The following is a 144,179-nucleotide window of genomic DNA, read 5'->3' as shown; positions in this document are numbered from 1 at the left end:
AACCAGATTCATTAAATTGGCAGTCACTGCAGCCAATAAATGCACAGCTACTATATGGAAGAGTGACTCTCCGCCAAGCAAGCAGATGTGGCTAAAATAACTAACTTCCTATATTCCATCTGAAAAAAGAACGTACAATTTATGTAATAAACCCTTTGAATTCACTGATGTCTGGGGGGACTTTCAGCAGTTTCTAGAGCCGTCGCCTTAGCTGCCTCATTATTATTTTCTTAATTAATATATTATTATTATTATTTGTTTTTGCGTTGAATAATTTATTTCCTAGCATTGAATGTGAAGGTCATTCTGTTTCTTTTTGTTGTTGTTAATCATTGACGATAACACCGGTAGAGGGGAGGGAGGGGGGTGTGCACGTGCTGCGGAGGGAAGGGTTTTGTACGATGTGCTCCTGTGTAGCACACTTTGTGTAGGTGGAAGGAATAACGACATTATCGGTGTCATATTTTGCTGATTGTTAAATTGTAAAAAATGCCAATAAATACATTTCTTTAAAAAAAAAATAAAAAAAATAGTGGAATCCTTCCACTGACATTGTACACATATATATATATCATCATATGACCCAATGTTGACAACTGCAGTCTGCTCTGAGAGGGGCATTAGTGGAATGGAATTCCCCCCAGGATATACCTCTGCTGTCTATAGATGGCTGCTCACTGTCTTTTGGGTGTAGAGCAGAGCTCAGCTCCAACAACGGCTTGTCGTCTGTTTGCCTCTGCCTTTTCTCAATCGCCTGGGAAATACCTGTGGTGTGGTCTCATCCAGTTATTGGAGGGTTGAGGATCTAGCTCACATCCTAGTATTGTTATTCCTCTGTCTTTGATACAGTAATTCAATGACTCATGGTAAGTAATACTGTATCGACACTGTTAATGTATTGACATATTTGAGAAACAATAGGCAGAAATGCCAAGTACAGGGTGATGTTATACTTGTCCATAACCCAAGGGGGCGACACTCCCTTTCCATTCTCTCTGCCACGCAAACAGTACCCCCTCTCTCAGCAGAATTCCTTTATTTGAGCCTCACTAATATTTTCATCCAGCTTCTTTATCTTTATTTGTCTTATACTTTTTTTCTTTTCTTTATTTGTCTTATACCTTTCAGTGCACTTAAAAAAAAAACATTCAAGGGTGTGGATTAGGCTCCAAGTGGCCAGCCTTTCTCTCTATTCCAAAATAACAACCAGGAGCCCAGATCTCTGAACATGTCTGTATTACCCATCGAATGGGAGGGATTTGTCCTGTGATGACTAGTCACTCATTCAGACTTTTATGAATGAATCCCTTAGGGAAAAGTGGGCCCTGTCTCCATACAAGCTGATGGAGTGTAACCCACTTAAGGCTGTTTATTAATGCCTTTACTTAAGCAGGTCTTTGAAGGGTTGCCCTACAGTACTACCCGGGGCAGAGGAGTGGAGAAGTTACCATAGACTTTTGTCATAGTCTTCTGAAACTTGGAGTACAATGCTTATAAATAATGTGACTGAATCTGCCTGCCAGACAAACAACATGTAGAGCCCTATAAAAATACACTATTGGGTTAGAAAACCCATGACGTATCTACCATGAGCAAGTTTATGCCCTCAAATGATGATAACAACATGCAAGGCATTTTACATTCATGGCATCTCTATTCTGGCAGTTTACTATTATTTATGGCTAAATAACTTCATTTAATACTTTTTTGAAAGACGTTGCGTCCACGACCCATGACCCATGACCCATATACCATATCAAACATGTAAAGGTTATACTCTAGTTCTCATCTTACCTTGAACTTTATTGGCTCATCATGTGAGTATGACCACATTATCTTTGCATGCAGCCTCCCCCATAGACTGTATGTATTACAGTAGGCCTAGCGTTTTCTTGATGTCTAAACTTGTCTCCCTTTCTTGCCTTTGAAGGCCTTCCACCTGCAGCAAGCTACCACCTGTTAAAGGCATCAGTAGGGTAGATGTTTCCAGCCTTCACCTGGAAGAACTGCGTGTCATGCTTGATCTTGTAGTGGATTGTAGCTCTCTTGCCAATACTCATCATCATTTTCATAAATATCATAATCAAAGCAACCCAGATATATGGAAGCTCTAGTAAGGCACTCGCATCTATTGAGACATTCTGTCGGAGTCTGTCAATTTTATGAACCAATCATATGAAAATCAGCAACCCCTGGGCCAAATTGTGTTTTTTTCATAGATGGATGATTAAAATACAATATAAGCCACATGCTGCAGTGCATAATCTTGTATCAACCTGCATACTGCTTACTGGGCTGTGGTGTACCTCATTATAGTGAGTAAGGAAGGAAAAATAGTTTTTTTTAAATAGTGGTGTTTATTCAGTCTTAAACAGACACACATTTCGGGGAAGATTTTCAGTCAGGAAATATTGTGTCATCATCAGGTAGGCTTGCTGTGAGAGGAAACCGTTAAAGTAGAAAATATATGAATTAGAGCAGTGGTTCCCAACTCCAGTCCTCGAGTATCCCCAACAGCACACATTTGTGTTGTAGCCCCGGACAAACATACCTGATTCAACTCAGTGAGTTGTCCCTCTAAGCGCCAGCCATCGCCTGTGGTGTTAAACCGTCCCGCTCCTCCCATTGAGATGCTTTTGTAGCTGGACTACCAGACTACCAGCTGGACTACTCTTCCTGTAATCAGAGATCAGTGCTTTTGAAGAAGTATAATTTATGATGGAAGTGATAGCACTGGTATCTGTGCTGGCTGACAATACCCAACCTCTCTTTTTCATCTGAAGAAGACAGTGGTGTCAATAATTCATCGTGATAAGAGTATACCTTCCCCCCCCTGTGGGACCGGCCTTTCAATAGACACGTCCTTCCACACCATCTCATTTATTAAGCCTCGCTCTAACCACCCTGACATGTGCCACTAATGTCTTCCTCTCCTCAGTGCATGTCAGAGGGGCTGGTCTCTTGATTGCAGAACAGCCTCCAGTCTTAACACTTCCTGTCAGAAACCCCTCATGGGAGTTTGGAACTGTCTAGCTCTTAATGCAGTGTCACCGTTTACCAGCCTGTGGTTGTCATACTCAAATAATGTATGCCTAAATACCAAGTACTGTAATTATGACTCAACATCTCTCTTTTTCATGATTGATCATGTCCATCCTAATGATACAGACCCAGCTAGCACATTTGGTTCCTTTGAAGTTGTGGGAACATGCGTTTTTGGTTTCCCATTGGTTCTAGGAGCTAAGTCATATGTTTCCTGACCAGTGAAACTGAACATATTTTAGAAGTCAAAGTTTTGCCTGTTCTTGGAACATTTATTTTTAGGTTGCAGGGAGGTTCTGAGAGCATTTTATTCCGGTTCCTTGAAAGTTATCTTTTGAAGGTTTTATTAACGCACTGACAACGGAAATTATTTGGAGGTTTTTGAATAACTTCCTTAAGATTTTCAATCAGACATTTATAATAACACTGCTACCTTATTTTGGGTTACTTTTGTAGACTACAACCACAGGGAGGACACATGGAAATTCATTTCATAAGCCATTAATCATGCAAACACATTTATTTTATATTGCGACATAGCATCAGTGAGATTCAAACCTATAATCTTCTGTTCCTATCCAGTGAATTAGTCCACTGTGCTACCAAGATGGGGCTGGTGTGCTGTGTTTTTTTGACGCATACAAAGCTGTTCATTTTATTCTATTCAAACAGACTCTATTTCAAAGGAAACAGGCAACTCATTAAGGGTTCAGGTGTGGCCCACACACATGAACACACTTAACAAGACAGAGGACAGAGAGAGTTCTGTTGATGCTGAGAACGGAATGTGTTTAAATACAATTCTCAGATCGTTCTCTGAACATTACTGAAGTTTTCTTGTGTTTTTTTTATGGAACGTTTTCTTAATGTTCCCAGAACAATTTGAGAACATGACTTTAAATAGAACCACGAGGAAACCTGTAGGAAACGTTATGCCGAAGTACTGAAATTCCCACAGAAGGAAGTTGTTTCTCAACGTTCTCTGAACTATTTGAGAACGTTCTCAATGTCAAACCAGTTGGAGAACGTTCCTAGAACATTACCAACATTTTAATTAAATGTAACCATGTTTGAATTTTAGGAAACGTTCTGTTAAAGTAATGAAATACCAAGAAAATAACGTTTTTCGTCAAGTTCCTTAAATGTGCTAAGAATGCACCATTCACAGAAAGTTGTGGAAAAGTTGTATGCAAAATAACCATAAGACAACTATGCCTTCACCTAGCTCTAAGAAACATATGGTTCTCAGAATACATCAATGGAATCATTCTGGAGAGACAAGCTAACCTCTGATTAGTGTCTGGATGATACAATTATCCTCTGCTCCCCCATCTCTCTTTATCCTCCATCTTTTGTCCCATTTATTATCTTATTACCATTACTTAGGCTGACCTCGGAGCAGTGCATCCAGCTGTGGTACTCTGCCCCACACAACAACCTTTGGCCTCCATCTGAACTGTAGAACCATCTAGAACTGTCACAAGGGGCCGTTCCCACACTGGGCCTTATTCAGTACACTGTTACATGGTGGATGTGGATCTTTTTTTGAATAGCCTAACAACCAGTCCAGTGTCTCTAGAGAGAATGACCGGAGGTACCACTCATCAGAGCTCTTCTCTACTTTCAGCTGTTTACAGCAAACACTGCCGATTATTTACAGGGAGGGAATCGGGAATGTAGAGAACTACTCTGGAGGGAAGATTCTCCCCTTAACAGATCTACTGTTATGTCTCTACTCTTTTATCATTTGAATTCTAGGGTGATTTTCAATCTCTTTTTAATTGGGCAGAACACGTTTTCTCTGCTAACAGATTGTGCTGTTACAGCTAAAGAAGGCTTTGCTCTGAAAACACCTAGCAAGTTGAAATCCCCCTGTTATTATGCAGTCTGAGGTTCTCAGTTGGTAGCACATGGTGCTTGCAACTCCAGGGTTGTGGGTTCAATTCCCACAGGTGACTCATATGAAAATATATGCACTCACTACTGTAAATCCCTCTAGATAAGAGTGTCTGCTAAAATATGAAGTTGAAAACTTGCCTGAAGTGTTCTAAGGTTTCAAGAGTTGTTAGCACACATTCAATACCTACGTGAAGGTGTTGCATATCAAACAAAAAATAGTTTAGAGTATCATTCAGGGTGAACGTGAGGGTGTTATCCATCGCTTGGCACAGGATGAGTAGAGGATCAGAAGATTAATGACATAATAGGTCTGACCACACGGTTTAGTTATTTAAACTGGTAGCTTCAGCTCAAATTGTTTCATGGTTCCCTGCAATGATACATTTAGGAGCAAGTCCGGGCAGGTAGCAAGATGCTGGAGGAGAGAATACCTTGCAACTCCCTCTGAACCCCTCAGCCAAGTGACAGGGTTTGGAAGCAATGACACCATCGGTAAAGTACACACGGAATATTTACTTCACAATGACTTATTTGTGCACCTTTCCTCGCCATTCCTTAAGCCGGTCATCACCACTTTGAATATCAAAGAAATAGGACACTTGATATGTTTATGAATATGTACGTAGTCCTAAGAGTATGAGTCTCTGTAATTAAAACGTGGAGAAGATTTGGCTTAGTCTCAATGTGAAGCTTGATACTGTTCCTTTCTTCTTCCCAGATCACAGGGTTATGTGTTGAACCGGTGAGGTGAACCCTATTTGGAGAGGGCTTTTGTAATCCGTCGGCAACTACTGACGAAAAGTGAGCCTGCGCGACTCTGAGGTTAGTTATGAACCTGTTGCACTGTCAACCAAAGAGGAAAAATCCAACGATAGGAGATGACAGTTTTTATTGTTTCCAGGGCAGCTTGGCTTGCTGGCTGGCTGGCACGTTGCTGGAGGAAGATCAGTGATATTTCCCAAGCGTCTCTGAGTTTAGTGTTTTTGTTCAAAACATCCCGTGTCAGGATGCCCAGGACATCGGCGGATTACTGTAAGCTTGACTCAGGTGACGTTGTCAGAGAGGGGCCGGCATGAGGGTCCTCCATAACCTACCCTGTTTCAAACCACTCGCAGAGAAAAAAGGAAAAGTATCATATGGGGCCGCTCTGATCTTTCGAAGATACTGCATTATATTCCACAGCTCATTCACAATCATCAAAGGCAGTCTTTAAACAGTGCACTCAAAGGTCTCATTTCTCAATTTCTCAGATGCATTACTGTGTCCGGATTACATATTTCAGGAGCTTTCTCAACCACAGGGGCTGTTAGAACGGGCCAGTATCCTCCACTTGAATGTCTCCTTGAAAGTCCCCTAGAGAGCTGATACGACCTCTGTCAAGGGCTCTTGCTGATTTTGTTAATGCCACTGACAATACCAGGAGGCTATCATGCCAAAAGTGTTTACATCTGAAATCAGATAGAGCATGGGAAGCCAGATACACCCTGTGAGGGTTGCTTTGAGGCAAACAGTGGAGGATCTCTCTTGTTGGGAGTGGATATTGTCGGCTATCTCCCGCTTCGATCGCAGGGCCTCCAACACCACGCACACACTGTTAAGAGACTGCACAATGAGCTATGTGCCCATATCTCAGAGAGATCGCATAAAGAGAGCCTTGTGCTCTGCAATTTACTGCTGCGGAGCTCAGGTGCTTGTGCATGTCCCAACCAGAGGAACAACAAAAGTATGACTGACAGAATCTTGTGTCAGAAGATTTATGGACAAAGTGAGAGAGCGAGAGAGAGAGCGAGAGAAGCAAATGTTCTGTCTCCTCCCCTCTCCCAAATTACTGTCTTTACTGGTGTCCTATGAGTGAAGTGCTTGAAACCAGCTAATTATTGTTCTTACTAAGTCTGGTTTGTTTTGAATTAAGCATATATCCAATTCCTTTAAACTTTTATGCTGTGAAGTGGTGTCACCTCCCTTTACCATAGATGTATTTTTATACATAAAGTATGTAGTGATATACCGTACAAGTGACCCTTCCAGAAAAAACACATGATTTCACATTAAATTTCACATGTGCAATCATTTGAAAACATGTGTTTTTGAAACACTTCACATGTGATCACATTACAACGTGTGTATTTTCATCAAAAGGTTGCTTTACAGTGTCACATGTTATCACATTAACTTCACATAAAATCACGTGAACACATGTGAACATGTGAAATTCATGTATTTTGTCATAAGGGTATGAAGACTACAGCTGCCAATTTTATAGAATTCAATTATTTTTCAAATCTGGTGAGTGGTACCAAAAGTGGTCAATTAAAGTAAAATAAGTTGAACATGTCAATATTATTGGTAAACTACATTCCTATCCTCTTCTTCATCAAATGGAAGCCAAAGATTCACTCATGTTAGATTCCATCGGGTGAGACCTGTTGGCGGGCAATCTCATCACTATTCTAAACTGGTGATATTGAGGATGAATCGTGTATAAGTGATTTAAATGAATAATGAGTGATTTTAGACACTGGATGCTGGCTACAGCAGACTGAATGGCTGCCTTAATGTGGCAGGTCACAGGAGAACATAGGCAAGCCTCCAGTAACAACACAGGGAGTGAGCGAGGCTACCAACTATAAATCAGTCACTACCGCCAATCTCCAGGTAACACAGGTACTACCCCTGGCATAAGTGTGTGTGTGTGTGTGTGTGTGTGTGCGTGTGTGTGCGTGTGTGCGTGTGTGTGTGTGTGTGTGTGTGTGTGTGTGTGTGTGTGTGTGTGTGTGTGTGTGTGTGTGTGTGTGTGTGTGTGTGTGTGTGTGGTTGTGTGTGCACATGCGAGTGTGTCTGTATGCTTGTGTTTGTGTATTTGTAAACAATCATCTAAAGGGTAAAAACCCTCCACTTCAGAGTGACATGGGTATTACACCTGAATGTTTTGGCAGTGACATATTTGTGTTTATGGAGAAACACAGCTTAGCGTATAATTAGTAATGCTGTGATCTTCTAACTTGATGTAGGGTTTCTGGCTTACTGTGTGCCGTGATATCAAAGAACACAGGGTTTTGGGTTGATGAAACGGTGTGTGTGTGGGGGGGGGTGGGGGGGTGGGGGGGTGGGAGTGACTGTGTCTTCTGTTGTGGTGTAGATCTGACTGGGGTCACGCTGCAGGTGGATCACACATACACACAGACACATACATGTGTAGGGTTTCTTTGGGCCACTGGATCTGACTAGTGGATAGGTGACAGTATGACTGTAACAGCACCTCATTTAGTCGTTACTCACCATTAATGGATGCTGAACCACTAGAGGAGCTCTAACATAAGGACACATCATTCACAGTCTACCCAAGCCTGAGATTCTCCACAGTCACTTAAAGGTTAGCTGAAGACATGACTAAGTGAGTGTGAATAGGTCTAAATAGATGACCCATATTAGATCCTCAGATATGTAAAGAGAGGGAGGTCTTCAACACAAACCCTGGTTTAACTTTAACCAGGGCTGTTTAGCCAGCTGCCTTTTCTTATGCGGGACTCTGTTGGAGCAATATTATGAACGCTGGGAGGTTTTCTGTCAATCAAAAAGAAGTCACAGTTACTACCCTCCTTCACTCCCATGTTCCTCTTCAGGGGTCATCAAAAGCAATATTCCAGGGTCTTTTTAGCACAAGTACTTTTAGTTAGCCGGACCCTTATATCCTTGGGCCTGTAGTGCTGATCTAGGATCAGGTCCCACTATCCATTCATTATTGTCTAAAACACGAAACTGATCCTAGATCAGCAGTCCTACTCTGATATGCTTTACGAATGCGGCCATGATACAGAACATTACACCAGAAGATTTTATTTGGGAGAGAAAGAAGGGCCCTCACCATAGGAATGTAAGTGGTATGCTCAACATTGGTGAAATATTGAGCTAGGGGCCAAATTCATTGGGACCAACTTTTCCGTTAACACCTTTCTCTCCGTGTTCTAGTTATATATGGGGAGTGGAAGCGGGCGATTGTGGGCTTGAGCATCGTTAACATTTCCTTGACGTGTCGGCCGGCCATCTCCTGGAGACTGCCTCACATTTTCTGGGGCACAGAGGGAGTTGCTGTGGCAACTAGCGGCTTTGAGAGTGAATGAAGCAGATGTGCTAGTCATCTATCAACAGACAGCTCCAACTCCTCCCTGCCCGAGCAAGTCATCACCGCCATGACAGCCAGCCCGACCAGCCTCATCAATTACACCAACACCCTACCATTAGTGCACAAACGCTTTTCTCCTCCGCTACATTCATCCACTTCCTTCCCAGTCTGCAGGGCCCAAGATGGGCCCTCAATTAAGCCTGAATAACTTTGCCCCCTTTCCAAGAATGTCTTTCTTTCTTTTCCGCTACTTACCCCGCGGATTGCAATCGTAGAGTGAACCATTTCAGCCATTGATTTAACTCGAGGCATGTAGGCCTACCCATGATCACCATATGAAATCTATGTTCTTTTAACTTCATTGTCTTTAGTAGATAATAGCTTGCTCTATGTGGCGTGTTGTAGCCTAATGGCAGCATTAAACTGTCATACAATACAATCAACTTAAAGTCCCAAGTAATAAACCCCATAGTTAATGAATGTGTAGTTAACATGTAATTAATATGTAATAACAGTGTGTTTTAGGGAGGGGGCTAGATTCAGGCTGCAAATCACAACCAATTTCAGCTGCCTGTTTTATCATGCAAGTTAGGGTTGGTAGTGAAATGAAACCCTCAGAGTCATGGTTTGTTAGTCATATCCTGTTCCTGTATTCCAACCATACCAGTCATGAAATACCGTAAACAGAGCAGTTTGAACACAGCCATATACTCACAGGGATAAACTCGGCGTTCCAATCACATACAGTATACAACAATGCCAGTGAAGTGACGCCAGTGGCGAAAACAAGATCACACATTGTCCCACGAGGATTTTACAGCGGGATAAAGAGGGAAGAGCTTGAAATTGAATTATGCCAGAAGAAATAGTATAAATAAGACATTCATATAAAAATAGGCTTTAACAAAATATACTCTCTTTACCAGTATTTACCAAAAAGAGTGTCTGTCTGGTTGAATATGCCTTGTTAAATTTAGTCAGCTTGAGGTGAGCATTGTCATTTAACACAGACAGTAGTGTTGATGCCCTTAGACCACAGCGAGGGACTCCCCAGACTAGCAGCAAACAGAAGGAAGACTAAAGCCACATCCAAAATGGCACCATAGTCCCCATATAGTGCACTACTTTTGGTCAGAGACACTATAACGGGAATAGGATTTCAGATTAGCCCAAACTCACGAGAAAGTAAATGTCAGTAGTCTATTACCAGCCTAACCTGGAACAATATGAGGGACATAATATTCCACAGGGGAAAATTCCAGGCTGACTCATTCCAGTGTATGACTGTATGTTCTATGTTTGATTGCAACAAACAAACCAATAACAAACTCTAATTGGGGGAACCACCCATCATCTACACAATTAAGACTCGCTCCATAACGGACAAAATCAGTAGTTTCATTATAAAATAAATTAATATTATTATTTTGTCTCTAAATACAGTAAGTTAAATATTCCAGATGGCTCTTTAATTTCATTTGTGCATAGCGTGTCCTATTGAGCTACAGGTACAGAGAACTACAGTAGTAGCACAGTCCAGCATTATATCCAGCATTGATTGGTGGTGAGCGTTGGAGAATCCATTAGCTCTACAGTCAACAGTAAGTAGCTAGTACACATCCATCCAGGTAGGCAGGCAGGTAGGCAGCTCAGTGTCTTATAGTTCATGTCCTGAGGCTGTCCCATCCTGGCTTCCAAGACACAGTGTTTCCCTTTATGGTCATATGTTGTACCATCGCACACAGCTCCTTATGTCACCGGCGAATGCAAGCATCCCAGTACATGTATATTGAGAGGGGAGGAGGAGCATTGTGTGCAAACAAAATCGCTGTTGTTCCATCTTCCGCTTATAGTTCCTCAATGTCTATTTCTGCAAAGACAGCATCTATCCATTAGTAAAAAGAAATCCACTATGCACACACACAAACACACACACACACACATCTGACGGTCCGATAAATATTGTCATTTGCAGGTGTACACCTCTGTCCTCTCGCTGCAGGTGTTGCACTTGACGTAGCAGCACCACAAGAACTTGCAGTTGCACTGCCACACGCGAGAGTACTGGTGTTTGTTGTAACCCCGTCCGCAGCACATCAGGTCACAGCCGCTGACCTGCTGCAGAACAGTCTTATTACACAGCCGGCCTTGCGTCCCGACACTGCCCGTCATCGGGTCCGCTTCGCAGTAATTAGGGGACTTCTCCATGTACACCAGGTCTGTGTCCATGGGTTTCCGGTAGGAGTAGAGCTTCTTGATCTTGAGGAATTTGGGCCGCTTGTTGCGGCTGGCTTTGACCGGTTCCACGTGCACAGCATGGGCGTACTTCTCTTTGAGAATGTAGCCGAGCTCGCGGAACTTGGGAAGTGTCGTCCAGCAGGTTTTGGTGGTGCAGGAGCCCGAAACACCATGACACTTGCATTCCAAATGCATGTTCTTCTCCAGGATCTAGACACACAAACAACCGAGAGAGAGGTTACCTTTACAGACCTTGCAAACAATCTGCTGAAGGTTATATTACTATATATGAGTAAGTCACTGAAAAAGAAAAAGCCTCTGCAAACATACCATACTATTATGTATATAATGAACTTATATGTTTATTGTCATAATAACCTGAAAATGATCCCTCTAAAATCTAAACATTCTGTATGGGTCCCAAGGGTCAGTGGAGGTTGAAGTAAATGATAGGCCTACATAATTTGATTGTTGCAATCCCATTGAAAACAGCAACATAGCACAGTGACACACACTGACACTCAGGTATGTTAAAGTCTAGGAGGTGGGTAACATTGTACGCACAGTGCAGCATTAGATCAGCAACAAGCTACTTGTGAGGTTGAACACAACAGCCCTTTACAAAACAGTAGCTTTGTACAGACTGTACACAGAAGCCATAATGCTGGATCGGGTTACAGTCTCCTCGTGTGTAGTCACAACACAACACGGTAAGGTCAGGATTGACTGCACAAGCTGCTGAATGATGTGGATATAACTGTTAAAGCCTGCTCCGATGACTATTACAAGTGTCTGCTGTCTCATACCTGAAAAGGCACAGCCAGCACTATAGCTACACTATTTGTCCCAATTCCTTGAACTAAAATGTACGAGGGGCTTGTTTGGCATTCTACTATCTTCATCATAGGATAGATAGAGATTTTGTGAGTTCCCGCAATCAATGAGTGAAAAGTGGAAAAAAATATATATAGGGAAAAACCTTCAATAATGTCATATAACAAACATATATATGGATTTTCCTTTTCCACAAATGCAATTTGATTCTAGAATCAATAAAACAAATGAATTTTTGTGCCTTGTACTGAAAATGCATACAAATGCAGTTAGCTTTTCGTGGTATACCAGACAACACTTGGCTTCCCAGCTACTAATCCCTCAGCAGCCCTGTGACCAACACTTGTGACAGGCTTTGTCTGGTCGTATTGGACCTGGGGGCTGTGAACTGCGCTCCTTCTCAGTGTCACTGCGTTGATTAGCATAAATAAAGGGGGGGGGACAACTATCAAAACAGAGAGGCCATTTATTACCAAGGAAAAAAGAAGCCCAACTGATCTGAATCCACGAGTGTAGCCTGTTTCACTGTGAGAGGCAATTTAGCTGTCTAGATAAGCAGGGCTGAATTCAGGCCCCACACAGAAAGGCAACAGTGAGCTGTTGAGCACAATGTGTGAGTGGAGGCTTTTCAGTCTGTCTGGGTACGTGTTGGTGGTTTGAATCAGGCCTCTGTGGCACAGAGAGAGGCGAGAGAGAGAGGGGTAAAGGCTTGACTCTGGAGGGAGAGGTGCTTCTTTCCTCTTCACTAACTCCAGTGTACTGCTAAGGAGCCTCGCCCAAGTTGTTTGGCACAATTATTCCGCTCATTCTTTGACCTCCAGACTTGCTGGAGTCTCAGAGCTGATCTAGTATTTGCTGCAGCCATGGATGCACAGGAGCCTTGATCTGAGAATGTGAACATTACCTCGTCCCTGATCCATCTTGGTTGTATCAAGGGATTTGCCACAATGTGAGTCATTGACAAAACACAAACCCTACAAAACACTAGGTGTATCACACAAGTGAACGTAACATCTCTGTTAGGCAGGTAACCTCTTCCAAGAGACATAGTGATACAGTAGATATTATTCGACAATATTAAGCACCACACAGCAACCCGTGGCACAAGACTACTACACACGATAAGCACTTGGCTCTAGGATATCAGACAAACCAAGGAATTTAGGAATTGCGATAAACAGTAACTGTATCCTCTGCCAACAGTGCAGATCATAGGGGAGCAGGCTAATGCCTTTTTGTACAGTGTCAATCTGTTTTCAGCCCAGAGATCTGGGTCGTAATAAAACCCTGCCACTTAAACTGCTCTTTACCTCTAAAAAAGCTTCCCTTTATTTCACTGCCTGTTTAATCTTGGTCCCAATACCCAGATCCTTGGCAAGGTCCAGCCACTTCCAAGCATGGCGGAGACTACTAAATCACAACAACCATGGTTACTGAGGCCGAGCCTATATTCGGTAGGCCGTGTAGTTAACCAACACTTCGGACTCAGATTTAGATTCGGTCTCTTCTCTGTAAGGCTGGGGTTACACGAAACAACTTTCACACAATTTTAGTTGCAGTTGCAAGTGACACAATCTCAAGCAACTTTGCTGTTGCATGAAGCAACTCAAACGCGATTAAAATTGCATGCAACAGCCAATCAAACCGAAGCTGCTTGTTTGAGAATTCTAATCTCACCCCAATGTCATCTGCTGCATTACACCTTGGTTTCACAAATAATTTGTTTATCCAACATTTGGTTATTGTAACAGCAAGGATGTAGAAGAAATGCAGCCTGTACAATTTAGGTCACTTTTTAAATGGAACCTTTATTTAACTAGGCAAGTCAGTTAAGAACAAATTCTTATTTACTATGACAGCCTTCCGGGGGAACTGCCTTGTTCAGGGGCAGAACAACAGATGTTTTACCTTGTCAGCTTGGGGATTCGATCCAACAACCTTTCAGTTACCTTTCAACCACTAGGCTACCTGCCGCCCACAAACACAGCTAGCTAGCTAGGAACAAGCTAACCAAGCTAGCAACGAACTAAGCTAGCTACAGTAGCACAGTTCATGGGGGACAATTTCAGTTGAGAGGTTTGGGTTCACTAAAAGCCCTGATTGCGGGTTCTGCTGCGCAGCACTGACAGCTATGTTGACATGACAACAGGGTTGTAATTCCCGAACCATCGAATGGATCATGTGACAAAAGTTTTTGTTTTGATTGGCTGTTGCTTGAAACTATTTGCACAAGGTTTAAAAGTTTGAGCTGGATGCAACCAAGTTGCAGACCAGTTGCTTATTAGTTGCAACGGGGTGTTTCATGAAGCAATCAAGAAGCAACTCAGTTGCAAGCAACTACAATTGCATGCAAGCTGTGTTGTGTAACAGCAGCCCAACTGTTTAAGTAAACTACAGCACATGTCAATCTTCAAGGAACTATCTCCTGATTACAGTAAAGACATATAAGAGAATAAAGCAATTCATCCAAAATAATCTATTTTAGTTTTTTTTACCACAGAAAGTTGTATTTTTTTGTTGTTGAGTGAACTACCCCCAGATTTTGCTGTATTTAACCTTTTTTTGGAAGGGTCCTGCTTCTTTGCCACAACCTAATGAAATAGTCCGGGATCCAGTTTAGGTTAGCTGGGATTACATTTTTACCATCAAAAATACATGCAGCCTTCCATCTAAAATCCTTCCCTATGGAGAGAGAACAAGGAAGAGGAGTGGCGTGGTCACGTACCTTGCGTCCCACTTCGTTGTTGTGCAGGTTCATGAGAGACCTGGCATTCTGTTTGACCTCTCTGGCGTCCACGAACACCTTGGAGAAGCCCAGGCCGTAGCTGATGTCTGCTGAACAGCCGCCCCACTTCCAGCCCTGGCCTTTACTGTAGAAACCCTGCTTCTCCGTGTCACAGCTGCAGTCACTCAGGTTCCCCTGAGTACAGGCTGCAGTGATGGCGTGGGCAACGCCGGCCGCTATGATGGCGTAGGTGAACGCAGCCTCTTTACTGCCTAGGAGGGAACACAGTTGGGACTTAGTATTTAGTATGCTTAATCATTTTAATGTGTAAACTGGTGTGATATCTGGGAGAATTCATATTTTTTGTATGGTGCTACAGCTGTATGTTTCACAGCTTGATAAATAGCACAGGGATGGGGGAGGAAATCTGGATTTCCATGACATACTTCCGTCTATATGGTGTATATCAAATATACTGTATGTTAAAAAATAGCAACTTGAGAGCAGTTTAACCATTAAGTGTCAGTGCTCATGTCAACTTATTTGTCAGACAAACCACTCAAGGACTACAGTCATCTGAAAACTGACCTGGAAACTGGCCTGCCTTAGAAACAAAATGTCTGTGAACTCCCAAGTCAATAAAGTAGTATGAATGAGATGGCTGTGGAGAAGGATGAGCTATTGATCAGATTAGTGCCCTGGTACACTCTGTGTATTCTTGCAGGGAGGATCTTGATTCAGAGGTTATCTCTCCCATGTCCACTGAACAAATCATTTACGCACACTGGGATGTTTGAATTACCAGCATATAATTAAAGGTGAACCTGTCATGATTGAAAGAGTGAGCTTCTTGTTCAAAGTTCTTAGTCACAGCATCTATTTTAAGGTCCAACATGCTATGTAAATAGAGAACTGGCTTATACCAATACCAATGTTTACTGTACAAGTGCGTCCATGTGCCATTTTCCAATATGTTTGTTTGCTTTAATGTTATCTCCTGACACAAACAAATGGGTTGCAGTTATCAATATTAATCGTATTATTAACCAAATTGTACTTCTGTGTGCGCATGCATATAGAGTGAAATACCTGCATCTGCAGTTCGGTATATACAAACAACCAGCGACTGATGGCAATATCCATCATATCTATGTAAACGAACTACTCCACAGTTCTTAAAAAACAAACATGACACCTTCCTCTTTACTTCCTGGTGAACCCAGATTCACGAGGTGCTGCTGCCCTGTTTTTGATAAACATCTATGATCTGCGCCCTTGCCATTGAAAGATAACCTCATATTGAGGCATCAATTATGTGGACGTTTTTATAGATTCGATGGGCCCCGAGCCAGAAAAGAAGGTGTGCCGGGCAGTCAGTTCTAACTGCTCCGTTGTTAATTTTCCCCCAGGAGTCCCTAGTGCATTGGTTCAAAACAAAGGATGGCAGGAATTCTTCAGTACTTTGTCATGAGACCTGACTGGAAAGACCTAAAAGCAACAGAAGCAATGCTTTATCCGGTTTTAAGTGAGTAAGTAGTAAGAGCCATATGCAAATTGAATACTCTCATTGCACCAAGTGTAGAATAGTCTCTTTTAAATAAGTCACATCAAATGTTATTTCAGTTTTAACTTTACATATGCGTGTTGGTTGATCTGCAATGGACAAAATACTACAGAAACACTCAAAACATTAGATGCACCTTGCACCCCTGCGAACAGAAACCCTAGACAGGCTGCCTTTCTTTGGCTGCCACAAGCGAGAGTGTGCAAGCTCCACCCAACTCACGCTAGACATCAACAATGGCATTCATTTCTAACCTCTAATCTGATCAGTGAAACCAATCTATTTTGCATGGTTCTCTATGCCAGACTCTTCAGTGACTTAAAACACTCATTCAAGAAGAAAACATATTGTGAAAGACCACAGCTTCCACTTGAACAGCAGAAGAGGACTATGCCCTTCACACCAACAGCTGTAAAGAGCTTTTCACAGTAATATTATGAATCACCATTGAATGCACTAGTTGTGGATTTATAGGAATACATTGTATGAAGGTCTCTCTAGTCTAGCTGCTTGATGGTTAAAACACGTGTTCTATTACAATGCTATTAGCTATTTGTTGTGTGTGACTCTACTGAACAGCCCAAATCCAGGTTGGGATAGGATACGATCCTAGATTACGTTCTAGTTGCTCCCTGAATATACAACAATCTGGTGAGTACCACAGAATCTGCACAGATTAGCCATCTACTGTTGTGTTATTCAGAGTAACTGTAACTGTACAGTCATTACAGTCAGTATAGTGAGAATATTATGTAATATTATGCACAGGAGAATACCCCAAGAAGTCCTTCAGACAACTTCAGGGCATGTGTGATAGGCACAACATGGAAACGTTTTGAAGCAGAACAAGAAAACTGAACGTGTTTCTTTGGAAAGTTCAGCCTCCAGTAGACCAGCCATGAACCTGCACCTACTGTAGGCCATCCCTGTGTTCCCAAAGACATCCTAGACATCCATCAATGCTGTGAAACCTATTGCCTAACCAGGTAGCTACAGTACTTCATTTGAACTTTTCCTTTCTTTCGTTACTCCCCTGTGTATGTGCAGCTCGGTATTTCAAACTTTTATTCCTCTGTACTTTCTATCTACTGTAACTTATACCCGTGGTAAGATCGCCGTCTTTACAGTGAGAGCCACAGCACCCAGTGATAGAGAAGGATAAAGACCAGTGAATATATGCCTCGGGGGACTACGCTGACCTGAAAACACAGGCTGTCAATGTTCACAAGAGCTTTGTTACCGTGCTGGCTTCTGATACCTTTTGGACTTGTTAAGTTCCCCTCCTTTCTCTCGCACTCTGTCTCTATCTTGAAAGACCGGTGTAAAACACAGCTTCAATCTGTTCACCAATTATGAGCATTTAAGTTTTGGGGGGGAAAGTTCCCTGTCGATACTTCTAGTGTATAGCCTATGGGAAACGTTTTTAAAGCTCAAATTGAACTATAGGAATTTCCACCACATGTTGTTCTCAAATGACACACAATAACCTTTCCCCAACGTCTGCCCATGTTATCAAGGCACACATAATGTGTCATCCGCAAATGACATTCAGAAAAGCCAGGAACGATTTGTGTCAACTCTCATTGGAACAGATATGCAGGCACTCAAAAATATACGGGCCATTTGGCTACAAGCGTCACAGTGCGCTATTGACGCACAATGAACCTTCAGGCCTATATAAACATGGGGACATTTTCAGTGATGAGATGACATTTCAAAATGCTCTAACCAAACTTTAATTGATTTGCAACATACCCACTTTCAACTCTTTTCCGAACACCGTCCTTTCTCCAAGCGCAGAGCAGTTCCAGCGCCCATTTTTGAACTGAAATTGACACTCGTTTATCCCCATTTGGGCTCCCTCTCCGATGACGATAATGGCATCCGGGCGACTCTGACAGATTATCCGCTGTCGGGGAGCCAAACCGGGAATCTTGTTACAGATTATACTCGCACCTAGCGCGACCACCGATGAAAAGCCACTGTAAGGGTATAATAGTTAGACATTGAATTACATTTTTTTTTTTTTACCCATATAACAATGGTATATTGGAGTTTTGTGGCTATTTAAAGAGAAAGTACTGACTGCCAGATAGCCTATAGGACATTGAACATGGTTTTCAACGTCCTATAGGCTATAAAACGGTGTTTATTAAAGCTTTATAACCTACATGTTTATAACGTGAAAAAGGGATTAACATTCATACAATTTAAACGCGCACTTATTGTTCTCCTTGTCTAGAGGAGGTTATAAAAAAATATGGGCTGTAGAAATACGAGAGATAAGCGGTGAGAACACGGTTTATTTTAAACTCAATTATTCTGTCTTTGAGTGAAATACAAGTGTGTCACAAAATATGAAGGACACATCTGAAGCCATCTCTAATTGATAAATTAACCCGGAAACCATTTATTTGATGTGTTGTAGCCTATAGATGGGCAAATAAATCAGAATAAACATTCGTCAGGTGGTTTCTAACTGTAAAAACTCAAACTCTATATGCTTTTTAGAACAGATTAATAAAACTCTCAGACATGATGACGGGTCAATGTCAAATAAGCAATGAACGTAGCTTAGTTAGATGAATAATTATAATAATTTATATACAGTTTAATTTATATAAAATATAGGCTATGTCTATTCAAACACACTTCACACCGAAACTTTCTGTTATAGGCTACTCTTATATTTTCTTTTTTTCTTTTTAGGAACACGGGCTACCTAATGAACATGCCAATGACAAACTCACCCGATTTTCAAATAGACAATCCCAAGGCAAAGCAAAACCCGAAAAATCCAGCGTCTAGTTTTTCGACTCATGATGCTTCCACTCTCAGCTTCATGCAGTGTGCAAGAGAAAGCGATGAATATATAATCTCCGATAGTCACTGTCCAAGTTATCCAAAATTACTTCAAGTCGGTACAAACGAATATCCCCAACAGATAGGCCTATTATTTTATATACTAGGCTAGTCTTAGCTGTAGGCTAATGATATCCGTAAACTCCCCTACGTGGCCCCTTTACTGTGCCGTTTTATCATTGCGAGGGTGTCACAGGTAAAAACGGAGGATGAGCAAGTGCTGTAGTGCGATTATCTCCTTCTCACTGTTTTTGCTACCAGCAAGATCTATATAGGCTATCTGGCTCATCTATCTGGGGCGTGTTCAGAGAAGTCATGGCATGGAGCCCTACTCTGGAATCCCGTTTGGGCTGAATCTCTCCACAACTATTCCACTTGTGTCAATTCACCTGCTCATTAATTGCTCATTAATTAACTTTTTAATAAAAACAACACAAGCAGTGGATAGTGATGGTTGTCAAAATCAAATCAAATTGTATTTGTCACATGCGCCGAATACAACAGTTGTAGACCTTACAGTGAAATGCTTACTTACAAGCCCCTAACCAATAATGCAATTTAAAACATACGAATAAGAATAAGAAATAAAAGGAACACGTAATTAAAGAGCAAAAGTAAAATAACAATAGCGAGCATAAGAGACTTTAGCAGCAACATTATGTACAGAATAAGTAATAAAATAAGTTTACAAACAACGCAAAAAAACGAACGAAAAAACACATTCGGTTAGGAGCACGTAAAACGTCAGCCATCTTTTCCGGCGCCAAAAGAAATATTGTGTGATTATAATGAGAATGAATGACTTTCACTGAAGTCGTATGATTATCATTGAATAATACTTTGAAATATGTAACTACAAAAACTATTTGACATTTTCTGTCTATTTTGTATATGTTTTTTTCCCTTTATATGCCTACTTCAAACATACATTTTATGGGTTTAAACCTAATCTAGGCCTAGGAAATATATTGTACTTGATGCACACATGTAACTCGAACTGCCGCGCAAAAACTCAAATTGAATTGCATGCATCACATTTCATTGCACTCACTTGATAAATTGTTCACATTAAACAATGCCAGCAAATGGTCACCTTTATATATAGTATGTTGGCACAACATTTCTACACGACTTGCTTAGCTGTGAAAGCTCCTTCATCAAGTGTCCAGTGTGTCTCCTCTGCATTTCTGCTTTGGAGATGTTTGTACCCTTTATAATAGCGCCATCTGCAGACAAATAAGTATTGGTAGTATTGAAAAAATAAAAAGAACGGAAATGAGTTTTGTCCTTTCAGCCTCCCCGTAGCCTATGTAGAAATTGCGGACAAAATATTGATATTTCGCTGATAGTCTTACTTCACAGCCAGCAATACAGCATAGCTGTAAAACGTCGAAATGGATTATCATCCTTACCTAACTAATGATTGCCTAATTCACATTTTCTCTTTTTTTCAAGAAGATGATTTAATTCGAGCATCAAGTGTCTGTAAGGTAAGAGAGTCACAAAAACTTGCGGAAGTAGAGGTATACAATCTGGGAATATAGTAAAACAGTTCTGAATATATTCTCTATTTTCTGTTATAATGTTCCACATATAGTTATTTTGTCAAGCGGTTGCTTTACTTTGAAACATCACGTTATTATTAGTTTGTAATATATGTTGATAGATTTATTTTAATAACTGGACTGGTGTGACAGCCGATCTTAACAACCCCATAACTTGTGGCTTTTTATCTAGGAATGGCAAGAAGCAGCAGAAACACCTTGGTTGTGGCGGTGAGTTTGAGGGTTTTACCCACTGATCAGTTTTACATACCCATGTCAGAATGAATAATATACTGGGTGGGTATGAGGTTGGTTTAGATATGGGTGAGGGTGGGTGACATGGCATTTTTCTTTCTTTCTTTATTTCACCTTTATTTAACCAGGTAGGCAAGTTGAGAACAAGTTCTCATTTACAACTGCGACCTGGCCAAGATAAAGCAAAGCAGTTCAACGCATACAACAACACAGAGTTACACATGGAGTAAAACAAACATACAGTCAATAATACAGTAGAAAAATAAGTCTATATACAATGTGAGCAAATGAGGTGAGATAAGGGAGGTAAAGGCAATAAATAGGCCATGGTGGCGAAGTAAATACAATATAGCAAGTAAAACACTGGAATGGTAGATTTGCAGTGGATGAATGTGCAAAGTAGAAATACTGGGGTGCAAAGGAGCAAAATAAATAAATAAATACAGTATGGGAAGAGGTAGTTGTTTGGGCTAATTATAGATGGGCTATGTACAGGTGCAGTAATCTGTGAGCTGCTCTGACAGATGGTGCTTAAAGCTAGAGAGGGAGATAAGTGTTTCCAGTTTCAGAGATTTTTGTAGTTCGTTCCAGTCATTGGCTGAGAACTGGAAGGAGAGGCGGCCAAAGGAGGAATTGGCTTTGGGGGTGACCAGTGAGATATACCTGCTGGAGCGCGTGCTACGGGTAGGTGCTGCTATGGTGACCAGCGAGCTGAGATAAGGTGGGACTTTACCTAGCAGGGTCTTGTAGATGACCTGGAGCCAGTGGGTTTTGCGACGAGTATGAAGTGAGGGCCAGCCAACGAGAGCATACAGGTCGCAGTGGTGGGTAGTATATGGGGCTTTGGTGACAAAACGGATGGCACTGTGATAGACTGCATCCAATTTATTGAGTAGGGTATTGGAGACTATTTTGTAAATGACATCGCCGAAGTCCAGGATAGGTAGGATGGTCAGTTTTACGAGGGTATCTTTGGCAGCATGAGTGAAGGATGCTTTGTTGCGAAATAGGAAGCCAATTCTAGATTTAACTTTGGATTGGAGATGTTTGATGTGAGTCTGGAAGGAGAGTTTACAGTCTAACCAGACACCTAGGTGTTTGTAGTTGTCCACATATTCTAAGTCAGAACCGTCCAGAGTAGTGATGCTGGACGGGCGGGCAGGTGCAGGCAGCAATCGGTTGAAGAGCATGCATTTAGTTTTACTTGTATTTAAGAGCAGTTGGAGGCCACGGAAGGAGTGTTGTATGGCATTGAAGCTTGTCTGGAGGGTTGTTAACACAGTGTCCAAAGAAGGGCCAGGAGTATACAGAATGGTGTCGTCTGCGTAGAAGTGGATCAGAGACTCACCAGCAGCAAGAGCGACATCATTGATGTATACAGAGAAGAGAGTCGGCCCAAGAATTGAACCCTGTGGCACCCCCATAGAGACTGCCAGAGGCCCGGACAACAGGCCCTCCGATTTGACACATTGAACTCTATCAGAGAAGTAGTGGCTGAACCAGGCGAGGCAATCATTTGAGAAACCAAGGCTGTTGAGTCTGCCGATGAGGATGTGGTGATTGACAGAGTCGAAAGCCTTGGCCAGGTCAATGAATACGGCTGCACAGTATTGTTTCTTATCGATGGCGGTTAAGATATCATTTAGGACTTTGAGCGTGGCTGAGGTGCACCCATGACCAGCTCTGAAACCAGATTGCATACCGGAGAAGGTACGGTGGGATTCGAAATGGTCGATAATCTGTTTGTTAACTTGGCTTTCGAAGACCTTAGAAAGGCAGAGTAGGATAGATATAGGTCTGTAGCAGTTTGGGTCAAGAGTGTCCCCCCCTTTGAAGAGGGGGATGACCGCAGCTGCTTTCAAATCTTTGGGAATCTCAGACGACATGAAAGAGAGGTTGAACAGGCTAGTAATAGGGGTTGCAACAATTTCGGCAGATCATTTTAGAAAGAAAGGGTCCAGATTTTCTAGCCCGGCTGATTTGTAGGGGTCCAGATTTTGCAGCTCTTTCAGGACATCAGCTGACTGGATTTGGGAGAAGGAGAAATGGGGAAGGTTTAGGCGAGTTGTTGTGAGGGGTGCAGTGCTGTTGACCGGGGTAGGGGTAGCCAGGTGGAAAGCATGGCCAGCCGTAGAAAAATGCTTATTGAAATTCTCAATTATAGTGGATTTATCGGTGGTGATAGAGTTTCCTATCCTCAGTGCAGTGGGCAGTTGGGAGGAGGTGCTCTTATTCTCCATGGACTTTACAGTGTCCCAGAACTTTTTTGAGTTTGTGTTGCAGGAAGCAAATTTCTGCTTGAAAAAGCTAGCCTTGGCTTTTCTAACTGCCTGTGTATATTGGTTTCTAACTTCCCTGAAAAGTTGCATATCACGGGGGCTGTTCGATGATAATGTAGAACGCCACAGGATGTTTTTGTGTTGGTTAAGGGCACTCCGGTCTGGAGAGAACCAAGGGCTATATCTGTTTCTTGTTCTAAATTGTTTGAATGGGGCATGCTTATTTAAGATGGTGAGGAAGGCATTTAAAAAAATAACCAGGCATCCTCTACTGACGGGATGAGGTCAATATCCTTCCAGGATACCCGGGCCAGGTCGATTAGAAAGGCCTGCTCGCTGAAGTGTTTCAGGGAGCGTTTGACAGTGATGAGTGGAGGTCGTTTGACCGCTGACCCATTACGGATGCAGGCAATGAGGCAGTGATCGCTGAGATCTTGGTTGAAAACAGCAGAGGTGTATTTAGAGGGCAAGTTGGTTAGGATGATATCTATGAGGGTGCCCGTGTTTACGGCTTTGGGGTTGTACCTGGTAGGTTCATTGATAATTTGTGAGATTGAGGGCATCAAGCTTAGATTGTAGGATGGCTGGGGTGTTAAGCATGTCCCAGTTTAGGTCACCTAGCAGCACGAGCTCTGAAGATAGATGGGGGGCAATCAGTTCACATATGGTGTCCAGAGCACAGCTGGGGGCAGAGGGTGGTCTATAGCAAGCGGCAATGGTGAGAGACTTGTTTTTAGAAAGGTGTTTTTTTTAAAGTAGAAGTTCAAATTGTTTGGGTACAGACCTGGATAGTAGGACAGAACTCTGCAGTAGATTGCAACACTGCACCCTTTGGCCGTTCTATCTTGTCTGAAAATGCTGTAGTTAGGGATGGAGATTTCAGAGTTTTTGGTGGTCTTCCTAAGCCAGGATTCAGACACGGCTAGGACATCCGGGTTGGCAGAGTGTGCTAAAGCCGTGAATAAAACAAACTTAGGGAGGAGGCTTCTAATGTTAACATGCACGAAACCAAGGCTATTGCGGTTACAGAAGTCATCATAAGAGAGCGCCTGGGGAATAGGAGTGGAGCAAGGCACTGCAGGGCCTGGATTCACCTCTACATCGCCAGAGGAACAGAGGAGGAGTAGGATAAGGGTACGGCTAAAAGCTATGAGAATTGGTCGTCTAGGACGTCCGGAACAGAGAGTAAAAGGAGCAGGTTTCTGGGGGCGATAAAATAGCTTCAAGGTATAATGTACAGACAAAGGTATGGTAGGATGAGAATACAGTGGAGGTAAACCTAGCCATTGAGTGATGATGAGAGAGATATTGATGTGGTCAGCTGCATCATATTTGAAGTACAGTGCCTTCGGGAAAGTATTCAAAGTAAAAATACCCCTTTACCTTTTCCACATTATGTTAGGTTACAGCCTTATTCTAAAATTAATTCAATTGTTTTTTTCCCTCATCAATATACACACAATATCCCATAATGACAAAGCAAAAACAGGTTATTAGAAATGTTTTCAAATGTTTTTTAAAATTATTATAACGGGAATATCACATTTACAATAGTCTCTCAGAGATGTTCGATTGTGTTCAATTCCAGGCTCTGGCTGCGCCACTCAAGGACGTTCAGAGATGTGTATTGAAGCCACTCCTGCATTGTCTTGGCTGTGTGCTTAGGGTCGTTGTCCTGTTGGAAGGTGAACCTTTGCCCCAGTCTGAGGTCCGGAACGCTCTGGAACAGGTTTTCTATCAAGGATCTCTCTGTACTTTTCTCCGTTCATCTTTGCCTCAATCCTGACTAGTCTCCCAGTCCCTGCTGCTAAAAACATCCCCACAGCATGATACTACTGCCACCACCATGCTTCACTGTAGGGATGGCGCCAGGTTTCCTCTAGACGTGACGCTTGGCATTCAGGCCAAAAAGTTTAATCTTGGTTTCATCAGACCAGAGCATCTTGTTTCTCATGGTCTGAGAGTCTTTAGGTGACTTCTAGCAAACTCCAAGCGTGCTGTCATGTGCCTTTTAGTGAGGAATGGCTTTTGTCTGGGACTCTACCATAAAGGCCTGATTGGTGGAGTGCTGCAGAGATGGTTGTCTTTCTGGAAGGTTCTCCCATCTCCACAGAGGAACTCTAGAGCTCTGTCAGATTGACCATCGGGTTCTTGGTCACCTCCCTCTTGGTCACCTCCCCCGATTGCTCAGTTTGGCCGGGGGGCCAGCTCTAGGAAGAGTTTTGGTGGTTCAAAACGTCTTCCATTTAAGAACGATGGAGGCCATTGTGTTCTTGGGAACCTTCAATGCTGCAGAAATGTTTTGGTACACTTCCCCAGATCTGTGCCTGAACACAATCCTATCTCAGAGCTCTACGGACAATTCCTTCGACTTCATGGCTTGGTTTTTGCTCTGACATGCCCCGTCAACTGTGGGACCTTATATAGACAGGTGTATGCCTTTCCAAATCATGTCCAATCAATTGAATTTACCACAGGTTGTAGAAACATCTAAATGATGATCAATAGAAACAGGATGCACCTGAGCTCAATTTCGAGTCTCATAGCTAAGGGTCTGAATACTTATGTAAATAATGTATTTCAGTTTTTTTATTTTAATACATTTCTAATATTTTTTTTACTTTGTCATTATGGGGTATTGTTAGTAGATTGTAGATTTTATTTGATCCATTTTAGACTAAGGCTGTAATGAAACAAAGAGTCAAGGGGTCTGAATACTTTCCAAAGGCACTGTATATTCTATATAACACGTGTATATAATAATAACTGTATATTAATGCCTAGTAATCTATCCCCGCAGAGAAATGTGTCTGCAGCATTGGGGTTTCTGTAACATTGCGGTGCTGGGCTCTGAACATGGGAAGCAGGCTTGGAAGAGCTACTTCCTGCGTCGCTCTCACCTGGAGCTGAAGATGACCAAGGGCAGATCCGGTGGGGACTACACCTGTAAAAGCTTGAGGGGACACACAGGTGAGCATACTCTTTCTTTAGAAAGGATGGAACTGTCTATGGAAACAGTATTTAGTATGGCCTACAACATCTATATCTTCCAGGCAGGGTGGTTGGGTGTGTGTACCTGTCAGGGAACTCTCCCCAGCTCCCTGACTTCTGGAGCTCCACCCCTACTGTCTGCAGTTCATCCTCAGATGGTACAGTCCGTGCCTGGGATGTCCAGCAGGTGAAAACAATACTGCCCTTTTATACTTATTACGAGGCTTTATTTACCAGTCTTCAGAGCACTTTACATTGTATGTAGGCTACTCATCCTACCCTCCACCAAGGTGTAGCACCCACTTCAGTAGCCATATTATATGGTCTACTGGTCTACACAAAGAAGGATTTGCAGTTAGCACTTAGGAAATGGTGTTTCCTTTTCCCCTTTTAACCAGGGGGTACAGCTGTGGTGCAGTCCTGTTCAGAGTCCTCTGACTGGGATGGTAGCTGACGGTGGGCATGGTGGGGTCATCACGTCAGATTCCACAGGGCTGCTCAAAGCCTGGGATGGTCAGAGTGGACAGGAGATGTCCTTCTACTCCTCAGCATCCCCACAGTGCACCTTACTGCCCTACAGTGTAGAAGACAGCTCTTTTCTCTCAGTGAGTACCCAAACAGCCAACCATGTCTGGTTGGTTGTCAGATCAATATCTGACTGACACATAATACATCATATTTTTCCTTTTCACCAGGTGGGGACCAGTCAAGGCTCTGTCCATACTCTGACTAGCCCCTCACTGTCAAAGCTGTCCACTCTGGTGGTGTGTGACACATTCAAAGTAAACCTACTCCTGGCATCGCCAGACAAGAAATGGATCCTAGCTGGAACTACAGAGAATATGGATATGAGTCCAAAGGTAATTGTAACAATTGACATGTTTGTCTATAATAATTATTATGAATCCCAGAAGTCCTGAAAAGTAGTAATGTTTCATCTTTGTTCAAATATGTATTGTGTTGTTTGACTGGCAGGTGTTGTCCAGTCAGAGTGTGACGTGTCCCTCTGAGGAGGAGGATCCTCTGTGCCAGTGTCTGCCTGTCTCAGGCTGCAGTGCTGCTGCCTTCCTGCCCTCCCAGCCGGCCAGACTGGCCACGGTCCACTGCAAGGACAACTCACACTCAAACATGCATCACAACAAGGTCCTCTCTGTGTTCGACATCATCATAAAAAAGACCCGATTCAAGACAGAGATCCAGGGTAAAGTGTCAAGTTGAGACGTTTTAATATCTTCATCTATTTAGATGATCAATACCTGTTACGTTAGCAAGCTTGTCCCCATGTGTCATTTTGTCAGTTGTACTCATTTTTGTGGTTATGCTAGAAATGGAGATTTGGCCTAACTTTCACAGATGTTCTACTATTTCAGTTGAGCAGGTGGAGAAATTCGAGTTGGTATTTGAGGGCAGGACTTCGGACATCCTTCTGGAGGGCAAGGGAAGCAGCACTCTGGTTGTAGCTGCTCACAGAGAGCTGAAGGTCTACACTGTGAAAGGAGAACTCATCTGTAGCTTCAAGGACCATACTGAACCTATCTGCTCTATTTGTGTGGTATGCTTTTCACTCTTATCGTGCGTATGGACTACTGATAATAGTAATTACGCATTGGAATTTATATATTGGAGTTCAAAGCGCTATACATAGAATGGGGAAAACTGCAGTGTTCTAGATAATTATATTTTGCCCTTGATTTATTTTTTAAATAGTTTGGCTCTTATTTAGCAGAATATCCCTTGGGATATAGACCTTGTGGTAAGAGTGTGTGGGAATTGACATTTAAGGTTATATGGTGCTCGGGGAAAGGCTGTCCATGAAATTGATCCTAAAAGTGAGGCTTTTCTCTCAGGATAGTTTCCGTGTAGTCACTGCTTCTCGGGACCTGTCCTTAAGAGTTCTGACGTGGAAAACTGACAGAGACAAAGGGCTCACACTGGAAAGTCGATACCACTTACTGGGAGGCTCTCACTCCATGTCCAGGTACAGAAAGACATTTCCGTCCGTCAAGGAAACAAATGGTACATTCCGGCTCTGTATTTTAAAGTTGGATTGTTATAATGTAGTAGTGAACTGATGTACATTTCATGTCTTGTGTTGACAGAGGGTTCAGTTATGTGGCTTGTGACTACTCAACCATTGTGGCTTCAGTGGAAGCAGTGGATGGGAAGGATGTCCTGAAGGCCTACTCTTTCAACTCCTGAGCAACACTGTCCTCTAGGAGGACTTCGCAGGTACTACAGTCGTTAGCATCAGTCACTAACAATTAATTGTGCACGTTTCTGAGTAGTTTAATCACTGATGTTGTGCCTTGCCTTTACAATCCCCTCTGTTTATGGGATATACATTGTAATCAAGATTTATCGCAGATGTGTTTATGTTATGCAAAGCATGAACATGCAAGTATGAAGGGGAAAAACATTGCAGTTTGCTGTGCCATGATACTTTATTTTTTGTGTAATAACACATTTCTGTACAGGAATGAATGGTTATAATCACTTAGCTGGCTTTATGTGGAGCTTAGGTATTTAAATCCCTGTGTTGGATGTTGCATGTTCAATATAACCTAAATCTTTAGGGCACATACTGTAACAAATACTGCTCCTTGATCTTCTTAACGAAACCAAACTGACAATTTATTTTTAACTCTCAAATAAACTGCATTTTCTTGGGTCTGCATTTGAACTGTACAATACAGAAGTAAACAATGGAAAGTGATCTTTCGTATACAATACACTTACTGTACAATACTTAATGACAAAAATATTGTGTGTGAAAAACTATCCAAACTGCACAGGAAGGCACAACATATGTTTTAATATAGCAAGGGATGGTCTGGGACAGAATACACAAGGTTTATGGGATCAGTACAGTAGGGATGGGCGCCATATCTGGTACCTCATCCTCCTCTATGGCAATAAACCTCATGTCGTGTAGGACCAGCCTAAGGATCTCTGTCATGGCCGGATACACCGCTGAGCCTTTTCCCATCTGTGGAGAGTCAGAACGGTTGAGATACCCATTGAATATATATATTTTTTTAACTGTGCCGCGGTTTAAAAAGGAGAACCCTACATCATCTAGTGTTCTACCTTTGTGAAAGCCTTGATGGTGCGCTCCAGGAAAGCAGCCTCCACCTCCTCTGGAATTGTGAGAACATGAGCCATACAGTCCAGAATGCACACTAACATCTCCCTGGGAGCCTGGAGGGGATGTGGTTGAATAGAATAGAATACAACTTTATTGTCCATTGCTTAGAACTAAAATGTGTCTTCTGCCTTTCACAACACCCCCAGATACACACACATCCTTTGGATGAAGAGCAACTGTGGGCATTAAGTGCCTTGCAGGAGATCGTACATGGGATCAAAGACCAGCACCCTCTTAGCTGCCAGTTCCATTCCCATTTTGTGTTGCCTGGCCCACGGCTTGTACCAGCAACCTCTAGGCTACTGCCACCCTGAATGAGTTGGTTAACTGAACAGAAGTAGTCAGTAGAAATGAATTTCATACAGTATGGAGCTATTTATGATTGGGTCCAGAGTGAGAAGCTCAGTTGGTAGAGCATGGCACTTGCAACGCCAGGGTTGTGGGTTCGATTCCCACGGGGGACCAGTACGAACAAATATGAAAATGTATGAACTCTACTGTAAGTCACTCTAGATAAGTGTCTGCTAAATGACAAATGTACAGTACCAGTCAAAGTTTGGACACCCCTACTCATTCTAGGGTTTTTCTTTATTTTTACTATTTTCTACGAGGTACTGTAGAACAGTAGTGAAGACATCAAACTATGAAATAACCCTTATGGAATCATGTAGTAACCAACAAAGTGTTAAACAAATGAAAATAGTTCATATTTTAGATTCTTCAAAGTAGCTTCCCTTTGCCCTTTGCCCTTGACAGCTTTGCACACTCTTGGTATTCTCTCAACCAGCTTCATGAGGAATGCTTTTCGAACAGTCTTGAAGGAGTTCCCACATATGCTGAGCACTTGTTGGCTGCTTTTCCTTCACTCTGCGGTCCAACTCTTCCCATACCATCTCAATTGGGTTGAGGTCGGGTGATTGTGGAGTCCAGGTCTTCTGATGCAGCACTCCATCACTCTCCTCCTTGGTCAAATAGCCCTTACACAGCCTGGAGGTGTTTTGGGTTATTGTCCTGTTGAAAAATAAATGATTCTCCCACTAAGCGCAAACCAGATGGGATGGCGTATCGCTGCAGAATGCTGTGGTAGCCATGCTGGTTAAGTGTGCCTTGAATTCTAAATAAATCATTGACAGTGTCACCAGCAAAGCATCCCCACACCATCACACCTCCTCCATGCTTCACGGTGGGAACCACACATGCAGAGATCATCCGTTCACCTACTCTGCATCTCACAAAGACACGGCGGTTGGAACCAAAAATCTCAAATTTGGACTCATCAGAACAAAGGACAGATTCCCACCGGTCTAATGTCCATTGCTCGTGTTTCTTGGCCTAAGCAAGTCTCTTCTTCTTATTGGTGTCCTTTAGTAGTGGTTTCTTTGCAGCAATTCGACCATGAAGGCCTGATTCACGCAGTCTCCTCTGAACAGTTCATGTTGAGATGTATCTCTTACTTGAACTCTGTAGCATTTATTTGGGCTGCAATCTGAGGTGCAGTTAATTCTAATGAACGTATCCTCTGCAGCAAAGATAACTCTGGGTCATCCTTTCCTGTGGCGGTCCTCATGAGAGCCAGTTTCATCATAGAGCTTGATGGTTTTTGCGACTGCACTTGAAGGAACTTTCAAAGTTCTTGAAATGTTCCGTATTGACTGACCTTCATGTCTTAAAGTAATGATGGACTGCCATTTCTCTTTCCTTATTTGAGCTGTTCTTGCCTAAATATGGACTTGGTCTTTTATCAAATAGGGCTATCTTCTGTATACCACTCCTACCTTGTCACAACACAACTGATTGGCTCAAATGCATTAAGAAGGAAAGAAATTCCACAAATTAACTTTTAAAAAGGCACAACTGTTAATTGAAATGCATTCCAGGTGACTAACTCATGAAGCTGGTTGAGAGAATGCCAAGTGTGTGCAAAGCTGTCATCAAGGCAAAGGGTGGCTTTTTTGAAGAATCTCAAATATAAAATATATTTTGATTTGTTTAACACATTTTTTGGTTACTACATGATTCCATATGTGTTATTTCATAGTTTTGATGTATTTACTGTTATTCTACAATGTAGAAAAGAGAACAAATAAAGAAAAATCCTTCAATGAGTATGTGTCCAAACTTTTGACTGGTACTGTAAATGTAATGGCCTACAGTAAGTGCTGCTGACCTGGTCCAGTGGTTTGAAGACAGCCTCTGAGTTTGCAGGGTCACTGTTGTTATGGTCCAGATTCTGTACATCCTCAGCGGAGATGACTGGCTCCTTCAGCTGCTCCAGCCAGGTCCACATCAGCCCAGACAGCACAAACGGGTCCTTCTCCAATGTACACAGCCTCTCCCATGCCCCTCCCATGTTCAACTCTGACTGCAAAAACACACAGAATACACAATCAGTGTCACCAAAACCCACATCAGGTGTAGTGGCGCTAATAATCTAATGCCACTCCAGTATTAAATTTCAAACCTCTATAAACTCCAGTATTAAATTTCAAACCTCTATACATTTATTTTATGTACAAACGTAGTTGTCAGATATTGTTCAGGTAAACAGGATTAGTCAATTGTGCTATGCTACTCTATTACTACCACCACACGTCTGACTAGACTATTTCAATATATTATATTGTATGTACAGTATTCCAAAAGGTAGATACAGTATTTGAATAACAATGGTGTTGAATATGAAGTTCGTACCTGCCAGGCTTGTAGTCTCTCCCTGTGCTCCTCCTCGCCGTCCAGCTCCAGATCCACAGCCAGGGCCTGGGCCACCAGCAGCTGCCTGGCCTCCTTGGACAGCTCTGTCTGGATGGTGATGAAGGGCACCTCTGACTCCTCTATCTGAGACACATCACCATTGTTCGCTAACTTGTCCCTCTGCTCCTCCTTCCACCTGAACAACATGCTGCTATACCCTTTCTTCTCGGGGTTGTACTCGGACTCGCTGCGCTGGCAGGCTTTCTGTGTCTTCTTTAGGAGCGGTGATCCCTCTGCGAGGCTCTTCTGCTCCCAGAGGGAACCATCTTGGGAGCCGTAGGTGGTGGTTATTTGCCTGGGCCCCATGGGTCTGCCTGTGGCCGGGGTCCTAGGCAGGGAGTTCAGGGAGGGAGAACAGGCCACAGACATGTTGCAAGCGGACAGCGAGTTGGAGAGGGGTAGGGTCGGCAGGTTCAGCTCAGAGCCCAGCCTCCGCAGGTCCGACTCGCTGTAGCTCAGGCTCTTGCGGTGGTAGAACAGGGGCGGTTCGTTGGCGTGCCGGGGTTTGGTTGGGGGTCCCGGTAATCGGGGCTGCCCTCCGAGGCCGCCTCCCCCGAAGCTTCCCTTGGTGAATCCAAAGTCACGATAGCGCTCAAACTCTATCTCCTCCTCGGCCGTCATGTCAGGGATGTCCAGCATGTCCTCCTCGATGACCTGCCGGTTCTCAGCGATGTCCAGCAGCAGCTTGCAGATCACCTGGATGATCTTGGGCAAGTGCCTGAGCTCCCGCCGCTCATAGCCATGCAGCATGTGTCCCTGGCGGGTCAGGAACTGGGACAGGGTGATGGGGTTAGTCCTGGGCTCAGCGCAGGAGAAGATACTCCTGACAGGGACCAGGAACTGGGCAAACTCCCGCACGCAATACAGCTGACCTCTGGTCTGGATGGAGTTGGGTCGTTTGGAACGCACAAACACGATGGCCTGGTCAGCGGTCATCCTGGTGGCGAAGACCAGGTAACACGCTAACAACACACCTGATGGAAGACAGTGGCAAAACCATTAGCGAGAGGGTCAGTCATGTGACCACAAAGCATAATCATTCGATTAATAATACAACTTTTTTGTGTCCTATACATTACCTGTTCTTCCCAGACCAGCATGACAGTGGACAGCCATTTTCCCCTCCTGCATCGCAAAGGACATGACCTTCACCATGTCAAGGATGGATGTGAGGGAGGCCACCCCATAGTCATTCCAACCAAAGTTGTAGAAATATACTGGAATATAAGGGCAGTCATTATTTAACCATTCACACAGTAAATTTGCCTTGGCTCCCATCAGTTTTTCTCATTGTAGAGGAATGGTCATAGACTTACTGTTGTTCTCCATGAAGACCTCGGGTTGGTAGGAGAATCCACTCTCTGATTCCAGTGCATTGGGACCACAGCTGGCGTGTTCCCCAGGTCTCTGCAGGTTTATCACTGTCTTCAGGCCACATCTACACAGACAAACACAAACAATTAATAACACATAAATGTATTTATTTGATCTATACTAGGAGCATTGAATTGACTTATGGCGACAGCAAACCCTGAAATAAAATATGGTGTTACCTTTTAAATTGGTCAATAATGTTGTACTTTTCTATTAATACAGTAGAGGGCCTGGCCATGGCAAGTAGGTTTTCCGTGACCCTGAAAGGAAAGACATGTTTCTACATTAAACTTACGGGTATAATCCACTTACATTCAACATTTTTATAAAGCCTTTCTAATTCCTACCAGGAGGAGTAGAGGCCTTTGATGGCTTGCTTGTCCTCGCTCCAGCGGTCAGGGTTCTCATACTTGCAGTTCTGACCTCCACACCCTATGGAGCATTGTGTGGCCCCAGGGATGACGTGACGTATCACCTCCCCCACCAACGTGTACTTCGACTGGGGTGTCCTGACTGGGGGTACGCATGGAGGGTTGGGGGGGTTTGAAAGGAGACAGGAGGGGTGTTGTAAAACAATGTCCTCTCATTTCAACCAGCTGACCTCAGCAGTTTACATTCAGAATTATATTTTATGTTGCAGTCTGGAAAGAACTGATACTTCAATGAACTACCATACATGTACGTTTTGACTAGTGGATAATCAATGTAATAAAGTGTACACTAGTGTTTCTTACTGAAACAAACTGCAGTGACAATATCTGTGATTAGCACATTGTAAAGAAGTGGTGTCAAGCTTAACTATGAGATGTTCCCAATGTAAAGAAGGAGTGTCAAGCTTAACTATGAGTTGTTCCCAATATAAAGAAGTAGTGTTAAGCTTAACTGAGGTGTTCACATTGTAAAGAAGTAGTGTCACGCTTAACTATGAGGTGTTCCCAATGTAAAGAAGTGGTGTCAAGCTTAACTATGAGGTGTTCCCAATGTAAAGAAGTAGTGTCAAGCTTAACTATGAGATGTTCCTAATGTAAAGAAGTAGTGTCAAGCTTAACTATGAGTTGTTCCCAATATAAAGAAGTAGTGTTAAGCTTAACTGAGGTGTTCACATTGTAAAGAAGTAGTGTCAAGCTTAACTATGAAATGTTCAGCAGGGAGTGTGCCATCTACAGCAAGCTAATCTGTCGTCTGGCACACACCACAAGGCTTAACAGTATTACAATAAAAATAGCAACGCAACACCCTGTTCAAACTCTCTTCAAATCGGTTGATAAATGATATTAGTTAACGGTACTACATGATCCTTTATGTTAGAAATGTGAGTAATGATATAGTGTAGGCATACCTGACTCCATGAGGGGGTAGGGGACTCCACTGCTTGTCTGAGGGTGGAGTGTTGTATGACTGAATTCTCAAGCAAACCTCCACTGCCATGGCAGTGCCTTGGGACACACACTCACGTTAGTCTAAGACAAAACCTCATTTACATTTCATAGTAGTGAAATAGTGTGGTAGGTCCTTATATTGATCAGTTTACGACGCTACATTGTAAAAAAAAACATACTGGAAGCAGTTACCTGTAAGTTACTGTAAAAACAAGTACAGTGTGTTACTGTAAATTCCAAAGAAAGCACTTCTTTACAGTAATGTACTGTTAAACCAAAGTTTATTTGGAATTTACAGTAACATACTGTACTTTTTTACAGTAATTTACGTTTTTTTTTACAGTGTACACACAATCAGAGAGCAGTGTCAGCTGTCAAAGATGAAAATCCAAGATGACCTAGGTGAGATCAACCATTATAATCCATAATGTAATAATCCATTTAGGAATTGGAACATGGCTAGATGGTGCCTACCTACATCATACAGCAACCTCCCAATAAAGTATCCTCAGCACGTTTACCTGAAGCAAAACGATTGTTGAGTTAGTGATTGTCAGCATCTTCAGACATCAACATAAAACTACTCCACTTTCCCACGTTGGACCACTGACGCAGCAATGTCCTCAAATGCTTTCTTTCTCCGTTTTGGTAGTCCTGCACCACCTCGGGTCTTCAGTTAATTCAGTGCAGATTATCTTTGTAAATTAGGGTGGGGCAACAACACCATCCACTTCATCTTTTATGTTCACCAGGAACAGGCATTTTGCTTCAGCCATAGGAATACAGTACCCTGGCCTGGCCTCCACTGTGAGGTGTCAGAGAAAGGAGGACCATCAGAGGTGTAGGTTCATCTGTAGCATGGCTCTGAATGGTAACACACCTCACTCCTCATTCGTTGGACATGTACTGAACCTAGCTCCATTCCTGACTCCTCCCTCCGGATTAACCCACTAATCTCATTGCTGTAGAAGTAGGTTCAAGAGGCAAAGGCCCCCGTGGCCACTTCACCTCACAGTAGAGCAAAAAATGACTGATCATCTCTGACCATCTGTTTGAACTCCCTTCAGTTGATAAGCACAATGAGATAATATTTGTTTGACATTTCATTACTGGCTCCGGGATCAATCAGCCAGAGATATCATGTGATCAGAAATCAATACATCCAATTTTACCTCGGTCCGAATGGAAAAATCTCCCCAAACAATACAAAATATTATTTTAGGGGCCAGTCATCCCTTTCCCCGTTGAGAGAACAAAATTCCTCTCTGCCTTACGGTATCCAGAGGACTGACTACTGCAACGTGTGTTAGATACCAAACATGGGTGCAATAGTGTTATTCTGAGAACTTTGATGTCATCTATATGGATATGTGAGGTTTAATATGCTGTATGTCTATGGCCATCTGTATCTGTATTCAGATATTCTGTTCAGAGTAAACCTCTATTGTACTCAGACTTCCCCCTCAGGCCATCACACTTAGGTGTGACCCCCTTCCTAGAGAATGTTAGCTGGTTTGATCTGATTGGCTATCATAGTTGTATTACTTCTGATTTGGTCTGTGGTTGGTCAACAACTGATTTCAAATACAAACAGGTCAAATGGTATAAAAGTAATGGTTGACCATTGTTCTGTCTCTTTTTGCTCTTGTCCACTATATGGAAAAGGTTGTATGTAAAATGCTCCGCACTACAATACCAAAATATGAACTGTAATCTCATGGAATCATTCAGGGTGCTATGCTGTACTGTATATATATATATATATATATTATATATGTACAAGTTACAGTACATTTGTTTGTTTGATGTGAATAACAACCTAACTGAAGCAGCTATCATTAACTGTGACATCCAGTCTCAGATACTGCGGAGTAGCCTGAATGACATAGGAAGCACTGTCAAGTTAGCTCCTGATTGGATTACCTGAGGTACGTGAAAGCTGATTATGTATACATCCACTAAGGAAAGAAGTAAAAGATATGACGCTGACTTATCTTAGGCCACTCTTTAAGGACGCCACAATTAATGGTAATTGGGTCTTCTTAATTGGAAGAGAAAGTGTTACCTCAGGTTTCCTTGACGTCCCTCTGGTAAAGTAGAACCTTCTGGTATGGCAGAACGTGTTGCCAGCAATGGCTTTCAAAACAGATGATTGATGAATGTGTGACAGGATCAGGGGGCTCAATTGATGAGAAGGATCTTAGTTAATATCAGTCTTGTTGGATCCTCTGGGGACACAATGCAACATTGTGCAGGACTGTGCCATTACACATCACCTCATTTAAAGTGTGACCAAATACCACTACTTTTCTGCTCAGTTGTACACTCTTTTGTACAGATACCTAATTGTGTAGGAGTCTTACAGTCTTACATAAAGAGGGTGATACATGACCTCTGGGTGAGAGAATGCTGTTGAGAAGATTACCCTGGCCTGATGAGTGAGATCATAGTGTGGGGACAGCTGCCCAGGGATAGACACTAACTAAATTAACATCTATAAACAACTTATAGTCCCCACCGCTAGACACTTCATATAGACCTGTTTTGGTAGGTAAACAAAATGGTAATACCAGCTTAGTCACCTCGTTGTTAGTGTCCACCCTTTGATGGATGGAGATTCAATCCCCGGTTGAGTCATACCAAAGATGATCAAAATGATGCCCCATTAAGGCCCTGCGACACACTAGCGCCCTGTCCAGGTGGTAAACTTGTACATCAAGCTGCCTAGCGTTACATAAACAGGAACCTTTCCTATGGGCCAGTCTGGCTCAGAGAAGACTACTAAAGCCATGTTCACATTGGCAGTTTGATGTGACTCATCCTATTTATTTGCATATCCGATTTGAATCTATTATTTTTCCTGCAGTCTGAACAGCTAAAAATCACATGGACTCTGATATTTCAAGCCACATTTCAAACCACCTACGTAGGTGGTTTGAAATCAGATACAAATCAGATTCCAGGTCATGTGACTTGTCTGAAGTGTCAAATCTGATTTATTTACCCTCAAGTGGTTTTTAGACTGTTATTTGGTGTATCTTGCTAGCTACTCGGTTGACAGTTTTACAATAACATGTGGTAGCTAACTAGCTTGTTAATTGTTTGCAAACAAATTAGTGACTGTGCTAGAAAAGCTAAACAGCTACCTAGCTCACTAGTTGACTGCTGTGGCTAGCCAAACAGGATTCATTTTGAAATTTGGATCCTCTTATCCTTTGAGGCTTTAAAAGTGTTCTTACACTATGATTTAGAAAATTCTATGCAACTGGAAAACGTCAGGCATTGTTGTCTCCTTCGCTTGCTACATAACTTCTGAGTGATAGCAAGGATGTGCACCACCAACAATCAGCCTACAACACTGCGCACACGTTACAACTAGCGTAGCCGTGTCAGCAAATGACTGCTGTCTGAACACACACAAATCTGATTTGGTCACTTGTAACTTGCTGTTTGGACAGTCAAAGTCCAAAACAGATTTGAAAAACAAAACTGATGAGCATTAAGGCCTGCAGTGTGAACAAGGCTTTACTTACTTAAACAAAATGGTGGTAGCTCCATTCTACCCTCCGATACCCTAGGAGTGGGGATATTTATTTGCCATAGACACGGTTTACCCTGGTTGCCTGTAGAGGAGAAAATATTGACCTGATGGCACCATCACCTGGCTACAAATGGCAGTGATGGGCAAAGATTCCCGCGCGGTATAATAGAATGAATCCTCACCGTGGTCATAAAGCAGCTCAGATTGCAATGTGTTGAATGTTTCACCTAATAAAGAAGGGAGTGACATCAACGTGTATATTTCAAATGTTTTAATTTCATCATCATGGTCTCATATTTCTCTCCAAGTTACATAAGGAATTAGTGTTCTAAAAGTGAGCATATACGCATGAATTCAAAGGGTAAACTAGCAAGTGCACATAAGGAACTGTCCCTTTCACAACCAACAGTACAGTATCAAGTTAAACAGCGTCATGATAAAGGAAATGGCATCACAAAATGAGAGAGATCACTAGAGTTGCATATACTAAAGTATTATTCTACAGTCAGTGCAAGTCTACTTCACGGATGGTGAGAGAACAATTGGGTTAACACAACCAATAAGGATCAACTTAAGTTTCATATTGAGCTGTTATCTCACTGTGACAAGTAGCACAATATCCCCTTGTGGAGTAAATTAAGTCTAATCATTGAATTTAATCTTAAAATAATTTGGCTTGACCATAGAAGCACATTATGCCCACTGCCTGAGATCTGCCTGAGCGATACAGAGCAAGCACAAGTTGCCTCTAACTGCTGATATAGGATCAGAATAATATACTTTTTTTTCATCGTAATGGTTCAAATGAGGACTGAGGAGAAGGTAATCTGATTCTAGATCTGATCTCCAACAAGAGATCCACCAGTCTCTTCTGGTTGAGGTAATCAGTGCTGGGGGTGCCGTGTCCTGTCCGTCCTCGTGTGATATCATCATTATAGGCCTCTCTGGTCCCCTCTGTGGCACTCATACCAGCACACGCTTACTTTTTCTTTTTCTTCTGAGGTCCTATTAAAAAGAGAGCGAAAGAGAGTAGTAGTAGTTAATTAACAATTATTCAAAGGTTGGTTTGGAAACCTCATTGTTAGAGCCTATCCTGTCAATGATACAGAAAACATACACATGCCCCCAGTACATTCATAAAAAAAGTGCCATTGTTTGTCGTTTACTTAGCAACGCACTGCTACTACTTTTACAGATCCATTGTCATCTGCCTTCCCATGCAATTCATAAACTTGATCTCCACTGTAAATTGTTTGCCATGGCACCCTGCAAAGTTCTGGGTGGTTTTGCTTTACATGGCAGTCAATACGAATAACTAACGACTAGAGAACGCCTAAAATTGCACTTGACAACCAGTGTTATTGAGTGTAGCATCACGTTTAGTTGAAAAATGTATGGTTAGGGAAAGAATATTGCTTTTTAATGCTGGTAACCCATTTTATAAAAGTAATAATACACCCATAACCATGTCTTAACACATGGCCTTGTGTATTATTGCTTAACTAACACACCAAAGGTAAACTTCCCTGACAAACTGCCAAATCAAATTCAGAGGCCTTGTGGCACTCTAGGAGAGAAACACTGCTGCATCTAAATGGTGTGCGGTTATTCCCTGTCATTACAGTATGAGAGCGGTCCCACCTGCAGTGCTCCTCCAGATTTTGTGGTTGAGTTTCTCCCCCAGCAGGTAGAGGGGGGCCAGGGTGATGCAAGCCACCCCCAGGAATATAACCAGGCCCACGGGACTCAGGCGCTCCATGATGGGGTAGACCCAGATACCAGCCGCATGGTGCACCCACAGAACCCTATGATGGGGATGGAGGATTGTTCTAGGAGATTTTCACAATGTTGTAAAAGTATCATAACATTCAGTCAAGGGAAAGGAGAGGGGAGGAGTGAGCGAGACGAAGAAGACTCGAAGAAACAGAAAAGGTTTCGTCAAACCACAACAACTTGACAATGTGATTAATTGAACCTTGCTTACCATCCCAGATATACCGCAGAAAAGAAGGCCAGACCTAGGATGCCTCTCATCTTGCTGCCATATCGATGAGGCTGAATATACATCTGCAGCAGTGCCAGGGGCAGGATGATAGTGTGCTGCAAACAGAGGGAAAATACATGCCAATTGAAGAATGATAGAAAACAACCCTATCATCATAGCCCCATGTGTAACAAATGTGTAGACAAAATAGACCATTGCATGTGTTAATGCATTGTGGCCACATAAACAAGGGTATGACATGTTAGTGTTGGGCCAGAACAAAAACAATGCACCTCCTGGAATAGATTGAGAAACAATGAGATAGAATGGAGGAAGAGGTCCAGCTATTGTGTAATCGTCACTGCCTGTTGTGAAACATCTACAGCAAGCGTCTGCTAGACTGTTTTACAGCTCGCAACTGGTTAGAACCAGTTCTGACAAAGTATTCTACTGTCAACTTGTATGTACTGTATAGGTGTAGTGGAGAAAGAGACCACACAGAGTGAGAGGAGTGTCCATTATGCACTGACAGATTATTCATGTAGTTCTAAATTGGGCTCAGTTGGTTGAAAAATATTGGGAACACCAAATCGCTGTGTGACTGGCTACATAAATTCATTTACAATGCAACCATAATATAATGATCATAGGAGATACAAAGCTCTGTGAATCTGAGTATGATCCTATAAAAAAAAAAACTCTAACCTTGAATTTCTAGCAAGAACTTTCTAGCAAATTTCTAGCAAGAGCAATGTGATACAAAGCCACGCTGAGCAGCACTGCCAATTGGATGAAGCCCCATCTTTAATTGAATACATTGGGATCACTTTAGTACAAAGTCCAGCATGTGCAAATGATTGTGTGCTTACCAGAGCATGGTTCAGCCAGCTAGGAATAATGTCATCTAGAAACTTAGGATAGACCATCTCTCTGTCATAGTGATATATCGACCAGAAGGACAAGAACACAAACTGGGGAGAACAGAAGAGAAAAGGGGTTATATTTTGTCCAATACAAAGCATGTTATCAGTAATAAATGTAGCTTATACACACGTCTAATATGCGCGCACAGAAAATATAAATACATAACATGTAGGAGAAAAAAAGGCACTTACTGTACCAATAGGAAACGCCAAAATAGTGAAAATGGTGTCTCTTAATTTCACTAGGAGGAGCGGTACACCACATTTCAAACTTTTGGATGGCAATATCAGGTGGATGATGTCAATCAAAACAACGAGCCCGAAGAACACAGTCTGCAAAACCTGTGGAATAATGATTCAGTAATGGTTAGGCTACTCTGAACACCATGGCTAGCTATATACATAAAGCAGTGAATTAATCCGTGTCTTGGAGCCACAGGAAGATCAAAAGGGATGTAATGCAGACGAGGATGTGGAACCGATTTCTAACATACGCTGTCGTTTTTTTGCCTACTACTGTACAGGTCCCATTCATTCCAATGACATTTCGTTTGCGTCGCCCTCGATGTCAACAACCAAGCACATTTACCAGATTGAGGAAAGTCAGATATTTCCAGCGGCCTCCAAATGTTTTGGCTCCTGGATGTATCTCTGTGCTTTTCAATGAGCAATTCGCCGATAACGTAAAGACATACCATGAAAATATGACTAAATGAATAAGGAGATATGATGTCCATGACATAGTCGTAGCCATTTTGACAGCTCCTGAGTCTCCGTATGGACGCAGTGTGCGCCTAAGGACCTAATGTGAATCAATGACACATCCTGGAGGCCGAGTACAGTACTGCACAATGTTCATGAAACGATTCCCAAAACATTCGATATTAAACTGATTATGGCAGAAGGCCGAGTATATAATTAGCCATGTAAACACCTTACTCTGCTTATCTTAATAATCGTAAGGCATACGCCGATTAAAACACCTGGTTTTCTGCGCAATCTTTCTAATTATAAGGACATGTAACGAGAAGGATGCACTACCCTCAAAGCACATTCCACGCTCGAACGTTCCAACCGATCTTCATACTGGGGAAGCCGTTTCGGGTGCGATGTCAGGCAGCCAACAGGAGATTTCGTTAAAATTGCTAAATTACATTCACAGGATTTAAAAGCTACAGCAATACGCTTGTGGAAAACATTTTAGACATTTTTTAAAACGAGTGTTTCAACATAGTATAACCACTACAAAGCTGATGCTAGCTAGCCTCTTCCATAGACTTGACTTGTTCGCTAGCTAGCATCAGAGCCTTCTGGCTAATATCATAGACTGGAACTAACGTTGTTTTACAGAGAAATAGGTCTATGTACTTGTTATGTTAGTTGAAGCTAACAGTATTTTACAAAATTGTCCAGTTAACATACACTACATGACCAAAAGTATGTGGGCTCCTGCTCGTCGAATTTCTCATTACAAAGTCATGGACTTTACTGCTATAACAGCCTACACTCTGGAACATTGCTGCGGGGACTTGCTTCAATTCAGCCAGTTAGGCCGGGCACTGGAGTTGGGCGATTAGGCTTGGCTCGCAGTCAGGATTCCAATTCATACCAAAGGTGTTCGATGGGGTTGAGGTCAGGGCTCTGTGCAGGCCAGTAAAGTTCTACACCAATCTCGACAAACCATTTCTGTATGGACCTGACTTGTACACGTGGGTATTGTCATGTTGAAACAGGAGCCACAAAGTTGGAAGCACAGAATCGCCTAGAATGTCATTTTATGCTGTAGCATTAATATTTCCCATCACTGGAACTAAGGGACCTAGCATGACCCATGATAAACAGCCCCAGACCATTATTCCTCCTCCACATAATTTTACAGTTGGCACTATGCATTCTGGTAGGTAGCGTTCTCCTGGTATCCGCCAAACCCATATTCATCCGTCAGACTGCCAGATGGTGAAGCGTGATTCATCACTCCAGAGAACGAATTTACACTGCTCCAGAATCCAATGGCGGCGATCTAAAGCTTGTGTGCTCGGCCATGGAAGCCCATTTCATGAAGTTCCAAACGAACAGTTCTTGTGCTGACGTTGCTTCCAGTGACAGTTTGCAACTTGGTAGTAAGTGTTGCAACCGAGGATAATTTTTTCTCGCTTCAGCACTCGCCGGTCCCGTTATGTGAGCTTGTGTGTCCTACCACTTCATGGCTAAGCCGTTGTTGCTCCTAGACGTTTCCACTTCACAATAACAGCACCTACAGTTGACTGGGGCAGCTCTAGCAGGGCAGACATTTTACAAACTGACTTGTTGGAAAGGTGCCATCCTATGACAGTGACGTTGAAAGTCACAGCTCTTCAGTAAGGCCATTCTACTGCCAATGTTTGTCTATGGAGATTGCATGGCTGTGTGCTCAATTTTATACACCTGTCAGCAACAGGTGTGGCTGAAATAGCCAAAACCACTAATTTGAAAGGGTGTCCACATACATACACTATATATATATATATATATACACACAAAAGTATCTAATATCTGTTATCCTAAGTAATGTTATTTCTCTGCACCGTTTGTCATTGACAGCCTCTACATTTACCTGCTTATTCCCTGATGTTGTCCATGTCTTTTACAGATGCCCTCCGTTTATACATCCATAAACTGATTACATATGGCCCACTTCCTCACCAGACAGTAGCAAAACAAATAATTTCACTCAACTTTAAAAAAAAGGGTCGTGGACATTTACAGATCATAGTCTTAGCCCAAAACGAATGACTTTCAGCATCTACAAAGTAGCAAATATTTAAAAGGGCAATGACTTGTGACTGAGTGTATATTTAATAACATTCCAAAACAATACATTATAGACCTGCTAAATTAACTCACATCTAGCATAAAAAACTATTAGAAACAAAATGAATTCTGTATTTATTTTAGAAAATGAAGCAAAAATGGGATGACTTGGTGAAGGTGTGGTAGAGAGAAGCGATCTGTTTTCCTCCCCCTCCATCTGTGGTGCTCGTTCAACATAGCATTGGAGAGTCCTGTGAACATCAAAAGTCATGAACATATCATTCTGAACATCATCTTCCTGATTGAGAACTTTGACATATTGGCATAATATATAAAATGTGATGGGCAACATCATCACCCCCATAAAGTCTATCAGTGGAGGCTGCTGAGGGGAGTATGGCTCACAGTAATGGATTCAATGGAATGGTATCAACCACATGGAAATCACATTTGATACCATTCCAGCCATTTTTATGAGCCATCCTCCCCTCAGCAGCCTCCACTGAAGTCTATATACATGTTTAAAGATTTTCAGTCAAGCATGTTGCTATGATGTGTTGAAGCTGTTGTTGACAAATGGGGGGGGGGGGGTTGGATTAGTGAGAGTATGCCTAAGAACACACAGTACACCAGATAAGAAAAGATGACCCTAGCCCCCAGCACAAACTATTGCAGCATAATTACTGGTGACTGAGACAGAGGGGTTGTGAGACACTGGTGCTGTTCAACGGACAGGGCCAACCAGGAAGGAGCTTAGATCTTGTATGGAGAAAAAGAAAACACATACTATATGGTGCAATAAACATTAGTAAATTAGTTTAGCTGTGGCAGCTAATGACACAGTCATGACACTGGTGGTAGAGCTGTATGTCCCATCCACCCGCTCAGGATGTCTTTCTCCCTGAGCCCATCAATGGCAGCTCTCATGTGTACGGTCCATCGGTGGTCAGCACAGGGAGAAGCTGTCAGAGGCAGAGGTGTGTTTGGCAGATCTGAAAGAGGCACAATGTTATTTTAATGAGTTTAGTCCACTTGACAATTCAACAGAATTCAATCTTCATGCGAATTAACTGTATAGCATGAGACAGATAGCAACACAGTGCAATTAGATTAAAAACGATGGAATATAATACAGATCTAGTTCATCCCTGAGCTGACTAGATGAAAAATCTGATGTGCCCTTTAGCAAGGCACTATACTAAATGACTAAAATGTTAATGTAAAACAATAACTAGCTAGCAATGACTGCTGCACTACACGCGAGCCCAGGTAAAGCAGCTCAATTAGCAAGCCAAAAAAAGTAAATCTTCAAATTTGTTTAACATTGAAATCAACATATAATCCGAGAGATTTTACCTTAACTCTGTAGAAGATTGCTCTCGTCACGTCTGGGCACTGCATCAGCCGCTGCGGCAGCTGCACATCTGGTCTAGATTCTACTGTTCTCCTCAAAACATTAGCTAGCCAACTTAAACTAATGTTAGTTACAACCAAATGACAAGTACATAGACATTTTGCTGTTACACAACGTAATTACAACCATAAATTACAGGCTAGCCAGAAGGCTCTAATTCTAGCTAGCTAACCCCAGCCAAGAACCAACAAGGCGGGTTCAGGCAACGCCCAGCACGTATAGCCGCGGGAAGTAGTTTGGGGTGGGGTGCTACAATTCGTTAAAAACATTTTTTGGGGGGTGCAGTAGGGGAAAAAATGACAGCACCAGTAAAGGCCCAGTGCACTACTTTTGTGAAACTAGTCTGATAATTATCTGTAGAAAAACAGTTAATCTGATAATAGTTGTGGAATAGTTGACGAATATGCTGATTCGGTGAGCGAGTTCATTAGGAAGTGCATTGACGATGTCGTACCCACAGCAACGATAAAAACATTCCCAAACCAGAAACCGTGGATTGACGGCAGCATTCGCGTGAAACTGAAAGCGCGAACCACTGCTTTTAACCAGGGCAAGGTGACCGGAAGCATGACCGAATACAAACAGTGTAGCTATTCTCTCCGCAAGGCAATCAAACAGGCCAAGTCTCAGTACAGAGACAAAATCGAGTCGAAATTCAACAGCTCAGACACAAGAGGTATGTGGCAGGGTCTACAGTCAATCACGGATTACAAAAAGAAAATCCGCCCCGTCGAGGACCAGGATGTCTTGCTCCCAGACAGGCTAAACAACTTTTTTGCCCGCTTTGAGGACAATACAGTGCCACTGACACGGCCCCCTACCAAAACCTGCGGGCTCTCCTTCACTGCAGCCGAGGTGAGTAAAACATTTAAACGTGTTAACCCTCGCAAGGCTGCAGGCCCAGACGGCATTCCCAGCCGCGTCCTCAGAGCATGCGCAGACCAGCTGGCTGGTGTGTTTACGGACATATTCAATCAATCCTTATCCCAGTCTGCTGTTCCCACATGCTTCAAGAGGGCCACCATTGTTCCTGTTCCCAAGAAAGCTAAGGTAACTGAGCTAAACGACTACCGCCCCGTAGCACTCACTTCCGTCATCATGAAGTGCTTTGAGAGACTAGTCAAGGACCATATCACCTCCACCCTACCGGACACCCTAGACCCACTCCAATTTGCTTACCGACCCAATAGGTCCACAGACGACGCAATCGCAACCACACTGCACACTGCCCTAACCCATCTGGACAAGAGGAATACCCATGTGAGAATGCTGTTCATCGATTACAGCTCAGCATTTAACACCATAGTACCCTCCAAACTCGTCATCAAGCTCGAGACCCTGGGTCTCGACCCCGCCCTGTGCAACTGGGTCCTGGACTTCCTGACGGGCCGCCCCCAGGTGGTGAGGGTAGGTAACAACATCTCCACCCCGCTGATCCTCAACACTGGGGCCCCACAAGGGTGCGTTCTGAGCCCTCTCCTGTACTCCCTGTTCACCCACGACTGCGTGGCCATGCACGCCTCCAACTCAATCATCAAGTTTGCGGATGACACTACAGTGGTAGGCTTGATCACCAACAACGACGAGACGGCCTACAGGGAGGAGGTGAGGGCCCTCGGAGTGTGGTGTCAGGAAAATAACCTCATACTCAACGTCAACAAAACAAAGGAGATGATTGTGGACTTCAGGAAACAGCAGAGGGAGCACCCCCCTATCCACATCGACGGGTCAGTAGTGGAGAAGGTGGAAAGTTTTAAGTTCCTCGGTGTACACATCACGGACAAACTGAACTGGTCCACCCACACAGACAGCGTTGTGAAGAAGGCGCAGCAGCGCCTCTTCAACCTCAGGAGGCTGAAGAAATTCGGCTTGTCACCAAAAGCATTCACAAACTTCTACAGATGCACAATCGAGAGCATCCTGTCGGGCTGTATCACCGCCTGGTACGGCAACTGCTCCGCCCACAACCGTAAGGCTCTCCAGAGGGTAGTGAGGTCTGCAGAACGCATCACCAGGGGCAAACTACCTGCCCTCCAGGACACCTACACCACCCGATGTCACAGGAAGGCCATAAAGATCATCAAGGACAACAACCACCCAAGCCACTGCCTGTTCACCCCGCTATCATCCAGAAGGCGAGGTCAGTACAGGTGCATCAAAGCAGGGACCGAGAGACTGAAAAACAGCTTCTATCTCAAGGCCATCAGACTGTTAAACAGCCACCACTAACATTTAGCGGCCGCTGCCAACATACTGACTCAACTCCAGCCACTTTAAAAATGGGAATTGATGGAAATTATGTAAAAATGTACCACTAGCCACTTTAAGCAATGCCACTTAATACAATGTTTACATACCCTACATTACCCATCTCATATGTATATATACTGTACTCTATATCATCTACTGCATCTTGCCATCTTTATGCAATACATGTACCACTAGCCACTTTAAACTATGCCACTTTATGTTTACATACCCTACAGTACTCATCTCATATGTATATACCGTACTCTATACCATCTACTGCATCTGCCATGCCGTTCTGTACCACCACTCATCCATATATCTTTATGTACATATTCTTTATCCCTTTACACTTGTGTGTGTGTGTAAGGTAGTAGTGTGGAATTGTTAGGTTAGATTACTGTTGGTTATTACTGCATTGTCGGAACTAGAAGCACAAGCATTTCGCTACACTCGCATTAACATCTGCTAACCATGTGTATGTGACTAATAAAATTTGATTTGATTTGATTTGATTTGAATATAAAAATAGTTGCTTGATATACACTACCGTTCAAAAGTTTAGGGTCACTTAGAAATATCCTTGTTTTTGAAAGAAAAGCATATTTTTTGTCCATTAAAATAACATCAAATTGATCAGAAATACAGTGCAGGCATTGTTAATGTTGTAAATTACTATTGTAGCTGGAAATGGCAGATTTTTTATGGAATATCTACATAGGTGTACAGAGGCCCATTATCAGCAACCATCACTCCTGTGTTCCAATGGCACGTTGTGTTAGCTAATCCAAGTTTATAATTTTAAAAGGCTAATTGATCATGAGAAAACCCTTTTGCAATTATGTTAGCACAGCTGAACACTGTTTCCACTTCACAATAACAGCACTTACAGTTGACTGGGGCAGCTTTAGAAGGGCAGAAATTTGACAAATTGACTTGTGGAAAGATAACATCATATGACGATGCCACGTTGAAAGTCACAGCTCTTCAGTAAGGCCATTCTACTGCCAATGTTTGACTATGGAGATTGCATGGCTGCGGGCTTGATTTTATACACCTGTCAGCAATAGGTGTGGATGAAATAGCCGAAACCACTCATTTTAAGGGGTGTCCACGAACTTTCGTATATATACAGTTGAAGTCGGAAGGTTACATACACCTTAGCCAAATACATTTCAACTCAGTTTCACAATTCCTGACATTTAATCCTAGTAAAAATTCCCTGTCTTAGGTCAGTTAGGATCACCACTTTATTTTAAGAATGTGAAATGTCAGAATAATAGTAGAGAGAATGATTTATTTCAGCTTTTATTTCTTTCATCACATTCCCAGTGGGTTAGAAGTTTACATACATTCAATTAGTATTTGGTAGCATTGCCTTTAAATTGTTTAACTTGGGTCAAACGTTTTGGGTAGCCTTCCACAAGCTTCCCACAATAAGTTGGGTGAATTTTGGCCCATTCCTTCTGACAGGCGCTGATGTAACTGAGTCAGGTTTGTAGGCCTCCTTGCTCGCACACACTTTTTCAGTTCTGCCCACAAATTTTCTATAGGATCGAGGTCAGGGCTTTGTGACAGTCACTCCAATACCTTGACTTTGTTGTCCTTAAGCCATTTTGCCATAACTTTGGAAGTATGCTTGTGGTCATTGTCCATTTGGAAGACCCATTTGCGACCAAGCTTTAACTTCCTGACTGATGTCTTGAGATGTTGCTTCAATATATCCACATAATTTTCCGTCCTCATGATGCCGTCTATTTTGTGATGTGCACCAGTCCCTCCTGCAACAATGCACCCACACAATATGATGCTGCCACCCCCATGCTTCACGGTTGGGATGGTGTTCTTCGGCTTGCAAGCCTCTCCCTTTTTCCTCCAAACATAACGATGGTCATTATATGGCCAAACAGTTCTATTTTTGTTTCAACAGACCAGAGGACATTTCTCAAAAAAGTACGATCTTTGTCCCCATGTGCAGTTGCAAACCGTAGTCTGGCTTTTTTATGGCGGTTTTGGAGCAGTGGCTTCTTCCTTGCTGAGCGGGCTTTCAGGTTATTTCGATATAGGACTCGTTTTACTGTGGATATAGATACTTTTGAACCTGTTTCCTCCAGCATCTTCACAAGGTCCTTTGCTTTTGTTCTGGGATGGATTTGCACTTTTCGCACCAAAGTACATTCATCTCTAGGAGACAGAACGTGTCTCCTTCCTGAGCGGTATGACGGCTGTGTGGTCCCGTGGTGTTTATACTTGCGTACTATTGTTTGTACAGATGAACGTGGTACCTTCAGGCGTTTGGAAATTGCTCCAAAGGATGAACCAGACTTGTGGAGGTCTAAAATTATTTTTCTGAGGTCTTGGCTGATTTCTTTAGATTTTACCATGATGTCAAGCAACGAGGCACAGAGTTTGAAGGTAAGGCCTTGAAATACATCCACAGATACATCCCCAATTGACTCAAATTGTCACGTTCCTGACCTGTTTTCCTTGTTTTTGTATGTGTTTAGTTGGTCAGGGCGTGAGTTGGGGTGGGCATTCTATGTTATGTGTTTCTATGTTGGGTTAAATGTGTTGCCTGATATGGTTCTCAATTAGAGGCAGGTGTTTGACGTTTCCTCTGATTGAGAACCATATTAAGGTAGGCTGTTCTCACTGTTTGTTTGTGGGTGATTGTTTTCTGTTTTGTGTTGCTGCACCAGACAGAATCACCCACCAACAAAGGATCAAGCAGCGGGGAAAAGGACAGCGACAGCAGCAGCAGAAATCCCAGGACTCCTGGACATGGGAGGAGATTTTGAACGGAGAAGGACCCTGGGCACAGGCTGGGGAGTATCGCCGCCCCAAAGCTGAGCTGGAGGAAGCGAAAGCTGAGCGGCGGCGATATGAGGAGGCAGCACGGCAGCGCGACAGGTACGAGAGGCAACCCCAGAATTTTTTGGGGGGGGGGCTAGAGAGGAGTGTGGCTAAGCCAGGTAGCAGACCTGTGCGCACTCCTCGTGCTTATTATAAGCAACGCGTCACTGGTCAGGCACCGTGTTATGCGGTTAAGCGCACGGTGTCGCCAGTGCGTGCCCATAGCCCGGTGCGCTATAGGGCAACCCCCCGAAAGTGTCATGTGAGTGTGGGCATCCAGCCGGGGCGTATTGTGCCTGCTCAGCGCGTCTGGTCTCCGGTACGCAGTTTCGGTCCAGGGTATCCTGCGCCGGCTCTGCGTGCTGTGTCTCCGGGGCAATGGGAGGATGCAGTGCGTCCTATGCCTACGCTCCGCTCGTACCGGGCAAATGTGGGAGTGGAGCCTAAGGGAGAGGTGCGCGTAGTAGGCACTAGATCTCCAGTGCTCATCCACAGCCCGGTTCAACCTGTGCCTGCACTCTGGAGGGTACGGGCTGGAGTAGTATTCCAGCCTTGGGGAGTGGTGCCAAGGCTGCGCACCAGAGCTCCAGTGCTCCCCCACAGCCCGGTCCTTCAGGTGCCTCTTTTTAACATCAAGCCTCCTGTAGGTCTCTCCAGCCTGGTGGGTCCTGTGGCAGCCCCACGCACCAGGCTGTCTCTCCGTCTCCTCCCTACAGGTGTGCCCGTCTGCCCAGAGCCGCCTGCACTGCCAGTCTGCCCAGAACTGCCTGCCTGCCCAGCGCTGTCTGAGCTGCCTGCCTGCCCAGCGCTGTCAGAGCTGCCCGTCTGTCCCGAGCCATCAGAGCTGCCCGTCTGTCCCGAGCCGTCAGAGCCGCCCGTCTGTCCCGAGCTGCCCGTCTGTCCCGAGCTGTCCGTCTGTCCCGAGCTGCCCGTCTGTCCCGAGCCGTCAGAGCTGCCCGCCAGACAGGAGCAGCCAGAGCCGTACGCCAGACAGGAGCAGCGAGAGCCGTCCGCCAGACAGGAGCAGCCAGAGCCGTCCGCCAGACAGGAGCAGCCAGAGCCGTCCGCCAGACAGGAGCAGCCAGAGCCGTCCGCCAGACAGGAGCAGCCAGAGCCGTCCGCCAGACAGGAGCAGCCAGAGCCGTCCGCCAGACAGGAGCAGCCAGAGCCGTCCGCCAGACAGGATCCGCAAGAGCCGTCCGCCAGACAGGATCCGCCAGAGCCGTCCGCCAGCCAGGATCCGCCAGAGCCGTCAGCCAGCCAGGATCCGCCAGAGCCGTCAGCCAGCCAGGATCCGCCAGAGCCGTCAGCCAGCCAGGATCCGCCAGAGCCGTCAGCCAGCCAGGATCCGCCAGAGCCGTCAGCCAGCCAGGATCCGCCAGAGCCGTCAGCCAGCCAGGATCCGCCAGTCAGTCCGGAGCTGCCCCTCAGTCCGGAGCTGCCCCTCAGTCCGGAGCTGCCCCTCATTCCGGTGTTGCCCCTTAGTCCGGTGCTGCCCCTTAATCCAGTGGGGTTAATTTGGAGGGTGGCCATTTGGAGGAGGCTACGGAAGCGGGGTTTGACTATGGTGGGGTGGGGACCACGTCCGGAGCCGGAGCCGCCACCGTGGACAGATGCCCACCCAGACCCTCCCCTAGACTTTAGGTGGTGCGCCCGGAGTTCGCACCTTGAGGGGGGGGTTCTGTCACGTTCCTGACCTGTTTTCCTTGTTTTTGTATGTGTTTAGTTGGTCAGGGCGTGAGTTGGGGTGGGCATTCTATGTTATGTGTTTCTATGTTGGGTTAAATGTGTTGCCTGATATGGTTCTCAATTAGAGGCAGGTGTTTGACGTTTCCTCTGATTGAGAACCATATTAAGGTAGGCTGTTCTCACTGTTTGTTTGTGGGTGATTGTTGCTGTGTCTGTGTTTGTTGCACCACACGGTACTGTCTCGTCTCGTTTCGTTCGTTCTTTCCTGTTCGTGCGTTCATTGTTTTTTATGTTCACAAGTTCAGGTCTGTTTAACGTCGTTTGTTGTTTTGTAGTTTATTCAAGTGTTCTTCGTGTTTCGTCTTCATTTAATAAATCATTATGTCTACATACCTCGCTGCATCTTGGTCCGATCCATGCTCCTCCTCGTCTGAGGAGGAGAACGAATATGACAGCCGTTACACAAATGATGTCAATTATTCTATCAGAAGCTTCTAAAGCCGTGACATTTTCTGGAATTTTCAAAGCTGTTTAAAGGCACAGTCAACTTAGTGTATGTAAACTTCTGACCCACTGGAATTGTGATACAGTGATTGTAAGTCAAATAATATGTCTGTAAACAATTGTTGGAAAAATTACTTGTGGCATGCACACAGTAGATGTACTAACCGATTTGCCAAAACTGTCACGTTCTGACCTTTATTTCTTTTGTTGTGTCTTTATTTAGTATGGTCAGGGCGTGAGTTGGGGTGGGCAGTCTAGTTTTGTATTTCTATGTTTTTCCTATTTCTGTGTCTGGCCTGATATGGTTCTCAATCAGAGGCAGGTGTTTTGTGTTGTCTCTGATTGGGAACCATATTTAGGTAGCCTGTTTTGTGTTGGGTTTTGGTGGGTGTTTGTCTTCAGTCTTTGTGTGTCTGCACCAGATAGAACTGTTTCGGTTTTCACGTTTTGTTGTTTTGTATTTTTGGAAGTGTTCAGTTTATTGTCTTTTATTAAACATGATGAACACTAATCACGCTGCGCTTTGGTCCTCTCCTTCTTCCACAGAAGAAAACCGTTACAAAAACTATAGTTTGTTAACAAGAAATTTGTGGAATGGTTGAAAAACGAGTTAATGACTCCAACCTAAGTGTATGTAAACTTCCGACTTCAACTGTATGTTAGCACAGCTGAAAACTGTGTACTGATTAAAGAAGCAATAAAACAGGCCTTCTTTAGACTAGTTGAGTATCTGGAGCATCAGCATTTGCGGGTTTGATTACAGGCTCAAAATGGCCAGAAACAAAGAACTTTCTTCTGAAACTCGTCAGTCTATTCTTGGTCTGAGAAATGAAGGCTATTCCATGCGAGAAATTGCCAAGAAACTGAAGATCTCGTACAACACTGTGTACTACTCTCTACAAAGAACAGCGCAAACTGTCTCTAACCAGAATAAAAAGAGGAGTGGGAGGCCCCGGTGCACAACTAAGCAAGAGGACAAGTACATTACAGTGTCTAGTTTGAGAAACCGACGCCTCACAAGTCCTCAACTGGCAGCTTCATTAAATAGTACCCGCAAAACACCTGTCTCAACGTCAACAGTGAAGAGGCGACTCTGGGATGCTGGCCTTCTAGGCAGAGTTGCAAAGAGGCTGATGCCTGCAGAAGGAGGCAGTGGCTGTAGGAAGCCTTTCATCATGGCATCCCGATTGTGGAACACAAAAAGAGAATGCCTGGCTGTGTCAAAATCGGCACCAAAGAAGGGACACGGATGGCGGTGCAAGACAGTGCAAGACAGCTGGGTTAGTATCACACTGTTGCCAGTTGTCAATGGGATATGGTCTCGCCTCCCTCAGCCTTTCTGAAGTCATTTGTTGTCTGCTAGCCCAGTCTGATGAGGCTGTGAGCGATGGTGGCGAGACGTCGTCGTGGACATCGGAAGTCTCAAAGACCTCCTGGAGTAGAGCATCTGTCCAAGAAATAGCCGCAAGATTAAGAAAGCATTTAAAAGTGCCAGATTTAGGTATTATGCACTTGAATAATCACGCGACTAATTAAAAGCAAACACAACATAAACATCCATCTTTGCATCTACCACACAGCTGCTATTCAAACAAATGAAATAAAATGTGTTATGCACTGCAAATTAAGTCTACTGTAACTACTGTTGGATACAGCTAAACTTTGAACATTGAGATATTAAATCAATTACAGAGTAGAAGCCTAGAATAGAAGGGGTGAAAGAGACTGGGTTTTAATGACAGAAGTTAATGGTTCTCTTTAGGAAGACAAATAGCTTTGGAATGTGTTTATTCGGCCCTAATCTATGGATTTCGCATGACTGCAAATACAGATATGCATGTGTTGGTCACAGATACCTTAACAGAGCCTCACAACGGGCCTCATGATCTCGTCACAGTATTTCTGTGCATTGAAATTGCGATCAATATAATGCAATTATGTTTGTTGTTCGTAGCTTATGCCTACCCTTGCCAAAACCCCATAGCCACCATTGGGCACTCTGTTCACAACGTTGACGTCAGCAAACCGCTCACACACACGATGCAAAACACTTGGTCTGCGGTTGTGAGGCCGGTTGGACGTACTGCCAAATTCTCTAAAACGACGTTGGAGGTGGCTTATGGTAGAGAAATTAACATTAAATTCTCTGGCAACAGCTCTGGTGGGCATTCCTGCAGTTTCTGCGATCTTTCATTTCAGCACAAGAAACATGGGACCAACACTTCACATGTTGCATTTATATTCTTGTTCAGTGTACATACCAACTGCCTTGGGAACATTAGTCCACTCGGTGGTATTGCAAGGATCTGTAAATAAAACAAGACAAAAAGTTAGATGTCAGAATTAAAAAGTCAAAATGTAACTTTTTTACTAGTGTGCATCCAGATTGCGTCGTAATTGGCTGAAAGTGAGTCTGTTCAAATGTACTGTACACTTGAGGACCAAAGTACTGCTGGCTCTCATTGTCTCCGTCTAATCAGGAAAATGGGACACCGGGTATGTGGACTGACCAATCAGTGAGCTTTACATCGAGGCAGATTGAATAGCTGGACTAGGGGTTGTTCCTAGATCCGGCCCATCTCTAAAGCCTTCTTCACACTGCAGACCAACTTCTTATGGCTGCAATCCCGTTAACGGGATCGATATGACAACAGCCAGTGAAAGTGCAGGGCGCCAAATTCAAACAACAGAAATCTCATAATTAAAATTCCTCAAACATACATGTATTTTATACCATTTTAAAGGTAATCATTTTAAAGGTAATCCCACCAAAGTGTCCGGTTTCAAATAGGCTTTTCAGCGAAAGCACCACAAATGATTATGTTAGGTCACCACCAACTCACAGAAAAATTCAGCCATTTTTCCAGCCAAAAAGAGGAGTCACAAAAAGCACAAATAGAGATAAAATTAATCACTAACCTTTGATGATCTACATCAGATGACACTCATAGGACTTCATGTTAGACAATACATATATGTCTTGTTCGATTAAGTTCATATTTATATCCAAAAACCTCAGTTTACCATGTTCAGAAATGCCTCCAAAATATCCGGAGAAATTGAGAGCCACGTCAAATAACAGAAATACTCATCATAAACTTTGATGAAAGATACATGTTTTACATAGAATTAAAGATACACTTGTTCTTAATGCAACCACTGTGTCAGATTTCAAAAAGCTTTATGGCAAAACACAATATTCAATAATCGTAAAACAGCGTTCAGCCACAAAAGCAAGCCATACAGTTACCCGCCAAATTGTGCAGTCAACAAAACTCATAAAAAGCATTATAAATCTTCACTTACCTTTGCTGATCTTCGTCGGAATGCACTCCCAGGACTCCCACTTCCACAAGAAATGTTTGTTTTGTTCGGTAATGTCCATCATTTATGTCCAAATAGCTATTTTTGTAGCGTGTTTGGTAAACAAATCCAATGTCAGGGAAGCGCGTTCACTAAAACCTGACGAAATGTCCAAAAGTTCCGTAACAGTCCGTAGAAACATGTCAAACGATGTATTGAATCAATCTTTAGAATGTTTTTAACATAAATCTTGAATAACGTTCCAACCGGAGAATTACATTGACTTCAGATGAGCGATGGAACAGAGCTCCCTCTCATGTGAACGCGCATGGTGAAAGCATGGTCAGGTCATGGCAGACCTGACTAATTCCCCTCTCATTCGGCGCCCCTTCACAGTAGAGGCATCAGACAAGGTTCTACAGACTGTTGACATCTAGTGGAAGCCGTAGGAAGTGCAAACTCATCCATATCTCGCTGTGATTTCAATAGGATCTTGGTTGAAAATCGACCAGCCTCAGAATTTCCACTTCCTGTTAGGATTTTTTTCTCAGGTTTTTGCCTGCCATATGAGTTCTGTTATACTCACAGACATAATTTAAACAGTTTTAGAAACTTCAGAGTGTTTTCTATCCAATACTAATAATAATATGCATATATTAGCAACTATGACTGAGGAGCAGGCCGTTTACTCTGGGCACCTCTGTGCACCTTTCATCCAAGCTACTCAATACTGCCCCTGCAGCCATAAGAAGCTCAAATCAGTTTTGTTTTTTAAAGTTACAAGTGACCAAATCAGATTTGTGTGTGCTCAGACAGCAGTCATTTGCTGACATGGCTACACTAGTTGTCATAGTAACGACGGGTGTGTGTGCAGTGGTGTAGGCTGGTGTTGGTGCTCATGCATCCTATCACTCACAAGTTATGTAGCAAGCGGTGGTGACAATGCCTGCCATGGACGTTTCCCAGTTTCTTTGAATGTTACAAATCATAGTGTAAGAACACTTAAATAAGATGGTCCAACTTTCAAAACAAGTCATTTTTGGCTAGCCACAGCAGTCAACTAGCGTAGGGTTTCCCAAACTCTGCCCTGGGACTCCTCCTGGGTGCACATTGTTGTGTTTGCCCTAGCACTACACAGCTGATTCAAACAACCAACTCATCACCAAGCTTTGAATATTTGATCACCTGTGTAATGTTTGACTGAAATATCACATTAATACACATTAGACATGGCAATATGTATAGAATTGTAAGAAGATGAAAAAATATCTCCACCAACAAGAGGGGTCTGAACAGTTTGTATCATGAACAGTGCTTGTGCCCATAGAAAGAGACGTTGCGCAGGATGTTCCCCAATGCTGGAAGGGGGGGCCTGAGTGAAAAGGTCAGGGAACACCTGCTCTTCAACAACATGGGGAAACATTGTAGCTGCTGTTTTGGTGTCTGGCCAGTAGATGGCAGGAGAGGGTTTGGTTTCAGGGTTTCCAGCAACAAGAAAGTCAAATCAAATCAAATCAAATTTTATTAGTCACATACACATGGTTAGCAGATGTTAATGCGAGTGTAGCGAAATGCTTGTGCTTCTAGTTCCGACAATGCAGTAATAACCAACAAGTAATCTAACCTAACAATTCCACAACTACTACCTTATACACACACAAGTGTAAAGGGATAAAGAATATGTACATAAAGATATATGAATGAGTGGTGGTACAGAACGGCATAGGCAAGATGCAGTAGATGGTATAGAGTACGGTATATACATATGAGATGAGTACTGTAGGGTATGTAAACATAAAGTGGCATAGTTTAAAGTGGCTAGTGGTACATGTATTACATAAAGATGGCAAGATGCAGTAGATGATATAGAGTACAGTATATACATATGAGATGGGTAATGTAGGGTATGTAAACATTATATTAAGTGGCATTGTTTAAAGTGGCTAGTGGTACATTTTTACATAGTTTCCATCAATTCCCATTTTTAAAGTGGCTGGAGTTGAGTCAGTATGTTGGCAGCGGCCGCTAAATGTTAGTGGTGGCTGTTTAACAGTCTGATGGCCTTGAGATAGAAGCTGTTTTTCAGTCTCTCGGTCCCTGCTTTGATGCACCTGTACTGACCTCGCCTTCTGGATGATAGCGGGGTGAACAGGCAGTGGCTTGGGTGGTTGTTGTCCTTGATGATCTTTATGGCCTTCCTGTGACATCGGGTGGTGTAGGTGTCCTGGAGGGCAGGTAGTTTGCCCCCGGTGATGCGTTCTGCAGACCTCACTACCCTCTGGAGAGCCTTACGGTTGTGGGCGGAGCAGTTGCCGTACCAGGCGGTGATACAGCCCAGGATGCCCAGGATGCCCAGGATGCTCTCGATTGTGCATCTGTAGAAGTTTGTGAGTGCTTTTGGTGACAAGCCGAATTTCTTCAGCCTCCTGAGGTTGAAGAGGCGCTGCTGCGCCTTCTTCACGACGCTGTCTGTGTGGGTGGACCAATTCAGTTTGTCCGTGATGTGTACACCGAGGAACTTAAAACTTTCCACCTTCTCCACTACTGACCCGTCGATGTGGATAGGGTGGGGAGGGATGTCAGGTTTCAGCTCCTTACCTCACATTGATGGAAAACATATGTCTACCGAGTACAGCTTGTGATGGCTGGCGGGTAAGTTGATCAGGCTGTGTACCTTGGTTAATGTCCCCCTGAATCTCTGCATTGGAACACGGGCACCTCTCATGTCTAGGACTCCCTCTACCGCCAGCTACCACCTCTAGTACTCTAGCTGGACTTCTGCTCTGTCTGACTGCCCATGGGCAATGGATTAATAGATAACTTGAGTCACTTTCGCTCCCCCCCCTTACCCCTCATTGACCCCCCCTCTCATTTCTCTCTCCGTCTGTCTGTCTACTGATCATACTTGCATAACGTGATGCAGTGAGGTGTTCGGAGTCACTTTGATACAAGGGGAGATTGCTGTTATCACCAGCGGAGCACATTAAACAACACAATGCTACCAAGGAGCATAAACATGAGAAAAGAAAGTGCTGTATTCTGTAGCAGCAGGAGAAAGAGAGAGAATGGAGAGAGATCAATAAGGGATACGAGCGGGAGTGAAAGTGACTATGTACAGTTGATATCTATGTAGTTCATATCTTTGTACAGTGTATTACAAATTGATGTATAATGTCTACAACACAATGGTCAGATATATAGACAGGTTTAATTTACACAAATGCATGTGCTACAATGGTGCACTTAAGCAGTTTACAATGAAGAAAACTGAATTGCAGGTTACATAAGAACATGGACATGATTAAAAATAGAAACATCTACCTCATCTAGTGTCCATTTAACAGCGTAACTAATGGTATTGAGCTTTTAATGTAGAGAGAGATTAGAATTACTGAAGCCACAGAGTGAAATAATTTAAAAACAAGTCTTATTTAAAAAGAAATTTGCTAGACCAATAGAACAGTTCAGTTTAAAAACATTCTTGCATGATGGCATCAAAGCCTTAAGTTGATCCCGTTTCCACTTGTGCATTCCACAGTATAAATTCCACACGACTAATTAGCATACTTTTAATCGCTGGAAATTTGACATGACACGGAATTGTCAATACAATGAATAGAGCCAGCATAGACAATACAATGCCACAAAAAAGGTGCATAAATGAAAGAATAAAGTGCTTTGAGGGTGTGGGTAGCCTGGACACTGGGTACCAGTCTGTCTGTGCTAACATTCAACCGAGAGAGATGGCGAGAGAGAGATGCTGAGTCCAGTTGGTCGGTGGTTTGGCAATGAATGGGGATCCAATCTTCCTTCTTAATGGAAGAGTGTCAGAAGTACCTTGTTGTTCATAGTTGTTAAGTGAAGGAGAACGTGAGTGAGTTTACTGATGCTACACAGTATCCAGGGTCATATCTTTTAGTGCACACGTTTGTCTGTTTTCTTCTGTTTGGTGTCTTATGATTTTAATTTTTTTAATTTCACCTTTATTTAACCAGGTAGGCAAGTTGAGAACAAGTTCTCATTTACAACTGCGACCTGGCCAAGATAAAGCAAAGCAGTTCAACAACACAGAGTTACACATGGAGTAAAACAAACATACAGTCAATAATACAGTAGAAAAATAAGTCTATATACAATGTGAGCAAATGAGGTGAGATAAGGGAGGTAAAGGCAATAAATAGGCCATGGTGGCGAGGTAAATACAATATAGCAAGTAAAACACTGGAATGGTAGATTTGCAGTGGATGAATGTGCAAAGTAGAAATACTGGGGTGCAAAGGAGCAAAATAAATAAATAAATACAGTAGGGGAAGAGGTAGTTGTTTGGGCTAATTATAGATGGGCTATGTACAGGTGCAGTAATCTGTGAGCTGCTCTGACAGATGGTGCTTAAAGCTAGAGAGGGAGATAAGTGTTTCCAGTTTCAGAGATTTTTGTAGTTCGTTCCAGTCATTGGCTGAGAACTGGAAGGAGAGGCGGCCAAAGGAGGAATTGGCTTTGGGGGTGACCAGTGAGATATACCTGCTGGAGCGCGTGCTACGGGTAGGTGCTGCTATGGTGACCAGCGAGCTGAGATAAGGTGGGACTTTACCTAGCAGGGTCTTGTAGATGACCTGGAGCCAGTGGGTTTGGCGACGAGTATGAAGCGAGGGCCAGCCAACGAGAGCGTACAGGTCGCAGTGGTGGGTAGTATATGGGGCTTTGGTGACAAAACGGATGGCACTGTGATAGACTGCATCCAATGTATTGAGTAGGGTATTGGAGGCTATTTTGTAAATGACATCGCCAAAGTCGAGGATCGGTAGGATGGTCAGTTTTACAAGGGTATGTTTTGCAGCATGAGTGAAGGATGCTTTGTTGCGAAATAGAAACCCGATTCTAGATTTAATTTTGGATTGGAGATGTTTGATGTGAGTCTGGAAGGAGAGTTTACAGTCTCACCAGACACCTAGGTATTTGTAGTTGTCCACATATTCTAAGTCAGAACTGTCCAGAGTAGTGATGTTGGACGGGCGGGCAGGTGCAGGCAGCGATTGGTTGAAGAGCATGCATTTAGTTTTACTTGTATTTAAGAGCAATTGGAGGCCACGGAAGGAGAGTTGTATGGCATTGAAGCTCGTCTGGAGGGTTGTTAACACAGTGTCCAAAGAAGGGCCAGAAGTATACAGAATGGTGTCGTCTGCGTAGAGGTGGATCAGAGACTCACCAGCAGCAAGAGCGACATCATTGATGTATACAGAGAAGAGAGTCGGTCCAAGAATTGAATCCTGTGGCACCCCCATAGAGACTGCCAGAGGCCCGGACAACAGGCCCTCCGATTTGACACACTGAACTCTATCAGAGAAGTAGTTGGTGAACCAGGCGAGGCAATCATTTGAGAAACCAAGGCTATGGTCTGCCGATGAGGATGTGGTGATTGACAGAGTCGAAAGCCTTGGCCAGGTCAATGAATACGGCTGCACAGTATTGTTTCTTATCGATGGCGGTTAAGATATAGTTTAGGACCTTGAGCGTGGCTGAGGTGCACCCATGACCGGCTCTGAAACCAGATTGCATAGTGGAGAAGGTACGGTGGGATTCGAAATGGTCGGTAATCTGTTTGTTGGCTTGGCTTTCGAAGACCTTAGAAAGGCAGGGTAGGATAGATATAGGTCTGTAGCAGTTTGGGTCAAGAGTGTCCCCCGATTTGAAGAGGGGGATGACCGCAGCTGCTTTCAAATCTTTGGGAATCTCAGATGACACGAAACAGAGGTTGAACAGGCTAGTAATAGGGGTTGCAACAATTTCGGCAGATCATTTTAGAAAGAAAGGGTCCAGATTGTCTAGCCCGGCTGATTTGTAGGGGTCCAGATTTTGCAGCTCTTTCAAAACATCAGCTGACTGGATTTGGGAGAAGGAGAAATGGGGAAGGCTTGGGTGCAGTGCTGTTGACCGGAGTAGGGGTAGCCAGGTGGAAAGCATGGCCAGCCGTAGAAAAATGCTTATTGAAATTCTCAATTATAGTGGATATATCGGTGGTGACAGTGTTTCCTATCCTCAGTGTAGTGGGCAGCTGGGAGGAGGTGTTCTTATTCTCCATGGACTTTACAGTGTCCCAGAACTTTTTTGAGTTTGTGTTGCAGGAAGCAAATTTCTGCTTGAAAAAGCTAGCCTTAGCTTTTCTAACTCTGTGTATATTGGTTTCTAGCTTCCCTGAAAAGTTGCATATCACGGGGGCTGTTCGATGCTAATGCAGAACGCCTTAGGATGTTTTTGTGTTGGTTAAGGGCACTCAGGTCTGGAGAGAACCAAGGGCTATATCTGTTCTTGGTTCTAAATTTCTTGAATGGGGCATGCTTATTTAAGATGGTGAGGAAGGCATTTTTTTTTTTAAATAACCAGGCATCCTCTACTGACGGGATGAAATCAATATCCTTCCAGGATACCCCGGCCAGGTCGATTAGAAAGGCCTGCTCGCTGAAGTGTTTCAGGGAGCGTTTGACAGTGATGAGTGGAGGTCATTTGACCGCTGACCCATTACGGATGCAGGCAATGAGGCAGTGATCGCTGAGATCTTGGTTGAAAACAGCAGAGGTGTATTTAGAGGGCAAGTTGGTTAGGATGATATCTATGAGGGTGCCCGTGTTTACAGCTTTGGGGTGGTACCTGGTAGGTTCATTGATCATTTGTGTGAGATTGAGGGCATCAAGCTTAGATTGTAGGATGGCTGGGGTGTTAAGCATGTTCCAGTTTAGGTCGCCTAGCAGCACGAGCTCTGAAGATAGATGGGGGGCAATCAGTTCACATATGGTGTCCAGAGCACAGCTGGGGACAGAGGGTGGTCTATAGCAGGCGGCAACAATGAGAGAGGTGGATTTTTAAAAGTAGAAGTTCAAATTGTTTGGGTACAGACCTGGATAGTAGGACAGAACTCTGCAGGCTATCTTTGCATTAGATTGCAAAACCGCCCCCTTTGGCCGTTCTATCTTGTATAATGTATAGACTAAGGTATGGTAGGATGTGAATACAGTGAAGGTAAACCTAGGTATTGAGTGATGATGAGAGAGATATTGTCTCTAGAAACATCATTGAAACCAGGTGATGTCATCGCATGTGTGGGTGGTGGAACTGAAAGGTTGGATATGGTATAATGAGGAGGGCTAGAGGCTCTACAGTGAAATAAGCCAATACACACTAACCAGAACAGCAATGGACAAGGCATATTGACATTAAGGAGAGGTATGCTTAGTCAAGTGATCATAAGGGTCCAGTGAGTAGAGGTTGGTTGGGGTCCCGGCGATTCAGACAGCTAGCCGGGCTATCGGTAGCAAGCTAGCATAGCCACCTCGTGCATTTCCGACGGTAGATTAGTGGGGTTCCGTGTGGTCGGGGGGATCAATCCAATTGGCAAAATAGATATAGTTATAGTGACCCAAGAAAAATTGTCCGATAGACTTGTTCAGATAGCAGCCGATAAGACAGCGATTCAGACAGCTAGCCGGGCTATCGGTAGCAAGCTAGCATAGCCACCTCGTGCATTTCCGACGGTAGATTAGTGGGGTTCCGTGTGGTCGGGGGGATCAATCCAATTGGCAAAATAGATATAGTTATAGTGACCCAAGAAAAATTGTCCGATAGACTTGTTCAGATAGCAGCCGATAAGACAGCTAACGATTAGCGGGCCCCAGATGAGCGTTCAGGTAACGTCGCGACGGAGGAGCCAGTTGGATAACTCCCTCGGGCAGATAACGTCGGTAGTCAGTCGTGAAGGCCCGGTGGGGCTCCGCATTGGCAGTAAAACGGGTCCGGATAGGTGATTGTAGCCCAGGAGTGGCTGAATGGAACTCTTCAGCTGGCTAGCTACGGAATAATTGATGTTTGCTCTGGGATCGACGTAAGCCAATAGTTACACGGGTAGCAGCTAACTAGCTGCGAAATCAAGGTGTAAATGTCCAGAGCTTGCGGTTGAAATCCGGGGATATGGAGAAAAATGGGGATGGCTTACTGATCGCTCTTTACAATAAGCGCTCATATTGTCATGTTCCAACACCTCGAGTTATACCACCACACCGGCAAAAAAAACTAGGCGTCCAGTAGCCCCTAGCCTCAATAAATGCATGGCAATATCAATGACAATAGGCTATTTAGTTCATAACCTATTGTCTGCTTTAGTCATTTGATCAAGTTGATCGCTCAGAGTGATGCTCTTGTCAAAAGCCGCTGGAAACACTTGTATTATAGGCTATAGCTATGACTACGGCATCGTGAATCTACAGAAACAACCGACAGATGGCACGAGATGCACAGTGACCAAATCTTTTCTAGACCCATTCCTTGGAAAATAAAATGCCGCTTCCGTGTTCCACACGTTTCACCTTAGACTAGCCTGCACACAATGCCTGATGGGATATGAGTGCATTTGCCTGACGTCTATGCATTGGCGTTTGTGGTACTACATTTCCCATCAACCACCATTCTTATATTCTAGTTCTCTCAGCTGAGTGATCTGACAGCGCTAGACAGCTTCGCCCCAATCGCTCTGAGCAGCCGGGGAGAGGCGAAGGGCAAAGGAACTGCAGTCATGGAGCAGTTGTAGGGATAACAGGCAAGCCTCTCCTGCCGGAAGAAATCAAGAAACCACAGCTTCATGACCGAAAACGCAATACCCAAAGTGTCAACGAGAAACGCAAGAGAACCGATCATGCAGTTCAAATACAGAAGAATCTAATCATCTATTCAAACGAAAGGGTTCTCCGCGATCCTTCAAGATTGGACCCGCTCGAAGCCGTCTCATCCCCTTCGTCGTTCGTCGTAGGATTAGCTGGCCAAGGTTGATCCATCACCAACATCCACAGTATGTCGGTGGAGGAGCAGCGCTATTCTGAAACGATGCTCGTGCTAGAGGCCGAACCGGAGTGTCTGCGAGCCGAGGTAGAGCGCCTTTCCCGGGAGCTGAGTGAGACCACCCATGAGAAGATCCAGGCGGCGGAGTACGGGCTGGCGGTGCTGGAGGAGAAGCAGCAGCTTAAACATCAGTATGACGACCTGGAGATCGAATACGAGACCGTGCGCCAGGAACTGGACATGCTCAAAGAGGTATGTTGTAGTCTTTTAACGGTGTGTATTTGCTGTATGAAATTGAAATATACATTTAAACTGCTATAAAATGCCATACATTTTATATTTGTGTGTGGGGTGGGGGGTGATGAAGAACTTGTAACTTTGCCTTATGTTCTATCAATGATTCCCCACTCAAGGTGAATTTCTATTATTGCCATACTACCCCTTCTAGCTATAGGCTTCGTAATATATTGTTAAGCTGCTGTGGAATTAGCTTTTTCTAATTTAAGATATTGGGGTTAGAGACAAATGCGTTCTGGTTTTCCATGCCCATACAGTTGTGCATTTGCTGTGGGATTTGAAATGTAAACTCAAATATACTGAACAAAAAATATAAACGCAACATCTAACAATTTCAAAGATTTTACTGAGTTACAGTTGAAATATAATCAGTCAATTGAAATAAATGCGTTAGGCCCTATTCTATGGATTTCACATGACTGGGAATACAGATATGCATATGTTGGTCACAAAAAAGGTAGGACCGTGGATCAGAAAACCAGTCGGTATCTGGTGTGACCACCATTTGCATCATGCAGCGCGACACATATCCTTTGCATAGAGTTTATCAGACGGTTGATTGTGGCCTGTGGAATGTTGTAATTTTCAGCTTCCGGGAGTTGCGTACAGATCTTTGCGACATGGAGCTGTGCATTATCATGCTAAAACATAAGGTGATGTCGGCGGATGAATAGCACCACAATGGGCCTCAGAATCTCGTCACGGTATCTGTGCGTTCAAATTGCCATCGATAAAAAGCAAATTGTGGTCATTGTCCGTAGTTTATGCCTGCCCAATACCATAAGCCCACCGCTTCCATGGTTGAGTGGCCGGTTGGACTTACTGCCAAATTCTCTAAAACGACACTGGAGGTGCTTATGGAAGACAAATTAACATTCAATTATCTGGCAATTATCTGGACATTCCTGCAGTCAGCATGCCAATTGCACGCTCCATCAAAACTTGTGTGACAAAACTGCACATTTTAGTGTGGCTTTTTATTGTCCCCAGCACAAGGTGCACCTGTGTAATTGTCATGCTGTTTAATCAGCTTCTTGATATACCACACCTTTCAGGGGGATGGATTATATTGGCAAATGAGAAATGCTGACTAACAGGGCTGTAAACATATTTGTGGACATAATTTGAGAGAAATAAGCTTTTTGTGCGTATGAAAAATGTCTGGAATCTTTTATTTCAGCTCATGAAACATGGGACCAACACTTTACATGTTGTGTTTATATTTTTGTTCAGTGTATGTTGCACTGCTGAAATATTATAGGCTTACTCCAATGAGGATGAAGATGAGTTATCTGACATGCTGAACATTCTATCTTCACTAATGTATCTGAGTAATGGTTATCCACTGCCACCCTGTTTATTAATGTGTAACTGATTAAAAAAAGTCGACATTCACTCAATTGCTTTTGGTTGATATCGTTTTATCCCTCATTTAAACACACATAAGTCCTCTCTAATGCCAATTTTGACAATACTCTTAGTAAAGCAGTCTCTCAAACCAGAGGACCTTATTTATCTGGTATTTCCAGTCTGGTTTGAAAAAGAGGCGCGCATGTGGTTTTTGAATTTTGAAAGTTCCCGCCTGAAAAAGAGGAAGGATGAGTAACCTACTCACAGAGGAAACAAAATGAGTTTTGACCATTCAGGAATGGGAGGAATGTTGACTGTTAGTTAGAGCAGGGAGACAGGATAAAGGACTGGCCTGTCTTTCCAAACTGTGAAAAGCCCTTTCCCACTTAAATGTAACACGCCAGTCCTAGTTCTACCTTCCTTTTCCTGGCAGAGGTTTCAGCAGCCTTGTGATTTTGATTCGGAAAGAAGGAGAGTGGGGTAAGAAGTAGCATAGGGAGTCAGAGTGAACTGCTGCAGCTGCTGAACAGCTTACGTGTCCCAGAGCAGTTCGGTAGAAAAGGGGCATGTCCTTTTTTGCACTGAGATTTCTCCCCAGAGATTCACTGCATGGCCTGGATGAGTCACTTCCTGCTATGTGGAACCTATCTCTGAGATTTTACTTCCCTGTTGCCTCCCACATGACTAGAACAGACCAATCATCATGGCTCAGTGGGCTGGGTACCCTATGATGACAGCTCCCTTGGGTCTGTAAATATGTGAGTGGGATGAGGAATGAGGCAGAGAGATAGAGAGGAGGGAGGCGGAGAAAAAGGGAGAGGAACCCTTGGCTGAACAGATATAACACACTAAAAGCTTAGGGCAATAAATACATTGTTGCTCTCTGTCGTCCCTTTCCTCTGTCTCTTCTCCCTCTTTCTCCCCCTCACTATTGCATCTCTCTCTCTCTCTTTACCGCTCTCTGTGGTTAGTGGCTGGGCTTTTGGAGTGCTTTCTCAGCAGCCTCTGCTCTGTGTTCCCATGCTTTCCTTTGGCCAGTATCTCAGAATAACATGGAAAACTCCTGAATAGAGGAAACAGACTGACAACGATAGAGCAAGAATAGGGTAAACTGATTGCTTCAAGATAATTATAGGGGTGCTTTTGTTTTTCTTCCACTTTTCGAAGCAGACTATTTGTTAAAAAAAATAAAACAGCCTGAATCATTGCATTTTTGTCTGACTTACCAAGTTGGTGATGTCTCGTTGGTTAGTCACGGAAAATTGTGTTTTGAATGAACAAATGTCTAACTACCACCGTTTGTTTGAGCAATTCTGGTTTGATGATCATTAAGACTTGTCCACCAGGAAATCAGTTCATTGTTTGTGGGGTTGCCATTTGTGAGAGTATAGTGGATATTGAGATTTCCATAGAGTCATGCCTGGATCCGTTTGCTGTGTGCCAAATTTAATTGATATTTTAATTCATTTGAATGACTGCCCTCGATGCATAGCCGCAGGAAGTATGGCTATGGGTGCTGAGGGTGCTGCAGCACCCCCAGAAAGAAAAAAAATATTCTAAAATACACCTTATCTCAGTGGATGATATCCACAGAAAATACAATAATACAATACAATAATAACAAAACATTTCTTCATATTTCATTTTATACAGGATGCCTGAATAGAATAATCTGCAGTAGAAGAGGGTGAGATGTTATTCTGCTGAAACACACTGTTTGGCCTGTAGAAGTACAGTGCAGATGGCCTGTAGAAGTACAGTGCACTCATGTCATTAGAGTACTTCAGTCACAATGGGTTGTCTGAATTCAAATGGCTCATTTCTATTGGCCTGCCACTGTGTGCTGAGTTAAGGGAGCACTATTAGCAGCAACTTTGGCGACTGGTAAGATGGTCTCGCTGACTTATACAAAACAGAATGTTGCCTGTCCTTTGTCTCTAGGGGTTGTTAGGACTGTTGGACTACTGTCTAGTCAGGTTAATGTTGGATGACCGTTGTCTCTGGAGATGGTTATTACATAGCTGTACCTGGCTACTATTTACAATGGCGAATACCATGTTTGGTTTTCCTTACTCTTTGGCAAACTGGGAGATTTACACATCACTGTCTGTCCAACATTGGACCCTGTGTTCGTCTCTCCGTGTGCACATAATTCACATGTGTTGTGTGTTAAAAGGACAGATGTTACTCTTTTGTCCCAATCTGGGTGGGAAAAAGCAGGCCAGAAATCATTGTTGGCATTGAGCAAAGTCCAGTTGCCTTTTAAACTGGAGTAGGTCTAACCCCGGGGGCAGGGAAGGACAAACTGCAGAAGAGGACACGCACACACACGCTCGCTAGTCAACACCACTTTGGAGGCAGTGCAATAAATTGGAGGAATTCATCTCTGTGCTGTTGCCTAGTAACAGCACAGATCTTTGCCTTAATTTGAGAATCCGGCATGCTGCCTTCCCAGCAGGTGTTACTACCAGTGTGACTGTGAGTGTGTGACTGAGGCTGCTGCTCTGCAAATTAAGGCTTTACAGCTACCTGCTGCTGCAGAATGGCACACATACAGGGAACCATCAGAGACCATCCATGGATGGAAGCTATTCTATGGATAGATTTGATATGGTATATTCTGAGGATATTTTCTGTCTTTCTATATGTCCAGCCACTGATTCCTTGCATGTTATTTCCCTCTTGTTGTTCCAGATTTTCTAGTAGCCAGTATTCTAGGAATCCTGCCCTGCTACTTGCTAGTCACCCTGACATGCTGCTCCCATACTAACATACTGCCCAGGCATTAGATTCCTACTGTTGGTATATTGTCATTACTTGGGTCTCTCACCCTCCCCTTACATTTTACTGTAACATGAGGTCACAACCTCTGTTTGGCTTTGCTTTGACTCTTGTCATTGTTTCTGAGTGAGTGGACCGTTGGCAAGCCAAGTTTCCCCACCCCCAATCTTACCACACCTTTCAGGGGTAGAGGGTACTGTTTGTTGACTGTTGCTACCCATTGATAGCCCATTTATAGCCAAAATAGCTGCTACGGCTATCTTGGATTATAGTGTCCATCTCTTGGCCTGTTAGACCTACATCCTGGGTCACTTGTCCCCCGGCTCCCCTGGGGTGTCCTAGGGTGCTTCTCAATCATTTAAAATGGATTCCTCTCCTCGTTTCCTTTTTCTTCCTCTCCTTTGTCTCCAATGATAAGATCCTATCGAAACACAAGGTAAACCTGCGTTCAAAGCGTAGGTTTATAAGAGCAGGTTTAGCACAATCCTACTTAGTCCTTTAACGTGATTAGGCTGCTATACTCTCCACCTTATGATGATACGACTGTGGACTTTAGCCACTTTACCATTAACAGTACAACTTCAAATGACAAGTTAATGATATTATACTACACCTTCACCTTACCAGTTGATGATAGCACAGGTTTACAGACTCGAGCCCCCGCAGCTGTTGTTTATATTCTTCATTTAAACCACTCAGCAAAGACATCATGTGCCACACCTTTCTTGAACTGTTCTTGTGACTCGTGGGAGTCTCCAACCACAGATCCAGGATTAGATTACTCTATCCCCATAGTCTCGTGATGCCATCCTTCCAGGTATCGTTTATTACTGGGCGGGAAATTGAGGTTTCCTCAGAACCCATTGTAACCATAACTATTACAGGGAAATAAAACAGTGGTTAGGGGTAACTTCACTGAGACTGTGGAATAGCTGTCTTGTTGTGAAATGTTGAGACTGGTGTTACGCAACTAGGATGCAATGTTGCATGTGACAATGTCAAGCAACTGTTGCTGTTACATGTGGCGAGTCTACATCTCCGGGCCTCTCTCAGGCCTGTGGAACCGATTGTCACGAGGTTGACCGGGTGGCCGTAAAGATGGACAGCATTCTAAAATGATTGTGGGAGCAGACAACGGGCCCATAGAACATTCCATAGCCTTCTCTTTCCACATCTTTTTCTTTGTTTCTCTCCAATGCTGGACCAATGCTGTTAGTCAACACACACACACACTACTGTTGTCATGACAAAGGCCAGTGTTCTCTGAGTTCTTGTGACATTGTCGAGAGTGTCAGAGAACACACTATAGCCATTCAGTCACGCCCCCCTCCCTCTCTCCCTCTTTTTCTCGCTCCCTCTCTCTCCAGCAGCTGTGCATCAGGCGGTGGAATTCTCCCTGACAATCGGAGGCTAAAACACAGTCAAGCTCAGAAGAACTGGCCACTCTGTACTCGGCTCGCCGGCCTTTGTGTGCCTAAGCCCGATAGGGTTAACAGGTCTTGGGTGTCAAAGATGAAGGGAGCGTTAAACGCACCCAGAACACAGAGGAATGACTTCAGGAGAGATTGAGAGAGGGCCCATTGTGGCTGTATTTGTAAGGACTGGTCACTTTTGTCCCTTTTTAAATGCCAGATCGCTAAAGCACATATCTATATGTCCTTTAACAAAGATGTTTGGTGTGACTTTAAACCCCTCCACTGTGCCCGTTGTGTCAAACCCCTAGGACTAGGGCTGTTGCGGTGACCGTATTACCGCCACACCGGCAGTCATGAGTCATGAAGGCAGTCAAATTCCATGTGACTGTTTAGTCACAGTAATTAGGCTTCTCCATGCTCTGATGCTGCTGATAGTCATTAGTAGACTACCAACTTGCTAACTGCCTGGTACTCAGGACTCTATTACCCCTCTAATCACGCTGACATCAATGCAAATGTAATCGAAAATCTAATCAAACACTTGTTGCACAACATTTCTATAGGCTATGCAATTGCACAAGAAAACAGAGTGATGGCCTCTATTAAAAAGAGGAGGATCCCATCAGCTTTCTATAGGCTAGGCCTACTATATTTATTTCTCAACTTTCCTAATATTAAGAATATATTTAGCACATTGATTATCTTTACAACAGGAGTATAGCCTACCTGGCTGGCATGAAGATGACCCACAGGAAACGCGTCCTCCATTTGCTATTTAAGTGCAGGTAGCCTAGTGGTTTGAGGGTTGGGGCAGTAACCGAAAGGTTGCCAGATTGAATCCCCGAGGTGACAAGTAAAAAATCTGTCGTTCTGCCCCTGAACAAAGCAGTTAACCCACTGTTCCTAGGTCGTCATTGTAAAGAAGAATTTGTTCTTAACTGACTTGTCTAGTTAAATAAAGGTTAAATAAAATAACATATTTTTGGATAATTGTCCATTCTAAATCAAAACAAATTTCACACATATATTATTTAGTACAGTTGAAGTCGGAAGTTTACATACACTTAGGTTGGTGTCATTAAAACTCGTTTTTCAACCACTCCACAAATTTCTTGTTAACAAGCTATAGTTTTGGCAAGTCAGTTAGGACATCTACTTTGTGCATGACACAAGTCATTTTTCCAACAATTGTTTACAGACAGATTATTTCATTTATAGGTCACTGTATCACAAATCCAGTGGGTCAGAAGTTTACATACACTAAGTTGACTGTGCCTTTAAACAGCTTGGAAGATTCCAGAAAATGAAGCTGTATTTCAAGGCCTACCTTCAAACTCAGTGCCTCTTTGCTTGACATCATGGGAAAATCAAAAGAAATCAGCCAAGACCTAAGAACATAAATTGTAGACTTCCACAAGTCTGGTTCATCCTTGGGAGCAATTTCCAAACACTTGAAGGTACCACGTTCATCTGTACAAACAATAGTACGCAAGTATAAACACCATGGGACCACGCAGCCGTCATAACGCTCAGGAAGGAGACACGTTCTGTCTCCTAGAGATGAACGTACTGTGGTGCGAAAAGTGCAAATCAATGCCAGAACAACAGCAAAGGACCTTGTGAAGATGCTGGAGGAAACAGGTTCAAAATTATCTATATCCACAGTAAAACAAGTCCTCTATCGACATAACCTGAAAGGCCGCTCAGCAAGGAAGAAGTCACTGCTCCAAAACCGCCATAAAAAAGCCAGACTACGGTTTGCAACTGCACATGTGGACAAAGATTGTACTGTTTTGAGAAATATCCTCTGGGCTGATGAAACAGAAATAGAACTGTTTGGCCATACTGACCATTGTTATGTTTGGAGGAAAAAGGGGGAGGCTTGCAAGCCGAAGAACACCATCCCAACCGTGAAGCACGGGGTGGCAGCATCATGTTGTGGGGGTGCTTTGCTGCAGGAGGGACTGGTGCACTTCACAAAATAGATGGCATCATGAGGACGGAAAATTATGTGGATATATTGAAGCAACATCTCAAGACATCAGTCAGGAAGTTAAAGCTTGGTCGCAAATGGGTCTTCCAAATGGACAATGACCACAAGCATACTTCCAAAGTTGTGGCAAAATGGCTTAAGAAAAACAGAGTCAAGGTATTGGAGTGGCCATCACAAAGCCCAGACCTCAATCCTACAGGCAATATGTGGGCAGAACTGAAAAAGCGTGTGTGCGCAAAGGAGGCCTACAAACCTGACTCAGTTACACCAGCTCTGTCAGGAGGAATGGGCCAAAATTCACCCAACTTATTGTGGGAAGCTTGTGGTAGACTACCCGAAACGTTTGACCCAAGTTAAACAATTTAAAGGCAATGCTACCAAATACTTATTGGGTGTATGTAAACTTCTGACCCACTGGGAATGTGATGAAAGAAATAAAAGCTGAAATAAATTATTCTCTCTTCTATTATTCTGACATTTCACATTCTTAAAATAAAGTGGTGCTCCTAACTGACCTAAGACTGGGAATTTTTACTAGGATTAAATGTCAGGAGTTTAAATGTATTTGGCTAAGGTGTATGTAAACTTCTGACTTCAACTGTATATTTAAAGACAAGATTAAATCAAGAATAGTCTGATGGGTGACAATATTAGCATATCACTTGTGAATTATATGTTATCACTTGTGAATTATGCCCAGTTTAAAGCATGAAACAATGCCATTTTTTTGTAATTTTTTCAAATCATAGTTGCACACCTCATGTAGCCTAGCCCATAGGCCTATATGTTTTGATAAGATTTGTATCACAACGAAAGTGGCCAAATAACTTCTTAAAATTAAGCACATTACTCTGCTTTACAAGGGGTGTAGAGTCTAACTGGGATACATAAGCAGCGCGTGAATTTCAAGTTTGGGGAAGATACTTTTCACCATAAAAATGCACCTTTATAATAAAGACATTACATGCATTATCGCATTTGCGTTCTCTTTTGATAGTATTGTTTTCCACTAATGGAACATTTGTGCTTATGACCTACTGCCGCGTGCGCATTGTTATCAAGTACTTCTCAAATTGAGAATGAGAGACTGACAAAGTGTGTACAGGTCGGCAAAAAAAAAAAAAAAACTAAACTTTTTTCAAATCATCATTAGAGTCGCATCATGCAGCCTTACAATGTATTAAAAATCAAAACATATAGCCCGGCGTTTGTAGAACAACTAAAGTTACACAAATAACTCGAAATTGAGAATATAGGAGGACCTATTTCTTTGTTAACACTCAACACAGAATAGCCGCATCTGCGCACTCCCTCAGAAATCATTTGGAGAAAAATATCCTTTCTATTTTATTCAGCTTTGTTCAATTGAATTTTTCATACTATAAAATAATATAAAATAATGCCACGGAATTATAAGCAAATCCTGTCTTCTAAATGAATTAGTGTACCCAACAGCCATTTGGCATAGCCAGATCAGGACCTAACATAAGGACAACTCAGAGTATGCTGTTCTGTTCTTCTGAAATAGACTACATTTTCTTCATATCATGTTTCTTTAGACCTATCTAAAATAAGTAATGGATTTATTGTGAAGGTGTAGACTATATTACATGGATTTATTAGACTTTTAAAATGTAGATGTTCCAAAGGTCTGCATCAGTGGCTTGTGTGGAAGCCAGGAGATGCTAAATGTGTTTATGTTAATCACGGACTGACAAAATTCCGTGAACGCCACAGCCCTACCTATTGGATGGGTAACACAGTCCATTTGCTCCCTTGTAAGGGAAGAGATGTCCTAAAGTCATCCTCAGCTTGATTGTTGTAGTCCCACGGTTGGATTGGTCTCTAGTAGGGGGGTGTTTGTCTGGAGTGTTTGCCCCAATATGGAGCTCTGATAGTGGGGTTGGTCAGTGATTGCAGGGCCACCCTCCCTGGAGCCACCAGACCATGTGTGGTTGATATGGATGCTTCTCTAAACTATGTACTTTGGGATCCCCACACCCCCTGCCCATATTGTGTTAGAGGGTATTTTAACCGTTCCTTTCATCTCTGGCGGCCCTGTTCCGGACACCCGCTCTGCAATTAAGGGGTAATCTTTTCTAAATGGCACTAAATAAAGTCCTAAATCCCCTCCCTTCTTGGTCTAAGAGGATGAATCCCAGCCGCTGTGCTCAGGGCTTATGGATGTCTGGGAGCAAGGCCAGGGCCCGGCGACGCTCAGCCCAGGGAAAAGAGTGCCTGTCTGGGTGCTGCTGCCCTGGCGCTCCCCTGCCCTCCCCTGCCTGGTGCTCTACCGGCACTTGTTCCCTGCTAGCCTACTCTACTGTCTGTATGTCTCCACTGGGTCTGTCCTGCTGCTCTGGTGTCCCATGGAATGGGCCAGCTGGGATTAATGCAGACAGACGATGTGTGGGTCCGTAAGGCAGTAGAGCAGAAAGCATTGTCTGCAATGTCTCAAAAATACACACGCTACATGACCAAAAGTATCTGGACACCTGCTCATCGAACCTCTCATTCCAAAATCATGGGCATTGATATGGAGTTGGCCCCCCGTTGCTGCTACAGCCTCCACTCTTCTGGGAGGGCCTTCCTCTAGATGTTGAAACATTGCTGCGGGGACTTGCTTCCATTCAGCCACAAGAGCATTAGTGAGGTTGGGCACTGATTTTGGGCGATTAGGCCTGGCTCGCAGTCTTCGTTCCAATTCATCCCAAAGGTGTCCGATGGGGTTGAGGTCAGAGCTCTGTGCACACCAGTCAAGTTCTTCCACAATGATCTCTATAAACCATTTCTGTATGGACCTCTCAGCATTGTAATGCTGAAACAGAAAAGGGCCTTCCCCAAACTGTTGCCACAAAGTTGGAACCACAGATTCGTCTAGAATGGCATTGTATGCTGTAGCGTTAAGATTTCCCTTCACTGGAACTAAGGGGCCTATACCGAACTACGAAAAACAGCCCCAGACCATTATTCCTCCTCCACCAAACTTTACAGTTGGCACTATGCATTGTGGCAGGTAGCGCTCTCCTGGCATCCGCCAAACCCAGATTAGTCCAGATGGTGAAGCTTGATTCATCACTCCAGGGAATGTGTTTCCACTGCTTCAGAGTCCAATGAAGTCAAGCTTTATACCACTCCAGCCAGTGCTTGGCAATGCGCATGGTGATCTTAGGCTTGTGTGCGGCTGCTCGGCCATGGAAACCCATTTCATGAAGCTCCAGACTAATCGTTATTGTGCTGATGTTGCTTCCAGAGCCATTTTGGAACTCGGCAGTGAGTGTTACACGCTTCAGCACTCAGTGGTCCCATTTTGTGAGCTTGTGTGGCCTACCACTTCGCGGCTGAGCCATTGTTGCTCCTAGACGTTTCCACTTCACAATAACAGCACTTACAGTTGACCGGGGGCAGCTCTAGCAGGGCAGACATTTGATGAACTGACTTGTTGGAAATGTGGCATCCTATGACGGTGCCACGTTGATAGTCTCTGAGCTCTTCGGTAAGGCCATTCTACTGCTAATGTTTGTCTATGGAGATTGCATGGCTGTGTGCTTGATTTTATACACCTTTCAGCAATGGGTGTGGCTGAAATTGCCGAATCCACTAATTTGAAGGGCTGTCCACATACTTTTGTATATATAGTGTACTTCAGGAAGGAGTTCCACTCTAGATTTGTGTAACTTGAGTCAGAGGTTCATGTCAAGGGAGGCCCTTGTGAATCTGGTGTAACTACAATCATTTGGACCGAGTGACCATATGGTGGCTTGGATTGTACAAACAAAAAGATCCCCCATCTCACCCAAATTTGAATAAGACCAACTTCTGTTAAAGCGTAATAACTTTAAGGGCTTTTGTTTCCTCCCTCAATGATGGATGAAGGATCAGCAGGCTGTATTCATCACAGATCAAGCATATGTTTGGGTGTTTAAGTCTGAGGTACTGTACAGTGAAGGGCTTTGAGTTGTTTGTTGGCTGTATTGAAACAGGAGCTGCGGGTTAGTGAAGCGGTTCACAGGGCCAAGGTGGTGTGGGAGGGGGAGCAGCTGTGTTTGTTTCCCTTCAGTTATGAGGTTTGGGGTGGGTCTCTGGTTGGGAGAGGGTTAGACAGGGAAGCTGTTGAACTGTTGTGACTTTGGGAGACAGCAGGCATGACATCAGCAAGGGCAAAGGTTTTGAATTTCGGGTGCTTGGTATGTCTCTCTTAGCTTTCCAGGGTAGCTGTCTGTTCGATAAACTCTCTGGCCAACACACATGCTGGACCCCATGTGGAGATGGACTGCCCCTTTACCATTGTATGCAGGATGACGTCATCATTGACTGCGATGGGGAGGTTTCTCGCCACGTTCAGATCAGAGATCAAGCGGCTTACCTGTATCTCGTCACGATCCCTCTCACTGGCCAACTCTCGCTGACCCTGCCCTCAGTCCTGTCAGACTTGGTGTCGTAGAAGTTCAGTTTTTTTCTTTACTCACTTCAGGCACCGTTTTTTAAACATATGCCCTGTTGAGACTGCTACTTCTCTGGATTCAGCCCTAGAGTGGGTTAATTCCCGACCCGCATCTAGCCTTTCTAGTGCATTATGAATCTCAGATTAGAGCGTTGGGCCATATTAGCTGTATTTAGCTTTCGGAGGGCATTAGCCTGAGGATAACAGCAATCTGGAGTTATCAAATGAAATACAATTTTATTAGTCACATGCGCTGTGAAATGCTTACTTACGAGCCCCTAACCAACAATGCAGTTAAAACAAATATGGATACGAATAAGAAATAAAATGAACAAGTAATTAAAGAGCAGTAGTAAAATAAAGTGGTGATCCTAACTGACCTAAGACAGGGAATTTTTACTGGGATTAAATGTCAGGAATTGTGAAAAAATTTGTTTAAATGTATTTGGCTAAGGTGTATGTAAACTTCCGACTTCAACTGTACATGTAGGTAGAGTTATTAAAGTGACAAAGCATAGATGATAACGACAGAGAGTAGCAGCGGTATAAAAGAGAGGGGGTGGGGGGGCAATGCAAATAGTCTGGGTAGCCATTTGATTAGGTGTTCAGGAGTCTTATGCCTTGGGGGTAGAAACTGTTTAGAAGCCTCTTGGACCTAGACTTGGCACTCCGGTACCGCTTGCCGTGCGGTTGCAGAGAGAACAGTCTATGACAAGGGTGGCTGGAGTCTTTGACAATTTTTAGGGACTTCCTCTGACGCCGCCTGGTATAGAGGTCCTGGATGACAGGAAGCTTGGCCCCAGTGATGTACTGGGTCATACGCACCACCCTCTGTAGTGCCTTGCGGTTGGTGGCCGAGCAGTTGCCATACCAGGCAGTGATGCAACCAGCCAGGATGCTCTCGATGGTGCAGCTGTATAAATCCTTTTGAGGATCTGAGGACCCATGCCAAATCTTTTCAGTCTTCTGAGGGGGAATAAGTTTTGTCGTGCCCTCTTCACGACTGTCTTGGTGTGCTTGGACCATGTTAGTTTGTTGGGGATGTGGGCACCAAGGAACTTGAAGCTCTCTGCCAGCTCCACTGCAGCCCCGTCGATGGGAATGGGGGCTTGCTCTGTCCTCTTTTTCCTGTTGTCCACAATCACCTCCTTTGTCTTGATCACGTTGAGGGAGAGGTTGTTGTCCTAGCACCACACGGCCAGGTCTCTAACCTCCTCCCTATAGGCTGTCTCATCGTTGTCGGTGATCAGGCCTACCACTGTTGTGTCATCGGCAAACTGATGGTGTTAGAGTCATGCCTGGCCGTGCAGTCATGAGTGAACAGGGAGTACAGGAGGGGACTGAGCACGCACCCCTGAGGGGCTCCTGTGTTGAGGATCAGCGTGGCGGATGTGTTGTTACCTACCCTTACCACCTGGGGGTGGCCCGTCAGGAAGTCCAGGATCCAGTTGCAGAGGGAGGTGTTTAGTCCCAGGGTCCTTAGCTTATTGATTAGCTTTGAGGGCACTATGGTGTTGAATGCTGAGCTGTAAACAATGAATAGCATTCTCACGAAGGTGTTCCTTTTGTCCAGGTGTGAAAGGGCAGTGTGGAGTGCAATAGAGATTGCATAATCTGTGGATCTGTTGTGGTGGTATGCAAATTGCAGTGGGTCTAGGGTTTCTGGGATAATGGTGTTGATGTGAGCCATGACCAGCCTTTCAAAGCACTTCATGCTACGGGTCGGTAGTCATTTAAGTGGGTTACCTTAGCTTTCTTGAGCACAGGCACTATGGTGGTCTGCTTCAAACATGTTAGTATTACAGACTCAGACAGGGAGAGGTTGAAAATGTCAGTGAAGACACTTGCCAATTGGTCAGGGCATGCTCGGAGTACACGTCCTGGTAATCCGTCTGGCCCTGCGGCCTTGTGAATGTTGACCTGTTTAATGGTCTTACTCACATCGGCTGCGGAGAGCGTGATCACACAGTCTTCCAGAACAGCTGCTGCTCTCATGCATGTTTCAGTGTTATTTGCCTCAAAGCGAGCCTAGAAGTAGTATAGCTCGTCTGGTAGGCTCGTGTCACTGGGCAGCTCTCGGCTGTGCTTCCCTTTGTAGTCTGTAATGGTTTGCAAGCCCTGCCACATCCGATGAGTGTCAGAGCTCGATGTAGTACGATTCGATCTTAGTCCTGTATTGACGCTTTGCCTGTTTGATGGTTCGTCGGAGGGCATATTGGGATTTCTTATAAGCTTCTGGGTTAGAGTCCCACTCCTTGAAAGCGGCAGGTCCAGCCTTTAGCTCAATGCGGATGTTGGCTGTAATCCATGGCTTCTGGTTTGGGTATGTACGTACGGTCACTGTGGGGATGTTGTCATCGATGCACTTATTGATGAAGCCAATGACTGATGTGGTGTACTCCTCAATGCCATCGGAGGAATCACGGAACATATTCCAGTCTGTGCTAGCAAAACAGTCCTGTAGCTTAGCATCTGCTTCATCTGACCACTTTTTTAATGATCTAATCACTGGTGCTTCCTGCTTTCATTTTTGCTTGTAAGCAGGAATCAGGAGGATAGAATTATGGTCAGATTTGACAAATGGAGGGCGAGGGAGAGCTTTGTATGAGTCTCTGTGTGTGAGGTAAAGGTGGTCCTGAGTTTCTTTCCCTCTGGTTGCACATTTAACATGCTGATTAGAAATTTGGTAATACGGATTTAAGTTGCTCTGCATTAAAGTCCCCGGCTACTAGGAGCGCTGCCTCTGGGTGAGAGCGTTTTCTTGTTTGCTTATGGAAAAACACAGTTTATTCAATGCTGTCTTGCTGGCAGCCAGAGTCTGTGGTGGTATGTAAACAGCTACGAAAAATACAGATGAAAACTCTCTAGGTAGATAGTGTGGTCTACAGCTTATCATGAGATACTCTACCTCAGGCGAGCAATAGCTCGAGACTTTCTTAGATATCGTGCACCAGCTGTTATTTACAAAAATACATAGTACATAATACATAACAATACATACATACATAAATACATCATACATCCTCACCCACCCGGAGTACCCTTGGGATTCAGGAGGGCGCAAAGAGCCAAAATGTGTGTGATCTGACTACTATTGGCAACGTGTGTTTGTGTGTGTGGAATAGTGATTACTTGTTTGGACATTAGATTGAGGCAGCGCTGAATTAATTAATCCAGTCACAGTGCATTAAGAGTAGCAGTACGGTGGCCCAGCAGGGTCATTTTTCCACTTCTGTTAGTGGAGCACTATAGCCAGATCAGTCTATAAGCAGAGGATGAGGTCATCATCGCTGGACTGAGGTCCTCTGTCACGACTCCAACAGAAGAGCTCTGGCCTCTATGTGTACGGCTGACATTCTCCTGCCTCCTCCACTCATCACCTTCATTAATCCCTCAACACAAATCACCCAATGTTTTTGCGCTAGCACTACGCGGCTGATTCAAATAATCAAAGCTCGATGATGAGTTGGTGATTTGAATCAGCTGTTTAGTGCTAGGGCAAAAAGCAAAACGTGCATCCAGGCGGGGACCCCAGGACCGAGCTTGGGGAAACCCTAATTTAGTAGACGCTCTTATCCAGAGCGACATACAGTAGTGAGTGCATACATTTTCATACTTTTTCGTACTGGTGCCCCGTCAGATTCGAAACCAGAACTCTGGCGTTGCAAGCACCATGCTCTGCAAACTGAGCCACACAGGACTCCTGGGTCCACTCCTTCCCCTCTCCTCCTCCTCTCCTATCCTCCTCCCTATCCTGCTATTCTTTATTTCTCCGTCGTCACATTCAGTCCGTTTCTCAACCAGCTGATTAGGCTAGACGTTTTGTCTTCACCACAGAATGTATTCTTCAGCACATTTTGTATCCAACTGGTGTTTCTTAATTGTCTCTCTGTAATGTGTCCTATATCACAATGATTGCGCTGATGATTATTATTACACATATTCTGAGAGAGAAAGGCTAGTTAGTCCACAGGAGGTTGGTGGCACCTTAATTGGGGAGAAGGGGCTCGTGGTAATGGCTGGAGCGGAATCAGAGGAATGGTATCAAATACATCAAACACATGGTTCCCATGTGTTTGATCCCCTTCAATTTGCTCCATTCCAGCCATTATTATGAGCCGTCTTCACCTTAACAGCCTCCACTGAGTTAGTCCCATGACTTTCACTGGTGTTCGGCTAGACACTGGGTACTTTTAGATACACTTACCCATACATACGATCTGCACTATACTCACTCACTGAATGAAGTAAACCAAGTCACCTGGTTATGTAGTGAATCTGTTCTCCACCTGGTCAAGAGTAAATGCCCATCAGTGCTTAGGCTGGTTATGTGATACTGTTTCTCCGAACGCGTGTGTTATATAAACGTGTGTGTTGTATAAACCCGCGTGTGTGTTTTCTTGACTCCCGCCCGCATTGTTCCTTTTGTTTAGAGTGTGTGGATTAACTATATCATCGGATCCCCCCTCAACCTCTGTTTATGCTCTCTGCCAAGTGCTCCAGGCAACCTGAGATACAGTAGTTTAGTTTACACCCACACACCCTAACCGATACAGGGAAACAGATAGCCTTACACTCTACCACACTCCTACACTCTTGTTGTGAGCAACACTATACCTTCCCTCTCCCCGTTCGGTGATTTTAGGCCTGTAACACATGACTTAGGATCATGTGCCTACTTCAGAGCCAAACAACAGGACACGTTTCTTGCCCCCAGCCATCCTCAGAAGTTAAGGGCAGAAATGTAAGGCCATACGGCAAGGGCAGCTCCAGACTGTCAAGGGTATTAGAGTCATCTCACCCCTGCTTGGCCTCCTCACTCCTAACCAATGCCATCTTGAATCTGAGTCCCAGACCGCCCTCTCTCCCTCAGCAAGCTCCCATCCACAGCTCCTTCCCTCTATTGAATTACAGTCCAGCGCTGTATCCTGTTTACCGCAACACAGCCCTAGCCGGGTATTAATAGGAGGCCGGAAGCAGCTGAAATATGTCTCTATGGACCAGACCGGACGTCTTTGAGAGAATAGCAGAGGCAAAGAGTTCATAAAAAAAAACGTTATGTTTTCAAGACTGAAGATGGGTGTTTGTGGAAGAAATGTGTTTGTTTCCTCTCGGTGGGGTGTTTCCTGCTCTGACTATCGCCAAGGAAATGGAGGACACCCACCCCTCTGAGCTGACGCTGTGACACTGATTCTGTGACATGGAGAGTTGGACCAGTTTCATTATAAGCATTCACTAAGCTCTTCTAATTTAACACACATGTACGCGCGCTCTAGTGAATATGTGTGAATGCGCTACTGACTTGGCTATTACACTTGCGCTCAGTGCTATATTTTCTTAAAACTGCATTGTTGGTTAAGGGCTTGTAAGTAAGCATTTCACTGTAAGGTCTACACCTGTTGTATTCGGCGCATGTGACAAATACAACTTGATTTGATTTGAGATGGGGGATCTGCCTCTCCCCTAGAAGAACACCCTCAGGGCGTATTGGGGAAGAATTGGCCCCGAGGGTGTATGAGAGAACCCCTTGGGGTACGGGAGTGTGCCCAAAAACAAAAGAGGAGCGCAGGCCGCAGGGGGAGGGGGTAGAGTTACCCTACACAAATTAGCATAATACAGAGCGCAGGAATAAGGATTTTATGACATAAGTAGACAGATGGTGGACGCCTTGATCCACCCCCCCCCCCCCACACACACACACACACGAACACACACACTCACACACACTCACACACACGAACACACAGGCATGACCAGCCTCATCCCTGTCTTCAATCGAGGGTCTCCGGCACAGGAAGGTGTCCGACTCGTTGATCCACCCGTCCATCCATCTTACACTGCATTCTGCAGCTGACTGTTTGCTTTGCCATGCAGAAGACCTCGGGTGCAGTGGGATTATAGTGCATCAAGGTAGGTCCAAGGTCTGCCTTCAGGAGCTTTTTGATTGGTCTGTGGTCTGATGGTACAGTCCAGAGGAAATAGTCAACAGATATTATCGTTCCCTGTTAAAATGTGTCTTGACACCCTCCTCTTCAGCTTCGCTATATATGTCAGCCGTGTCCACTTGTGATTAGCATGAAGTGGCCTCTCCTCTCCTCTCCACTTGTCTATATTAATTTTACCACAGGGGTTGAATTAGAGCCCCTCATCATGAAGTAGCCTAGATTTAATAGGTCCCCTCTCTACTCTGTCTCTGGAGTCCCACCACACTACCACACCCAGTTCCACCGGGCCACCATCTCATTCCAGGCTCTCGCCCGGGGCTTCTGTTAACATGACCATTATCATCATGAGAGGTCCCCCACTCCCCCCCCCCGCCATCCCTTTCCCCTGCCTCCCCAGGCCCTCAGTGAAAGTAGGCCAGTGGGTCTGGGCTCCTTCTCACTCTCCCTATGCCTCCCCCTTTCTCCCACAGTAACCCCTTCTCCATGCCTTGGTGGCTCACACTAGTAGAGTTGGTGCTGGGTGGGTGTGGAGGAGAGCGGAGGGAACCCCGGTGGGCCACTGCTATATGGCTATTGTATGTCAGACATGGATGAGGAGGGGGGGGGGGGGGGGAGGGATAGAGGTAGGGCGGGGTGGTGGTAAATAATGGGTGGAGCATTGGGGGGGTAGATCAAGAACGATCACAGCAAGGGACTTGTAGACCGTGGAGGGGGGTGGCAGTGGGGTTGGAGGGGGGAAGGATTGTGTGTTTTGGAAATGAGGGAAGGTAGGGGGAGATTTGTAATTGGCTGTGTGCCAGTCTCTCATGGGTCTTTGAGAAATTGGACGAAGAGATGGAGAGAGGGCAGGGCCCGATGCCAGACTTTCCTGTGGGAACGAGGACGCTATCTTTTAGGTGTGAGGAGAATAGAGGAGAGCGAAACCCTGCTCGGGCCCATCGGTAGCCTTCTTAATGAGTTTAGAGAGCCACAACTCAAAGGGGAAGTGCTTAACCATTGTTAGGCTGTGTTGTGAGGGATATGTGGCCTGCATTTGCACTGTATTTCTCTCCCAAGTATTTCAGTGCATTGTGTACGTTAGAGTTAGAGCATATTAATGGAGGAGGCCTAATGCTAAGATATCGATCGTTTGTCAATGGAAGTGAAGTGTCTGAAAGGCCAAATAGTGTAGTGCATATGGAACCTAGCCATTTGTCATTGTAATGCAGAATGGAAAATGCATATGACTGTGTCTGTCTGTCTATGTGACATATTGGGTCTCATATGGCATCCATGTCCCTCCTGACCTGAGACTTAACCCCACTGGGAGAGAGGGCAGAGTGACACACACACACACACACACACACACACACACACACACACACACACACACACACACACACACACACACACACACACACACACACACACACACACACACACACACACACACACACACACACACACAGTGACACACACACACACACAGTGACACACACACACAGACACAGGGGTCATTATTCTCCGTCCGGAGTAGGGGGCTAGCCCAAGAGACTGGGTTGGTTAGGGTGGGTGGGTGGGTTAGCAGAGTGGGAATTGGGGTGAGCGGTGGATGGGTGTGGGATGGATATGAAAGGTTTTGGGGTGTAAGGGGGTAGAGAGAGGTAAGGAAGGAGTTTGGAATGAGGGATGGACCGGGTGAGTGAATAGAGTCGTTTTACGAGGTGGGGATCCACAGGAAGGAGGCAAATCTGCTACATATCGGTCACAATCACTTCTCCCTCCCTCACCCTCACCCCCACCCCCTTCCTCACCTCCTGATTGATTAGACATGTCTGAGTAGTGATATGAGACTGTGCTGATTTAGGAGAGTGCATTACGGTCTCATATACAATATTCATCTAGTGTAAGATAAATGACAGCTGGTTTTATGAATTGGAATGATATAAAATGAGCTGAGTGATATGCTGCTTTCCAAGACTGTGCTAAGTACCAGCTAAACCCCCTTCTCTACAAGCCTGACCGGAACTATGGAAGAGGGAAACAAATTGATTACGGTCTGGGAGTTACTCCCCCTTCCCTGACCTTGGCTTTTTGTTTGTGTTTGTGTATGTGTGTGTGTGACATAAGAAAGAATGAGTCTGAGGGGATGACTTAATACACAGAGGAGAGTTCATTCACTTCATGGATGTAGAACTGTTAATCATCATGACACTGTCACAGAGACAGTACAGACCTAAACAAACATTTTAAATCCACCAAAGAGAGGCGAGAAGATTTGGTCTGTTTGGTGAGGGGAGTTGGGGAGAAAAGGAGTGTAAGGAATCAGCACCACACTTGACTCTCTCTCTCTCTCTCTCTCTCTCTCTCTCTCTCTCTCTCTCTCTCTCTCTCTCTCTCTCTCTCTCTCTCTCTCTCTCTCTCTCTCTCTCTCTCTCTGTCTCTGTCTCTGTCTCTGTCTCACTCGGTCTCTCTCTTTCTCTGGCGATAGGGCAGCAGTGCTCTGAAACAGCCATCTGTGTCAGAGTGTCCCCTCTGCCCGCCCCCCGGTTCTGTCACAGTAATTGGCATGGTAACCATAACGACGGCTGTTCCCCTCGGGCGTGGGCGTGTGGATCAATGAAATATGGCCCAGACAGACAGATAGACAAATCTCCCTCTGTTTAATAGCGGGGAGCGGTTAGAGCAATGGACGCACGGCCCGGCACCAGATAAGGCTGTCTTTGCATTGCAAATCACAGAGAGACTAAGTCCTGAGTAAGCCTGCGCTTCACTGAGCTAATGTGATATGAGTAATGATATCAACGCCAGACACAGTCACTGATAGGGGAACCTGATGTATGGTCCATATTGGAGCTTTAGAATCAGTGCTCTCCCTTTAGAGAGTTCCCTTTCCCTTTCCCTTTCTTCATGGTCATAGTAGATTCAGCAGCCCAAACAATAGACTGCATAAACAACCTCTAGAGGTCAGTCCCTTACAGCTGCTCTCCTTATATTCTATAGACTGCTGATTATAAACATCCTCTATATATACAGATGGTTCCTTACTATTCAATAGACTGGATTAAAACCAATACTACAAAATACAATCGGTCCCTCCCTTACTATTCAATAGACTGCATGTAAGGCATTTTCTTATTTTAGGGGGTAGATCCGCTTTAATATTGCAGATTGTAGCTTCCATCAGTGTAATTGTCTGCATCATTTCCAATCCCCCATATATTTTTCTGTAAATATATACAGTATCAGTCAAAAGTTTGGACACACCTACTCATTCAAGGGTTTTTCTTTATTTTTTACTATTTTCTACATTGTAGAATAATAGTGAAGACATCAAAACTATGAAATAACACATATGGAATCATGTAGTAACCAAATAAAAATATATATACATATATTTTTTAAACATATTTTCCTTGATTATTTTCCACTAACCCTACCACTCCTCCCCTAATTGGAGTAAACTAATGGACAACAACACTTAGGCTTCTACTTCCAGCTTATACATACTATATACATTTTACAGACACAATCTATTTTACAATAGTTATATTTTGTTTGTTTTTATTCCTTCCTCTACCCTCAACCTCTCCCATCTATTTCTGATGTTCATCCAGTTTGATTTCTATTTGCCATATATTTTTAACTGCTTTTTCACAAAAGTTCTGAACCTATATACATTGTATGGACACAGTATATTTTACATGAGTTATCTTGTTGTTATTAGTCCCACCCTTCAGCTCCATTCAACCCCTCCCATCTATCTCTATTTGCCATACATTCAACTGTGCTGTGATGTTTAACAAAAGTTCTAAACCTTTCTATTCTCGTAGTTTCTACAGATTGTAAATTAAAGATAAACATTTTTGCTATAAGTATTATTATGTTATTGATCGATTGACTATGAATTTTCAAATTACCAAGTAGTGCTATTTCCAGAGTTAGCTCCAGGTAAATGTTGCAATTCTTCAGCCATTCCTCGACCTGTAACCGAAAACAAGCTACATATGCACAGTACCAAAAGAAATGATCGAATGACTCTGTCTCTTCGGCAGCAAAATCTGAAGAGCTGGTAAGGTTGTATCCCCCATATTTATAACGTTCCGGCGTTATATTGCATATCAGTTCATAAACTATGTGCATGGAATCAGTACATCAAAAATATCTTACCAACTGTTTTGCAGTCTATATGGCACAGCTGTCAATTCTTTGGTCCTTAAATGAAACAGGTATGCTTTTTTATTTATCACAATTGTCTTTAACCTATTTTGGTCTTTAATGCCGACAGACAAGTTCCTTACTTTTTCTCCTTTCCTCTTCCATTTTCAAATCAAATCAAATTTTTCACATACACATGGTTAGCAGATGTTAATGCGAGTGTAGTGAAATGCTTGTGCTTCTAGTTCCGACAGTGCAGTAATATCTAACAGGTAATCTAACAATTCCCCAACAACGACCTAATACACACAAATCTAAAGGGGTGAATGAGAATATGTACATGTAAGTATATGGATGAGCGATGGCCGAGCGGCTTAGGCAAGGTGCAATAGATGGTATAAAATACAGTATGTACATGTGATATGAGTAATGTAAGATATGTAAACATTATAAATAAAATACAGTATATACATGTGATATGTTAAATGTAAGATATGTAAACATTATTAAAGTGGCATTATATATAGTTGCATTGTATAAAGTGACTAGTGATCCATTTATTCAAGTAGCCAGTGATTGGGTCTCAATGTAGGCAGCAGCCTCTCTGAGTTATTGATTGCTGTTTAGCAGTTTGATGGCCTTGATACACCTGTACTGACCTCGCCTTCTGGATGGAAGATGTGCGAACAGGCAGTGGCTCGGGTGGTTGATGTCCTTGATGATCTTTTTGGCCTTCCTGTGATATCGGGTGCTGTAGGTGTAATGGAGGGCAGGTAGTTTTCCACCAGCGATGCGTTGTGCAGACCGCACCACCCTCTGGAGAGCCTTGCGGTTGAGGGCGGTGCAGTTGCCGTACCAGGCGGTGATACAGCCCGACAGGATGCACTCGATTGTGCATCTGTAAAAGATTGTCAGGGTTTTGGCTTGTCAAAACAAAATTCAGCCTCCTGAGGTTGAAGAGGTGCTGTTGCACCTTCTTCACTACACTGTCTTTGTGGGTGGACCATTTCAGTTTGTCTGTGATGTGTACGCCGAGGAACTTAACTTTCCACCCTCTCCACTGCTGTCCCTTCGATGTGGATAGGGGATTGCTCTCTCTGCTGTTTCCTGAAGTCCACGATGATCTCCTTTGTTTTGTTGACGTTGAGTGAGAGGTTGTTTTCCTGACACCACACTCCGAGTGCCCTCACCTCCTCCCTGTAGGCTGTCTCGTCGTTGTTGGTAATCAAGCCCACTACTGTTGTGTCGTCTGCAAACTTGATGATTGAGTTGGAGGCGTGCATGGCCACACAGTCGTTGTTGAACAGAGAGTACAGGAGGAGGCTGAGCACGCACCCTTGTGGGGCCCCAGTGTTGAGGGTAAGCGGGGTGGAGATGTTGTTTCCTACCATCACCACCTGGGGGCGGCCCGTCAGAAAGTCCAGGACCCAATTGCACAGGGCGGGGTTAACGGGCCACAATGGTGGCACTGTATTATCCTCAAAGCGGGCAAAGAAGGAGTTTAGTTTGTTTGGAAGCATGAAGTCGATGTCAAAATCAAATCAAATCAAATTCTATTAGTCACATACACATGGTTAGCAGATGTTAATGCGAGTGTAGCGAAATGCTTGTGCTTCTAGTTCCGACAATGCAGTAATAACCAACAAGTAATCTAACCTAACAATTCCACAACTACTACCTTACACACACACACACAAGTGTAAAGGGATAAAGAATATGTACATAAAGATATATGAATGAGTGGTGGTACAGAACGGCATGGCAGATGCAGTAGATGGTATAGAGTACGGTATATACATATGAGATGAGTACTGTAGGGTATGTAAACATAAAGTGGCATAGTTTAAAGTGGCTAGTGGTACATGTATTACATAAAGATGGCAAGATGCAGTAGATGATATAGAGTACAGTATATACATATGAGATGGGTAATGTAGGGTATGTAAACATTATATTAAGTGGCATTGTTTAAAGTGGCTAGTGGTACATTTTTACATAATTTCCATCAATTCCCATTTTTAAAGTGGCTGGAGTTGAGTCAGTATGTTGGCAGCGGCCGCTAAATGTTAGTGGTGGCTGTTTAACAGTCTGATGGCCTTGAGATAGAAGCTGTTTATCAGTCTCTCGGTCCCTGCTTTGATGCACCTGTACTGACCTCGCCTTCTGGATGATAGCGGGGTGAACAGGCAGTGGCTTGGGTGGTTGTTGTCCTTGATGATCTTTATGGCCTTCCTGTGACATCGGGTGGTGTAGGTGTCCTGGAGGGCAGGTAGTTTGCCCCCGGTGATGCGTTCTGCAGACCTCACTACCCTCTGGAGAGCCTTACGGTTGTGGGCGGAGCAGTTGCCGTACCAGGCGGTGATACAGCCCGACAGGATGCTCTCGATTGTGCATCTGTAGAAGTTTGTGAGTGCTTTTGGTGACAAGCCGAATTTCTTCAGCCTCCTGAGGTTGAAGAGGCGCTGCTGCGCCTTCTTCACAACGCTGTCTGTGTGGGTGGACCAATTCAGTTTGTCCGTGATGTGTACACCGAGGAACTTAAAACTTTCCACCTTCTCCACTACTGACCCGTCGATGTGGATAGGGGGGTGCTCCCTCTGCTGTTTCCTGAAGTCCACAATCATCTCCTTTGTTTTGTTGACGTTGAGTGTGAGGTTATTTTCCTGACACCACACTCCGAGGGCCCTCACCTCCTCCCTGTAGGCCGTCTCGTCGTTGTTGGTAATCAAGCCTACCACTGTAGTGTCATCCGCAAACTTGATGATTGAGTTGGAGGCGTGCATGGCCACGCAGTCGTGGGTGAACAGGGAGTACAGGAGAGGGCTCAGAACGCACCCTTGTGGGGCCCCAGTGTTGAGGATCAGCGGGGTGGAGATGTTGTTACCTACCCTCACCACCTGAAGGCGGCCCGTCAGGAAGTCCAGGACCCAGTTGCACAGGGCGGGGTCGAGACCCAGGGTCTCGAGCTTGATGACGAGTTTGGAGGGTACTATGGTGTTGAATGCTGAGCTGTAATCGATGAACAGCATTCTCACATGGGTATTCCTCTTGTCCAGATGGGTTAGGGCAGTGTGCAGTGTGGTTGCGATTGCGTCGTCTGTGGACCTATTGGGTCGGTAAGCAAATTGGAGTGGGTCTAGGGTGTCCGGTAGGGTGGAGGTGATATGGTCCTTGACTTGTCTCTCAAAGCACTTCATGATGACGGAAGTGAGTGCTACGGGGCGGTAGTCGTTTAGCTCAGTTACCTTAGCTTTCTTGGGAACAGGAACAATGGTGGCCCTCTTGAAGCATGTGGGAACAGCAGACTCGGATAAGGATTGATTGAATATGTCCGTAAACACACCAGCCAGCTGGTCTGCACATGCTCTGAGGACGCGGCTGGGAATGCCGTCTGGGCCTGCAGCCTTGCGAGGGTTAACACGTTTAAATGTTTTACTCACCTCGGCTGCAGTGAAGGAGAGCCCGCAGGTTTTGGTAGGGGGCCGTGTCAGTGGCACTGTATTGTCCTCAAAGCGGGCAAAAAAGTTGTTTAGCCTGTCTGGGAGCAAGACATCCTGGTCCGCGACGGGGCTGGTTTTCTTTTTGTAATCCGTGATTGACTGTAGACCCTGCCACATACCTCTTGTGTCTGAGCTGTTGAATTGCGACTCGATTTTGTCTCTGTACTGGGACTTAGCCTGTTTGATTGCCTTGCGGAGAGAATAGCTACACTGTTTGTATTCGGTCATGCTTCCGGTCACCTTGCCCTGGTTAAAAGCAGTGGTTCGCGCTTTCAGTTTCACGCGAATGCTGCCGTCAATCCACGGTTTCTGGTTTGGGAATGTTTTAATCGTTGCTGTGGGTACGACATCGTCAATGCACTTCCTAATGAACTCGCTCACCGAATCAGCATATTCGTCAATATTGTTGTTGGACGCGATGCGGAACATATTCCAATCCGCGTGATCGAAGCAGTCTTGAAGCGTGGATTCAGATTGGTCGGACCAGCGTTGAACAGACCTGAGCGCGGGAGCTTGTTGTTTGAGTTTCTGTTTGTAGGCTGGAATCAACAAAATGGAGTCGTGGTCAGCTTTTCCGAAAGGGGGGCGGGGGAGGGCCTTATATGCGTCGCGGAAATTAGTATAACAATGATCTAGGGTTTTTCTAGCCCTGGTAGCACAATCGATATGCTGATAGAATTTAGGGAGTTTTGTTTTTAGATTAGCCTTGTTAAAATCCCCAGCTACGATGAATGCAGCCTCAGGGTGTGTGGTTTCCAGTTTACAAAGAGTCAGATAAAGTTCGTTCAGGGCCATCGATGTGTCTGCTTGGGGGGGAATATATACGGCTGTGATTATGATTGAAGAGAATTCCCTTGGTAGATAATGCGGTCGACATTTGATTGTGAGGAGTTCTAGATCAGGTGAACAGAATGACTTGAGTTCCTGTGTGTTGTTATGATGATCACACCACTTCTCGTTAATCATAAGGCATACCCCCCCGCCCCTCTTCTTACCGGAAAGATGTTTGTTTCTGTCGGCGCGATGCATGAAGAAACCAGCTGGCTGCACCGACTCCGTTAGCGTCCCTTGAGTTAGCCATGTTTCCGTGAAGCAGAGCACGTTGCAATCCCTGATGTCTCTCTGGAATGCTACCCGTGCTCGGATTTCATCAACCTTATTGTCAAGAGACTGGACATTGGCGAGTAGTATGCTAGGGAGTGGAGCGCGATGTGCCCGTCTCCGAAGCCTGACCACGAGACCGCCTCGTGGTCCCTGACATGGCTGGTTTTCTTTTTGTAGTCCGTGATTTCCTGTAGACCCTGCCACATACGTCTCGTGTCTGAGACGTTTAATTGCTACTCCACCTTGTCCCTGTACTGGCATTTCGCTTGTTTGATTGCCTTGCGGAGGGAATAACTACACTGTTTATATTCAGTCATATTCCCAGACCTCTTTCCATTGTTAAATGCGGTGGATCGAAACCATCCATCCACGGTTTCTGGTTAGGGTAGGTTTTAATAGTCACAGTGGGTACAACATCTTCAAGGCAGGTGTATAGGTCACCGAGGCAGCGTATAGGTCGATGTTGTTCTCTGAGGCTGACATGAACATATTCCAGTCTGCGTAATCAAACCAATCTTGAAGTGTGGCTTCCAATTGGTCTGACCAGTGTTGAATGGTTCTCATCACTGGTACATCCTGTTTGAGTTTCTGCCTATTAGACGGTAGGAGAAAGATGGTGTCGTGGTAGGATTTCTCGAAGGGCGGGGGAGGGCTTTGTGCATCGCGGAAGTTAGAGAAGCAGTGGTCGAGGATACTGCCCTTGCGCGTAGCGCAATCAATATGCTGGTAGAATTTAGGTAGCCTTGTTCTCAAATTTTCTTTGTTAATATCCCCAGCTACAATAAATGCAGCCTCAGGATATATGGTTTCCAGTTTGCATATAGTCCAGTGAAGTTCCTTGATGGCCGTCTTGGTGTCTGCTTGAGGGGGAATGTACACCTGTGACTATAACTGACGATAATTCTATTGGAAGGTAATATGGCCGGAATTTGATTGTAAGGAATTCTAGGTGGGATGAGCAGTAGGACTTGAGTTCCTGTATGTTGTTATGATTACACCATGAGCTGTTAATCATCAAGGATACACCCCCGCCCTTCCTCTTCCCAGAGAGGTATTTATCTCTGTTGGCGTGATGCATGGAGAAGCCCAGTGGCTGGACCGATTTCGACAACATATCCCGAGAGAGCCATGTTTCTGTGAAACAGAGAATGTTACAATCTCTGATGTCTCTCTGGAAGGCAACCCTTGCTCGAATTTCGTCTACCTTGTTGTCAAGAGACTGGACATTGGCTAGTAGTGTACTCGAGAGTGGTGGGCAATGTGCACGTCTACGGAGCCTGACCAGGTGGCTGCTTCGTCTGCCCCTACTGCGGCGCCGTTGTTTTGGGTCGACTACTGGAATTAGATCCATTGTCCTGGGTGGTGGTCCGAACAGAGGATCCGCTTCGGGAAAGTCGTATTCCTGGTCGTAATGTTGGTAAGTTGACGTTGCTCTTATATCCAATAGTTCTTCATGGCTGTATGTAATAAGACTTAAGATTTCCTGGGGTAACAATGTAAGAAATAATACATTAAAAAAACAAATACTGCATAGTTTCCTAAGAGCTCAAAGCGAGGCGGCCATCTCTGTCGGCGCCATCATGCTATCAACACTGTAAAACATTTTTGTGGTAATGCTGCAATTAGTTGGTTGTAATTTTGGGTAGAGCAGACATTTCCATGTATGTTTGTTAGCTGTATGTGAGACATAACTCCACCAGTCCTATTTATGATATCATTTACAAAGATTATACTTTTTTAAAAAACATTTAATCGATTTTTTTTAATCAAATAGTATATTTGTGTTTAACCACAAAAAACTGAAATTAAAACCAACTTTCTATGACTTGTTATAAAAATAGTGATATTTTGGAGATGATTTCATTTGAATTAATGTGTCATGTAAGGCAGTGTTAGTTTAACCTGCCCGTTCCATATTTGTCTGTTGAGACTGGGGGAAATAAACAAAGAAAATTTGCTCGGAGAAATCCGGTTCTCTCCTTAGAGTTGCGAAACATCACCCGGGCAGAATAACAGCTTTTTTTTGTGGGGAGGGAGAAATAACACATAATATTTTTCTCTCCCTCAGAGTTTTAACCTCCAGTGTTCTTCCTATGTAAATAAACCACTAACTCAGTTCAGATCCAAACCATTCAGAAAGGTTCCTTACCTCGTAACCGCACATATTTCTGTTATTTTGTATAAATGTTAAATATGGAACATGGTTTGTTTAGGGCAAGTGTACATTTCACTCTGGCCTGGAATCATAACGGCTATACTACCTACATAAAACATTCCACATCGTACCACCCACAGATAACACCTCTTTATATAAAAACTAGAAAGTGTTTGAGTGCAGAGCTCGGTGGATTAATGCCACATCAGGGGACGATAATGACTGCTTTTACCCTGTAATAACACAGTACTACTGACACACTGAGCCCCAGACAGATACAGACACAGTCTCTCTCTTTCTGTGTAGTCTAATAACAGTGCAAGGCTATGGGTCTTCCCACAACAGGTGTTTCAGTAAACTTCCAAGTGATACATTCAACATTTCTTCTTGTGTTGGAGATCTGTACAATAGAATGTGTGATTCTCAGCCTACTAACCTGGTAAAATAAGAGTTCAAAATGAAGATTGCATGATGGCTAACACAGCTGACGTGATAGCTAACACAGCTGACGTGATAGCTAACACAGCTGACGTGATAGCTAACACAGCTGACGTGATAGCTAACACAGCTGACGTGATAGCTAACACAGCTGACGTGATAGCTAACACAGCTGACGTGATAGCTAACACCGCTGACGTGATAGCTAACACAGCTACTAGGAGCACATTCAAGGAATAAAAAAGGAAGCCCTATGATTCTCTTCAATCCCATCTGACGATGGCACTAATCAGATTGAAGTGGATAGCCTGATATCCACAGTAGTCTATTCCCCGTGTTGGAGGAGACATCACAGCACAGGAGGTTGGTGGCACCTTAATTGGGGTCGTTGTAATGGCTGGAGTGGAATCAAATCAAATCAAATTTTATTTGTCACATGTGCCGAATACAACAGTGAAATGCATACTTACAAGCCCTTAACCAACAATGCAGTTTTAGAAAATAAATAAATAAATAAAATTAACAAATAATTAATGAGCAGCAGTAAAACAACAATAGCGAAGGAAGCTTGGCCCCAGTGATGTACTGGGCCGTACGCACTACCCTCTGTATGCCTTGCGGTCGGAGGCCGAGCAGTTGCCATACCAGGCAGTCATGCAACCAGTCAGGATGCTCTCGATGGTGCAGCTGTAGAACCTTTTGAGGATCTGAGGACCCATGCCAAATCTTTCAGTCTCCTGAGGGGGAATAGGTTTTGTCGTGCCCTCTTCACGACTGTCTTGGTGTGCTTGGAACATGTTAGTTGGTTGGAGATGTGGACACCAAGGATCTTGAAGCGCTGAACCTGCTCCACTACAGCCCCTGCTCCACTACAGCCCCTGCTCCACTACAGCCCCGTTCGGTTCTTCTTTTCCTGTAGTCCACAATCATCTCCTTTGTCTTGATCACGTTGAGGGAGAGGTTGTTTCCCTGGCACCCCACAGCCAGGTCTCTGACCTCCTCCCTATAGGCTGTCTCGTCGTTGTCGGTGGTCAGGCCTACCACTGTTGTGTCATTGGGCAAACCTAATGATGGTGTTGGAGCAGAATGGTATCAAATACATCCAACACATGGTTTCCTGGTGTTTAATACCATTCCATTCGCTCCGTTCCAGCCATTATTATGAGCTGTCCTCCCCTCAGCAGCCTCCTTTGCATCATAGATATACACTGTAGGCTGATGTTTTTCTGGCAGCCGCGTAAAGGGCCTCCTAAGTCGGAATAGCAGGGCATTCTAGCGCGGAGACGTTGCAGAGAGGTGTGTGTGTGTGTGTGTGTGTGTGTGTGTGTGTGTGTTAGGGGGTTCTCATTTCTGCCACCTCTCTCTCTGCCTCTGGCGTTCTCCATCTAGCATTACCCTCCTGCCCTGGACCTGTACACTCTCTCGGGCTTAATAGTTGTTTCTTAGGGGTTGAAGTTTAGATTCAAGCCCTCAAGTCTTTCGAAAGTTTAGTCTTATGCTGAGCAGAGGAAAACACAAAAACACTCTGATCCCCAACCAGATAAAACTCTATTCTGCTGAGCTATTTTCCTATTGTGTGTCTGTGAGTTTCATTTTGTGTGTGTTGTCTAACCTCTCGCACACTGCTCCCTAGGCTCTTTGGTGTAGTATTCCTTCCCTTCAGTGTGTGTGTGTGCTGCTAGCAGCTTTCAAAACCTCAGCAGCAGTGAGAAGTCTGAACACTCTCCTCTCTCTGGAGGCATGGGGCACCAGGTGCTGCAGTACACCTGACTGGAGGGCAAATAGGAAAAATGAAAATGTTAAGTGTGTAAAGCCAAATGTGTGTGTGTGCGCGTGTGTGTGTGTGTGTGTGTTTTTAATCCCCCTTGCTTCTCTGTTCCTTCCCTCCCTCTCTCACCCTGGTTCCCCTCTCGCTCTCTGAAATGATGATTCTCATTCTGAAATAGTTCCATGTAATGAAGGGCCTAGTCATTAATCAGATCATCATCTTTTATCCCCTGTTAGATGACTCATGTCTGGACCTGTTGAGGGTTGGAGGGAAAACACAGTATGTTACTTGGGTTCTATCTGACGATTGTGCATGTAGAACAGACCCATTTGTCACGGTGACATAGCCCAGATCACGTTTTCATGCGTGACGTGATGAGAGCCTACTGCAGGTGTTCCTAGATTAGGGAGATGAGGTTTGAACTATAGGGAAAGAAACAGTGTTAACACTGATGTGAGGAATCCACTTTTCACATCTCTCTCTCTCACTCTCTCTCTCTCTCTCTGTAGAAGCACTCCGTCACTCATTAACACTCTGCCATTGGCTTTGAGATCCCTGTGGCACATCAACCGCCAGTGCCACTGTTCTCTAGGTAAATGATTAGCAGAGGCACACAAACACACGTGAAGGGCTTGACATTCCTCACCAAGGCTATGTAGATGTAGATAAGGGAAAAACCGGGTCATTGTTTTTGTCATTTGGACATCGAAATGTCCTCAGATGCTGTTAGAGGGAGTAAGTAGACGTGAGAGAGAGCCTCCGGTGCTAGGTCAGTGTGTGTCTGTCCGCCCGTGTACGTGTGTCCACGTTATGAAGAGCACACTGGGAGATATCCATAATTGTAAAGCATTTGATAATGGCCGCCAAATATAGAAACTGCACACATACCTCAAAGGTCTGTGAGAGGTAGAGAAAGAAACTGCGCTGTCTGTGCAGTGGCCCGTGAACAAGAGGGGAAGAGAGAGAGGGAGGTAGAGAGAGGGAGGGAGAATTTTTCTGTTTACCGCAGAAGGCTCTCTCGCTCCATGTGTGGTGCGATTCACAAGTCGGGAACAACCATTGAGTTTTTTTTCTTTTTTCTAACCTCCCCTTCTCGAACGACATTCGGAGCACTGAAACACTGAACAGTCGTCGCTGAGCTGAGGCACTGCAGAGGCATGCAGGGTCAAGGTACTGATTATCATCAGCTCTGTGACTGCCTGTCTGAGTAACCATTACAGGCCTCTCTTGTAATATGACACGACTGCTTCTGCATGCCAGAGCTGGGAGTGTGGTGTGAGTTTGAATGTTACTGTATTGGTAACGGTATGATCTACAGAGTGTGTTGTGGTTCAAAGAAAGTGTGTGTATTTAGCTACATTTCAGTTAAATGTTTAACTGCGAGTCAGTGTTTTAGTTTCCATGGTCATTGTAGACCTAGTTGAAGTTCATAGTGTGTTTATCTTTGTGTGGTGCTGATCCAAAGGTCTCTGATTTCTCTCTCACGTTTCTGGGCTGTAATGCGGGGGGGGGGGGGGGGGGGGGGGGGGGGCCCTGCCAGTGTGGTGCCCAATCCTGTCCTATCTGAAACAACCAGGGTGCGTACCATTCTTTTAGCTATCAGAATCTGGCACAGAGATACTATCACATTGAACAGTCTTTGGTGCGTTGTTGAGCTTGTGAAGCCCGTGCAATTTCTGTGTTATTTCCCTGCAGTACTGCAGTGTGTTTGTGTTGTGCGTGCGGACTGGCTACTCTCTATATCAGTATGCTATTCACACCCATCCTTTCCAATTCAAGATTGCAATGCAGGGGCCAGATAACCCCTCTCTCTGGTCGTTAGCTACCTCACTGTGTGTCGTGTGACATTACGAAAAGTACAGCGTTCTACTGTCTGGTTCCAGACAAAGACTTTGGCCTTTTCTCTGCCTTTCCCTGTCTCTGGCTTTTTCTACTCTCTCTCTCCCGTTGTTTTTCATTCAGGGCCATTTTGTTTTCTGTTTGTTTTTGATGGAAAATGGGGGGATTGCAGTGTGGGGTTAAAATGGAGTTTAAGGGGTCAGATCATCACACGGTCAGAGATGGGAGGAAGCGGATCCAAATTCAAATGGGATTGATCATGATAGAATGGGCTCTAACAGGGTTTAGTCCTGAGGCAATGTAGGTTAAAAAAACTATCTGGCATCGATTAGTTCACCATAGGCCTTTCTCAGTGGACCGCAGTAGTGTACACACACACACACACGCGCACACACACACACACACACACACACACACACACACACACACACACACACACACACACACACACACACACACACACACACACACACACACACACACACACACACACACACACACACCAAGAAGCAGAGAACGGAGAAGATTGGGCTTAGCTTCTGCTAGTTTGATCTTCTGCTTCGTAAGGTCTTGCTGGATCTCTGGAGGATCTCTCCCCTCGTTCACCCACAGGGTTTGCCCTGCTCAAATCCTTCTAGCAAGACGCCTGCTTCTCTCGCATCGGGAACATGAGGGGGGAAAAATAGAATATCTCATGCGGCTGGGGTTTAGTTTGGCATCACAGGCTCAGCTTCTTAAGGTTGAAGATAACAGGTTTAGAGGAATGTGGTGTGTGAGTGGGTGGCTGGATGGATGGGGGATGATGGTTGTTGGATTAGAAGAACCTTGTACCTTACTCTAACCTGCTCTCTGAGCTAATGTATAGCTTTAAGCAGGTGGTCTTTGACCAGGAGCTGTCTAGGATCATATACCAGATTTGACTGACACACACGCTAGCTCCTTTTCAGTCCTGATAGGCCTTGTCCTCTAATCAGTGACCTTTGAACCCTAACACTCTGTGGTGTCTGTATTGTCAGATTACAGGGGAATAACTATTATCAGGACACGTTCTTAACACTGACACTGAGGGGTATTCACACTCTGGTGTCTTAAGGATCCACCCCTTTTCAAAAAAAAAATTTCGCCTGAAATGACATACTCAAATCTAACTGCCTGTGGCTCAGGCCCTGAAGCAAGGATATGCATGTTCTTGGTACCATTTCAAAGAAAACACTTTGAAGTTCATGGAAATGTGAAAGGAATGTAGGAGAATCTACCCCAATAGATCTGGTAAAAGATAATACAAAGAAAAAATATAAACCGTTCTTTTGTATTTTTTTGTACCATCATCTTTGAAATGCAAGAGAAAGGCCATAATGTATTATTCCAGCCCAGGTGCAATATATAGTTTGGCCACTAGGTGACAGCAGTGTATGAGCAATGTTTTAGACTGACCCAATGAAACATTACATTTCTGTTCAAAATTTTGTATCAAGACTGCCCAAATACGCCTAATTTGTTTATTAATAACTTTTTATGTTCAAAATTGTGCACTCTCCTCAAACAATAGCATGGTATTATTTCACTGTAATAGCTACTGTAAATTGGACAGTGCAGTTAGATTAACAAGAATTTAAGCTTTCTGCCAATATCAGATATGTCTATGTCCTGGGGAATTTTCTTGTTACTTACAACCTCATGCTAATCGCATTAGCCTACGTTAGCTCAACCGTCCCGTGGAAGGGATACCGATCCCAAATAAGTTTTTAAGTCCCTTAGTTCTGTTCGTTTTGACTGGTGTGAACACTATCTGCACTTGGAAGCCCACTAAACAATGCACCATGGTTCGCTCAGAACGGGCGGTCTTGGTCCGGTTCAGTTCGTACCGTGGTGCGGTTCGCTGCAGGTGAGAACGCAGTCCGAACCAAACACAGTCATGCCTTATTATTGGTTGTTGGATGAAATGCATGCAGCATCATAACTTGAGATCTCTGAAAAACATTCTGTGGGTAGCAGCAGCATTTATGAGCTCATCCGATGCAGATTATGGGAGACGGAGGCTATACCGTGGATAGACTACTCACGTCGCAGTTAGAGCAGCTAATGCGCTGTATCCTCCCGCATGTTGTTGGAAGACCAGAGCGAAAGTAATATAAAGATTGGGACACACAACTGATGCTTCATGTTAATCATACATGGATTTAACGTGAGAATTTTTGTCCAATAATGACTTCATGGACACATGATTTTGTTAAGGAATTTTTGTTTGTTTAGCATTTGACAACGGGGGGAAAAAACTCTGATTCGAACTACAGATTAAAACTACAGTACCAGTCCAAAGTGTGGACCCACCTACTCATTCAAGGGTTTTTCTTTATTTTGACTATTTTCTACATCGTATGATAATAGTGAAGACATCAAAACTATGAAATAACACATATGGAATCATGTAGTAACCAAAAAAGTGTTTAACAAATCAAAATCTATTTTATATTTGATATTCTTCAAAGTAGCCACCCTTTGCCTTGATGACAGCTTTGCAAACTCTTGGCATATGTGGGAACTCCTTCAAGACTGTTGGAAAAGCATTCCAGGAGGAACCTGGTTGAGAGAATGCCAAGAGTGTGCAACTACATTATAAAATCCATGTACACAAACAACAAGTGTGAAATTAAATTTTGCAAAACACAAAATGAGGTGGAAACTGAGCTGCACTTCTTAACCTCCTGCCAAATGTATGACCATATTATGTCATTGTCGTCGTTTTAAATAAGAATTTGTTCTTAACTGACTTGCCTAGTTAAATAAAGGTTACATTTAAACACAGCAGCAAGATTTGTGATCTCTTGCCACAAGAAAAGGGCAACCAGTGAAAAACAAACACCATTGTAAATATAACCTATATTTATGTTTATTTATTTTCTCTTTCGTACTTTAACTACTTGCACATCATTACAACACTGTATAGATACTGTACATAATATGACATTTGAAATATCTTTATTCTTTTGGAACTTTTGGAAGTGTAATGTTTAAAGTTAATATTTTATTGTTTATTTCACTTTTTTTTATTATTTATTTCACTTGCTTTGGCAATATAAACATACATTTTCCATGCCAAAAAAGCCCTTAAATTGAATTGAATTTAAAAATTGAGAGAGCGAGAGAGAGAAGCAGACAGAGAGAGAGAGGAAGATCAGAGATGACACTACATCCTCCCCCTCCCCAGAACATCACATGACGATGAAGCTAACTGTGATGATGTGCTTTGCTGTCTGCCTGTGGGCCCATAGGGATCAGAACCCAGCAGGAAGTCTGGTTAGATCCATCCCATAATATATGGGCTCATTTGGAATGAGACCTTGTTGGCTTCATAGGGCCAAATCTCCAGTGGGTTCTGTCTTCTCCTATTCCCTTTCAACATGCTAAAGCTTGTAGCTCGTTTCTGAGTTACCACAAATATTGGACTGATTCATTCTCTTAAAGTCAGCTGTCACCTTCCTTACCTACATATAGTTGAAGTCGGGAGTTTACATACACGTTAGCCAAATATATTAAACTCAGTTTTTGACAATTCCTGACATTTAATCCGAGAAAGAAATCCCTGTTTTAGGTCAGTTAGGATCACCACTTTATTTTAAGAATGTGAAATGTCAGAATAATAGTAGAGAGAATGATTTATTTCAGCTTTTCTTTCTTTCATCAGATTCCTAGTGGGTGAGAAGTTTTCATACACTCAATTAGTATTTGGTAGCATTGCCTTTAAATTGTTTAACTTGGGTCAAACGTTTCAGGTAGACTTCCACAAGCTTCCCACAATAAGTTGGGTGAATTTCGTCCCATTCCTCCTGACAGAGCTGGTGTAACTGAGTCAGGTTTTTAGGCCTCCTTGCTCGCACAGGCTTTTTCAGTTTTGGCCACAAATTTTCTATAGGATTGAGGTCAGGGCTTTGTGATGGCCACTCCAATACCTTGACTTTGTTGTCCTTAAACCATTTTGCCACAACTTTGGAAGTATGCCATTGCCAGTATGCCAGGTCATTGTCCATTTGGAAGACCCATTTGTGACCAAGCTTTAACTTCCTGATGTCTTGAGATGTTTCTTAAATATATCCACAGAATTTTCCATCCTCATGATACCATCTATTTTGTGAAGTGCACCAATCCCTCCTGCAACAAAGCACCCCCACAACATGATGCTGCCACCCCTGTGCTTCATGGTTGGGATGGTGTTCTTCGGCTTGCAAGCCTCCCCCTTTTTCCTCCAAACATAACGATGATCATTATGGCCAAACAGTTCTATTTTTGTTTCATCAGACCAGAGGACATTTCTCATAAAAGTACAATCTTTGTCCCCATGTGCAGTTGCAAACTGTAGTCTGGCTTTTTTATGGTGGTTTTGGAGCAGTGGTTTCTTCCTTGCTGAGCGGCCTTTCAGGTTATGTCGATATAGGACTCGTTTTACTGTGGATATAGATACTTTTGTACCTGTTTCCGCCAGCATGTTCACAAGGTCCTTTGCTGTTGTCCTGGGATTGATTTGCACTTTTCGCACCAACATACGTTCATCTCTATGAGACAGAACACCTCTCCTTCCTGACTGGTATGATGGCTGCGTGGTCCCATGGTGTTTATACTTGCGTACTATTGTTTGTACAGATGAACGTGGTACCGTCAGGTGTTTGGAAATTGCTCCCAAGGATGAACCAGACTTGTGGAGGTCTACAATGTTTTGTTGTTGAGGTCTTGACTTATTTCTTTTGGTTTTACCATGATGTCAAGCAAAGAGGCACTGAGTTTGAAGGTAGTCCTTGAAATACATGCACAGGTACACCTCCAATTGACTCAAATGATGTCAATTAGCCTATCAGAAGCTTCTAAAGATTTTTCCAAGCTGTTTAAAGGCATAGTCAACTTAGTGTATGTACCTTCTGACCCACTGGGATTGTGATACAGTGAAATATAAGTGAAATAATCTGTCTGTAAACAATTGTTGGAAAAATAATCTGTGTCATGCACAAAGTAGATTTACCAAAACTATAGTTTGTTAACAAGAAATTTGTGGAGTGGTTGAAAAACGAGTTTTATGGACTCCAACCTAAGTGTATGTTAACTTCCGACTTCAACTGTATGTATGTTATCATGAATTCCCCTTTTATTAGCCATATCGCAATATGCTAATTCTCACTAACATCCTCTCACAGTTAACATATGGTGTGTCAGGGGTGCCGCATTAAATTTATGGATTGTTTGCACTCCACATCCCCCAAACGTTACCCCACGCATAGGGGATGAGATTAAGGGGTTTGGGTCAGCGGATTGCGGCTCGGTGCCCCCCATTTGAAGCCTGTCTCCCCGTGCCCCCTAGATTAGATTGATAGGGTCAGAGCCCCCCCCCCTACAATCCAGATTATAGTGATAGGATTCCCCTACTTTCTGATTGGGTTAATCCCTTCGCTTAATGACGATTTAATCAAAGAGGGGATGCGGTTGTTTTGGTGGGTTGATCTTTGGGTGGACGGGGGCTCGTTTTGAAGCACACGTGGTGTGTGATAGCACTCAACGCGTGCGGATACCGTTTGTTGACGTAGTACAAGCTTGGTCATGAACATGAACACAGTGCTGGCCTTCAGAGGGGCATGTAGGGACATGTTCGTATGAGCCCTCAAGCTCCATGAGTCCTATGTTTACATTCTTCAACGCCGTACGGCTCTCCAGACCTGTGGGTGAGTGCGTTAGCCAATGCGCCGCAGTGCGAGCCTGTGTGTAGATTGGTGTTCTCTAGGTGGCCTGAGATCCTTGACTCCTTTTTCCATGCTACAGCCAGAACCAATCCAACCATTCTAGAGCCATTCCAGGCTCCCAGTGAAAGCATACTGTTGTTCTCAGCTGGAATGTTTATCTGATCGTGTTTATGCTATCTAATTTCCTGCCATCTCTACATCTTTACCCATCACGTGAGATGTCCATCATGCGCGAGACACGATGTCATTTTCATGCCTGGCTGTAACCCACTGAACTGGTTCTGCACCGGATTTTTTATTTGAGCTCCGTCTGTAACTAGTTCAATTTCGCAAATGTAATTTTAAAGTGCAGATTTCCTTTATTCTCTAAAGCCCTCAAACTCAACTGCGTTTAAAAAAAAAATTCTTCCCCTCTAAACAGGGACAGCAGGCTCCAGACCTTGTAGGGTAAGAGTTGAATACCCCTGCTCAAAAGGAAGGAATTACTGGGATTATGTTGAAACGCAGTAAAACGAGTTAATCCGGCCACAGTCACGTGCATGTGTACTTTATAGTGTGTACTGTAGAGTGTGTACTGCAGAGTGTGTCAGGGTCAGAGAGAGAGTGAGAGGAGCTAAAAGCAAGGTCAGCTGTCTGATAACCTCAGGTGAATCCAGACGTAGGGATTGTAGTCCAGCTGAGAGACAAAATGAGAAATTCATATCTCCATCAAATGGATCACTGGGGATTGGAAATTAAATCTGTAGTCAGAGGGTGATTATTCTGAGAGAGAGGGAGAGAGTCTCTCTGTGTGGCAAGACATTTCTGAACAGGCACTGTGATAGGGCTGCCTCATGGTCCATTAAGAAATTAGGGTCAAAGTCCAGACAGAAGAACAATTAATAGTGAAGTGAAACACACCGTTATTGACTAAAGGCCATTATAGCAGCAAAGAGACAAAAAGGGATCAGAGAATACAAGCCCTCTCTCACTGTCACACTCTCGTGTGTCCCTGGCCTGTGGTAGTAGAGACATCTTCCCTTTCTAAACTGCTGTCAATCTGGGGAATTTGGATGATTTTATCGGTCTGTATTCATAAATGATCTTAAGAGCATTGGACTATATTCTATAATCAGAGAGGGACAGTGTTTGTCCAGGAGGTTTCCTATCTAGCCTGTCTTCTGTTTTACTTGGATTTGTTCCTATTTGTTTGAGCTGCCGTTCTGCTTGGTCTCTGGTTGAGCATGTGCAGTATGGACTAGCGTCCTATGGGTAGAGAGGGTGGGGGAGAAGAGCGAGTCGGTAGGGGCAAGAGAGGGGGATGATGGAGGGAGGAATAGAGGTGTTAGAGGAGGATGATGGCATCCAGGTGGAAACTGTTATGACAGGATATACTCTTTTAGGAGGGAGAGTTTTTGGGACAGCACTCTCCTCCTCTCTGTTCTGTTTCACTGGTTCTGTCCCCAGCTGAACCTCAGCTGAACAAGTGGGCTCATTTCAAAATGGATGACATTCCAAATGGGAAAAGTAGCTCAGGAGATCAGCTGAGTAAATCCTACGTGCTGGAACTCTCTGAAATAGTGTTCGCGTGCACGTGCTCTTCTCAAACATCTGCCTACAGTAGCCTTTCCACTGCGTTTACCAAAACTTAACCTGTCTCCCTTCCTGTCTCTCTCTCTCTCTCCAGGCGTTTGGACAAGCCTACTCCAACCATAAGAAGGTGGCTGCAGACGGGGAGAGCAGGGAGGAGTCTCTGATCCAGGAGGCGGTGTGTAAGGAGGCCTATTACGAGCAGCGGGTCCTGGAGCTGCAGACGGAGCTCCGCCAGGCCCGTAATGTCCTCACCAACACCCAGTCAGAGAACGAACGCCTGGCCTCCATCGCCCAGGAGATGAGAGAGGTAAGATGAGAGAAAAAAGCGGGAGATAGAACAGATAAAGTTGCCACATCCTACTATAGATACGAGTTTGCATACAGACTAATACCCCACCTGGTATTAAAATACATACGGTTATATTTTCTGGACAGGTGTAGACTATATTCACAAAAGACACATTGTAATCCTATCTTGATTTGATCTAGATTCTACTTAACTACCCATTACTGGATTTGTAGAGCATGGCGCTTGCATTGCCAGGGTTGTGGGTTCAATTCCCACAGGGGACCAGTATGATGAAAATGTATGCACTCACTACTGTAAGTTGCTCTGGATGAGAGCATCTGCTAAATGATGTGAAATGTTGTTTTTTTTGACCATTTGTGATTCGATTTGATAATAGGTATAGACTGGGTATATGAGATCAGATCCTATTGTCGACTATTATATGTGCATGTATGTAAATAAAAATGACACTTGCACATTCTCAACCACACAATTGCTGATACACACACACACACACACCCACCTTCGACTTCGCAGATATGTATGTGCCCGTACTAGCATTGAAGCTTTCCCAATTATCTATACTTGGCGACACTTGCGCAATGTACACACCCATACAAATGTGCTATACATTCAGATATTGTTTATTTATACCCTGCCTGTGGCTACTAGACTACAGTTCCAGACTTGCCTGACTCGAGTGCTAGCGGTTGAACTCTGCTTGGCATGTTCAGGCAGGACTAATCACACCCTGATAGTTTCAGCCCCTGTGCTGAACTGGCACAGGTCAGGCTGATTGAACGAGCGCCATAATGACTGTCGTACTGATGTGGTCCTGTCTCTGCAGCCCTGGGGGATCTGGGCGAGAAGGAGAGAGCAGGGGAATCTTAACGGCCTGTCTCTGCTGTGGCGTGATGAAGGGAAAGGGTTAAGAACTGCTTCTTGGTTAAAGACAATTGTGATACGTAAAAAAAGCGTACCAGTTTCATTTAAGGACCAAAGAATTGACAGCTGCGCTGTACAAATTGCAAAATAGTTGGGAAGAGATTTTCGTTTTTAACGATTCCATGGCACATCGATTCAAAACTTACAGTTTTTCTATGTAAGTTATTATACAAAACTCTTGCAACCAATAGAATGTTACATACAGTTGAAGTCGGAAGTTTACATACACTTAGGTTGGAGTCATTAAAACTCGTGTTGTTGTCCATTAGTTTACTCCAACTAGGGGAGGGGTGGTAGGGTTAGGGGAAAATAATAAAGGAAAATATATATATTTTTAAATATATGGGGTGTTGGAAATGATGCAGACAATTACATTGATAGAAGCCACAAGCTAATTGCAATATTGAAGCTGATCCCCCCCCCCCCAAAAAAAAATGCTTATTGCGAAAGGCAGATCATAGTTGAGTAAAACTTCTACTATAGGCAAACTAGGCATATCAGGCATTATGCACATATTATGGTTACAGGTTAATTGTTGCATTAGTAATGCATGAATGCTGTGGCACTAGTGCACGTTACACAGAGTACAGGCACTAGGTCCTGAGATTATCAACAGTGCCCATCGGCCAGCCTCTGGCGTCACTGGCGTGCCTCTCGTCTCACATCAGATCTGGCATCCTTCCCTGGCTTGAGAGCGCCAGCCGTGCCACCCGCCTGCCCTCTTGTCCGCTATTGTCCAGATAAGAGCCAGTGAGATGCCACACACCACTCGCATCCCCTCACACACTGCCCCACTAACACACATACACCCACATTGTCTCAGAGACATCCCCTCCGCACACTGCCCCACTAACACACATACACCTACATTGTCTCAGAGACATCCCCCTCGCACACTGCCCCACTAACACACATACACCCACATTGTCTCAGAGACATCCCCCTCGCACACTGCCCCACTAACAGACATACACACCCACATTGTCTCAGAGACATCAGGTCATACATCCCCAATCATCATAACAGCATCCTGTATCGTCTGTGCTCTCTTTTGTTTTTAAATGTCATTTACATTCAGGCCTAATTAGCCTCATTAGTGGGGACTGCGTGTATGTGTGTGTGTGCATATGTGTGCCTGTGTGTGTGTGTGTGTGTCTGGGCTGAGCCAGCAGTGAAGAGATTGAAATAACGAGAGGGGCAAATAACGGCATGTTGAAAGGGGGACTGGCCCCTCTTGGGGAGGTGGTTAGCTTTGAACCTTTGAGCCCGGCTGTCTGACAGAAGGAGAGGGAGACAGAAAGAGAGGGAGAGAGCGAAGGAGAGAGGGAGGGAATGAAAGAGAGGGGCTCTCACTTCTAGATTGTTTGATCTGAAGGGCTGTTCTCTTAGTAGTAGGTATTAAGGGTGAAATAATGAGGAGGGATTTCTGACACCGGCTGCTGAGCAGGGCGAGGATAAGGTATATACAGTAGATTACAAGAAGGGCAAGACGATAGAGCGGTACCTCACCGCCATAAGCCTTAACACTGTTCCTGTGTCTCCTTCTCCTGTCAAATTTATTTCATCAAAACAAATTAATTTCTCAGGGCCTTATTTTGATAACAGAAAATCATTAAAGAATGCTGTGCGCGCTCTCTCTCTCTCTCTCTATCTCTCTCCCTCTGTCTCCCCCTCTTTCTCTCCCAACCTCTCTCCCGCTTACTCTCTCCCTTCCTTGTTTAACCCCTCTCCCCAAATCCCTCCATGTTGGGACTCATCAGATTTAGTTAAGCTCTGCGACAGCGTTTTTGCTGCTCAAGTTAGCGATTACTCCAGTTCTGGGAGGGGAGAGGGTCTGAAGGCCTCCCTGTCTAAGGGAGTTTGACACCCCGTCAGTTTGGAAACACGTCTGCGGCAAGGTAATCAAATCCTCACACTTGGCCTTCAGTCTGGCGCTTCTTATAGATATTAGCGCAAAAAAAATAAAGTACTAACAATTTTCGTCAGGCTCTAGGAAATGGGCCAGTTGCTACTTGGCTCTGGCGACTGAAACAAGTCTTAAGATTGGCTTTATGGAAGCCAGATGTCTTTCTCCAAACATAGCTTATGTTTGACTTAGGCTGTGTCTCGTCTGCAGTAACAGAAGAGTATCAGTATTACCTACATACTTGCACTTACAGTTGAAGTCGGAAGTTTACATGGACTTAGTTTGGAGTCATTAAAACTCATTTTTCAACCACTCCACAAATTTCTTGTTAACCAACTATAGTTTTGGCAAGTCGGTTAGGACATATACTTTGTGCAAGACACAAGCAATTTTTCCAAAAATTGTTTACAGACAGACTATTTCACTTATAATTCACTGCATCACAATTCCAGTGGGTCAGAGGTTTACATACACTAAGTTGACTATGCCTTTAAACAGCTTGGAAAATTCCAGAAAATGATGTCATGGCTTTAGAAGCTTCTGATAGGCTAATTGACATCATTTGAGTCAATTGGAGGTGTACATGTGGATGTATTTCAAGGCCTACCTTCAAACTCAGTGCCTCTTTGCTTGACATCATGGGAAAATCAAAAGAAATCAGCCAAGACCTCAGAAAGAAAAATTGTAGACCTCCACAAGTCTGGTTCATCCTTGGGAGCAATTTCCAAACTCCTGAAGGTACCACGTTCATCTGTACAAACAATAGTACGCAAGTATAAACACCATGGGACCACGCAGCTGTCATACCGCTCAGGAAGGAGACGCGTTCTGTCTCCTAGAGATGAACGTACGTTGGTGCGAAAAGTGCAAATCAATCCCAGAACAACAGCAAAGGACCTTGTGAAGATGCTGGCGGAAACAGGTACAAAAGTATCTATTTCCACAGTAAAACGAGTCCTATATCAACATAACCTGAAAGGCCGCTCAGCAAGGCAGAAGCCACTGCTCCAAAACCGCTATAAAAAAGCCAGACTACAGTTTGCAACTGCACATGGGGACAAAGATTGTACTTTTTGTAGAAATGTCCTCTGGTCTGATGAAACAAAAATATAACTATTTGGCCATAATGACCATCGTTATGTTTGGAGGAAAATGGGGGAGGCTTGCAAGCCGAAGAACACCATCCCAACCGTGAAGCACGGGGGTGGCAGCATCATGTTGTGGGCTGCTTTGCTGCAGGAGGGACTGGTGCACTTCACAAAATAGATGGCATCATGAGATGGAAAATCATGTGGATATACTTCCAAAGTTGTGGCAAAATGGCTTAAGGACAACAAAGTCAAGGTATTGGAGTGGCCATCACAAAGCCCTGACCTCAATCCTATAGAAAATGTGTGGGCAGAACTGAAAAAGCGTGTGTGAGCAAGGAGACCTACAATCCTGACCAGCTCTGTCAGGAGGAATGGGCCATAATTCACCCAACTTATTGTGGGAAGCTTGTAGAAGGCTACCTCAAACGTTTGACCAAAGTTAAACAATTTAAAGGCAATTTTAACAAATACTAATTGAGTGTATGTGAACTTCTGACCCACTGGGAATGTGATGAAAGAAATAAAAGCTGAAATAAATCATTCTCTCTACTATTATTCTGACATTTCACATTCTTAAAATAAAGTGGTGATCCTAACTGACCTAAGAGGGAATTTTTACTCTGATTAAATGTCAGGAATTGTGAAAAACTGAGTTTAAATGTATTTGGCCAAGGTGTATGTAAACTTCCGACGTCAACTGTACATCACTCTTTCTCTGTGAATATGGATTTTAGCACCATATTAATGCTGTGAGCCAGTCTTCAGTTTGGTGCTGTTACCGGAGCTCGACTGGTTCCCTTGTGTGTGGCTCTGTCTGCCTGCAGGTGCCAACCTCATTGTGAATGCAGACACACACACACACACACACACACACACACACACACACACACACACACACACACACACACACACACACACACACACACACACACACACACACACACACACACACACACACACACACACACACACACACACACACACACACTGGTGCAGTGGCATGGTGGGTGGCCAGGGCTAATTGCCTAGATGGAGGGAGTTGGAGTGTATATCTCACTATGTATAGGAGCTAATGACACCCATCCACTGCCACTTTATGGGCAGAGGTAGCCAGCAGAAGGCGGGCAGCGGGTGGGAGCCAGGGCACTGAGGCTGGCATTGTGATGGGACTGAGGACTCTGAAAGAACCCTTTGTCAGCTGGGTTTCAAATTAGGCAGCTAGGGACGGAGGGAGAAAGGGAGAGGGTGGAAAGAGGAGAAGAAAATCCGTTAGGAGGAGAAAACTCCAAAATGTGATGTGTTTGTTTCTTTTTCTGGCATATGCTTGGCAGCCCTGGTTTAGCCAAGGGGATGGTTTTCTCCCAAACCTCTGTCAGTTGATCTGTCATGTGACTCCATAGACAGAGTTGGGTCGCCTTGTGATTGTTGACCTTTTGTCTCTATGAGAGATTTCGAAATATAGGTGAACGATGGGAGCTTTCAGAAATCAATTTAATTCAATCAACTGTATTCCCCGTGGGCCAATTATTACATGGGCCAATTATTAATTATTATTATTATTATTACAAAGTGGCAGTCTAGACAACATAAACAAGTCTTGATACAGTACCCGTCTGCCATCGGATGCAGAGGGTCTTTTATGTGATAAATAATTGTCAAGACAGGTTCATAAGGCGAGCTCGTTTTCATGAGGTAATGACCCCACTGCACCTCAATGACCTACCGGGCTCAATAATCATCCATCACGGTGAACCTATTGCTAGCAAAAGCCTATACACTACTCAGACCTATAACACATCTAAAAGGGCAGCTGTCTATGATTGACTGTCTGTGCATTCTCAATCCTGTAGCCTCCTCCCTCCCCCTCTCTTTCCGTTGATCCTGTTTAACATACCACTGGTATACGGCGTTCATACGTCACATATAAAAGCGTCTGCCGTCTACGAGGCCCACAGACACCCAGCCAGTGACTGAGAGCCTTGGGCAGGGATACGCCACACTTCTATGCCACGGTGCGAGCTACAGGACAGGATTAAAAGCCATACAATGGGTGCGGTAAAGACCGTGACTCCATTAGACTCAAGCTCTCCTGTCACAGACTGAATCTGTGCTGCCTCCCGCGCTCTTTACAACACTCACAGAATTCCCATAGTGAGCCGCTCAAGAACTTAACTAATTCACTCACAGTCACACAAAGACGGATTCGTTATCACTACACTGTTTAGTGTCTATTCAGACATGGTATCAGAAATCCCCTGACAGACACACAGTAGAGGACAGGGATAGACAGTGTAGTCGTGTAGCCTGCACTGCTCCCATGTCTAACTGTCTGACCAGTAACGTGTAACATTCCATTTTTTTCTCCCCCTTACACATTACATTAGTGAGCTCTGGCTTAGCCAATCAGAGTGATGAGCTGGTCATTCAGACATGAAATATGGTTGTTTTTTCCGCCTCATTTGACACTGTGTCGTTTGACACTCTCAGACGTTAAGCTGCCCCTTTTTAATTTCACAAGCTCAATTATAACTCTTGAACTAGCTGGATTATAGACCAGACGGAACGAGGGAAGGAGAAAAAAAAGATCTAGAAAATGCTCAAGGGCAAGAATGGATGTTCTAGAATGCCAGAGGTAGGGTTGTGGGGTTTTTATAATAGAGGAGTAGCTCTTTGAAGGAGATGGTGAATGGTTGTAGAATGATGATATGGGCAGTGGTTCTTTCTTCCCCCTAAATATTAGCTGGCATAAGCCCAATATAATAAAGGTGTATTCTAACATGAATGATCTCCTCCTGTATTGTGATGGGGAGAGCAGCAGGAGGGAGGGAGGGAGACAAAAAAAGAGGGAAGAAAATAGGGGTCGAGTGGGAAGGGATAGAGAATTAGAGCGAGCGAGAGAGAGAAGGGGAGAAATGGGGAATGGGAAGGAAGGAGGGAGGAGGAGAAAGGAGAGAGTTAGAATGAAAGAGGGCTGAGGTAAAATAACGTGTACCGTTTCTACACTGTACAGCCGTGTGTCTAATCTGATGACATTGACTTTGTGGTGTTAGATCCGTTTACGGGGAGCCAACCTTCCCCGTCTGCCCAGAGCAGGTGTGAAACCAGGGGCACTAAGCCCTCCAGATGTGCCCTGGGTAATCTTCCCACCCCGCCCAACGCACCTCGCCCTGCCCCCATCCTTCCCAGTTCTGTATGTCTCTCAGATTGATGGCTATTTATAGTCACTAAAGCATGGCTCTCTTAAACACATTTAAAAGATCTGCCATTGATTCGTAATGATATTTGTCTTTTCGTATCTGATTTAGAGGGCCGGGGCTTTACGCTGGCCCCACGTCCAGTAACACCAAAGTGGTTGTTCAAGTTGGATCGATAGGCTGGTAGTCAGTCTGTACAACAGCTGTCAGGCATGCGCCAACGTACTACAGTTCACACTCCAGTGCACACACACAAACACACACACACACACACAAATGCACATACTGTACATCACACATTTATGACCCCCGGACACACACAGAAACACTCATTCACATGCATGCATGCATGCTCTATATCACCCCTCTAGACTTACACACAAACACAACCACACACAAAGGGAAGACTAGAGATCTGATCTTTTAGCATTCTTTTCAAAGCTTTGAACGCGACCTTGAGTGTGTTTGTCCCAGTCACGGTGTCTGGGGTGTTGAATAGAATGTAAAATCACTCCCAGCAACAAGCGGGATAAAATAATATCTATTTTCACCCAGATTCTGACAATACAGCAAGACCTACAGTATTCCCATAGAATTGTCTCTGTACAGTATGTGTGGTGGGGGCTGTGAGATGGTATGTCTGATTCCCTTCGTCCTCGTCTCTCATCCTGGGGGTAGAAGAGCTGTGCTGGGCTGAATCGTGTCTCAGGAACATTTCAATTTTCCTCATTTTGCTCTATTGGCTTCTCTACGTTTTCTACATCTATGAGCAACACAGTGTCGCTAGACAATCTCTGTCTGTAAACGGAGCTGGACAAGGCTGCTCCTGTCCGTGTGACAGATAGATCTAATAGAGTTCCTGTTTGACCTGGGAAGAGAACTCAAGGGTGACTGTTTGATATGATACGCAGCCTCTAAAAGGGATCCACCGAGAGGAGAGGGGGGGATGCGAAATTAAGCCAGCCAGTGAAATTAAGCCAGGCAGCGCCGTCATATCAGTAATCCCGTCTCGTGCCATCTGGGATCGTCCCTTCTTTTCTTTCCAGGGAAGGGAAATGGTAAATGTGGTATTTCACAGAAACACACTCCAGATATCCCATAGTATTAAGACCAACCCAGAGTCTAACCACAGTTTCAAAGCCTACCTAATCGACAGCAGTGTTAAGCTCAAACACTTTAGGCGTCAACTCAAAGCTTTGCTGAGCCCTAAGCTGGTTAAGACTCAGTATGCTGTAAAAGGCAGTTTTAGTTGTGAAATTGGAGCTGGAGAAAGTGAAGTGTTGAGTATAGTTCCAGTATGACTGAATCAGCTCAGAGGAAGGAGCTGACCTCTAGAATCGACTGAGCTAGTGCTTCCATGTCTTTTACAGCGGCACTCACTGCATCCCCTACAGAGAGAGGATTAGACCAGTCAAGGACTTTTCAATAGTACTCAAATGTCCTACACACATACAGTATACTGCACACTAGGCGTAATCTAACACACCGCTACATGCTCCTACTTACACACACATTAACATGAATGATCTGAAGCATTAGCCAAGCACACACACTCCCTGGTCAGGTGGGTTTGAGTGTTTAGTGAGGCAGCTGGTGTGTCCCTATAGTGGCAGTAGGCAGGGGGGTCTTCATAAACCATACATCTGTTCATGCTAATCAGAGACCTCCCATTGACAGGGTCCTTAAAGGTGGCACGTCAAACATAAATAAAACCAGACCCCCCCCCCATCTCCTACCCCCTGTGCCCCTATCACTAACACCCCCAGGGGAGAGCTCCGTCATTCGCCTGAGTAAATGTTATTCACGTTTTATGGCAGGGAGGCATGCACACAGCCACCTTAACCCCCACTGTGCAACTACAGCTCACCTTTTCTGTCAGGCAGTCTCTGAGGACCTCTGTGTGGCCAGTGAGGTCGATGGCAGAGTGGGCTTTTACGGAAAGCAGTGTCAAAGGTCAAAATTCTCGTTTGCATCCTAATCAGTTTGAGGAGCCTCTTAATCAGTTTGTATGTTGGTTGTTATTCATTAAAGGAGCAATCAGCAGTTTCTACATAACATTTTTTTTTAAATAAATTAATGATATATACCCATTGAGTCTTGAAGAATATAACGTATACAGTTTACGGAAGTTTACATACACTTAGGTTGGAGTCATTAAATCTCGTTTTTCAACCACTCCATAAATTTCTTGTTAACAAACTACAGTTTGGGCAAGTAGGTTAGGACAACTACTCTGTGCATGACACAAGTAATTTTTCCAACAATTGTTTACAGACAGATAATTTACTTATACTTCACTGTATCACAATTCCAGAAGTTTACATACACTAACTTGACTGTGCCTCTAAACAGCGTGGAAATTTTCAGACAATGAAGCTTTGTATAGGCTAATGGACATCATTTGAGTCAATTGGAGGTGTACCTGTGGATGTATTTCAAGGCTGTGGATGTATTTCAAACCTTCAAACTCAGTGCCTCTTTGCTTGACATCATGGGAGAATCAAAAGAAATCAGCCAAGACCTCAGGAAAAACAATTGGAGACCTCCACAAGTCTGGTTCATCCTTGGGAGCAATTTCCAAACGCCTGAAGGTACCACGTTCACCTGTGGTGAACGCAATGGTACGCAAGTATAAACACAATGGGACCACGTAGCCGTCATACTGCTCAGGAAGAAGACACGTTCTGTCACCTAGAGATTAACATACTTTGGTGCGAAAAGTGCAAATCAATCCCAGAACAACAGTAAAGGACCATGTGAAGATGTTGGAGGAAACAGGTACCTATTTCCACAGTAAAACGAGTCCTATATCGACATAACCTGAAAGGCCGCTCATCATGGAAGAAGCCACTGCTCCAAAACCACCATAAAAAAGCCAGACTGCGGTTTGCAACTGCACATGGGGACAAAGATTGTACTTTTTGTAGAAATGTCCTCTGGTCTGATGAAACAAAAAATATAACTATTTGGCCATAATGACCATCGTTATGTTTGGAGGAAAAAAGGGGAGGCATGCAAGCCGAAGAACACCATCCCAAACGTGAAGCACGGGGTGGAAGCATCATGTTGTTTGGGTGCTTTGCTGCAGGAGGGACTGGTGCACTTCACAAAATAGATGGCATCATGAGGTAGGGAAATGATGTGGATATATTGAAGCAATATCTCAAGACATCAGTCAGGAAGTTAAAGCTTGGTCGCAAATGGGTCTTCCAAATGGACAATGACCCCAAGCAAACTTCCAGGCCTACAAACCTGACTCAGTTACACCAGCTCTGTCAGGAAGAATGGGCCAAAATTCACCCAACTTATTGTGGGAAGCTTGTAGAAGGCTACCTCAAACGTTTGACCCAAGTTAAACATTTTAAAGGCAATGCTACCAAATACTAATTGAGTGTATGCAAACTTCTGACCCACTGGGAATGTGATGAAAGAACTAAAAGCTGAAATAAATGATTCTCTCTACTATTATTCTGATATTTCACATCCTTAAAATAAAGTGGTGATCCTGACTGACCTAAGAATTTTTACTGGGATTAAATGTCAGGAATTGTGAAAAACTATGTATTTAAATGCCTCATGAGCTTAGTTCAACTGTCGTACATCATTAGAACCCAAAATATAAGATTGTTTTACTCCGATATTTGTAAATTTAAACAAACACCATATTTCCTGAAAACACGGTTAAAACTATAATTTTGACATATGGATGGTCAGTCCTTGCATCTCTAGCTCTGTCTATGAATTTGAGAGTTCTTATATTTCCCCAGCCCTATCCCTCAGCTTTTTACTAAAACTGGGGCGGTGAGTTCACTTTGTTATTGTTTCTACTGCTGATTGCCGCTTTAAGGCCAGACAGCACTGACCCTCCAGCTGAGGCAACTGACCCTGGGGCCTGGGCCTGAAGAGACTTGGACCACCTGGCTATTTTGTCTATCCTTGACAAATTGAAACACTCCATGGCAGTTGCACAGACCTCAATGGTGTTAACATGGATGTATCCTACTCCTGGACTCTACTCTTAAACTCTCTCCATTGAAAGTGCTCTTAAATCCAGAAGTAGGTCGTTGCCATTAAAATGGCCTTATTTCAACCTTGCGTGCAGAAAACTGCAGTCCTGCAGCTGACCAAATTAGGTTTCTGAGAAATGTGTCACTGGTGTCACTGCTAAATTGGGGCTGTGTAGGGGAAGCTGAATTACATTGCTGGATGTTGTTGATGTGGTTCGACTAAATGTCAGAATGTCTTGTATGGGGCTTAAGTCCTGATTTGAGCACAGAGGTCATGTAATTTACATTAACAGATAAGCAGGCAAAAGACTTTCTACATTTCAACTTTCCTCATTATGGTCATTATATTATAGAGCCTAACCCTTAAGTTACTTATTAGTCTCAAACTGTCTTTATAAGTGTAGCCTACCATCTACAGTAAGTTTGTTAACCAGTACTGAAAGGAGGATTGAAAACCAGAAAAGTGAAAAACACTAAAGTTTAAGTGCACTGTCCAGTAAGTCTAGACTCTAGGTAATAGTTTAGCTACAGGGATATGGACTGGGATATGTCCCGGATAGCCTTAGGCAACAACATTGATGTATACGCTGACTCGGTGAGCGAGTTTATTAGCAAGTGCATCGGTGATGTTGTACGCACGGTGACTATTAAAACCTTCCCTAACCAGAAACCGTGGATTGATGTCAGCATTCGCGCAAAACTGAAAGCGCGAACCACTGCTTTTAATCATGGCAAGGCGACCGGAAACATGACCGAATACAAACAGTGTAGCTATTCCCTCCGCAAGGCAATCAAACAAGCTAAGCGTCAGTATAGATACAAAGTAGAGTCACAATTCAATGGTTAAAACACGAGACGTATGTGGCGGGGTCTACAGTCAACCATGGATTACAAAAAGAAAACCAGCCCCGTCGCAGACACCGACGTCTTGCTCCCAGACAAATGAAACAACTTCTTTGCTCGCTTTGAGAACAATACAGTGCCACAGTGCCACTACCAAAACCTGTGGGCTCTCCTTCACCTTGGCCAACGTGAGTAAAACATTTAAACGTGTTAACCCTCGCAAGGCTGCTGGCCCAGATGGCATCCCTAGCCGCGTCCTCAGAGCATGCGCAGACTAGCTGGCTGGTATGTTTACAGACATATTCAATCAATCCTTATCCCAGTCTGCTGTGCCCACATGCTTCAAGAGGGCCACCATTGTTCCTGTCCCCAAGAAAGCTAAGGTAACTGAGCTAAACGACTATCGACCCGTAGCACTCACTTTTGTCATCATGAAGTGCTTTGAGAGACTAATCAAGGATCATATCACCTCCATCCTACCTGATACCCTAGACCCACTCCAATTTGCCTAGCGCCCCAATAGGTCCACAGACAATGCAATCGCACTGCACACTGCCCTAACCCTTCTGGACAAGATACCTATTTAAGAATGCTGTTCATTTACTATAGCTCAGCATTTAACACCATAGTACCCGCCAAACTTGTCATTGTGCAACTGTGTCCTGGACTTTCTGACAGGCCGCCCCCAGGTGGTGAGGGTAGGAAACAACATCTCCACCCCGCTGATCCTCAGCACTGGGGCCCCTCAAGGGTGCGTTCTCAGCCCTCTCCTGTACTCCCTGTTCACCCATGACTGCGTGGCCATGCACTTCTCCAACTCAATCATCAAGTTTGCAGACGACACCACAGTGGTAGTCTTGATTACCAACAACGATGAGACGGCCTACAGGGAGGAGGTGAAGGCCCTCCGAGTGTGGTGTCAGGAAAATAACCTCACACTTAACGTCAACAAAACAAAGGAGATGATCGTGGACTTCAGGAAACAGCAGAGGGAGCACCCCCCTATCCACATCGACAGGACAGTAGTGGAGAAGGTGGAAAGTTTTAAGTTCCTCGGCGTACACATCACGGACAAACTGAAATGGTCAAAACACACAGACAGCGTGGTGAAGGCGGCGCAACAGCTGTAAAGTAGGTCTGATCTTGTATGGTAAATCATGCGTTATTCATTAATGCACCATCACTTTCACCCGGGCACTATTAGACTACACCCATGCTCATTATACATGCACACAGCCTCATGAATATTCATTAGCCTTCACCCAACCATCAGCATCAATCGGGCGCTGCACTTAGTGATTAATTATTACACAGCGCTAATGAGGAGCATGTTCTTCCTTCGCCAGGGATTTTGCTTTCCTCTGAATATGTAATGGTATCTGTAAGCTAAGCTAATAATGGCATGAAGTCGTATTACATGGGTAAACGGAGAGTAAAAAAGTATAATTTGTTGATTGTGTCAAAGTGATGAGTCAAATTACCTAGATGTTTTCGGGAATTTACATTTCGAACTCTTCACACACACACACACACACACACACACACACACAAACACACACATACACACCCATATACACACACACAATAACAGAATAAAAGAGAGCACACTGCGCAGCTGAACTCACTCTCAAAGTCAATGCATTCATGCACAAAACTGATAACTACAGAGAACAGATTGCACGTGCTCTCTTTCAAAGTCACACACGCATAGTTTTCAGCTGTGCTAACATAATTGCAAAAGGGTTTTCTCATGATCAATTAGCCTATTAAAATTCTAAACTTGGATAAGCTAACACAACGTGCCATTGGAACACAGGAGTGATGGTTGCTGATAATGGGCCTCTGTACGCCTATGTAGATATTCCATAAAAAAATCTGCCGTTTCCAGCTACAATAGTCATTTACAACATTAACAATGTCTACACTGTATTTCTGATCAATTTGATGTTATTTTAATGGACAAAAAATTTGATTTTCTTTCAAAAACAAGGACATTTCGTAGTGACACTAAACTTTCGAACGGTAGTGTACATTCAGAGTAAGCACCACACACCCCTTTGCTGAGTATCTCCTTACTGTAAACCTTTTAAGTAGCCTAACCGTCAGACTCAGGTGTCCTGCATTTGTCAGATAAGGGCTGACTGGCTGGGATGGGTAATGATGGGGGACGGCAGGGGGAGGTTCAGGGGTGGTGGCAGGGGAGTTGATCGAGTCTACTGGAGGGGGAGGAAGGGGTATGGAGGAGGACAGACAGGGGGACGGAGAGGGACGGTGAGGACACAGGCTTGCCTCTCTGCAGGGCTTATCTGATCCTGTTGGCTTTGAGCCTGTCAGTCTGTCACTGCAGGAGGAGGGGGCAGGGAGAGATCTCTGACTCGTTTACTGTGCCTTCCTGTGTCAGAGCTTTTGTCACCATCTGGGAGATAAGTGTGGTGCTCTCGCTGTGGTGCCATCAGAACTGGCAGACAGGCACCCCGTGGCCCAACGCCCATAGAGAAACCTGGCACCTGGATACACACACACTGCATACACGCTGAGCTAGGCTAGATGGGTGCACATACTTATCCAGGCAGATTGGCTGTATTAAAACACCCAAAAATATGTTTCACTGACAATATTTGTTGTTTTTTGTCCCTTTCTCTCCATCCCTCTCTCCTCTTCTCCCTCTGTCCCTGTAATTCGCTCCTACAGAACAGCCAAGTGGTGGAGCTGCAACGGACCAGTCTGCGGGATGACATCAAGGAGTATAAGTTCCGGGAGGCACGTCTGCTGCAGGACTACACAGAGCTGGAGGAGGAGAACATTTCCCTGCAGAAACAGGTCTCCATGCTCAAACAGACCCAGGTAAGGATTAACACAACCACACTGTGAGAGGGGGGACGTAGTGGGTCTAGGGGTGGGGCATGGCTGGATGGTAGGAGAATAGGAAAGGGAACATGTTCCTTCAGAAACTGGTCTCCTTGCTCGGAGGATTAGGGTGGGGCTAGACGGAATGGGGAATGGGAAGGAGAATGAGAAAAGATCAACCCACCTTTTTATATGTACTCCCTCGCTTCTGCAGGCTACTCCTCCACTCACGCTTCATTATGAATCCCTCCTCGCTACAATTATCTGCATTTAGCTGAATCTGCTCATTAGGCTCAGTTAACCCAATAGCTGCAGGCTCTCTGAACCAAGACATTGCGCTACTGTCTACTACACATCCCAGTCTATGTGCAACCCCCAGTTTTCCATGTTCACACACCATAGACCTCTACCTGTATTATCCAGTTTCTGCTGCCACAGCCCAAACAAGCCCTGGAATACACTGATTTAATTCAGATTAGAGAAACCACGCTCGGATGTAATAAAGAGATTAGGCTTCATGTGGAGACCTATTTGCGCCCGGAGAGAAGGGGAGCATGTTTGATTGTAACGCAGTTTAAACTGTGTGTTTCTGATAGCTGGCTTTCCCTCTCCGTAGACCACAGAGACACAGAGAGAGAGAGAGAGAGAGAGAGACACAGAGGTGCAAAGCAAATACTCTGATTTTAATTCACGCTGATGGCAAGAGTAAAAACAGACACGAAATATAAGAGAATCTACAAATAGGGGATTTCCTTTTGAAATAGATTTTTATGTGGGAACTGCTAGCACTCTCCATCTGCCCTATATGAAGATTTTATGTTTGTTAAATTTAGAGGCGTGAATTTAAAACAAAGACCTATAGGCTATAGTTTTAATTGGCCAATTACAGTACCGAATCCGATTTAGATGAAAAGACAATAAAAAAAAGGCAATTTTGCACTTTTAAAAGCCCTCATTTTATGGTGACAAAATGAGTTGATTTTAAACCAGTATGGCATCATCCTATTTGCATTTCTCTCATATAAGCCCCCGCCCTTCTGCTTTGACGCATTCTTGTCTGTCCCGCCCCTACAGGTGGAGTTTGAGGGTCTGAAGCACGAGATTCGTCGCCTGGAGGAGGATACCCAGTTCCTCAACAGCCAATTGGAGGACGCCATCCGCCTGAAGGAGATTGCAGAGCGACAGCTAGGGGAAGCGCTGGAGACCATCAAGACTGAGCGAGAGCACAAGGCCGCCCTGAGGAAAGAGCTCTCCCACTACATGAGCATAGGAGACTCTATGTACCACAGGTGCACACACAATCCAAAGTCACACCTCATGCATCCGCCAAAGCCTTCGACAAAATAATATAGTACGAACAGTTACGAGAATAACAGTGAACTTCATGTTTTCATGTTCTGGTCCTCTCCCTCTCACCAGCCCCCTCAGCATCTCTCTGGGCGGGCTCAAGTTCAGCGACGACGCCGCCACGGAGCCCAACAACGACGATGCTCTCCGCGGTTACGAGAACGGCTTCAGCAAGCTGGCCAACGCCGTCGCTGAGGACAACCGTGCGTTCGCGCACAAGAAGGGCGACCTGTTCCGTCCCGTCCCCGGCCTGGTCGACGACCTGCTGAGCGAACTGAACATCTCCGAGATCCAGAAACTCAAACAGCAGCTGCTGCAGGCACGTAGCTACACCCTACAAAACCGTTCATTCATTGCGCGAGATAGGGTTAACAGCGAGGTATATCCGGCTGCTGCACCTATAGTAGGTCATTCAGTCAGTGAATCTGTTTACACTGTGTATGATATGAATGACACCAAGGTTTGAATTATACAATACACATTGATACTCAAATAATGTTCAAAACAAACCTGGATAGCCACGTGGTTCCAGTGGCTCTTTTGGCCAGGCTGCACGCCTCTGAATCCTGTTAGTGGGAGCTAATCCTGTAGGACACACCCCCAGGATGTCACACACACACACACACCCATCACAGTGTTAGGCCATCTGTCAGAACATCAGAACGCCTCAACTGTCTCCATGGTTACCAGTGTGTGTACTGATTGGATACCTGTGGGTGAAAAGACGAAAGACCTTAGGACCTGGGTCTTCCTACCCCAAACACGATTATGTTTTAATGTTGTCCCAGGGTTGCCTAGATGTTACCATAGTATTGCTTTAGTGTACGTACCGTGACATTTAACCTGTTCTGGTCCTTTGGTACTGAATCTCATGGGTAGCAGCAGGTGTTAGTGTTCAGCATTAAGGCAAAATAGTGTCAACCAGCACTCTGGGTCTTTTCTCCACTGGCAGTCCATTCCACAGATTACTGGCGGGAATCGCAACAGGGAAACCCAAACCTTTTTGCTCAATAATTCAGCTGCTCCAATGCTCTTCCCTTTCTCCTCGTCCTATCGATCACAGATTGAATAATCGCTCGCAGCAGGTCACCCTACTCCTCAGTTGCAGTAGAATCCATACCCCCACTGTGCAATCAGATCCAAAATGGCTTGGCATTACCAACAAGTTTGTCAAGGTCATCAACGAGAATTAGGGAGGGGGACAGATTAGGTGGAGAAGGGGAGGGTGGGGTATGACAAGTGGTATTCTTAGTGTCAATATCATCACATAATTATGTTTTTATATACTGTGCTTAAAGATACAGTATGCTGAGAGCTAAAAGTACCTTCCTATACCTATCTTGGCTAGTATTCTAAATAGATATTAATTAAACCATTTTCTCTTTTTAAGTCCTGTCATTGATCATTCATTCATCACAGCTGAATAATAGATGAATGTAAACAGGAATGTGATACTAATTATTGGCACACACCCAGTCTCTGAAAATAGCTCTGTACTGCTGAGGCCTGCACTGCTCTACGTGTGTAAGTGGACCCTGGTCCCTCTGCCAACAAAGAATTGAACCCAGTCCAGACTTCTCCAAGGTCACCTAGGCTCTGAATTGGCAGTTCTCTCCTTGCCCTCTGATGCTGTAGTTGGTTGGGCACAAAGACACACTGCCTTTGGTAACATACTGCAGCCCCCTCAGTTAGCCTCTAAAACCTCCAGAGATGTTATACTGCAGCCCCCTCAGTTAGCCCCTAAAACCTCCAGAGATGTTATACTGCAGCCCCCTCAGTTAGCCCCTAAAACCTCCAGAGATGTTATACCGCAGCCCCCTCAGTTAGCCCCTAAAACCTCCAGAGATGTTATACTGCAGCCCCCTCAGTTAGCTCCTAAAACCTCCAGAGATGTTATACTGCAGCCCCCTCAGTTAGCCCCTAAAACCTCCAGAGATGTTATACTGCAGCCCCCTCAGTTAGCCCCTAAAACCTCCAGAGATGTTATACTGCAGCCCCCTCAGTTAGCCCCTAAAACCTCCAGAGATGTTATACTGCAGCCCCCTCAGTTAGACCCTAAAACCTCCAGAGATGTTATACTGCAGCCCCCTCAGTTAGCCCCTAAAACCTCCAGAGATGTTATACTGCAGCCCCCTCAGTTATCCCCTAAAACCTCCAGAGATGTTATACCGCAGCCCCCTCAGTTAGCCCCTAAAACCTCCAGAGATGTTATACTGCAGCCCCCTCAGTTAGCTCCTAAAACCTCCAGAGATGTTATACTGCAGCCCCCTCAGTTAGCCCCTAAAACCTCCAGAGATGTTATACTGCAGCCCCCTCAGTTAGCCCCTAAAACCTCCAGAAATGTTATACTGCAGCACCCTCAGTTAGACCCTAAAACCTCCAGAGATGTTATACTGCATCCCCCTCAGTTAGCCCCTAAAACCTCCAGAGATGTTATACTGCAGCCCCCTCAGTTAGCCCCTAAAACCTCCAGAAATGTTATACTGCAGCCACCTCAGTTAGACCCTAAAACCTCCAGAGATGTTATACTGCAGCCCCCTCAGTTAGCCCCTAAAACCTCCAGAAATGTTATACTGCAGCCACCTCAGTTAGACCCTAAAACCTCCAGATATGTTATACTGCAGCACCCTCAGTTAGACCCTAAAACCTCCAGAGATGTTATACTGCAGCCTCCTCAGTTAGACCCTAAAACCTCCAGAGATGTTATACTGCAACCCCCTCAGTTAGCCCCTAAAACCTCCAGAGATGTTATACTGCAGCCCCCTCAGTTAGCCCCTAAAACCTCCAGAGATGTTATACTGCAGTCCCCTCAGTTAGCCCCTAAAACCAGAGATGTTATACTGCAGCCCCCTCAGTTAGCACCTAAAACCCCCAGAGATGTTATACTGCAGCCCCCTCAGTTAGACCCTAAAACCTCCAGAGATGTTATACTGCAGCCTCCTCAGTTAGACCCTAAAACCTCCAGAGATGTTATACTGCAGCCCCCTCAGTTAGCCCCTAAAACCTCCAGAGATGTTATACTGCAGTCCCCTCAGTTAGACCCTAAAACCTCCAGAGATGTTATACTGCAGCCTCCTCAGTTAGACCCTAAAACCTCCAGAGATGTTATACTGCAGCCCCCTCAGTTAGCCCCTAAAACCTCCAGAGATGTTATACTGCAGCCCCCTCAGTTAGCCCCTAAAACCTCCAGAGATGTTATACTGCATCCCCCTCAGTTAGCCCCTAAAATCTCCAGAGATGTTATACTGCAGCACCCTCAGTTAGACCCTAAAACCTCCAGATATGTTATACTGCAGCCCCCTCAGTTAGTCCCTAAAACCTCCAGAGATGTTATCTGTTATTTGGAAAAACAACCACCTTTATCATCCTTTAGGACAATCATATGCATTAGGTAGAGAAAAAGAGGGATAGACAAACACAATGAAATGGGAAGATTAAACCTGCATAATTATGCCTAAATGGTCATCTGTCTATAATTTGCGTCAGGCTTTTTTCTGTCCGGACACTAGTAACATTACTTAACTTATCAAATGAATGCATCTGTCTTATGCGCCTTCTCCCCTTGTCTAGATGGAGCGTGAGAAGGTGTCTCTGATGTCCACGCTGCAGGACTCTCAGAAGCAGCTGGAGCAGGCCCACGGGGCCCTGGAGGAGCACCAGGAGAAGGTCAGCCGCCTCAGCGAGAACCTCAATGCCATCCGGAGGCTCCAGGCCAGCAAGGAGCGCCAGTCAGCCCTGGACAACGAGAAGGAGCGCGACAGCAACGACGACGGAGACTACTACGAGGTGGACATCAACGGACCCGAGATCCTGGAGTGCAAGTACAAGGTAATGAAACATGTATACACACATACACAGATGTTGAAGCCACTCTATTCCTAAAACTGGCTATTCCTAACTCTGCCTCTGGTTGTCTCAGGTTGCAGTGTCGGAGGCAGGTGAGCTAAAGGAGGAGCTGAAGACCCTGAAGGCAGAGTACCAGTCCTGTCAGTCACGCTACGAGGAGGAGCGAGGCCGTCTGGCGTCTGATGTCACGGCCCTGGGAGAGAAGCTGTCCTCCCTGGAGAAGACCAGCCGCGTGGAGAGAGAGGAGAAGGCCATCCTGACGAAGGAGCTCCGCAAGGTGAGAAACACCCTCCATGATACAGTGCCCCTAAGGTCTTAGGCTAGTTAATGTTTTTTTCTGCGGTGTTATATTGATGAACGGTTATCTGTAGTCAATTCTTTTCACTTTTCTCTGTGTATGAATTGTTTGTACTTTTTCCTCACACTTGCAAACCAGGTGTCTCTCTTCGATCAAACTGTATGAATTGACAAACGTTTCCCTCTTTCTATCTGTAAAGGTGAGTGACGTGGCGGGCGAGTCCCAGGGCAGCCTGAACGTGGCGCAGGACGAGCTGGTCACCTTCAGCGAGGAGCTGGCCACCCTCTACAACCACGTGTGCATGTGCAACAACGAAACTCCCAACCGCGTCATGCTCGACTTCTACAAGCAGGGCAAGGGCGGGCGCACGAGTCCCGAAGGTCGCGGCCGCCGCTCCCCCATCCTGCTCACCAAGGGCCTGTTCCCCGTCCCCGATGCTGCCGACAGCGCCTTGTCCCCTGTCTCCTCTTCCCCCTCGCCCCGGGAGCCGATGAACGTGTACAACCTGGTGGCCATCATCCGGGACCAGATCAAGCACCTGCAGCTGGCGGTGGACCGCACCACAGAGCTGTCCCGTCAGAGGGTGGCGTCTCTGGAGCTCGGCGCCGTGGCCGATAAGGACATGGAGGCCTGCATGCAGGAGATCCTCAAACTCAAGTCCCTGCTCAGCACCAAGAGGGAGCAGATCGCTACACTGAGGACCGTGCTCAAAGCCAACAAGCAGGTCAGATGCTGAACCTCCATGTTTGTATTTCCCTCCCCTAAGAATCAGTCGGGGGACTGAGGCAGGGAGGTGGCTGTCTGAAGCCTCTTCAGCTGTCGTAGCAAATGCACTGCAGCCAAGATTCATAGCGAAACAACAGGGAGAGACAGCTGGTGGCTGTGAGTGTTTGTGTGTGTCTGTGTGATAGAGTTTTAAAAAAGATGAAAGCTTCCTAGAGCAGACACTCCCTAACAGCCCAGAACCCGAAATGTTTGTGTGTCCAGTTGCTGTCAGATCTTTGAAGAGGGTGTGTGTTCCTCAGCTCCTGAATCTGACTCTCAGATAAAAGCCTCTCATGAAGAAACGCACCTGTAGTCTTTAAATCCAGCCAGCTCCCCACCGAACTGCTCTGCAGTTAAACCCTCAAAGGTTACGCACTAAAACAGACGCTAATGACATAAAGCTGCAGGGAAAAGACTCCAAATGACCCGTTTTAGTTGGTCTGACCGTTGTTGTGTTGTGTGTCCCCCTACAGACGGCTGAGGTGGCGCTGGCCAACCTGAAGAGTAAGTATGAGAACGAGAAGGCCATGGTGACGGAGACCATGATGAAGCTGAGGAACGAGCTGAAGGCCCTGAAGGAGGACGCCGCTACCTTCTCCTCACTCCGAGCTATGTTCGCCACACGGTAAGAGGAGTACATTATCACGCGCCCCCGTTTAAAACAAGTTAGGAACTCGTGATGGGAGAGAAAAAGTTACATATTATATCAATATTTGACTCCCAAGAATCGATTTGGGGAAAAAATCTATTTAAAAAAAAAGTCGTTTTTGGTACTGTAGGTAGCATAAGCTTGCGCTAGTCAACTGTACCTGCGCCAAAACGCCAGTATTTTTCATCCTTGTTCTCCATCTCCTTTTTAAATAGTGAGCCAACATGAGCAAAACTCATTTTCTCGTGCTCTCTCTCGTCTCTCTGAAACAGACATATAGTGAGCAATATGATTGGAACACCAAATCGCAATAAAATCGCAGTATCGAATCGCAATACACACAGAATCATGAGAATCACAACACATATCACATCGGGCACCTAAATATCGTATCGTGAAGTCCCCATCCCTATTAGGAACACGCTATTAGACTCCTAGTTTCGAACACACATTTAAACACGTTATCGCATACCTTGGCCACACAGGCAGAGAGTAGTCAGTCACCCATGATCCAAGAACACGCCTTGACACGTGCTCTGTCTATGTACTACAACAGATGCATCTGTGCGTATGAGAGTAGGCTCTCTCGTTCCTTTATGCTTTGTTTGCCACACTACAAGACACGCGCTATACCTACCTAGCTTACCTACAGAAACAAACCCAGCAAACCAAAAGAAAAGCGCCGCAAAAAAAACAACAACACCGTTACAACGTGAGGTTTTACGTACAGTTATATCGTTTACGTACATATGTATTTAGCCTACTAAAACGCTGTCGCCGTGCGATTAAATGGAAAGATGTATTGACCAAGACACCTGGGCGTCCCAGTGTCCATCCGACCGCTTTTACCACGTCAACCTAGCAGTAACACCATCCTAAGAGCACACTCGCGACAGTTTTAATACCACACGGTGAGCCATATTTACCATATGCTAACGCCGTGTACATAGCGTGCTTTTAACAACCGACAGGTTTTAATAGGAGTGTTGTTTTCCTTGTGAATCTGGACCAGTGGAGGACGGCCGTACGACGGACACGTCTCTAATCTGTAAGAATCACTATGCTGAAGAAGCAGGGTTTTATGACCCGCGACTGCTTATCAGATGGAGGGGCTACGTTAACCCCTTTGCTGGCTAAACCTGCTGATTCCCATAAGAAGCGGGCCAAAGGTTCCCCTTATAATCCCCACCTCGACCTGGTCTGGATAACTACCTCGGATGCAATGTACTCTAGTTTCACCATAGTCTCACTGTACTGTAGTCTTCCTCCTGAAGGAGTGTGTGTGTGTGTGTTTGTGTGTGTGTGTAGGGCGGGGTCTATGTTGGTGGGAGTGCGACAATGACTATGAGTGTGTGCGCAATGTGTGCACACTGTATACAAGCATGTAGGCCACCGCACATTCTTGTGGTACTTTGTTTGCTCTGTTGTTTTGATGTGGAGCCCAGTGCGTCCTCCCTTCTCCTGCAAACCCTCCCTGAACCAGATGGCAACTCTGAGGCAGTCTCTCTCCGTCTTTAAGGCTCCTCCACTTACAGCAAAGCTCATATCAAGCTGTGCAGGAAGGAGAAGGGAGGGCTGCACTATCCACAGAGAGTGTGCACTCGACACCCCTCATATTTACAGTGGAGTAATGCTACGGTGTACCTGCACACCCAGTCCATTAGCTGGTCTTATTGAGAGATTCTATGTAACTGTAGTAGCTTATCGATTTACATGGCGGAGAAAGCGGTCTTCCTCCGCAAATATGGGTGTGTTTCTGTTGTCATAACGATTTGGTGCAGTGCAGGGCCAGATGGTCTGTTGATGCGGTTGTTAAGTCATCCCTCTGAAGACACGAGAGGAAATCAGCTCTCACTGAGCACCTCAGAGGAAGCCATTTTGAAAATAACTGGCATTCCGCTTTAGAATAACTTTCGCTGACCAATCAGGGTTTCAAACCAAGTGTTCGTTAAGAGGTACTGGCTGTTAGCAGCAGAACGAGGGTGGTAGATATGATACAGAGGAAAATGGCGGAGCCAGAGAGGCACGCATGTTAAATGTGCCTTTCCCCTTGTCCCTCTTTGCTGTTGTAAGAGACTGAATGATGCTCATAACACAACATAACAAAACAAAACATAGCTCAACTCTGCTCAGGGGGCCACAGGAAATCCCTCAGTCTTTACCTGGTTTCTATGTGCCTTAGATATAATTAATGTTGTTTTTGCTACCCCGTATATTATGGTTGTCACGAGACCAGTATCGCGATGCTACGATGGCAAAAAGCACAAAGCAGACTGAACTCTTTGGTCCTTTAAAAAAACCTACTGTATGTAAAATGTTGCGCTATAGGAAATCCGTTTTGTTCCCTTGCCACGATACCGCTGAGTACCGCAATACTGTTATCGTGACAGCCCTACCCTATATACTGCACTATAGGGAATAGGGATCCATTTTGGACGCGGACTCAGTATGTTCTGGGCTGTGTACAGCCTGGGTATTCGGGGTGGTGTTCATTCAGGTCCTTCTGGAGCCTGTACGTATTGGTATGCTAATGTTGGCCTATAGAATGATGGTGGGGAGTGAGGGGGGGAGGCCTCTTTGAAAGGCTTTAAGAGGCAGAGGGATGTGATTGACCCATGTTTCCCACACTCCCCCTATTTCTTCCCGTTCTCCCCTCTTCCATCCTCAGAGCAAAACACAAGGCCCTCTACCCTACAGAGAGAGAGGGAGTCTTTCATTTCAGCTTCTCGACAGGGGCTCATTTGAGAGTCTTTCTCATGGTTATTCCATCTTTGACATACTCTGTCGACTTAAATGTAGATTTTGGGGATTCCTGAGATTTTCAGTGGACTGCCTTAGTTTCGAGTGTGTGGCCCCAGAGTGAGAGAGTTAGAGTGAATGGAGTGGGACTGATTGAATGTGCAAATCTCTGTGTGACGACTCTTTTGTATAATGCTAGCTCCTGATATGTGTATTCTATGTCAGTTTGTACGTCTCCATCTTGTTTATGTGTGTTGTACTCCAGCTGTGGACTGTGTTATTAGTGTACAGTAAGACCCAGTCTCTTACATTCCTAAGACCGGTGCTTCATTTGAAAATTGGGAGGTGCCGGAAAAAAAAGTGAGCGAGAGAGAGAGGGGTGGGGGAGTTCTGAGCTGTAGTCCTTAAAATGCTTTCCAGTTTCACTGACTCGCCCAATGATGCGCAGCTCACTCGTTGGTGATGGCCCATGCGTTCGTGCCAAAAGCCTCTCTCTCTCTCGTTTTACTTTGTAAAACAATATTTGGAAGTTGATCAAATATTTTGCGTCTTCTCTTTTCAGCAGGAGCCATTTGCTTTCCAACCGTTGTTTTCCCTCGATTGTATTTTAAATGTTGCGTAAGGCCTGTTTTTTTCTGCATGCTGTTTATTCACTGATGGATTTGCCGTGCTTTCCCGACTGTAGGCTATTCGTTGTTATTGGACTACAATCCACAGCTAGGCTATTTAAAAAAAGAAAGAAAATGAGTTATTGATCCTCTGTGGCTAAATTATAGGCCTTATCATGGTGTAGTAGGCTATTCTGAATGATAAAAAAAAATTCTGAACAGACAGCAGTAATTCTATAACTTTGGCAAATGTATTTCAATTTATCAGGGGTGCTACAGTTCCATCAGAACCCTTTGCGCGGGTATGATTCTATAAGAAGGAAATAAATGATGAAGTGCACCGCTGGAGAGTTACCGGCTCATGTCTATCAGAGCAGAGCGGGAGAGAGATTGTAGAAAGTGAATCTCATTCTAGTCATGTGAGTGATACAGGCGTGCTTCTCACACAGCCACCCGTTGGTCTCAAACAATATTCGTCCAGGACTTAAATCAACTTTTTCACATTACGTTTTTTTTGGGGGGGGGGGCAGGAGAATTAACGAAGATGCAACTCATATGAACTTTGATCGCTTTTATTATAATGTTTACATTTTAAAAAAGTGAGAAGGAAAAAAACTATGCCACGAGAGTTACCGGATCCGGCCAAATAGATTCCGGACCAAAACAGTCGAAAATGGAGAGGTGCAGGATCGGACTCCAATTAAGCACTGCCTGGACATGCCTGCTCTTAGCAGGCTCTAGGCACTATACATGCAAAGAATCAGTCAGCCTTCCCCCAGTCAAATCGAACAGGCACACACTCTCATTCTATCTCTTTCTGTTTCTCTGATTCCCATTTTGTCCTTACTTTCATTGTTGGTTATTTTACTCCTTCTTTATCTCCCCTCTCCTCCCTCCTAAATCCTCTCACTCATCCTCCTCCACAATGACCAATGCTGATCCCACATAGCCAGAGAACAGCTGAGGCGAGTGTGTGCCTGTGTTCACACTCCATGTGACAAACAAATGTGCTGTAGTGCTGTGTTTCTACACCCTTGTGTCAGTATATTTAGGGCGTATGCGCCAGTGGAGGCTGCTGAGGGGAGGACGGCTCATAATAACCTTTCCACTTATTCCGCTCCAGCCATTACCACTTGCCCGTCCTCCCCAATTAAGATGCCACCAACCTCCTGTGGTATGTGCCTGTCAGTGTAGTCCATACCCTTCCCTATGATACCCTTCCCTTCCCTATGTCATTGTGTTTCGTGCATGTGTGTGGGTGTGGATATGAGTGTATGCTGTGCACGTTATACTCTGCGCGCATGTGTGTGCAGTACGCCTGTGTGTGTCTCGTGACCCCTGACTACTGTAAGATCATCTGAGACATGGAGCCTCTGTTCCACACTACTCTGAATGTGGAGACTGTTCTTCGACAAAGGGCCAGCCGCCACCCAGGGCCATTGTGGCCCTCCAGTCCCTCTCTATCAGGCCAATAAGGGCCCCATTGTATCCCTTCATCCCTAGAATGGAAGCCCGTATTTTTTCCCGGGAAAACCCACGCCCTCTTACACCCTCCACCCAGCATGGCTGGTCCATCTTAAAGGGCACTGCGACCCCTGGGAACCCCCCCCCCCCCCCCATTCGCCATCTCACACTGGGTCAAATGAAGCTGCACTGATCCCCCTCGTGGGGGTCCGACTGCACGCCCACGAGGGGGGGCTGGGTTTGTGTATGTGGGGGGAGAGGATGTGTGCATCATGGGGAGTGCCCATGTGCAATAACACAACACTTCAACGAGCCAATAGTGAGAGGCTGAATAGCAACATTAGGTCCTATGTGACCAATGAGAAGGCGCACTGGGCACAGACGTCAGTTCAACTTTCGACTCCTTGTAACGTCCATGCCCTGATGAATTGAGGCCGTTCTGAGGGCGAAAGGAGGTGCAACTCAATATTAGGAAGGTGTTCCTAATGTCTTTTCCACTCATTGTAGATTGTAATTGACACTCGGAAAGGTAGAGGAAACATTCCAATCCACCAGATAGAACAGGGAGTGTTTTTGTCCCACATTTAGATTCAGAGTCACTTGTAATTCCCCTGATGTAGACTTGTCCTGCTGGTAGGACTGAAGGAGTGTTCTGAGATGCCAGGAATTTCATTCCAATGTGGGTTAGGCTGAATGACAGCTGGGAGGGAAGGTGGTGTACTGCACAGATCTCTGCAGAGGTGTGGCTACCATTATCACTGGGGAATGTCATCTCAGATCGCTGTGTCAGCAGGATGGAGACAGGTGGGGGGGGGGGGGGGGGGGGTGGAGTGACTGCAGGTACCGAGAGTAGACAAGTTTGAAAAAAAGAGAGGAGGATGGAGGAAGGATGATGGAGATATAAATGAAGGATGGAGGGAGGATGACTGAGAGATGATGGAGAGATGTAAGATGAGGGTGCAGAGAAAGGAAAGAGAGGTAGAGAGAGTGAAGGGCAGAATGATTAATAATGAAAGAGGAAGCAGATGAAGGACAGTGATATGAACCCCTGCCTCTACATTCCAGGCAGCATGACCTAGTTTTCTTTTCTGGACCTGCATGGCCCTAACACACACTTAAATGCTCACTGTGGTAAAAATAGATTAAATATAGCATCACGAGAGAGAGAGAGAGAGAGAGAGAGAGAGAGAGAGAGAGAGAGAGAGAGAGAGAGAGAGAGAGAGAGAGAGAGAGAGAGAGAGAGAGAGAGAGAGAGAGAGAGAGAGAGAGAGAGAGAGAGAGAGAGAGAGAGAGAGAGAGAGAGAGAGAGAGAGAGAGAGAGAGAGAGAGAGAGAGAGAGAGAGAGAGAGAGAGAGAGAGAGAGAGAGAGAGAGAGAGAGAGAGAGAGAGAGAGAGAGAGAGAGAGAGAGAGAGAGAGAGAGCGAGCTTGTGCTATTTCACACTAGCGCGAGAGGCAGAATTGATATTTGATGTTATATTGCACTGATGCTAGAGAAAGAGTGGAGAGTTGTTTGAGTGATAGCGAGAGGAAGGAAAATCTTTTCTTCCATACCTTTCTTTGCACCTCTCTTGTTTGGGCTCTCACTTAGCCCACTCCTAAAGTGAGCTTTCCTCCTTTGTGTGTGATCTATTATTAACTTCGTGCTCAGACTCCTCATATTGTCATGCAGACAGACGTCCGGGTAGAGCCACATCAACACAGCCCACATGAACCCCAACCCCGGGATACATTCAAATGGGATGTATGTTCAGCCATTAAACTCTGCATATATATGCATACTGTGTTTGGATATTAGCAGTACAAAGTGAATCATGCGTAGCTGGGCTTTTAGTGAATAGTAAATACATCTCTACATTTTCTCCTGCCCCGGTGCAATACAGATGAGGTCTTAAGTGAGTCTTGTGGGGGTGAAATTAGTTCCTGTTGTTCTTCCTTGAATAGGATGTTTAATGTTTATAGTGCTGAGCATTAATTAACATTTTTGTAATTTTTTTCAGTTATTTTTCACCGACATCTTTCAAATATTCGGATTTAAAACATATTTTCTGCAATTCTACACATTTTGTCGTAAGATGCAGAGAAATGTTGCCGTTTTAAAAGCAAATTTTCATTGCAATTCAATACATTTTGCCATGTCTAATGTTTATTCATATCATATTTAAGTGATTCGAACATTACGACAAAGTCTATGGGCAAAAAAAAACGAGCTAAAAAACATTAGCTGACACGGGCTAGTTGATCTGGACATTTCTGACAAGTTATAAATAGCTCTCTAAGGTATGCAATGACTAACATGACTCATGATGAGGAACTGATGACGCACTACCCAATTTAGTAATGGCACCTTGTGCATTCTACTATTACAACAAGGAGTACGTTTAAAGCCGGACTCAGTTCCTTTCACGTTTGGGAACCACTGGTTTAAGTGATTGATGGTGTTCAGCAGTCATAAAAGTATGCCGTATTTACATTGAAAAACGACAAAATAGTGATTTTGTCAGACAGCATAGGAAGCAGCTCTATAGAGATGAGGTGATGACTTGAAATGAAATGAAACAAATTGAATATATACAACAGCTGAAATATTTTATTAATGTAACGTAATGTGAATAAATGATGGTTAATATGTGATAAGCAGTAATGGGCATTCACAACCATCAAGTGGCTTGTATTAATTGTTTTATTCTGTGTTGTTACAGCATTCAACCCACATAATGCGTAGTGCATTTCATGTTTAAAAAAAGTTTCAAAACCGAAATCGAAAACCACGATTATTTTTTCATAATCGGACTGAAACCGAACTGACCTCAAAAAGCACTTATCGCTCAGCACAAACAGTTTAGGACAGAGAGGTTTCCAGGGAGAAGAGAGTGGTGCTGGGGGAGATGGAGAGATAGTCTGATGAAATGGTAGACTGCCGGATGGCAAGGCTCTGGTAGACACCTCAAGGGCTTTATCTGGTGGAGAAGACGGGCACTGGGGAAGTAGGTCAAAGGTCAAGACGAATGTGGGTTCAGCCTTTTTTCTTGCATTGATTTTCAGTGGGCTTGAAGGTCAGGGAAATCCATATGAAATAGCCACAGACAATATGAACAGTCCGATTGGAGATCCAGACCGTTACCACTGGTAGTGAAAAGACCACAGTCACTGTCAGATCACTGTGCCTTTGGCTGTTAACACTGGAGGTTTCTACTGCCACCTATTGGATGGCTAGTGAAAATGCAGTAAATGTTTAAGGGCTGAAATCTCACTGACGTTGGAGACAAATATCTTATTCTAATGTGATCTCTCTCCCTCCATCCCTCTCTCTCTCTCTCCCTCTCCCTCCTTCTACTGTAGCTGTGACGAGTATGTGACTCAGCTGGATGAGATGCAGAGACAGCTGTCTGCGGCAGATGATGAGAAGAAGACCCTGAACTCCCTCCTCCGTATGGCCATCCAGCAGAAGCTAGCCCTGACCCAGCGCTTGGAGGACCTGGAGTTTGACACCGAGCAGACCCGCCGCGGGGGCAAACCTAAAGGCAGGACCACCAACGGCAGAACCACCAACGGACAGACCAACACCGCCAACATCCCCTACGTAAGTCACGGGCTCACCTGCGCCGGCATCGGTCGCACCGGTGAGCCCAACATCATGCCCAACGGCATCCTGGGAGGACCAGTGGTCTTCTGCAGCGAGAAGTACAAGATCTACTGCGACTGAAGCGGCTGCGTTGTCAGCACGGGACCGCTGTGTACAGGGGGGAGGAGCCCGAGGTCCTCCCCTGACTTAGTGTTAAAGAGCCCTACTACGCTCGCTTAGCTCCCTGCCTGCTCAGCCTGCAGCCTCATAGAGCCTGGTGTGTGTCTAACCTATAGTACATACTTATGCCTGTGGCCACGTATGGCCACTCACGCCTGCTAGTGTAAACGCTTAGGGGAATGCAGATGTGTATGTACTGTACCGTACAGTACAGTGTGCCCTAGAAGTTTGGGATTGTAGTAGACATAATGTATGGCATGTGGATATGTCCTCAACTGGCCGCCGTTGGGCTTCTGTGGATATTATGGGGTGTCTCTTCTTTCCGCCGTCATGGTGCTGTACTTATGATGATGTAAAAGGTGGCAGCTTTTGTGCTTAGTGTGTTCTGACCCCCCTGAGTGCGTTGCCTGGTAACCGTGTTGCCTGGTAACCAACCATGCATTTGGGGGGTGGGAACTTGTGAAGAGGGTGTCACTTTTAGGGTCATGTGACAGAAGTTGACGTCCTCTCCTCGTTTTGCTTGCCTGTTGGCGTTGGTGCTCCTTCGATAAAGCCCCCGCTCCTCTTCCACCTCTCTCTCCTGGCCCCCCAGGACTGAGCCAGCCCCAGCAACTCACTGACCAATCAGGTTGCTCATTAATGTTTACATAAACAAATGAAACAAAACAATATGCAAACTCCCCCTGCTGTTGCTAGGGAGCCCAGTGTGATTTGCTGGATTTTTCTAACTGAAATTCAAAATTCTCAAAGCGGGTTGGCTGGTAAATAATGATGTCGGAGTTTGGGCGGTAAAAGGAGCACCTAAGACCACAGGTGTTTAATTTCAAGATCCTTTAAGCTGTACACCAACGCGGTAGTCAGGCAGTCCAATCGCATGGCTTTGCAGCTGAAAATGCTACTGAGCTTCCTAACAGTTTTTCTCTGTAAACAGGTGTGTCACAGCACATGCCCACCTGCTACAGGGCTCTACATTTGAACCAGAGCAGTTATTTAACGTCTGCAGAAACAAACAGAGGGCTATTCCATGTGACCCAGTCTATGTCATATTGGTGGATTCTCGCCGAGCCATATTACTATTAAGAACGCAAGAAAATGATCAAATAACTGTGAACAGATACAATATAGTTTTGATTGATGGTGATTTTTGTAATGACAGAAAAAGATCCTAAAAGAGCACAAAAAACCAATGGCACCCAGATCCGGATCATAATTCTACAAACAAAACCGACCAATATCCCTCGGCAAAGTGCCTGTCGACCCAAACACTTGAAATCAACTACATCTATCTATCTATCGATGTAAAGCCCTGTCTTTGTGTCTGTCAGCCTAATGCCGAACTCTCTTCCTCTCTCTCTCCCTGTCGCTTCTCTCTTTCTCGTTTGGGAGGCCCTTTCGAGCTCGCAAACGAACCGTGTGCGGTTAATGCGGCTGAAAACCCTGTCCTCCTCGTGTCTCAAACTTGTGGTTCGTCGCGTTGTTGTCATGACAACCCCTCTCTCTCTTTTAGATCGTCAGCAGCTTGCTTGCCCTGCAACACCACTCTCCCTTTAAGTAGAGAGGGGGATTGTGGGGGAAAAACCCTGAATATTGTCAGGTAACGTCCTTGCGCACGTGTGTTCCGGAACCCTGCCTATGTGTGTGTGTGTGTGATCTCAGCTCCCACACTGAGGTGAAAGACCCTTGTGTGTATGTTGTTTCCTCCAAATATTGCAAATAGATTCATTTCTGAGATGCTGTGTGGATGTGAGAGGACAACCAATGTACTGTCTTTATTATCCCCAAAAAAGCTTTAACCCTTGCAATCTAGTGCCAGGCAGATTAAATAACGGATGCGGGGCCTGTGTTAGATAAATCCATGTAATGCATACACGTCGTTAGCTTTATGATGCTGAAAGCAGGGTTGATGCGAAGAGATTCTTGAAGATTCACTCAATTATGCTTTTTCTACCAGTAACCTATATAAAACTATATATTCTTAATAATACGATCGTAATCAGGTTCTAATCTTCTGGGATACTCCTAGGCCACCTCTCTCGGATATAGAGAGGGAGAGCTTTGGTTCCTCCGAACGAGGGACGTCCTCAACCCTGCTTGAGTTGAGTATGTGCTGCGCTGCCCTACGAGGCCTTTAGTCACACCACACAGTATGGAGATGAGGCTATCGCTCACATCAGAGAAAAACCTCCACTGGAGGGGAAATCACTATTCTGTTGTTGTTCCGCTTAAGCGTGATAGAATCACACTTTGTTTGTATCAGTTTGCTCTGGGAGTAGAGAGTGGGAGAGGAGAGAGAAGTAATACTGGTGTTTAAAAGCGCCCGCGGCTGGAGAGCTGCGAAAGACGAGCTCTCTCAGCCGATTCCCGAACATGATTTTGATACTGTGTTTGGGGAAATGAGTCCCGGGGTTTTCTGAGGGAGATGCTCTAAAATTACAAATGTATTTACATGAGGTTTTTGTTTGACTACTTTGTCTCTAAATGTGGTATTTTACCAGTGGACATTGATTCAAATTTAGTTGACCGTCTATTCCTGTTCCCTTGTGTAGGCTCTATAGACTCACTGAATAATCTATATATTTAATAATCCAGGATGTGATTGTGGCTAAGAGAGACCCTCCCTTGGTCTCTTGGTTTAGTTTGAAATCAATGTCTGTTTATCTGGTGTCGTCAATAGAATGCCACCAGAATAAGCTCCTCCTACCTCTGCCTTTAGGCTCCGCCCACTTCACCTTTGAGTTCTCTCGCGCGCTCTTCGTCTGATTCCTGATTGGTGGAACGCCTGCATGCTAACAAACGCACCCCATTCTCATTAACCTGCATGCCATTAAGGAAAGCCCCTCCTTTAACTGACTTGGTTCTGGGGTGTGGATTCAACTCTTGGGGCCTCATCATGTGTTTTGGAGGTGTCAAAGGTCATGGTACTTGTGAGGTCATTAGCTTCTTGCACTCACTGGTCTTCCTCGTGCAGTGGTGCTTTTATTTCAGCTCCTCTGAGACATATTGACACAATGTCGATATGACAGTCGGCTTCAGGACAACTTATCCCAGTTTGCACCAACCGGTAGTTAGTAGCTACTGTAACTAACTGGGCCTTCGGTGTACATCGTTTTACTCTTCCTTATTTAGTGTTTTTGCTTGGAATGGAATTATTTCTGAGGAAGTTAACATCTCTCTAAATGTACCAGTAATGCACATTTGATGTTTTCTTTGTTTCTCCGTTTTGCAGTAATTTAATTCTGCCCGGAGGAGGATCCTCCGGCACAGGATCCTCTCACAATGCCGACGTCACATTCATTGTGCAGAAAACAGATAGCCCTATAGGCCAAGATTATGAAACCCACTTCAAGACTAAAAAAGATCAAATGAAATCTCTGATATGAAAATCCAATATTCCTCCCGGTTGCCCTTTAACTCGCTATATAGCATGACCTCGATGTCCTATGCATGGGAATGAACAGGCATTTCACATTTCCCAGCGCTGCTGCCCGATGCTCACAAGTACTGTGAACTCTGCCCTCCTCATGAAATGATGATCAGAGTTTGTGATTGGCGGAGTTATCCCTCCAATGAGAAGCCAGGGGAACCATGGTCTTTTCTTAATGTAAATCAACCAATTTTTTTGTCTGGTTTGATCTTTTTTGTTTAAGTTCCTTTGTTTTCTTTAACCTGTGCACTTTTATTATCGGATTATATAACTTTATATTATTAACCTAGGAAAGGTTTGTAGTGCTATGGTTTGTGACTTATTTAGTCAAGTATACACATATATTAATAGGAATATATTTCCTCCTGTATATTGTCTCTTTGTACCATCTACAGAGACCATTTACTCTCCTCAAAGTCTCACCGCAAACCAGAGTCCATCTGTTGTTGTTGTGCGTCTGAGAATTGATCCATCTGAATAACCATCCTTCTATTGTTACGTCTCATCGTGTTACTTTATTATGCTGTTGGTTTGATTTTATGTATGTTCTACTGCCATGTTCTAAACAAAATCCAGGGTGAGCTAATTCTGGGGTTTTCATGTATTTATTATTCCTAGGAATAGTTCAAAGATAACGCGCAGAAACTTGACGACGCTCTGACTCAAAAAATGGTAAGAGGTTCTTGGAGGGGAAAAAATGGAGTGACAAAATTATTTTGTTTTTTTCCATCTTCTTACCAGGGGTGTCACACTGAAAAGGGATCACTGGCTCACATAATTCTCTGCAAGTGCAACGATTAAATTCCAAATTGGAATTGTTTAATTCTCTCTTTGTTTATCGTGCCAGATCTTGGTACACCGTTTAGGTTTGAAAAAGAATCAAGAATCAGAGAGACAAGCCGTAAGTCAGTGAGAAAGGTGTAGTTTGGGGCTGTGGCTTTCTGCTGGAGCGCTACCCGGGTTTTGCTTTGGGTTTGTTTTGTTCTTCATTCTGACCAGTAGTGCCTTTCATTGTTTCCAGGGAGAATTGTAGACTAGTACTTTGTGTTCATTTTTTTAGGGGAGGACTTTGGGTTGAATGACTTTGTGAGCAGCAATAAATGTAAAGAGGAGTCGCTCTTTTTGCAGGAGTGAGATGATCGTTTTGAAATTAGCTCAATTCAACTGATATTGTATTGAATTCTGCAGGTCAGTGATCCCAACAGCAAATTCAGGGGTATTGAGAAAAAGTAGTTTTTTTTTAATCAAACTTTGGGAACCAAAAGAAATCCCTTTGGCCTCATTTTGAACAAAATGTTCCAAACACCACTATGTGTTTGGGCAGATCAGTGTACTATTGGAAACATCGACACGATCTCTAGCTTTGTATGGTGAAGGTAATGTAATATCTATAGTATTGTTGGCAAATGTGCAGAGAGCGCATTTTCTCTTTTAATTTTTTAATTTTTATTCTTGAATCTTTTTTTACATCATATATTATATTAAAGTGTTGTGATTTCAGGAAATAGAAAACAGATTTTGCATCAACAAGCTTGAATAGTGCCATCATAGCCAATGCTTGTTTGTTGAGGCGTAAAAAAGTTAGCAATACGGTTGAGAAGCTAAAAATACGGAGAAAATAAAGTGCAATTTAAATGCTGTTTTACAAGGAAAAATAAAAGTTTTCTGTTTGCTGGAAGCGATAGCATTGTGATAATACACTAGCCGTGCAAACTTTATATTGTCATATTGTGTTTCAGTATTGATCCATATTGAGTTTGATACCTTTATATGAAATAACGACTTAATCTGTATGTTGGTATTTATTTGCATTGTCATGCAGTACTGTATTCTTATCAATAATGTGCATTATAATTAGTGGCATATTGATTACAACTTATTGTCATATGCATGTTTTTCAGTCATGGGAACCTTTACACAGAATCGAAAACAAACCTATAACTTTGGAGATGCTGAAAAAGTGAAAAAATAAAATGATGAAAAAACGAGTTTAGTCTAATGTATTACTGCTGAGCTAATCCTTTGAAAGTGTTTTGTTTTCCTATAGAGAGGTCTTATGTCTGTGTAAAGGTAGTCATGCTGGTTAAAATCAATAAATGTGACTAAAAAAGACAAAGTGTCCCGTGTGTATTTTCATCCCAAACTCTCCCACTGTAAGTAAATGAACAGTTCACTGTGGAGCCAGTCTGATGCTGCAGCCCCCCAGAAGATCCCCAGCTGGGAAACAGAATGAGAGGGGACTTCCCAGCTGTCTGTAAAGACTCCATGACATGATCAAATTTCACACAATGCACAAAACTCTTCTACCGCCACCTTCTGTCTGGCTCCCCCTCTTTTTCCTCTCTCCCCCCCCTCATCCTTTGTCTTCTCTATTCTTCCTGTTATTTTCCATTTTCTTTTTCTGTTCTCCACATCTCACCCCTTTATAGCTCTTTAACTCTCTATAACTTTTTTTCCCATTTACAATTTTCCATTTCCATTTATAATTTGCTGCTGTGTATTAAAAAAAAAAATCCCACATACAAACAAACCCGGTGACTCTTGACCTCTCCACCCCCAGTAACTTCCTGTCCATGCTCCGTTAGGACCAGTTTCCATGAGTCATAAAGACTTGCCCCGTTTGTCTCATGCAACAGTTTTGTACCACGTGGACGGTTTTACATGGCCAGAATATGTAGAGGTCTATTGATTTTCAGAAAAGAAGAATTGATACAACACACAGAAACAGATAAACAATACAAGTAATTAAAGAATCGGTCCCATTCAGAAGCTGTCATTCTACAAAAAGAAGGATTTATTTTATTCTAATGTCCAAAGTTTCTAAATTGCATTTTTTTAAACCACCGTACAATTTTGATTAATAACCATCTTACAGAAGTAGAATGGAAACAAAAGGACCATCCATTGAGTTTTTAAATAATCTATCCCAGTGAGAGATGGTGGGAGAGAGGCGAAAGTTCTGCAAACAGTGCTCTGCTCTAAGCGCCTAATTTGCTCCTCTAGTCCTCTCTGTAAAGGGGGGCTGATGAGGATGACTGGCTTTGTGTCTCTGAAACCCCCACAAGTACAGAACAAATTCTGTCCCAAATCTGGTGACATTGAAAAGCAACGTGTGTGTATGGCCAACAGTGAGTGTGATGTCTGAGTGATGGAAGAAGTTCTCTAATCAAGGCAATCAATGGTTTGCATGCAGGGCTCAAACATAAAAACTATAATACACACTATTCATACACAAAGAATCACATACAACTAGGCTACAGTGTACTATTTACCAACCACACTACATAACAGAGACTGCCCCAACTGAAAAAAGTCCCGATTTGCAGAATCAGGATACTGTATGAAAGAAAGGTGAGAGGTCACTCCATTGGCAGTCTATGACATCACTATCCCCCACAGTGGACGCTTTGTCGTCATGTCATCTCCCCCATTTCCTGTTCGTTATGCCATATGGAATATGGGTCAGTGGAATATGTTCTATCCCACTGCTCCATTCAAAATGCAGGTGGTATGATTGTACCTGAAATAGCATGCAGCATCGTCTCACAGTGGCTGGTGCAGTATCCTCTCTGACCAATTGGGGTCACCATAACACTGACAAATACAGTGGTATCCAGTGTCTGTCTGAATCCAATGAGATTCTTCCCCCTTTTTTGAGTGGTATGATATGGGTATGTGTTTGTGCACAAGCGTGTTTTGTATGTGTGTGTGAGTGTGTACGCAATGGTGAGTGTGAGTGTGTACGCAATGGTGAGTGTGCTGCTGTCAGTGGAGTGGGGCTACTAAACCGTAACCTAACACAAAGAGCCCCCTCTCTTTCTCAGCCAGTCCTGTCATGTGATGAGCTGAACACATGAGGACCCTGAAGGAGCATTGAATGCATCAGGTGGTGCACAGAACACACACACACACACACACACACACACACACACACACACACACACACACACACACACACACACACACACACACACACACACACACACACACACACACACACACAGTTACACCACACGGCCAAACAGACAGCATCACCATGTCTGACTCATGTGTCTCTGACTGCTGCGCGTGCACACACACACACACACACACACACACACACACACACACACACACACACACACACACACACACACACACACACACACACACACACACACACACACACACACACACACACACACACACACACACACAGGAAGTTCCACACACAGCAGGTCTGACGAACTGTGTGACCTCATCCTCATCATACACCAAACATTCCATACAGTCCGGCTGGACAGGGATGTGTCTTCTCCCCTATGCTCATGAGAGAAATGGATACTCCAAAAGAGATCTATCTCTCTGGAATCTGTAGGTGTGTGCCTCTACCCTTGTTCTCATTGAAATCATGACAAAACATGTCATGCAAAATGTTCACCAGGAGACTTTATTTTCAGTTCACACTCTTTGATGAGTGATGTGGTTTGATAACAGCAGAGGAGGTGTGATTTGAAATTGGTGTGAAAGAAGTGGATGGCCTAACTCACACCTTCCCTCCTTTCCCCCACATCTCTCTTATCTCTCTGCCTACCTTTCTTTGTCCTCCAATTCTCTGCGCTTCTCTGACTCCCTACCCCCATTTTCACTCTGTTTCT

At 44.3% G+C, this 144,179-nt stretch overlaps 5 protein-coding genes across 8 annotated transcripts; 2 read left to right on the top strand and 3 right to left on the bottom strand.

Moving 5' to 3' along the window:
* Positions 1 to 9,690: 9,690 nt before the first annotated feature.
* On the bottom strand, positions 9,691 to 19,586 carry LOC139556952 (protein Wnt-7a-like). Its single transcript, XM_071371140.1, has 4 exons — positions 19,176 to 19,586; positions 18,181 to 18,407; positions 14,862 to 15,133; positions 9,691 to 11,512 (listed from the first exon to the last, which is right to left on the bottom strand). The coding sequence occupies exons 1-4, from the start codon at positions 19,244 to 19,246 to the stop codon at positions 11,030 to 11,032; spliced, it is 1,053 nt and encodes a 350-aa protein (XP_071227241.1). The 5' UTR covers positions 19,247 to 19,586; the 3' UTR covers positions 9,691 to 11,029.
* Positions 19,587 to 20,563: 977 nt separating this feature from the next.
* Positions 20,564 to 29,026, top strand: fbxw12 (F-box and WD repeat domain containing 12). The gene is made up of 10 exons (XM_071371136.1): positions 20,564 to 20,777; positions 21,025 to 21,062; positions 26,166 to 26,335; positions 26,419 to 26,543; positions 26,755 to 26,961; positions 27,052 to 27,216; positions 27,332 to 27,557; positions 27,727 to 27,908; positions 28,204 to 28,334; positions 28,456 to 29,026. Exons 1-10 carry the CDS (start codon positions 20,682 to 20,684, stop codon positions 28,553 to 28,555), a joined length of 1,440 nt encoding a protein of 479 aa, XP_071227237.1. The 5' UTR covers positions 20,564 to 20,681; the 3' UTR covers positions 28,556 to 29,026.
* A 122-nt stretch (positions 29,027 to 29,148) lies between these two features.
* Positions 29,149 to 36,340, bottom strand: ptpdc1b (protein tyrosine phosphatase domain containing 1b). The gene is made up of 10 exons (XM_071371134.1): positions 35,527 to 36,340; positions 34,966 to 35,062; positions 33,974 to 34,139; positions 33,806 to 33,886; positions 33,569 to 33,690; positions 33,332 to 33,469; positions 32,193 to 33,226; positions 31,669 to 31,863; positions 29,444 to 29,554; positions 29,149 to 29,342 (listed from the first exon to the last, which is right to left on the bottom strand). Exons 2-10 carry the CDS (start codon positions 34,973 to 34,975, stop codon positions 29,208 to 29,210), a joined length of 1,992 nt encoding a protein of 663 aa, XP_071227235.1. The 5' UTR covers positions 34,976 to 35,062; positions 35,527 to 36,340; the 3' UTR covers positions 29,149 to 29,207.
* Positions 36,341 to 38,802: 2,462 nt separating this feature from the next.
* Positions 38,803 to 43,668, bottom strand: adtrp1 (androgen dependent TFPI regulating protein 1). 3 transcript variants are annotated; one of them, XM_071371139.1, is made up of 6 exons: positions 42,495 to 43,668; positions 41,646 to 41,795; positions 41,400 to 41,501; positions 40,531 to 40,646; positions 40,188 to 40,351; positions 38,803 to 39,551 (listed from the first exon to the last, which is right to left on the bottom strand). In XM_071371139.1, exons 3-6 carry the CDS (start codon positions 41,454 to 41,456, stop codon positions 39,526 to 39,528), a joined length of 363 nt encoding a protein of 120 aa, XP_071227240.1. In that variant the 5' UTR covers positions 41,457 to 41,501; positions 41,646 to 41,795; positions 42,495 to 43,668; the 3' UTR covers positions 38,803 to 39,525. The 3 variants fall into 3 exon arrangements, with proteins under 3 accessions (XP_071227240.1, XP_071227239.1, XP_071227238.1); XM_071371138.1 differs by lacking the exon at positions 42,495 to 43,668 and adding an exon at positions 42,149 to 42,442; XM_071371137.1 differs by lacking the exon at positions 42,495 to 43,668 and adding an exon at positions 42,043 to 42,437.
* A 21,059-nt stretch (positions 43,669 to 64,727) lies between these two features.
* On the top strand, positions 64,728 to 141,605 carry LOC139556948 (protein bicaudal D homolog 2-like). Of its 2 annotated transcripts, XM_071371133.1 has the most exons (11): positions 64,728 to 65,328; positions 105,632 to 105,844; positions 120,504 to 120,656; positions 121,734 to 121,948; positions 122,079 to 122,325; positions 125,577 to 125,834; positions 125,926 to 126,129; positions 126,350 to 126,874; positions 127,389 to 127,540; positions 135,716 to 135,956; positions 139,345 to 141,605. In XM_071371133.1, exons 1-11 carry the CDS (start codon positions 65,089 to 65,091, stop codon positions 139,345 to 139,347), a joined length of 2,451 nt encoding a protein of 816 aa, XP_071227234.1. In that variant the 5' UTR covers positions 64,728 to 65,088; the 3' UTR covers positions 139,348 to 141,605. The 2 variants fall into 2 exon arrangements, with proteins under 2 accessions (XP_071227234.1, XP_071227233.1); XM_071371132.1 differs by having other exon boundaries at positions 135,716 to 141,605.
* Positions 141,606 to 144,179: the final 2,574 nt, after the last annotated feature.

Source organism: Salvelinus alpinus, chromosome 28 (assembly GCF_045679555.1).
Source record: "Salvelinus alpinus chromosome 28, SLU_Salpinus.1, whole genome shotgun sequence".
Taxonomy (NCBI): Eukaryota; Metazoa; Chordata; class Actinopteri; order Salmoniformes; family Salmonidae; genus Salvelinus; species Salvelinus alpinus.
Note: the sequence above shows the minus strand (reverse complement) of the source record. Positions and strands in the feature narration are given on the sequence as shown.

Excerpts from the sequence above, each read along its gene's own strand:
- LOC139556952 (XM_071371140.1), bottom strand. The coding sequence starts at position 19,246 with ATGAGTCGAAAAACTAGACGCTGGATTTTTCGGGTTTTGCTTTGCCTT. Across the intron at positions 15,134-18,180 it reads CGGAAAAGAGTTGAAAGTGG|GCAGTAAAGAGGCTGCGTTC; the intron begins GTATGTTGCAAA and ends GTTCCCTCCTAG. Across the intron at positions 11,513-14,861 it reads ACAACGAAGTGGGACGCAAG|ATCCTGGAGAAGAACATGCA; the intron begins GTACGTGACCAC and ends TTGTGTGTCTAG.
- fbxw12 (XM_071371136.1), top strand. The coding sequence starts at position 20,682 with ATGGATTATCATCCTTACCTAACTAATGATTGCCTAATTCACATTTTC. Across the intron at positions 21,063-26,165 it reads GAAACACCTTGGTTGTGGCG|AGAAATGTGTCTGCAGCATT; the intron begins GTGAGTTTGAGG and ends CTATCCCCGCAG. Across the intron at positions 27,217-27,331 it reads ATATGGATATGAGTCCAAAG|GTGTTGTCCAGTCAGAGTGT; the intron begins GTAATTGTAACA and ends TTTGACTGGCAG.
- ptpdc1b (XM_071371134.1), bottom strand. Across the intron at positions 33,887-33,973 it reads AAAGGCCTCTACTCCTCCTG|GGTCACGGAAAACCTACTTG; the intron begins GTAGGAATTAGA and ends CTTTCCTTTCAG. Across the intron at positions 29,343-29,443 it reads CCATCAAGGCTTTCACAAAG|ATGGGAAAAGGCTCAGCGGT; the intron begins GTAGAACACTAG and ends GACTCTCCACAG.
- adtrp1 (XM_071371137.1), bottom strand. The coding sequence starts at position 42,207 with ATGGCTACGACTATGTCATGGACATCATATCTCCTTATTCATTTAGTC. Across the intron at positions 41,502-41,645 it reads TGGCGTTTCCTATTGGTACA|TTTGTGTTCTTGTCCTTCTG; the intron begins GTAAGTGCCTTT and ends TGTTCTCCCCAG. Across the intron at positions 40,647-41,399 it reads GCTGGCTGAACCATGCTCTG|CACACTATCATCCTGCCCCT; the intron begins GTAAGCACACAA and ends CTCTGTTTGCAG.
- LOC139556948 (XM_071371132.1), top strand. The coding sequence starts at position 65,089 with ATGTCGGTGGAGGAGCAGCGCTATTCTGAAACGATGCTCGTGCTAGAG. Across the intron at positions 105,845-120,503 it reads TCGCCCAGGAGATGAGAGAG|AACAGCCAAGTGGTGGAGCT; the intron begins GTAAGATGAGAG and ends TCGCTCCTACAG. Across the intron at positions 120,657-121,733 it reads CCATGCTCAAACAGACCCAG|GTGGAGTTTGAGGGTCTGAA; the intron begins GTAAGGATTAAC and ends CCGCCCCTACAG.